Genomic DNA, 144,179 nt, shown 5'->3' with positions numbered 1-144,179 from the left:
AGAGATGGAAAATGATGGTGCAGGAGAGAAGCGAATATTGTCATAAAGGAAGCCATTAAATGGTCCTTAAATATGGCATCCAATAAGTGGAGTGGTTGAACTTAGATCAGAATACATCCAGTGCACTCATTGTTTTAGTGAAAAAATAGGTATTAGGACTTCTCTTTATAAACACCAAAGGAAAGCGTAGGGTCAGGGCAAAAATTAGAACTTGGGTCCTCTCTGAGAGTGTGTAAATTTTGGCTATTTCTCTCATTTTCTTGTTGTTGAGGACTTCACACTAGATTCAGACAGTATCTTAGTGCAGTTGGTAGGGAGCCCTTATGAATAAACTGCAACTTTTCTAATAATTGATGGTGACTTTTCAGACTTTGGGATAACTATTCTACAGTCTACAGTAGATCATGTATCCCCTCCAAACAATTGTACCTTCAGTGGCCAAATGACTGTCTCTGTTAGAATAGTGACTAAGATGATGGTTATTGTCCTTCAAGTCCTAGTCAGTCCAGATTCAGGCATGCTTGTGTCCGTGTGCCCTTCTGCCATTGTCACTGTACCAGTCATGCAGTGACTTGGGCTCCTTCTGCCATCATAAAGCAAATGAAAGATTTGATAATTACCTGCTGTAGACAGACAGTACAGATCTTCAGGACTAACACTGAATTGATCTGTGATATAAGCTCAGATAGAATTTTAATTAAAGAATATAAGCTACAAAAATGGATTAAACCCAGACTTTTTGGCAGCTGTCAGCAACATTGAGTAGTACTGGAATTATTTTCCCTTCACTTGGTCAATGTTTCACCATTTTATTTCACCTTCTTGTCCTACTCTATTTAAATAGAATGTTGAAAGTCAAAGTTGAATGCTGAATGTTGGCAAATTGTACAATTTTCAGGTAATGTTTAAATGGCATTATTTTCACTTTGAGAATCTTGGCTTCAAGGAAGTCTTCCTTCTCCCTTTCAGTGTTTTCTCAGTTCTTCCTTAGAAAAATATATTTTATTTCTGCCCTTTTGTATTTGAAAGAAATGAATCCATGATTCCGTCCTGAAAAAAGTCATATGGTGACATTCTAAAAACATTGAGAAATGAAGTCCTGGCTTCAGAGTCCTGGGCTTCAGGGAGGAAGAGCAAAAAGAGAAAGGGAGAGTGGTGGGTGGCTAGTTCTGTCAGTTGAATGTCCAATTATTGATTTCAACTCAGGTCATGATCCCAGGGTCATGGGGTCAAAGCCCCACATGGGCCTCCATGCTGAGCTTGGGACTTGCTTAAGATTCTCTCTCCCTTTGCCCCTCTCTGATTCTCACTCTGTCTCTGTCTCTCAAATTAAAAAAAAAAAAAAAATTAAGACAAAGGGAGAAAAGGAGATTATCTCTCTTATTAACACTATTAATGAATTTAGGGAAAAATACTACAGAACAACTGAGTGTTACAATTGTCACTTCTCTACCGCAGTATTATCGTATCGTGCTTGGCTTTGTAGTTGAGTTCCTGTGTTTCTGTCTCCATTATAAACAACAAGAAAAGGATCTCTTTGATGATGAGAGCTGACACTTATTTTGTGATTCTCCATATCATATATCTGAAGTACTTTGTATGTGTTATCTTATGTCTTATACATCTTTGCCTTCCCTAATGTGTAGCATAATGTCTGGCATATACTAAGAATCCAATGAATATTTTTCTGGTTACCTGTAAACAAGGAATTATATATGCCAACAGTGCAGAGCTTTCACATGACAAAAAGGTTGCTAGCTGGTATTATGATATAAAAAGCTCTGATCAACCCCTGCTATAGAATCCTGTCTTCATGGTGCAAATGCTAACAAAATTAGTGTTGTTACCTAACTTTTTAAAGATACTTTATTACATTATGTTTAAGCAGTTATTTCTTGATAAACTTAATATACTAGCTGGTAAATACCTAATCTCTTATTGACTTATTTGATCAATCTTAGGCTTTATAGTATAGTGGTTGAAAGCATGGACTCTGGAGCCACTGTAACTGACACTTATTAGCTGTGTGGCCTTAGGTTAGTCATTTAACCCCTCTGGACCTTCATCACCCTGTCTGTAAAATGGGAATATAAACCTACCATTGGATGATTTTATGCATACAAATGCTTACAATATGCCTGACATAACTATGAGGTGTGTAAGTGTTAGTTAACAAAGTAACATGACCTGTAGTAGTAGTTCTCTGACTACAAACACCAGAATCATCTAGGATTTTAACCCCCAGATTGCTGAGTTTCTGATTCAGTAATCTAGGGTATGGTCAGAAAATTTGCATTTCAAATAACTTCCAAAGGTATACAGGAGCTACTGAGCCAATGTCATTGAACCACACTCTGAAAACCCTTGGCCTAGAGCAATGCATTTCAAACCATCTATAGCAAAGGAGTAAATGTTTTCAACTTATTTGTTCAGTTTGTATTGTGTCAATCTGTCACAGACAAAGTCTTTGGTAAAATACAGTAAATATTAATTACCAGGAAAGTGTAATGAATAGTTATTCTTGGAGTTTTTCAGTTGATTTTGTTACCAGATAAATGGGAATTTTGTGTTGACACCCTCAAAAAGAGAAAGGATTCATACAGCAAATAAAGTGAATGTGTGCATTTATTTTTCATCTTAGGCACTTAGTCCCTTCTGGTATTTTAGCAATCCTTTCTTTTACCCTCTTTAAAAATTTTTTTCTATTTGCTATTTTAGAGAGGAGAGAGAGACAGAGAGAGAGAGAGAGAGGGCATGAGTGGAGGAGAGGTGCAGAGGGAGAGAGAGAGAGTCTTAAGCAGGCTCCACGCTCGGCATGGAGCCCAGCATGGGTTGAGATCAAGACCATAACTGAAGTCAGGAGTTGGACAGATGCTCAACTGACTGAGTCAACCAGGGGCCCCTATGCTCTTTTAAAGAGAGACCAAAATATAGCCTATTCTTAGGATCCTGGGATTAAGATATGGATATCTTCAGATGCTACTATTCTGCCTACCACACGAAGTCATCAAAAATTCTCATTCACCACACCAATCAGGCAACTGCAAGCCAGCTATAGCTGCTAAATATCCTTGAGACACTCTAATATCCAAAGCTGGACCTTAGATATAGTCAGCCTACACGATCAGCCTAATTTTTCTGTAATTACTTACCAACATTAAAAAAGTTTACGTTAAAAGGCCATGTTCTTTCTTGATTATAAATGTGGGTCTGTCATTTCCTCAAATGCCAGCCCTTTGCTGGACTTGCACAGTAGCTACCCCAGTTAAGGATGTGCCCTGTGTACCCTCGCTGTTCACAGTCCCACCTGACGGGCTTTATTCATCCAGAGTCAGTTACTGCCTGGCTTTCAGTATAGTATTTGATTGCTGCCCCTAAAATTGAAAATTCTGACAAAAGGAAAAGCATCCTTGTTTTGACACCTACTTAAAACTCCAATTCAAAAAAAATAGCACTGTATTTAAATTAAGGAAGTCTCCCATATGCTCCATGAGTTCCCATGTAAATAAACAAGTAAATTAACTGATTTAACTAAAAATAAAAATTAAAAGAGGTAGTGGCTCTACCTGCCTACCATAATTGTGGCTATTTAAAAACTCAGAAGGTAGGTAACAGTATGGTGGTATTAGGATCAGTTACAAGTGTCAGGGTCAGGATTAGCTGAAGGTACCAAGGAACATAAGAACAGAAGCTGTAAAATGCTAAACTCCCTTTCTCCCCTAAAAAGAAGCATGGACATGAATAGTCCAAAGCTAACTATATTTCACAATTATGGGGATCCTGGGTGACCCACTCCCTCTTTCTATCCCTTCTAACCATTTCATCTTCAACTAAGGAAACAGGCAGGCAGAAAGTGTGCAGGGGAAGGGGATACCATACTTCTCTTCCACTCAGCCTCATTTGTCAGAATTTCATTATGTGATCACCCTTTGCTTCAAAAGAAATTGTTTTTTTTTTTTTTTTTTTAACCTAGGGGGCCATGTGCTTAACTGAAAAAGCTGGGAGAAGGGAATTCTCTGTATTATGAGATCTCATCTCTGCCGTGCATATGATTTTTATTTTCTTCCAGTTGCTGGTTTGCATGTTCTGTATTTCTTCAATGCATATATATTATCTTTATAAAAGAAGAAAAAAAAGAAATCCTGTCTCTGACTCGAGCCATGACTTTTGAGGAGAGAACTAAGGTTACTGAGGTACTGATTATGCAACTCACAATGCAGACTTCATTTAGTGGAAAACTGCCTATCATTATTAATTGTAAGCTTTATATAGCTCTTCTTGTTTCTTTCACTTGCTTGGGGAAAAGAGTAATTATGTAACAGATGTGATTCAGGCAGGAAAGCGAGTCCGCATTTAATATATAGGGCTATTAGATAACTACTAAGGAGGGATTCACCTAAGATGGATTTTCCCATATGGGGTTTTCTGGTGACAGCCCAACTCCTTTTAGGGTGCACTCATTTCAATGGCTTAAAGACCTTTGGAAGTTATTTTAAACTATAGTGTAGGGGCGCTTGGGTGGCTCAGTCAGTTAAGTGTCCAACTTCAGCTCAGGTCATGATCTCACTGTTCATGGGTTCGAGCCCCATGGGGCTCTGTGCTGACAGCTCAGAGCCTGGAGCCTGTTTTGGATTCAGTGTCTCCCTCTCTCTCTCTAACCCTCCCCTGCTCATGCTGTCTCCCTCTCTCTCTCTCACAAATAAATAAAACTATAGTGTAGGCATACTAAGTTTAGTGTCATAAAACTGGGTGGGGTAGCTATGGTTTTTATTCTAAGCGTTATTCCCTTTGCTATGAGATTTTTTTAAGAGAGATGATATTGCTACAAATTGATAATTTTGACGTTTAACAAAATGCCCCATATTTCTTTAAAGTCAGAGATATGTCAAATGGGAATAGTAGCTAAAGAAGTTTGTTTAAGGAAGCTTCACATTTAAAAGGCTGGAAATACTATCTGGACGAGGGCTAGGACCAATTTTGCACAACTATCAGTTGTCATCATATATATTTAGCCTTTGCCTCTATTTCTGTTTATATTCTGTACTTCTAAATTTTCCTCAATCACTAAGCAGATGGCCATGATAAGTTTCATACTGTTTGCAGTGATGATAGGTTTTAAGCATTAGGAAGACATATTCTGAGAAGCCAATTTTAAATTGAATTCCCAGATATTATAGGACACTGAATAAGGTACAAAGTCTTTTTATGATCTTTTTTCTTTTTATTGAAGTATAATTAACATACAATGCTATATTAGTTTCATATGTACAAAATATTGATTCAAGAATTCTATACATTACTTGGTGCTCATCATAAGTGTCGTATCATTAGTCAGCCTATAATGTTATCACAATATTATTGACTATATTCCTTACTCTGTATTTTTCATCTCCTTACAAAGAAGTTTGTACATCTTAATAATAACCTTTATCTGTTTTACCCATCCCCCAGTCCACCTTTCCTCTGGCAGCCACCAGTTTGTCCTCTATATTTGAGTCTGTTCTTTTGTTTGTTTCTTTGTTGATTTGATTTTTAGATTCTGCATGTTAGTATAATCATAAGATATTTATCTTTCTCTGTCTGACTTATTTCACCTACTGTAATGCCTTCTAGGTCTATCCCTGTTGTCTCAACTGACAAGATTTCATTCTTTTTTATAGCTCAGTAATATTACATTGTATTTATATACAACATCTTTATCCATTCATCCATCCATGGACACAAAGATTGTTTCCATGTCTTGGCTACTGTAAATAATGTTGCAATAAACATGGGGAGGTGCCTGTATCTTTTTGAATTAATGCTTTCATTGTTTTTGATAAATACTCAGAAGTGCAATAGTTAAATCTTTTGGTAATTCTATTTTTAATTTTTTGAGGAACCTCAATACTATTTTTCATAGTGGTTGCACCAATTTTACATTTCCATTTCCACTAATAGTGATGCTCCCTTATTTCCACAACCTCTCCAATTAATGTTATTTCTTGTCTTTTTTATAATAGCCTTTTGGATAGATGTGATTTGATATCTCATTGTGGTTTTGACTTGCCTTTATCTGATGGTTGGTGATGTTGAGCATCTTTTCATGTGCCTATTGCCCATCTTCATTGGGAAAATATTCAGATCCTCTTCCCATTTTTAATCAAATTGTTTAATTTTTTGTTATTGAGTTTTATGTGTTCTTTATATATCTTGATAATTAGCCCCTTCTTAGATACATGATAAGCAAATATCTTTTCCCATTCAGAAGATTGCCTTTTTATTTATTGTTAATGGTTTCACTGTGAAAAAGCATTTTAGTTTGCTGTATTTTTAGTATAATGTAAATGTAGTGCAAAAAAAACCCCACCTTTATTATTATAATGTAAGTCATCCAGTCATTTAGTTTTAGTTTTGTTGCAATTGCCTTTGGAGTCATAGCCAAAAATAATATAGCCAACAGTAATGTCAAGGAGGTTACTACATATGTTTACTTCTAGGAGTTTTATAGTTTCTGGTCTTATATTAAACCTTTTATCCATTTTGAGTTAATTTTTGTATATGGTGTAAGACAGAGGTTCAAGTTTCACTATTTTGCATGTAGCTGTCCAGTTTTCCCCGCACCATTTATTAAAGAAACTATTCTTTCGCTAATGTATATTCTTGCCTCCTTTGTGATAATTCATTGACCATATATGTATTGATTTACTTCTGGGCTCTCTATGTTCTTCCATTGATCTGTGTGTCTGTTTTTATTCCAATATCATACTGTTTTGATTACCATAGCCTTGGAGGATAGTTTGAAAACAGGGAGCCTGGTACCTCTACCTTTGTTCTTCTTTCTCAAGGTTGCTTTGGCTATTCAGGGTCTTTTGTGATTCTAACAAATTTTAGAATTATTTGCTATAGGTGTATGAAAAATGCCACTGGAACTTTGATAGAGATTGCACTGAATCTGTAGATTGCTTTGGGTAGTATGGACATTTTAACAGTTATAAACTTTTGGTCTGTGAGCACAGAATTTATTTGTGTCTTCAGTTTATTTCATAAGTGTCATAGTTTTCAATGTACAAGTCTTTCACCTCCTTGTTTAAATTTATTTTTAGGTATTCTTTTTGATGCCACTGTAAATGGTATTGTTTTCTTAATTTATCTTTATGAGGGTTTATTAGTGTAATGTAAATCATGTCATTTGCAAATCATGGCAGTTTTACATTGTCCTTTCCCATTTGGATGACTTTCGTTTCTTTTTATTGCCGAATTGCTCTGACTAGGATTTCCAATATTGTGTTGAATAAAAGTTGTAGGAGTGAGCTTCCTTATCTTGTTCCTAATCTTAGAGAAAAACTTTTCAGTTTTTCACAATTGAGTATATTAGCTATCAGTTTTATCATGACTGGATGGCAAATTTTGTCAGATACTTTTTATGCATTTAAGATCTTATGATCTTTATTCTTCATTTTCTTAATGTAGTGCATCATATTGATTGAAATGCTGATGTTGAACCATACTTGCATCTGATGAATAAATCCCACTTGATCATGGTGTGTGATGCTTTTAATGTACTTGAATTCCATTTGCTGATATTTTTGAGGATTTTTGTATCTATGTTCATCAAGGATATTGGCTTGTAATTTTCTTTTCTTTCCTTTTCTTTCTTGCTTGCTTTCTTTCTTTCTCTCTCTCTCTCTCTCTCTCTCTCTCTCTCTTTCTCTCTTCCTCTCTCTCTCTTTGTCCTTGTCTGGGTTTGGTATCAGGGTAATGCTGACCTCATAAAATGAGTTTAAGAGCACTACTTCCTCTTCAATTTTTTTTCTGGAAGATTTGAGATTAGCTATTAATCTTTCAATGTTTCATAGAGTTTGCCAGTGATGCCATCTGGGCCTGAACTTTTGTTTGCTGAAAGGCTTTTGATTACTGATTCAGTCTCCTTACTACTAATCAGTCAATTCAGATTTTTAATTTCTTCATGATTCAGTCTTAGAAAGATGTGTTTTTCTAGGAATTTATTTATTTATTGCAGATTTTTCAGTTTTGGGGTATACAGTTGTTCATAATAGTCATTATGATCTTTTGATTTTTGTGTTATCAGTTATAATTTCTCCTTCATTACTGATTTTATTTATTTGAATTTTCTCTCTTTTTGCTTGGTAAAGTCTAGCTAAACATTTGTCAATTTTGTTTATTCTTTCAAAGAACTAGCTCTTAGTTTCATTGATCTTTTATTTTTATTTTTGTTTTAGCTTCTAGTTCATTTATTTCCATTTTGATCTTTATTATGTCCTTCCTTCTACACACTTTGTTGTGTTTGTTCTTGTTTCTCTAGTTCCTTTAGGTGTAAAGTTAAATCATTTATTTGAGACTTTTTTGTTTCTTTTTAAAAATTTTTTTAATGTTTTATTTCTTTTTGAGAGAGAGAGAGAGAGAGACAGCGTGAGCAGGGGAGGGTCAGAGAGAGAGGGAGACTTAGAATCCGAAGACAGGCTCCAGGCTCTGAGCTGTCAGCACAGAGCCCGATGTGGGGCTCGAACCCATGAATCGCGAGATCATGACCTGAGCCGAAGTCAGACGCTTAATGGACTGAGCCACCCAGGTGCCCCTTTTTTGTGTTTCTTGATGTAGACCTGTTGCTATGTACATTCCTTTTAAAACTGCTTTTGCATAGATTTTGGGATTTGTATCTCCATTTTTATTTGTCTCAATATATTTTTATTTGCCCTTTGATCTCTTCATTGACCTATTGGTTACTCAATAACGTGTTATTTAATCTTGTGATTCCGGTTGTCTTCTTGTAATTAATTTTGAGTTTGATACCATGTGGTCAGAAAAGATGCTTCATATGCTTTCAATCTTATTAAATTTATTGAAACTTGTTTTGTGGCTTAACTTGTGATCTGTCTTGGAGTACGTTTCATGTGCACTTGAGAAGAATGTCTTTTCTGCTTCTTTGTGGGTGGAATGTCTTATATATGAAGTCCACCTGGTCTAACATGTCATTTAAGGCTAATGTGTCCTTATTGATTTTTTTCTCTGCATGATCTATCTACCAATGTGAGTGGGATATTAAAATCCCTTACTACTATTGTATTACTGTCATTTTCTCCCTTTGGGTTTGTTAATATTTGCTTTATATATTTAGGTGTCTCTCTGTTGGGTGCACATATACAGACAAATGTTATGTCCTTTTGTTGCATTGATCCCCCTTTATCATCATATAATGCTCTTCTTTGTCTTTTATTACAGCATTTTTGTTTTAAAGTCTATTTTGTCTGATATAAATATAGGTACATCAGCTTTCTTTTCATTTTCGCTTGTTTAGAAAATCTTTTCCCACACTCTATTTTCGTCTATATGTGTCCTTACATTTGAAGTGAGTCTCTTCTAGGCAACGTATAAAGGAGCCTTGTTTTTTTCATCCATTCACTCATTCTATGTTTTTTGATTGAATTTAGTCCATTTAAAGTAATCATTGATGCATATGTACTTACTGCCATCCTGTTATTTTTTTGGCTGTCTTTGTAGTTACTCTTTGTTCCTTTCTTCTTCTCTTGCTCTCTTGTGGTTTGGTGAATTTCTTTAGTATTATGTTTAGATTCCTTTCTTATTATCTTTTGTGTGTCTACTGTAGGCGTTTGCTTTGTGCTTACCATGATGTTTACATATAACATAGCAGTCTATTTTAAGTTAATAGCACCTTAAATTTAAACACATTCTAAAATATCTATATTTTTACCCATCCACATATTTATGTTTTTGATGTCATATTTTACATTTTAACATTTTGTGTATCCCTTAACTAATTATTGCATTATTCATTTTACTACTTTTGTCATTTAACCTTCACACTAGCTTTAAAAGTGGTTAATTCACTACCCATATATACATATATTCTGCTTTACCAGTGGGATTTTTACTTTCATATGTTTCCTTGTTATTAGTGCCTTTTCAGCTTAAAGAAGACCCTTTAACATTTCTTATAATGCTGTTATAGTGGTGATTAACCTCTTTATCTTTTGCTTGCCTAGAAAACTTTCTATCTCTCCTCATTTCTGATCATAGCCTTGCCATGTAGAGTATTCTTCTTGGCAGGTCTTTCCTTTCAGCACCTTGAATCTATCATGCCACTCCCTTCTGACCTACAGAATTCCTGACAAGAATTCTGCTGATAGTATCATGGGGGTTCCCTTTATGTAACATGTTCTTTTTCTCTTGCTACTTTTTTATTCTCTCTTTAACTTTTGACATTTTAATTATGGTGTGCCTTGGTGTGGATCTCTTTGGGTTCATCTTATTTGGAAATCTCTGCTTCCTGGAACTGCATGTCTGTTTTCTTTCCAGGTTAGGGAAGTTTTCAACCATTCAAGTAAGTTTTCCATCCCTTTTTCTCTCTTTTCTCATTTTGGAACTCCTATAATGCAAATCTTACTGTGGTTATTGTTGTACATTAGATCTCTTAAACTATCTTTACATTTTTTTCATTCTTGTTTCTTCTTGTTGCTTTCTCTGGGTGAGTTCTATTGTCCTATCTTATAAGCTGCTGACTTGTTCTTCCACTTCAACCAGTTTGCTGTTGAACCCTTTTAGTGTATTTTTTGGTGCAGGAATTGCATTCTTCAGCTCTATGACTTCTCTTTGTTATCTCCATCCCTTGTTGAAGTTTTTACTGTGTTTGTCCTGAGTTTGGTGAGCATCTATAGGACCATTACTTTGAACTCTTTATCAGGCAGATTATTTATTGCCATTTCATTAAATCTTTTTTTGAGATTTTTGCCTCATTCTTTCATTTGGAACATATTCCTCTCTCATTTTGCTTGACTCTCTGTGCTTGTTTCTATGTATAAGGTCAAATAGCTACCTTTCCCATTCTTGAAGGTGTATTTTTGTGTAGAAGGTAAGCCTCATCATTCCAACCTGCCCTAGCTCTCACTTGTCTCTTAAATCTTTTAGATTATCCAAGTAGCCTGATTTATTCTTAATAGGTCCCAGTTGTTGAGGGTATGCCAGGACCTGTTAGTTTTCCAAAGGGAGTGATCTCAGTCAGCAACTAGATTCAGACTGAGTGGAGGCCAGAACTTCGGGCAACAGCTACTTTTAAAAAGTATACAAACATATGTGTGTATATATATATATATGGCCCAATTGGACTGCAATTATAGACTCTGTTGACCTTCAGACCAAGAGATCTGAAGGTATCCCCTGGGCAACAGTTCCAAGAATTGGGGCTTCGGGCAAACGAATAAACTCCTTTCTGGGAGGTAACAGCAGGCTGTGGCGAGGCCAAGGGCGGGTGCACGCATGATGTCCCCCGCCTGTGTTCCCTGTAGGCACCTCTGTAGCCTTTAGAAATTTACTAAACCTGAAGCTCCACGGCAATTAATTGGACCTCTTTTGTACGCAGACTAGGGTGTGTTTTGGTCTCTCTGTGCTGCATTCTGGGTATGGCACCCTGCCCAGAATTGTCCTTCTGAATGTTAAACTCCTGTGGGGCCCAAGAGTGTAAGCCCCTACGGTCACCAGAGCCAGGCAGTCAAGATACATCTCCCGTGTGGATTGTGCTTGCCCACCAGCAAAGCTGTGGGAGAGTGTTGGGAGCAGGACACACTTGCAGCCTTAGTAAGTCCTGAGATGAGCTCTGGGGCAGGGCATGCCCTAGCAAGGTTGTGTCTGGTCATGCCCATGAGAGTCAGCAAAGTGGAGATAGAGTGCAAAAAAATGCTACTTTCAAATGCCTCTGTCCTTGAGGAAAATTTCTGTTAATCCCTGCCCCTCCAGCAGATGCTGTAAGATTAGCGACTGAATCATTTTTACATAATCTAATCATCTCTCAACCTGCCGCCTTTGCACTTGTTCTTGAGAGGAGTGAGTCTGCATGTGAGTCCCTTAAAAGTAATATCTCAGATCCTCAAAAATCCCTGGATACCTGGAGGGAAGCCTCATTGGTTTCTAAAACCAGACATTTGGGGAGCCTCATCACTCTGGTGCAGGGCCCCAGAGTGGGGCACAAACTCCTTGCTCCTCAGGGAGAGGCTGTGACCCATGAGATCCCTCCCTACGGTGTGGTGCCCTGTAACTGGTAAAGTTTTTGGTAAGACCTTTTCTCTGCCTCTCCGCCCATCCCTCTTCTCCCTTGTGGAGACTGCTGTTCAGCTAGTTTTCAGTTCTTTTTCATCAAGATTTATACCATATGTCATTGTAGTTCTGGTGTGCCAATGGGAGGAGGTGGGCTCAGGGTCTTCCTGTGCCACCATCTTGGACCTCTCCCTTCCTGGGGCATTTTGGAGGACATGTTTCTACATGGGGTAGCTGCACGACAGAGGAAGACTGCCTAAGACATGTTGTATTTTGTAAGAGTGAGATGCAGCCTTGGTTTAAGTCACTGGGATTTCGAGTTGATTTGTTCCTGCAGCTTAGCCTTATTCAACGTTGACTAATAACTAACTCAAAAAAAATGTACATTTCTCAAAATTGTTGAGATCAATTATCATTTATGGATCACTGTAGCACATGTAGTTTCTTCCTGTGTCCCTAAAAGAACTCAAATTTATTCTCAAAATTTTAAATGTAATTTTAATGTTTTTATTATAAAAATGGTTATTTTGAGAAAAGTTAGGAATTGAAGTATAAGGATAATAAAAATTACCCATAATTCTACTACAAAGATAACTTGTTGACACCCTCAGTTGTTGGACATTTATGTGGTCAATGTGGTTTCCTATATTTGTCCTTATAATTAGTGCTATGAAGAACATTCTTGAATCAAAAACACTATTCCCACAGAAAAGAAGATGATGAATTCTCTCTATAAAACACTACCCCTTGCTTACCGATTTTCCTCCACCATCTCTTGCTTATTCAGTAACATTATTCCTTTTTAAATTTTGTCACATGCTGTTTAGGAGATATAAACTATTAGAATTCACTACTTATTGTCTACTATGAGTGTGTTGTGATGAAAGAGTTAATCTTCCTGGTCTTCTTTTCATCCTTTAGCTTTAGATAAAATACTACCTTTACAAGAAAAAAAATTTTTTATCTGGACTCTAAGCTCTTTTCTCATGCTCTAATCCAAAACTTTACAGACTTTTGCACCAGGCTTTATCTATCTATGGCCAAGTCTCTTCGAACATGCAGTGGGAGGGCTGTTCACACAGAGGAAGATACTAGAGCAAAAGCTAAGACATTTCACATGAAAGGGTGAAAATTAAAATATTCATCCTAATGAGCTTATTTTACTGGTCTTGTAACAAACAATAGGCAACCCACTTATCCAGTAAATTAAAAATGAACTTCTCCTACTTTGGTGCTAATGGTATTTACTATCCAATATAGTAAATTTGTGTTTGAAAGACTTGTTTTCTTAAATCGCCTTTCTGTTTTATGTTTTTAATATTTGTAAATCATTTACTGAATCTGAGTAAAAATTGGCACTTACAAAGAGTGAAATCACAACGCCTACAAAAATCTCTAGGTACAGAATTGCAACTTAAAAGAACACCACATTTCCTAGTTGATTTGAAAATTTTTATTGACATGTAGCCCTTTCACAAAAAGAGAAGTTTAGGATGTGTTTATTGTTGAATCACAGATGCCTTTGTTCAAGGCGCACTGAAGAGCGGACTTTGAGAGACGCCTAGTGTGGGGCCAACTTCAACACAATCATGGTGAAAGCCCTGTGCTCTGCTTTTGTCTTCCCCGGTCTGACTTCAGCATTACTCACTCAATTCCTCTCCCTTTTATATAACCCAGCCCCATTCTATTCCAGCCAAGTTTATCTCTGCACCACTCAGATAAGCCCCATGCTGCTCTTTGTAAATGTCACTCTTAGAAGAGGATAGTCTTAGGGTATTTTCTGAAAGAATTATTTTTTAAAGGGTCCGCTGACTGAATTCACTGAAGGATAGTTTGGGTCAGAGGCTTTTTTTTTTTTTTTTTTTTTTTTTTACCTTTCAATTTTTTTTTTTTAGGGTATTTTCTGAAAGAATTATTTTTTAAAGGGTCCGCTGACTGAATTCACTGAAGGATAGTTTGGGTCAGAGGTTTTTTTTTTTTTTTTTTTTTTTTTTAACCTTTCAGGAGAGCATCTGGAACACAGAGCAGGTAGCTCATTATTGACTCAGGAAACTCCCTGGACTTGTTAGGTGGATAAACACAGAGTGAAAGGATGTGTCTGAGTTAGCTGTTCCTGCAGTGACTGACACAAGCAGCCAGGTGTCTTAGTGACCTCATCTATCACAGATTTTAGTGTCTCTATTGGAAAAGTATTCAGTGTTACCCATTTAGACTGGTGAGGTAAACATCTGTGATATAACTTACAATTGGAACACCAAAGCTGTGAAGATGTATATTTTGTGGCAGTTTGGTCAGGTTTAGACTGCTTAGTCAGAGTTGATAATATAGAGGATCTTTGAGGGCTTCCTTATTTACAAAAAAGTATATAAGGTGATTTTGTAGTTATGTGTGTATTGTGCTTTCCTTTGAAGTTCATAAATGGGTGCCTATTATAGTCTAAACCATTCTAAATGACTGCCTTTAAGATTTAAATCACTTTTGGGGTGCCTGGATAGCTCAGTTAGTTGAGTGTCTGACACTTGATTTCAGCTCTGATCATGATTCCATGGTTGTGAGATCAAGCCCTGTGTCGGGCTCTGCACTGAGCATGAAGCCTGCTTAAGATTCTCTCTCTCTCTTCCTCTGCCCCTCTCCCTGGCTTGCTCTCTCTCTCTCTCTCCCTAAAATAAAAAAAAAATTAAAGATTTAAATTATTTTTAAAATGTCACATAATAGCAAATGTCATTTAATATCTGGAATGTTTTAAGGTTAAAACAAACTTATCTATAATAAAGTCACAAATTTTGCACACTAGAGAGGAAGGTTAACTCCTGCATTTCGGGCCCTTAATTGCCTGGATACTAATTTGTAGGAAAGAGGAGGGAGAGAGAAGCCAAAACTAAAATCCACCAGATATTCTAGGGTAGGGAGAAGAATCTTTCGTATGTGTGGAGATATTACTAAATAATATTTGTTTTGTATAGTATAGATCAATATACAGATAAAACTCACTGATCTCTATTATGAATTAATTTCAATTCAAATCCTTGTTCACTAATATCTCAATAGATTTTAACTTTTTATATTTTTTCTAATCATAAATTATGATGCTTCGTTTGGAAATTTATTAAATGGAGGGGCACCCAGGTGGCTCAGTCTGTTAAGCGTCCAACTTTGGCTCAAGTCATGATCTTGCAGTTCCTGGCTCTGAGTCCCACATCAGGCTCTGTGCTGACAGCTCAGAGCCTGGAGCCTGCTTTGGATTCTGTGTCTCCCTCTCTCTCTGCCTCTCCCCCACTATACACTCTCTCTCTCTCAAAAATAAACAAACATTAAAAAAACTTTTTAAAGAAAATATTAATGGAAAGCTATATGAAAAAAAGTAGAGATCACCTGTATCCCATACTAAGAGATAACTTTTATAGTATAATCATGCATTTTGGTTGGTACTACTTATATCTAAGTGGAAAAATTGGAATCCTACTTTAGATACTGTTTTTATCTTTTTTCAATTTCATTTACATATATCATTAGGTATTTACCAGCGTTATCATTTATAACAGTTGCATAGAAATTTACTGCATGGATGTACTATATTATCAAATTTATTTAGTTCTTCCTGAACCTTTAGTTTCTCTTTCTTTTTTTCTTTTCTTTTTTCCCTAATGCTTTAGGCTATTTTATTTATTTATTTTTTCTTTCTTTTTTTTTTTTTACAAATAGTTTATTGTCAAATTAGTTTCCACATAACACTCAGTGCTCATCCCCACAAGTGTCCTCCTCCATGTGCTTTAGGCTATTTTAAACCACTCCACAGGGACTACTTATATAAATCTCTAATTGTTTTTGTAAAGTGCATCATTCTGAGTGGATTAAAGAATACGAACTCATTTATGTTTAAAAATGTGAATAAAAATGTGAATACTTCAGGGGCTCCTGGGTGGCTCAGTTGATTAAGCATCCAACTTCGGCCTACATCAGGCTCTGTGTGGACAGCTCAGAGCCTGGAGCCTGCTTCAGATCTCTGTCTCCCTCTCTGCCTCTCCCCACTCACACTCTGTCTCTCTCTCAAAAAGTAAGTAAACATTAAAAATGTTTTTAATGTGAATATTTTAAACTAATGTACCATTCTTAGCTAAATTTTATTTATTTATTTTAATAGGTTTTCTTTCTCTCTTTCTTCCTTTTTACATGTTTTATTTATTTTTTAGAGAGAGACAGAGAGTGGGCAGGGCAGGGTCAGAGAGAGAAGGAGACACAGAATCTGAAGCAGGCTCCAGGCTCTGAGCTGGCAGCACAGGGCCCGATGCGGGGCTCGAACTCAAAAACTGTGAGATCATGACCTGAGCTGAAGTTGGACCCTTAACCAACTGAGCCACCCAGGCGCCCCAAGTTTTACTTATTTTTTATTTATCCTAAGAACCAAACACTGGAAACAACCAAAACGTTCATCAACAAGAGCATATTGCCGTTCACAAAAGTATATACTGTATGATTTCATTTCTATGAAACCACAGGAAAGACAGTTCTCATGAACAGTAATGGAAAGCACTGGTTGCCTGGAGCTGGAGGTGAATGGTGGGAGTGGATTCACTGTAGGAAATTATAAAGTACAGATAAGCAAAGAGAAGAAGATTATCTCACCATTTAGAGATTTCTATAGCACTTTTTTTTTTTTAGATATATAGGTACATGAAGAACAAATTCAGCGTAAAGAGATTTATTTATTGAGTTAGTAGGCAGTATTTCATGAGTCGCTCTGCCACTTCTGCTATTCTGGAGATTATTTTAAGACGTCATTCTTTTCATTTTAATGTTTATAAAATGATTGTGTACCGGTAGGTCACCCCACGTGATGATGAGTTGTATACTAAGTAAGTCTATTTCCTTTGAAATGTTTCTGCAGCTTTGATCTCCATTTATTATAGGAAACAGTGGAGATTCCTAAAATTGTTATTATTTTCCCTGAAATTAGCCTACATTATAAACTTAGCAGTATACATTTAAATTAAACAATAACCTCTTTTCTTCTCTCCCTCCCCTGAGGAATTTTCCATGCTTCATTCCATTCCATTACTTACCTTTTAGCAGGGCTTCTCAATCTCCACACCACAGACATGTTGCTGGGAGGGCTCTCCTTTGCATTGTGGGATGATGGGTGGCATCCTGGCCTCAACCTACTAGGTGCCAGTAACATCCCTGCTGGAGCTGTAACAAACAAAAATGTCTCCGGATGTTGCCAAAAGCCCTTTGAGAGGCAAATTCGCTCTCAGTTGAGAGTCCCGACTTAAAGATAATGTAGCACTTTATTCTTAATATTCCTTAATTACACATATCTCCCTCTCAATCACTTAATATTCTGATAATCAGGCTCTGGTATTTCTGTTCTGCTGTGACTGCAGATTAATGAGGTAAAACTTTGAGAGGTCTTGGCTGTATATGTCCACATATACTCCAATTACTTCTGAACGTCAACTAAATAAAGGCACCCTTTGGAATGTCACTGTCTGGGACCATGAGAAATGGAGAGACACTTGAGAGATATGACCACAGTTCTTACCACTTTGCAGCAGGTGTTTAACTATACTTGACTGTCTGCTAGATTTTATTCAAAACAAATTAAGCAGACTTAATGTTACCTCTGCATATCAGCAGGTGTTTAACAAGGTTAAAAGTAAAGTACTCTAGGGAATTTTCAAGTTAGTGGAAATCATTGGTGCTTTTCCAATTAGCCAGGAAAGAATGCTTGGAAAAATTAGAGACATTTGAGAGAAAGGAAAGAATTTTAACAGCTGAAATAGTTATCCTCATTGTCATTTTGGGCTAGATAAAGATTATCTCCCAACCTCAGAATAGTTATTAACCCATGTTCAACAGTTACTGTCCTAAGGAAACAATCTGGGGGAGAAGCAGTAAGAGAACAGAATTGTCTTCATGAAGCTCAGAGTATTGGGGGAAATTGTACATAAACATTTCTACAGTCGGGTAGCTTCACCATCAGTGAGAAACAATTATTTCATCGATTGGCAGTATTTCATCAGTTGCCAAATGAGTCGTGCAGACAGTAACAGCAGGAGTTTATAAGACAGAATTCTGCAGACTGGAGAGGTCAGAAATGTGAGATCAGAAAAGTTAGTATCTAAGCTTGGAAAGGAGATAGAGGAGGCAAAGAGGAGAGTCTCAGTGAAGAAGGGTGGCTTATGTTAAGATGCTCCTATAACAAAGCTCAAGGCATATTTGGTGTGTAGAATTGGAATAAAAAGGTGGGGGGAGCCAGAAGGAAAGGCTAAAGCCAGATCCTTGAAGTCCTTGAATATTAGGCTAAGGAATTTTTATTAAATAATGGAAGATAATGTTTCCCACACTGGTTCTGTTTAACAATAATCCCGCACATGCCTTCTGAATAACGCGTTCTGTGGGTAAATAAACTTGGAACGTGTTGCATGCTAAGTGTGTATGCCCCCCTGGGGACTTAAAATGCATATGGATATTCAAAGACTATGATTAACTTTGTTGGAGCTAGCATTTACAAATGCATTTGATCGCAAGATACATATGGGGTAGGGTTATGAGGAATAAGAACATAAAGTACCTATCAACAGCAGGAGGACTTAGAGTTTGCCGTTTGGTGATAGGGAAGCTTTAACCATGATTTTGAAACAGGAGGTGGTATCATCAAAAAGATATTCTAGTCAGTATCAGATTGTACACAGATTAGAAAAAAATATGCATAAAATATTCAAAAGATAGGACCCTTAAGGAGAAAGCTTCTCTTCCAGGTATTCATTGATTTCATTTTTCACTCTTTCATTCCTCCATCACTACTTATTCAGCAAATACTATATGTTGTGTGTTAAGCAGGGTGAATAAAACCTTCAGCAAAGGAGAAATGGTCCTTGCCATCATGGAGTTTAGAATCTAAAGGAAGGAGACATGTAGATTTAAATTTTTATAGATACTGTTTAAAAAAAAGAAAGAAAAGAAAAAAGACTACCACTCTATTTGTTTGTTGATCAATAATACTGAAAGAGACCATTTCATTTCCTCTTAAATACGGCACTAAGCCTTGTTAAAATAATATAGCCTTGCTGGCTTCAAGGTTTAGGTGTAGCTTTATTTAGTCTTGGACCAGTTTAGCATTTTGGAAATAACATTTTAAAATATCAATTTGGAGAAAAGAAAGTAAGTATAAGGAGAAAAGAGAGAGGGGGGAGTTTTTATTTGTAATTGTGGTTTCTACTTTTATTTGACGTATATGCAGAAAAGTGCACACATCATGAATAGGCAACTTGATTAATTTTCACAAGCGAAACACACCTGTGTAACCAAAACAAAACAGAATGTTATCAGCCCCATTCTCCTTCCAGCGATGACCTTCCCTGCCCATCAGAGCAACCACTACCCCTATTTCTTTCATCATAGATTGTATTTGCCTCTGCATGTGTGTTTGTGCTGTGTATGAATGCAGCCATTCATTATTTAGGGTTTTAAATGAAGACAAGAAAGCATATTTGGTTCTAAATATAGATCTTTCTGTAAATCAGTGGTTCTCAAAATTGGTCACACATCGGAAGCACCTAGGAACTTTAAAAGTTGCTCACATATAAATCCTATCCCCCAAAATACTTAATGTAGTTGGTATGAAGCAGGGCCCAAGTGATAGCATTTTAAAACCTCTCCAGATGACTCCTGTGTACACCCAAGGTTGAGACTCACTACTGCAATGTGTTGAAAGTGAATCCATAGATGTTTACATAATATTGGAGCTAGCTTTATGCCCAACTGTCTGACTAATATTTGTAAACCTGGGCTTTCTGTATCTAGATTTTAGGTTGTAATTTGGCAGAAAAAAATAGATAATTATATGTGACTAATAACCCTCCCATGATCTGTCACCTGGGCAGCAAACCATTTTTTAATTCAGTACTATGTGGGAGGTAAATACAGTTGCCTTGTTTTAGAGCAGCCTCTGCTTATAAGACTGGAATGTTATCAGGTACTGGATTGCAGAACTGTCGGATTTGTGTCAAAAGGCATTACATGCTGGGCATGGAGACTGAAGAGCAGTGAATCATGTGCTTGAGTGCTTTAAGAACCCCGTAAGCCTGCAGGGTCTGGGGATGACCCTGGGGACTGGGGATGGTTTTCTTCTCAGGGCCTTCGGGGTGATTAAGATATTTCAGACTTGGAACAATGCAGAGTGGAGTTCTCAGGAGTCTAGAAAATGCAGGGTGGAGTTCTCAGGAATCTACGCTGGAAAGCATAAAAGCATCTGAAGGCTATGAAATGATTTTCATTTTGGCTTGAAGATTGACTTAATAGCAAGCTGAGAAAAGTAGATATATTTCATTTATTTTTCATCCTTTCTCAGAAGTTGAAAGTTCTGATGTTCAGAAAAATCTTGAAAGAATTTTATTTTGCAAATGATGAACTGCAGTTTCACGAGTCTGGATGAGGTTCATTGTGAGTCAGTGAAAGGAATTTACCTGCCCTGAAATACAGTGGAACCTGCAGTTCTGTACCCAGGAATTCGAGTTCAGTTTGCAGAGTCTTCTGAAGGACGCTTGTCCCCACTGCTCAGAAGAGCAGGTGCCGTGCCACCCTGGGATGTCTTTGGACAGAGGTGATATGTTGACTCTCAGTCATTCCAGAGCCTGCGATGGTCCTTCCTGTTCTCCCAGAAGCATGTGTTTGTTCCTTGCCTTTCTGTATTTCCTGTGGTCTAAATTCATTATCTATTTGCTTTTTGAGGATATCGCAGTTAATAAAAGATAAAGACCCCTGCTCTCAGGGAGCTCCCAGTCTAGCAGAGTAGTCAGAAGATAAAAGTAGCTAATAGACAGGGAAGGATTCCAGATAATGATAAATGCTATGGAGAAAACAAAACAGAAGAGCACTCAGAGGAGGTGGCATGTGACGTGAAAGGCAAATGAAGAGAAGGAGCCATTTTCATGAGCCCTGGGCAAGAACAGCAAGGAGACAAGCCTGGGAGCAAGAATAGGCTGTGACAGTTTGAAGATCAAAAGCAAGTCCAGAGGGCCTGGAGCAGAGTTGGGCCTTACTGGTAGAAAGAGCTCAGATTTTATTTCAAATTCAGTGAAAAGCCTTGGGGTCCAACAGGTCGACTGCCTTCACTTTATTTTCTTTTAGCACACAGTTTACCAGATTGTTAAAACGCATAATGAATCCTATTTTTCTCAGGAGATTAGACATTTATGAATATTTTCTTCAGCTACATGTTAACCTCAGGAGGATTAGTACCATAATCCCAAAGGAAGATAAGAGAGAGAAGTCTGTTTCCATTCTTGCCCTTTACCCGGTTAATGATTGAGCCTGTGGTCTGTGATAATCATTAATTGAATCTGGTTTGCTGAGGGCTGCAGATTTCTTTTAAAACCCGTTATTTTATAAAATTACATTGTCTATGTACTGCAGGTAAATATGGAAGGAAGCACAAGTGTGAGACCTTCATTGGATTTTAGAGTGATATTTGCTTTTAATTTGATGGTCTACGGTCTACTTTGACTTTTTCAAAACAGCTGGGGATCACCCCATGCCTTTTGGCAGAAAAAAAGGAAGAAATGAAAGCATGGATTAGATTTCTATCACTTTTAAATCCTGAAAGAAAGTAGGACAGGACCCTTATTAAGTTACTCTAGAATGCGGCACATATGACCTTTTCACAGTGATTTATTTAAGATGATCAATCTTAACTAAATGATCAAGTTTTTATTTATTTGTTTGGAATTAAAGCATAAATGCTGGTGAATTTTCTCTGGATGTTTCCCTTGCTGACACACAGAACTGGTCAGGCTTCTTACTGAGGCAGATGCGTGCATTTAAATCTTGCAGACGTATACACAGTGTGAAGTGACTGATAAATGCACAGGGCTTACAATTGCAAAGTTATTGCACATGGCAGCTTATTGGCATATAAATTAAACTGCTGCAAGGTAGAAGAATGGAAGAAAAAATTAGGTTGCTGTGTGAGATCAAATTAATTCAGGAATCATTTGGACATTTTATGCCTCTGAAAATAGTTTGCTTGGAGGTCTCCAGCTGTGTCTGGCATCGGGCCATATTCACACTGAGGAAAAATGTGCTTTAAGACTTGCACTTATACAGCACAGCAGTGGTTTCGGTCTGTCATGCGCATAAATAGAAGGATGCTTTATGGAAATAATTCCTGGTAGGAAGTGGAAGCCAGAAAGGGCAGAGGAAAGAGTGGGACACAGACCTGCCTTGGGCAAACTGGGTGGGAGAAATTCCACAGGCTGTGGCTCAGAACCCAGATAGTCAGGGCCACTTTGGGAGAGAGAATGATTCCCCCCAGTGTAGGGATCCCTCACAGGGAAGCCCACGCTCCGTGTCCCCACCAGGGGAACACAGTGCCCTTCCTCCTCCTCATCTCCCAGATCTCACTCTAAATGTCACTTCTTCATAGGGACCTTTCTTAACCATCTTCCCAAACCCCTCCTTCTGCTATTTCCTGTCACTGAACCTAGCTGCCCCCCCTTCCTGATCATTTGAAATTATTTATTTATGTTTGTGTATTTATTGTCTCTCTCCCTTACTGAATTAGTCACAGTTTGAACTCGGGTAGCATCCTGTTTTGTCTCCAGCAGTTAATTCAACACTTAACTGTCACTGACAGGGAGGCAGGTAAGAAATATTTGTTGAAGGAAATACAGAACCAGCATGGAAACCACCTGAAAAGCGCTATGGACTGGGCTGTGGCCCCAGCACTACCGCCTTGGGAAGGCATCTGTGTTCAGGGCATGCTCAGACGGACATGAAGAGGCCGCACTTCAAATAGCCTTGAGGAGATTGGACTTGAACCTGCAAATCAGATTGGTGAGGGTGCCTGACACTACCTCATAAACACTCCTAACATCCTGTGAAAAAAGCTGGGGGAAATCACAGTTTCCACTTTAGTGTTGAAAACAGGACCAAATGTAAAAGAAGTTGCCCAACTTACATAGCTAATAAATAACAGAGCCAGGATTTGAACCTCTAACACGAGGCCCTGTGTTCCCTTCTATTTCCTCTTCTGACTGACTGCTCTCCATACGTTTGGTGCTTCCTGCAGCTGCAAACTATTGTCTCTCCCCCGAGTCCCAGGGCTTGTCCCTGAGTTCTATAAACTCCAGCCTCCAAAGCCCATCTGCTAACTCCTCCCTCCCGCTACTGCTCTTTCAGGCACCTTTTTGCCTAGGAAGATTACCAGCTCTGATTACTGTTTCTTGAAATGAAAGAGTCGAGCCCAGGGCTAGTCCCAAAGAAGGAATGCCTGAATCAAAGACTATTTTAAGCTTCCCCTAAGGCAGAGATAGGCTTATATAATCTCCGAACAGTGATGATTTTCAAAGCTAACTGCAGAGCAGATTAAAGTATTTTCCACAATAAACTACTCTCCCCAGGACCCCTGGCGGGGGAGAACATTACTGTGTACCAAGCTCCTACCATGTGTCAGGCACTTGACATAGATTATTGTATATGAGGTGAACCAAAGTTAAGTGTGGCATCTAACCAAAGCTCTGAGTGATACTGCAACTTAGAACCATGTTTATAGGATTGCCCTGGTACCAGCATGGTGACTGAAGGCCAAGGTGGAACCACTTTGCAGTCTGGTAAGTCTTCCAAATGCTGAAAATATGCTGGTTTGTTTTCCCTGCCCCTGGTGGGCAGTGATGCCCTATACAGTTGGCAGTTTTCCAGGATTGAGGAACTATTCTGTAGAAAGGGCAATGCACAGATGAAGGGGGCAAGAGAAGGTAAGTCCCAAGCACATAGGCTATGGGCAGGGCCACCTCTGTTGCCAGGGAAATGGACTGTGAGTAAATCTTCAGCAAGGAAAGGCTTTGAGTTACATTTACATCTTTTTTTTTTTAATGTTTTATTTATTTCTAGGAGAGAGAGAGAGAGACAGCATGAGCAGGGGAGGGTCAGAGAGAGAGGGAGTCACAGACTGTGAAACAGGCTCCAGGCTCTGAGCTGACTGTCAGCACAGAGCCCGACGTGGGGCTCAAACCCACGAACTGCGAGATCATGGCCTAAGCGAAAGTCGGACGCTTAACCGACTAAGCCACCCAGGCACCCCCATTTACATCTTTTTTTAGACACTTTTGCCTCCACCAGCCCTTCATATGTTAAAGGTGCTATGGCATTTATAACATTCCTTCATGTTACATTCTTCTACTTAAAACATTTCTTTCTTTAGACATTGTCTTCTATTTAAAACATTGTCTTGTCCTTAGACACTGGCATGGCAAAAATAATAAACACAGGTAGTAAGTTCACTGATACCTTTATATTATTTATTATTATATGTTTATTATATTATTATTATTTACCTAACCCATAGAATTACCCAAAGCTTCTAGAGAAAATTCCCAAGCCACCTTTCCTATTGTTTAGTTGTAGATAATGCTATCCAAAGGGCAAAACTTCTCTTCCTTGATAAAGAGTTTCAGAGATAGTAATTTTAAAATACTTTATCTGAAATCATGAGTATAACTTTATAGTTTGGAGAAAATCTAGGAATATATAGGATATCAAAATTTAAGTCAGTCCTATTTTAACACTAATAAAAAGAACCCCCAACCTTTATCGTAGATACCTAGGTATGTATGGATATCTGGTTCTTTGTCCTTATAACAGATTCTACATTATTGAGAGTGAAGAAAACTAGAATTGAGGTCAGCGCCCTATCAGTGAGCCGAGGCAAAGGGATTTAGCTCCCTTACTAAAACAGAATCTCCAATATTTCATATTAGGAGGAGACTATGTGACTATTCCCATTCCTTCTCAGTTCCTCAGAATACACCAGACTCTATACAAGTAGACATGCTATGATCTCTGCTCAAGAATTATTGTCTACTGCTTATCACATGACTGAAGACTGACTTCCTGTCATTCTTTAAATGTCACTTCTCCAGAGAGGCCTTCTGGCCTACTTTACTCGGAGAAACCTCCCTCACTGTTGTTTTCCATCGTTCCATGCTGTTTGTTTCTTCAGTAACATTTATAATAATTTATAATTAATACTGTTTTGTTTACTTATTTATGGGTCTCTCCTTCATTTGCTTTCAGCTCCATGAGTTTAGGCACTGGATTTTTTAGTACTAATATATTGCCCTTTACCTAGCACAATGCCTGTCACATAAACTCAAATATTTTTTAATAAATGAATGAATACATAAATGACAGAATAAAGAAACTAGAGTGATGGAGTGGCCAGCTGAGTACTTCTCCCTTTTTCTAGACATGTTGAGTCCCCAGCTTAACTTGTTTTGATTTTCATTAACTCCAAGAAATGTACTGCTTTAATCCTGTGGCCCAGAAATAGATGCCAGGCCCAGCCTTTAGCCTGGTTCCTTACATCCTAACCCCTGGCGAGCTTCTACATGGTTAGCATCACTGTACAGTCCATCATATGGAAAATACCTTTAAATCCTTACCACCTTCAGAGTCAAGACCAACAAAGATAGATTTCAACTCTGTGGCAGCCTAGGGCATTCCTATTCTTCCTGAGTTGGCTTTCTATGGGACAGGTCTTCTTTCCAGAATGACTGACATTATTGAGGACCTAGCTCTTTATATATCAACTCCTACATTCAGGAATGTGGCTTTTCTCTACTGATTCAACCTTTTTATCATGGCTGAATATTCTAACTTTAACTTCATATAATAATATTTTTTATCTCTTAATAGAAATTTTTATTCTGTTGCATGTTGTAATGTGCACATGCATATGTAATGTGTATTAGGAACATGAACATTAGTTCCAGATAAACCATAGCCTACATGCCTTATATGTGAGCTCCACGGTAATGCTGCCTGGAATTCAATCCCACCTCCACCAGTCTTAGTAAAATGATTTAATCTTCATATGCCTCCATTTCTTCATCTTTAAGATGTGAATAGTAATAGTACCTGCCTCATAGGGTTGTTACGAAGGTTAAATGAGATAATATATGTAAAGCTTAGGAGAGGGTCTAAAACACGAGACATTATATAAACAGTAGGTCTTATTTTGATGATGTCGATAACAACTAAAGCCTATCTGTATATTTTCTGCTCTGTTTTTCATTTTGGAGGTAAAGTTGATGTATAAGATAAGCCCTGTGGTCTTTTCCAGATCTAACCATATTCAAGAGCTCATGCACCGTTTCTAAGCACTGAAATCTAAACTGTATGATAACTCCTTAACATGAGCTGAATGAAATTTAGGATAGTTTCTTTCTGGAAAAACAAGCCATTTTTACATGTACCCCCTGCTTTAAATCAAATTCCCCTGAAGAGAGGTTCCCTACTCTCCTGCCAAGGTTCTGAGCTTCAAAGTATACTCAGTGCATTCATCTTCTGACCCTCCATATCCCTGTGCTTTCTCTTATCTCTGGAGTTTGCAACTTTTACTTCAATTCCTCACATCTTCCAAACAAATGCCAGGATGGATTTTTCAAAAACACAAATTCAACTATGTTACTCTACTGCATAAAGCTCCGGCATGGTTTCTGGTTAACCTTAGGATAAAATCTCAGTTGCTTTTGGCATAGCATACAAGACCCCCAGTGATTTGCCCTTGTCTTTATTTTTTTTTTGTTTTATTTAGTTTTGAAACAGAGAGAGACAGAGCACAAGTGGGGGAGGGGTAGAGAGAGAGGGAGACACAGAATCTGAAACAGGCTCAGGCTCTGAGCTGTCAGAACAGAACCTGATGCGGAACTCGAACCCACGAACCCCAAGCCGAAGTTGGAAGCTTACCCAACTGAGCCACCCAGACGCCCCTGCCTTTGTCTTCAGATGCCGTCTCTCTCTTACCACTACTCCACACTTCATGCGCTGCAAATAAGAGGGCTGCCTGTACTTTCCTACAATCGTATCCTATCCCACACCTTCATGCCTTTGTATGTGCCTCATGCAAAAACCTCTTTCCTCTTCCTCAACTGGATAATTCTTACTTGTTCTTTAAAACGTTTTTTCTCATCAAGGAAGTTTCTCACTGAGTTTGGCAATCTTCATGCATATCCCTCAATCAAAACACCTTTGATACATTGAAATGATTTGTGTACAGATTTATTCCTTCCTTCAGAGTCTATATTCCTTCATGGCAAATGCTAATCTTAGTTTTCCTTGTGTTCTAAACACAATGTCTAATAAATTTTAAGCAATTAATGTTAAATTGAACTATTTGTATCTCTTTGAAAACTTAACATCAGGTTCCATATGTATCACAAAATTGTGATTTGTCTTTAAATGCTGTAGTTCCACCATAGCCAGGCAGTCTACAGAGCAACGCAATCCCTATCAAAATACTGACAGCATTTTTCACAGAATTAGAAAAAATAATCCTAAAATTTGTATGGAACACAGAAGACCCCAAATAGCCATAGCAATCTTGAAAAAGAAGAACAAAACTTCAAAACCTTCTTGTGGAGGTATCACAATCCCAGATTTCAGGATACCCTACATAGCCATAGTAATCAAAACAGTATGGTATTGGCACAAAACCAGACACATAGGTCAATGGAACAGAACAGAAAACCTACAAAAAACCCACAACTGAAAAAAAGAAACCCCACAACTGTATGTTCAATTACTCTTTGACAAGGGAGTAAAAACTATGCAAATGGAAAAAATCTCTTCAACAAATGGTATTGGGAAAACTGCACAGCTACATGCAAAGGATGAAACTGAACCACTTGCTTACAACATACACAAAAATAAACTCAAAGTAAATTAAATACCTAAATGTGAGAACTGAAACCATAAAGTCCTTGAAGAGAGCATAGGCAGTAACCTCTTTGACATAGGACATAGCAACATTTTTTCTGGATATGTCTCCTGAGGGAAGGGAAAGAAAAACAAAAATAAACTATTGGGACTATATCAAAAAAAAAGCTTCTTCACAGCAAAGGAAAAAATCAACAAAACAAAAAGACAACCTACAGAATATAAGATATTTGCAAATGACATATCTAATAAAGGGCTAGTATCCAAAACTCAACACCCCAGATAACTAATATTCCAAGTAAAAATGGGCAGAAGACATAAACACGTATTTCTCCAAAGAAGGCATAGAGTTGGCCAACAGACACATGAAAAGAGGCTCAACATCACTCATCATCAGGGAAATGAAAATCAAAACCACAATGAAGTATCACCTCACACCTGTCAGAATGGCTAAAATCAAAAACACAAGAAACAAGTGTTGGCAAGAATGTGGAGAAATAGAAACACTCGTGCACAGTGGTGGTAGTGCAAACTGGTGCAGCCACTGTGGAAAAGAGTATGAAAGATCCTCAAAAAATTAAAAATAGAATTACCATATGATTCAGTAATTCTGCCACTGGGCATTTACCCAAAGAATATGAAAACACTAATTCAAAAAGATATAAACACCCCATGTTTATTGCAGCATGATTTAAAATAACCAAATTATGAAATTGACCCACGTGTCGATAGATGAATGGATAAGGAAGACATGGTGTGTGTGTGTGTGTGTGTATATATATATATATATATATAATGGAATATTATTTGGTCATAAAAAAAAGAATGAAATCTTGCCATGTGTGAAAGCATGGACGGATGTAGAGAGTATAAGGCTAAGTGAAATAAATCAGTCAGAGAAAGACAAATACCTTATGATTTCACTCATAAGTGGAATTTAAGAAACAAAGCAAACAAAGGAAACAATATTCTCAAATATAGATAACAAACTTATGGGTCCCAGTGGATAGGTGGGTTGGTGGATAGGCACAATAGGTGAGGATTAAGAGAACACTTATCATGATGAGCACTGAGTAATGTATAGAATTGCTGAATCACTGTATTGTACACCTGAAACTAATATAACACTGTATGTTAATTATACTGGAGTTAAAATAAAAATAAAACAATTTAATTTTAAAAAAGAATATGGGTAATTGAGACCCTAATGTTTATGCTATACAAAGCAGTAATTTTCATGACAAGAAACCCATGTCATGCTTTACAGATTCTACCAAAACAAACCAAGTCAAAACAAACAAACAAAAATACATCAATCTGGCTACACAATTAGCGTATGGCATTCTTGAAAGTAAGTTATACATCACAAATCAGGAAAGGACACACTCTATCAGGGAATATCTTTTAAACTCTAATGACACTGTAATAACTATCTGACATGACAATCACCACTTGAACACGTTATTTTAAAGCAAAACTACCAGAATCCTCCATTAATTTCTCCTTATGCCAAAGGAGGAAGAGGAAAATTCCAAAGCTTCTTTGACTAAGAAAAATATTCAAATATTTATACCTCCAGAAATCTGGAGTCCAATATGAATATTATTACCCAGGACAATTGATTTAAATACTCAGAAAAGAAGAACCTCAAATACTAAAGTTATATCCATAGAATGTGGCCATAATTTGTGATGTGCAAATTTTTTTAAACTAGTCTTCTTTATTACAGAAACTTTATAAGGACTTTTTTTTAAGAAAATACTATCAGAAAGGATGATTACAATTATAAATTTTTACCTGAATCCCCATATCAAAGTATAGTTGCTATTTTTGTAAACATTTTTCTCCAGCTTCTTAATGTTCAGAACTAGATACTTCAGATATAATCAATGTCCTTTGATAAGATGTCTTAGAACCTTTTTTTTCCACTGTCAAGAATTTCATTCGCAAATAGCTACTAATTGCCAAGGTCTATACAGACAAGGCTATTGACTGCTTTAGTCCAGAGATTCTCTACTTTGGCAGTATTGGCAGTTGGGGCTAGAAAACTCTTTAGGGGGTAAGAAGGAGCTGTCCTGTATCCTCAGAGGGTTAGCAGTATTTCTGGCCTCTACTCTCTGGATGCCAGAAGCACAGCTGCCTCAGTCACGACAGCCTGTAACATCTCTAGACATTTCTGAATGTCACATGGCAAATGATTACCCCTATTTGAGAACCACTTGGCTAATTGAATTAGAGCCCACCCCTGGGGGTGGATATAAAGTCAGTTTCTGCTGAATATCATGGACTTTATTGTGCAGTGTTGTTTCAGTTACCATGACTCCTAACAAATTACTTCAAAACTTCGTGGCATAAAACAACCACGTTTTATGCTCATGGAATCTGTGGGTCAAGACTTCTGACAGGGTACAGCAAGAGTGGCTTTTCTCTACAATGTCTGAAGCCCCAGCTGGAAGACTTAAAGGCTTAGGGGGAAATGCTCTGAAGGCTTCTCACTCATACATCTAACATTGATGCTCACTGTTGGCTGGAAGACTGTAGCGGCTGGAGGTGTGGCTGGAACATTTACACTCGGCCTTTCCATGTGAAAGCCTGGTTTCCTTACAAAATGGTGTCAGTATTCCTAGGACAAGCATCCCAAGAAAAAGAGAGCAGGATGTACACTGTATTACTTCTTATGACCTAACTCCAGAGTCCTATAGCATCACTTCTAGCATACTCTGTTGGACAAGGCAGTTACAAGGCTGAAGGAGGCATATAAACATCACGTTGTAAGAAGAGCATATGGGTTAGGACAGATATTAGTGGACTCATCTTTGGAAAAAACAGTATGCCACAGAGATGGATAACCCTTGATGACATCTAAGTTCTGTTAGTAAATGAGGAAGGAAATTTGGTTCGGATAGACAACAGTGTTTACTAATGTAATGTTATTTAATAAAATAACCCAAAGAAGAATAAAAAATGTATACCCCATATATATATATATAATATATATAATATATAATTAATAAATTACTTCTAAAGATGATATTATGTAGAAGCTTTACGTTTTAACTACACTAAAATAGTCACATTGAAAATCCCTCCATTGTATTTATTTTAGCATGATATATAAATGAACACGAAGGTGATAATAATATTCCTTGGTAACATGGCTTAATAAAATCTAAGTGTTTAGATGAATTTTTGAGACTCCATCAAATGGATTTAGCAAAAATTGTGGCAGTTTGCCGATGGTGTGAAAGCAATGGCAGAGAACATCACACAAATAATACACATCACACAAATGCATGTTGTCAACGTGCATTTAAGGAGTCATTGCGCCCTACATGGGCAAATAGTAACTGTGACAAGATGATAACAGACAATGAAAGTTGAAGCACCCTGGGTGAAAGCAGAGAGACCCAGAGACTAATTTGCTTGATCTTCTACTTTGACACTTAACAAATAACCCCTGGGATGCTTCTACAGAGCCCAGTTTAGTAACTAGTAATTAGTGTAAAGAGCAGTGAACTAGAAATCAGGAGACCTGAGTTAAAGTCCTGGTTTGGCTAACAGACTAACTTTTCACAAATTGGCTAATCTTTTTTGGGTCTCAGTTTCATACTTTGTAAGTTAAGACAATTGGCATAGGTGATCTCAGAAGCTCTTTTTACTTCTACAAGTCCTTGGCAGCTTTAGGGAAATGTCCAAAAATAGTCAAATAAGCAGTTTCAACTAGTTTCTATTAATTCTGTTACTTCCTAAGTAGGAGGCCATATCTTGTATATGTATAACAGATCCTCCTGTTTTTAAAGGGCTCTAGAAATCTATTTGGGTCCTGTTTTCAAGGAAATTCTGTGCGTACATTTTCATAAAAAGCAATCTTCCAACAGAGGTATAGCTTCTTTATAACTTGTAATGTCAACTTTCATCAAATTCTCCTTGGCTTTAATAATGAGATATGGGAATTGAGGGAAAATAAATGATTAGAAAAGGGGTATGGATTTAACTTTGCCTTGATGGAAATTGAATCCACTGAATATAATTCATTATAAAGGGAGACCTATGAATTGTAAAAGGCTAATCCACAATTTACTACTTATATATGAATTTTAAAGCTTACAAAATAAGGTTATACATTATTTATGAATACATATAAATGGAACAAAGGTAGAAAAGCATCTTCTGGATGCATTTATATCAAATTCATTTTAGTGTTTTTCCCTGGGGAAGGTAGGAGACAATGAGACTGTGGAAGGGAATTAGGAAGCATCTATTTGATACTGATAAAGTTTTGTTTTATTTAAAAACCCAAAGCAATTAATAACAAAACTATTCACATTTATTCATTTGTGTGGCATGCAAATGACAAGGCTATATTATTCTCAGCTTCTTTGTTTAAAAAAAAATGTTCACAAAATAAAAAGATAAAGCAGTATTGAAGAGTCCTGTCAAGAGTTGAGCTGGAGAAAGCTGAGCTGCCAGGTATCCAAAGAGCTGATTAAGGCAACAAGCCAAAATGCAAGTAACAGACAAGCCTTTCATCACTTTTGGTAATAGTATAAGGAAGAAATTAAGCAAGAGAAAGTGATGGCTTCCCCCATTGTTTCTTTTTTACACCATGGAATGGCACCAGGAAAGGGTCAGATGAATTGGCAGACGAGGGGAATCTTCTCACTGCTGAGAGAGCCCTGAGGCTGGGGGCTGGAGGAAAGGCTAAGAATGGAACAGTACTGAGTAATGAGTCAGAGTAGAGAAAAATGTCTTAAAGATCCTTCAAATTAGGAGACCTCATGGTTAGGTACCTATGCTACGAATGCATATATGAGTAGAATCTGACTGTCCAGAGGACAGAATCCCAGCCTGTACATCCCTAAAGAGACTGTAGTGCATCAAGACTATACGTGAGGTCTGGTGTGGGGATGGCAGCTTCTTCTCATGAGGCCTGTCAGGTAAAGACCTTGTTATCATCCATGATTGGCCTGAAAAATGATGTAGAAGCTTTTGACGAGGAGCTGGAGTTTTTGACTCAAGACTCAAATCTCAAAACTAATGGGTTTTCCCACTCTGAAAAAACTCATGTAGTTGAGAAATAGACTATTTAAAAACAATATTTGGAGACTTCAGTACCCTGCTTTCAATAAACAATGGCACAGCTAAGCAGAAGATCGGCAAGGAAATAATATAAACCAGCTGGATCCAGCAGACATTTATAGAATATTCCCCTAAGACAAGGAAGAAGACAGTAATGTCTACTGTTACCAGTTCTAGTAAACACTGTATAAGAGGCTTTAGCCACAGCAGTTAGGCAAGAAAATAAAATGAAAAGGCATACAGGTTAGAAAGGAAGAAGCAAAATTGTCTCTGTTTGCAGATGGCATGATCTTATATAGAGAAAACTCTAAAGAATACACAATAAGACTATTAAATTAATAAGTAAATTCAGCAGGGCTACAAGATAAAATCAACTTGACTTCCATATTTACAATGGACAATCTTAAAATGAAGTTAATAAGATAATTCTGTTTAAAATGCCATAAAAAGAATAAAATATTTGTGAATAAATTTAACAAAAAGTGCATGACTTGTACAGTGAAAACTGTAAAACATCATTTGCAGAGATTTACAAAGATCTACATACATGGAATGCAAAGATTAGAAAGCTTATTAGTATGTCAGTACTCTCCAATGACCTATAGATTCAATACAATGCCTAGAAAAACCCCAGCTATATTGTTGCTGAATTTACCAAACTGATCCTAAAATTTATATGGCAATACAAGAGGCCTAGAATATTTAAAACAATTTCAAAAAGAATGACAAAGTTGGAGGAATCATACTTTCTAGTTTCCCCCACTTACTACAAAGCTTCAGTAATCAAGAGATACCGCATAAGTTACTGGCAAAAGGATAGATCAATGGAATATAAATCAGTGGAACAAATTGAAAGTCTAAATTTAATTCCTTAGATTTAAGGCCAACTGATTTTTTATAAGGGTGTGAAGACAATTGAATGGGGATAAGAAAATCTTTTCAACAAATTATGCTGGAAGAACTAAGATATCCCCATGCAGAATAATGAAGTTGGATTCCTACCTCACACTATATACAAAAATTAACTCAAATCAAGGATGTAAATGTAATCATTAAAACAATAAAAGTCTTGGAAAGAAACACAGATATAAATCTTCATGACTCTAGGTTAGGTGGTAGGTTCTTAGATATGATACCAAAGCAATAAGATAAAATAGATAAGTTGGATTTCATCAAAATAAAAAAATTTGTGCTGCAAATGATACCATCAAGGAAGTGAAAAGAGAGGCTCCTGGATGGCTCAGTGGGTTAAGCATCTGATATCAGCTCAGGTCATGATCTCACAGTTTGTGGGTTAGTGAGTTCAAACCCTGCATCAGCCTCTGTTCTGACAGCTTAGAGCTTGGAGCTTGCTTCGGATTCTGTGGCTCCTTCTCTCTCTTTCTCTCTTTCTCTCTCTCGCTCTACCCCCCCCCCCACTTGTGTGCTCTTGCCCTCTCTCTCTCTCTCAAAAATAAACATTTAAAAAAATTAAAAGAAAGTGAAATGAAAAAAATAGAATGGGAGAAAATATTTGCAAATCATACATCTAGTAAGGGACTCGTATTCAGAATATGTGATGAACTCCTATAACTCAATAATAAAAAGACAGAAAACCCAATTTAAAAATGAGGAAAGCATCTGAATTGACTTTTTCCAGAGAGTATATACAAATGGCCAATAAGAACATGCAAAGATGCTTGGCATCTTTAATCTTTAGGGAAATGCAAATCAAAAATTGTAGGCTACCACCGCATACCCACAAGGATAGCTGTAACGGGCAATAACAAGTGTTGGCAAGGATGTGGAGGAATTGGAAACCTCGCATATTGCTGGTGGGAATCTAAAACAATGCAAGTCATGTTCTAAAAACAGATTGGAATTTCCTCAAAATGTTAAACACAGAGTTACCATATGACAACAATTCTACTCCTATGCATATAACCAAGAGAAATGAAAACATGCTCTTACTAAAACTTGTTTCTAAACATTCACAACATTTTTCACAATAGCCAACAAGTAGGAACAATCCAAATGTTTATCATCTGATGAATGGATTAACATAGTACATTCATACAATGGAATATTATTCTTCAATAAACAGGGGCGAAGTGCTGATATATGCTACAGCGTGGATCAACCTTGAAAACATTACACCAAGTCAGAGAAGACAGTTTAGGAAGACCACCTATTGCATGATTCCATTATAGGAATTTTTCAGAACAGGCAAATTTATAGAGACCGAAAGTAGATTGCCCAAAACAGAGGACAAATGGAGAGTAACTGCTACTTGGTATAGGCTTTCTTTTTGGGGTGGTGAAAATGACCAATAAATGATCATGATAATGGTTGTACACCTCTGTGAACAAAGTGAAAAACGTTAAATTGGATGGTTATTTAAATGAATGTATGTTATGATATGTGAATTATATTGCACTAAAGTTGTTTACAAAATTCACAGCAACTCTTATTTGAATAATAACAGTGTGGTTTATGTTGAACTAACATTACCACACATAATAATTAGAAACTCTGGACAATATATAACAACCTTACTATTTGAAGGTATTGGAAAACTACCCAAAGCAGGCAGAAACTGGAAGGAATTTAACCCTTGGAAAACAGAACTGCACTGGATGGGGTCCATATCATTTGACTTTCCCTGAGGACACACCCCAGCTGATGCAGTAGATCTGGGCTAGAATTCAAGCAAACACCTGAAATCTAGTTGTCATGAAGTGTTAAAGTATAGATTTCAGTTCTGCTAGAGAAGTTCAAAATTGAAGGGATACATTGTCACAATGAGAAAGCCATAGGAGGGGGATGTGTCAATCTGAGTCCAAAATGGAGCGAAACTATAAATGAATTTAACAGTGGAAATTTAATATGGTTATTAAACTATGACAGGGAGGTTAAGTATACAGATATAAAGAGAACTCTAAATGGCATCCTGGGGCTGAGGGGAAGTGCCCAAGAAAAGACAAACTTGGAAAAGAGTTCCATCCCCAAGGCAAGAGCTTTGTATTTGTTTGTTGGTTTTTAAGTTTATTTATTTATTTTTGCAAGGGGTGGTGGGGAGGAATCCCAAGTAGGCTCTCCATTGTCAGCACAGAGCCTGACTTGTAGCTCAAACTCACAAACTGTGAGATCATGACCTGAGTCAAAAGCAAGAGTTGGATGCTTAATCAAATAAGCCACTGAGGGCTCTCTCCACAGCCTCCCCTCCACCCTCTGCAAGAGAGGAGTTTAGACCTTGTTGTAGAAGGTATGGCTGCAGCCTACCAGATGAGAGAAAAATGTACTGGGTTCCCCAGGAAGTGCTGGTCCACAGTGGCCAGGAAAACAAGGAAGTACCTTCTGGGAGCCAGGAAAACCAAGGCTAAAAGGCAAGTGTGCAGAAAATAAAGGCTTTTGGAGCCCACTCACAGATTGGGCAGCACTTGGGCACAGACTGCCAGACACAGGAAAGCAAGGCCCAACTATATGCTGTTTACAAAAGATGCACATTAGACAGGATGAAAAGTAAAATGATTGAAAAAGATATACTAAGCATAAGAAAATTGGAGTGGCTCTGTTAATGACAGACAAAATAGATTTCAAATAAAGGGATATTAACAGAGATAAAAAGGTACATTTCATCATAATAATAAAATTGTCAGTTCATCAGGAAGACATGACAATCCTAAACAGGAATTCAATAAATAACAGAACTTTTAAGATACATAAAGTGAAAAAAAAGAAAAACTTAAAAAATGACTAAGTGAATTCACAATCGAGTCATATACTTTTATATTCCTGTCTTGACGACAAATAATATAACTACACATATACACATAAAAATCGGTTAAGATTATAAAAGACATAAAAACACTTGGCATAATTGCTATTTATAGAACACTACACTCAACAATGGGAGAATACAAATTCTTTTAAAGTACATGTGAAATATTCATCAAGATAGTCAAGTGCTATGCCAAACAGTAAATCTCAATACATTTTTTAAAATGGATATCATAGGGGTGACTGAGTGACTCAGCCAATTGAGCATTCAAATCTTCATTCTGGCTCAGGTCATGATCACAGAGTCCTATGACCAAGCCCCTTATTGAGCTCCATGTTGAGTGTGGAGCCTGCTTAAGGTTCTCTCTCTCTCCATCCATGTCTCTCTCCCCCTTCTCCTCTCCCCTGCTTATGTGCTCTCTCTCTCTCTCTAAAATAAAATATAAAATAAAATAAAATAAAATTTAATTAATTAATTAAGTGGAGATCATATGATATACATTCTATGAGTTCAGTTGAGTGAAATAAGTAATCAATAATATAGTGACTTAGAAAGCCTCAAATAATTGAAAAGTAAACAATGCCTAAAAATCCAGTTTGTAAAATAAGAAAATCACAATGGAAATGAGAAAATATTTCAAACTGAATGATAAGGAAAATACAAGATATCAAAATTACTTAGATGCAGTCAAAGACATGCTTATAGGGACATAGGATTATATGTTAATGTAGAAACACTATGTAGAAACAAAATATGATTCATGCTTTCACTTTACAAATCTAGAGAAAGAACAAAGTCAACATACGTGGAAGAAAGGGAATAATAAAGATAAGAAGCTATTAAATAGAAAACAACAATTAAGAAAACTAACAAAACCAAGAGCTATTATTTTATTCTGAAAATAAAGTTGACAGGGGCACTTATGTGGCTGAGTTGACTGAGCGTCCAACTTCAGTTCAGGTCATGATCTCACAGTTCAGAGTTTGAGCCCTGTGTTGGGCTCTGCTGACAGCTCAGAGCTTGGAGCCTGCTTGGAATTCTGTGTCTCCCTGTCGCTTGGCCCCTCCCCTGTTTGCAGTCTGTCTCTGTCTCTCAAAAATAAATAAACATAAAAATAATTTTTAAAAAAATAATAATAAAGTTGACAAATCCCTAGCAAGATTGATCAAGAAAGTAAAGAATGCACTAGTTACCAATATTAGAAATTAAAAAGAAAAGATCACTGAAGATTCTAAAGACATGAAAATGGTAACATGACAATATTACAGTAAAACTGTATGCCAATAAATTTCAAATCTTAAATGAGGGGCGGCTGGGTGGCTCAGCCAGTTAAGCGTCCAACTTCGGCTCAGGTCATGATCTTACAGTTTGTGGGTTCGAGCCCCACCTCAGGCTCTGTGCTGACAGCTAGCTCAGAGCCTGGAGCCTGTCTTCAGATTCTGTGTCTTCCTCTCTCTCTGACCCTCCCCTGCTCATGCTGTCTCTATCTCTCAAAACTAAATAAAACATTAAAAAAAACTTAGATGAAATGGATAAATTCTTTGAAAAATACAATTTACCAAAGTTGACAAAAGATGAAATCGAAAATATGAATAGGCATGTTCATATTAAATAAATTAAATTTGTAACAAAAAAACTTCTCACAAAGAAAACTATGGGCCAAGTTGTCCTTATTAGGCATTTCTGTCATGCGTTTTAGAAAGAAAGATTGTCACTCTTACACAACTCTTTCAGAAAATAGAGGAGAGAATACTTCCCAATTCATATTATGAGGCTGTCATACCCTGATACTAAAACCTGACCAAGATATTACAAGAAAAACAAATAAAGAATAACCCTTATAAATGTAGATCCAAAATTCCTTAACAAAATATTAGCTAACTGGATCTGGAAATAGATAAAATGATAATATCTCATGGCCAAGTGGTGTTTAGCTCAGCAATTCAAGGTTAGATTTTTAAAAATCAAATATTATAATTCACCCTATTAATAGGATAAAGGAAAAAACTTATGTCTTATAGTTCACCTATAAAAGGTGAACTTCTAGTTCACCTAAATTGATGCAGAACATTTGAAAAACTTCAACACCCGTGTATAATAAAAACCCTAAGAAAATGAAATACAACAGCTCTTCCTCAGTTATGATAAAGGTCATCTATCTAAAAACTGTACTTAATAGTGAAATATACATTTTTTCCTTAAGATCAGGAACTAGGCATGGATATTTGTTCAAACTAACAGCATTCAACATCATACTGGAGGTACTGGGTAGTTGAAACAAGGCAAGGAAAATAAATAAAAGGCTACAAATTGGAAAGGAAGTAGTAATACGGTTTTTATTCATGAACAACATACTTATTTGCATAAAAAATCTAAAGACATCTACAACACTAGAACTAGTGAACTAAATTCCCGAAGTGTATCTGGCAATGCTGTTGGATACAAAGTTAATATACAAAAATCAATTGTTTCTATACATAGAAGCAAACAATATAGAAAATGAAGAATTTTAAATTACATTTACCATAACATCTCAAAGCGCTGAGAACGTACAAATAAATGTATCAAAAATGTGCAAGACATCTACACTGGAAACTAAAAAATATTAACAAAAGAAAATAACACCTAATAAGTGGAAGAATGTATGAAGTTCATACATTAAATAGTGAGTGTTTTCTTCCAGTTGCTTTGTAGAACCATTGCGCTTGTAATCAAAACTCCAGTAAGCTTTTCTTGTAGCAATTGGCAAGTTGATCCTAAAATTTATATAGAAAAGCAAAGGGTCTAGACTAGTCACATCAACATGTCGAAAGAACAAAGCTTCTACTATCCGATTTCAAGAGTTGCTCTAAAGCTACAGGACTCAAGACAGTTTTAATTGGACTCAGGGTAGATAAATAGATCTATCAGACAAAATGAAGTAGCCAGAAATAGATCCATATGTATAAGGTCATTGGATTTCCTTCTTTTTTTAAATTTTTATTTATTTTTGACAGAGAAGAGCATGAGAGGGGGAAGGACAAAGAGAGAGAGGGAGACAGAATTCAAAGTAGGCTCCAGTGTCTGAGCTGTCAGCACAGAGCCTGACATGGGGGCTCAAACTCATGAACAGTGAGACCGTGACCTGAGCCAAAGTCAGATGCTTAACTGACTGAGCCACCCAAGTGCTCCTTAGGCCGTTGGATTTCTTTACAAAGGACTCAAGGCAATTCAACGTGGAAAGAAAAGTCTTTTCAACAAATGTCTCTGAAATAACTGGATAAATATATGGAGGGAAATGATGACAATCTTGGGGTAGTTAACAGTTTCTTTAGGAGAACACACAAATCACCAAACCTAAAAAGAAAAGATAATTTGGAACTTATGAGAGTTTAAAACTTCTGGTCCTCAGAAGGTGTCTTTAGTAGGCCTTCCGTTGCTGGAAGGGAAATAGGCCTTCCATTGCATGGCCTTGGAGGTTGCCATGGCTACTCAGGCATTGCCTTCACTTGTAATTTGTTATTTTACTGGCTCACACAAGTAGAAAGTAAAAGCGTCATGGAAGGATACCTGATACCAAAAAAAATGCCACAACGTGGTGAAACACATAAACACCATGGATGCTGTGTTGTGGAGGTTGGGATAGAGTTACAGAACACAGGAAGCTCCTTACCATCCTTGGCCTAGTGACTGCTCTGATGGCGAAGAGCCATCCTTCAATCTGCCATTCCTTCAGTCCTTTATTCTTTTATCCCGTCATTCCTTCATTCCTTCAGTTGTTTATTCTGTCATTCCTTCATTCCTGGCCCATGGAAGCTGGGCCTGATCTTTACTTTCATTGGTCCCCTCTCTGTTTTGTGTCCTCCCTCCCAGATCTGCGCTGTTCTCCCCATGTGTGTGTGTGTGTTTGTTTTCCTTGATCCTCTCTTTCTAATAATTGGCAAGTGACCAAAAGTAGTTTTCATACACTTTTGTCTTCCTTTCCCATCAGTTTGAGTTAAGCCAAATAAACAAAATCAAATAAGCAAAAAACAACAAAAGAAACCCTGCTGGCCCTTCTTACCGGGCGGTGTTAGGATGACACCACAAAGAGTCTTGTGTGATCCCACTCACCCGTGCTCAGTGCCTCTTGTCCCTCCAACCTAGTCCTTTTCGGTTGTAGCTGGAGAGTCAGGAGATTAGGGGCCAACCGGGATCTGTGGACACGGTCTCTCCTTGGACCTCTGTGATGAGCTGGAGTGGAACTGTAGCTGTGTAGCTTCTAAAATGAGATAAGACCTATGAAAACGTTTCTTAAGATTCTGAAGCCTTTGCCAGTCTACGGAAGCATTGTCATGCCAGCGGGAAGCCACTTACTGCACCAAAAATATGATAGTCATTCGGTCTCAAAAAATACATGCTTAATGATTCCATTTCTGTAAAGTTCAAGAACAGCCCAAACTGACCTCTAGTCATGAAATGTTATTACATATGCAGAATCCACAGAACTTAGCAACTGACTAGACACTGGAGAGGTAGGAGGCCCATCCAAGAGCCCTTTGAAGCTTTTGTGGCTAAGTTTCCTCCCCCCTCTGAGACCTTCACTCCCTCACCCTCCCCATCCCCACAGACAGCATGTTGCAAGAGCACTTTATTGCTATTGAGTCAGCAGCAAGCAGGAAAGGTTAAAAATACATAAACAGTGCTCCTCAGCTATCCAGATAAATCAGCACATATGCAGAGAAAAATATGCGTACTAAAATTCGGTTTAAGGTCATGCTTAAATTCAGCAATTTGGATGTGACAATACCCCTGGAGAGATAAGACGTCTTCACATGAAGCAGTCAGAAGCAGACCCAGGATCTGCTTCTCTCCTCAGTCTCTCTCTGCCTCTCCTTTCAGTACCTCCTCCTGCATCAGTGCCAAACTCTTCTCCATGCCGGCTCGCTCTGGCATCCTAGCCTGCCTCACTGGGCTCTTCCCATCCAAGCAGTAGACTATGTCCTGATAGTTTCTTCCCTTCTACTTTCCATCCAAACTTCCCCATCCTGTGCCTGGGTGTCTCAATAACTAAAGAGTCCAACTTCAAGTCAGGTCATGGTCTCATGGTTCTTGAGATCGGGCCCTGTGTCGGACTCTGGGTTGACAGCACAGAGTCTGCTTGGGATTCTCTCTCTCCTCTCTCTCTCTTCCCCTCCACAGCTCGTGTGTGCTCTCTTTCTCTCTCTCTCAAAACAAATAAACTTTTTTAAAACAGGAAAAGAAAAAAGAATTGTTCTCTCTGAAGTGGCTTTCAGTTACTAGTCATCACTCTATCCTAAGTTTTGATCGGGATCTTTTGAAGATATAGAAAATGATTCTAATGGTAGGTATCTTGAGCATTGTGACCACTTACAAGAAAAATATTTTTTTTTAATATTTTTATTTATTTCTAGGAGAGAGACAGAGACAGCATGAGCAGGGGACGGTCAGAGAGAGAGGGAGATATAGACTCTGAAATAGGCTCCAGGCTCTGAGCTGGCAGTCAGCACAGAGCCCGATGCGGGGCTTGAACCCATGAACCGGGAGATCATGACCTAAGCTAAAGTCGGAAGCTTAACCGACTAAGCCACCCAGGTGCCCCAAGAAAAATATTTTTAAATAATTTATCTTTTTGCTGAAAACTTTAAAATCAGGTGATTTTTCACACATCCTTATGAGAGCACAGTCGCAAATCTAGCAAAGGTGATTCCCAGAGCTTCTCCTCCCTCTTTGTGACTTGAACATATTCTCAGGCCTCCAAATCTATCTTAGTGCATTTAGTTTGTTAAACCTAAAAAGACAGCTGAATTTAGAGCTGTTGATTCCTAAATGAAATCCATCTCATTCAGTCAGTTAGTAAGCAAAAATGAACATACTTCCCAGTGGAAAGAGACATAAAAATGGTATTTTTATGCAATGTAATATGTTCCATAATATATACATATGAGCACAGAGAAAGAGGCTACTACCTATGAAATATAAGAAAGACTATAAAAAGAAGTAAATATTTGTTCTCTGGAATAAAGAGTAGGGAAGTAGCTGGGCGAAAAAGGGGAAATCAATGTTCTAGAATTGATGGCACAAATATAGACAAAGAAAGTATCTGTGCTCACTTGGGTCTGCAAAATGGCATGTGGCTAGCACATGTATATGTTGTTAGATGGTATTGACAGAGAAGACTAATAAAGAATTGTGGAGAGGGGCATCTGGGTAGCTCAGTCATTTAAGCATTTAACTTCAGCTCAGGTCATGATCTCATGGTTTGTGAGTTTGAGCTGCACATTGGGCTCTGTGCTGACAGCTCGGAGCCAGGAGCCTGCTTCAGATTTTGTGTCTCTCTCTCTTTCTGCCCTTCCCCTGCTTGTACTCTGTCTCCGTCTCTCTCAAAAATAAAATAAACGTTAAAAAAATCAAAAGAGAAAAGAACTGTGGAGACAAATAAGTAAGAGAATTTGTATACCACAAGCAGGTACACTTTAATAAAAAAGCAGGAAGCCAAAAGTGGTTTCTAAGCAGGGGTGAGATATTATCAGATTGGGATTTTGGATAGAAAACTTCTAACAAAATTTGGAGTATAACTTCCATTCACTGAGGTAGAGATGTTCTCAACATAGCAAGCAAGTAGTATTCTTAGGAACATCTTTATTTCCATGGCCTGGAGCCTGTAGCATATGGTTCAAAAGATAACTTTTCCAGGTGAGACCATCTTCCAGATGATCCAGGACATAGTCATGTATACATCCTCCAGTCTGAGAAAGACTAGAGGTGAAAGACAATGAAGTAGAGGAACTTCACAGTGAAGTTTGGGTGTGTGGAAGTGCAGAGGGTAAGGTGGAAGTTGTGGAAGAAAGTTCTGTGTGTGTGAAACAACTTGGGGTTCAGTTCTTGTGGAGCCAAGGGTGGAGGAGGGGAGTTATTGCAAGAATTGCAAAGAGAGAAAATCTATGTGTAAATGTAGAACATTTGTCTGAAGAACACTGACTCTGAAATACTTAGGTTGTGGGGCAACTAGTCACTTGATTTTTACCAATAAGAAAGTGCAGGTTTTGGAGACCAAATGACTTTTCTTTTCTCTCTCCATTAGTTAAAAAGGAGAGAAAACTGGGATGCCTGGCTGTCTCAGTTGATTAAGCATCCAACTCTTGATTTCAGCTTAGGTCATGATCTCATGGTTCATGAGATGAAGACCCGCATCAGGCTCTGTGCTGATGGTGTGGACCCTGCTTGTCATTCTCTCTCTCTTTGCCCATGTGCTCATTCTCTCTCTCTCTTCATCTCCCTCTCTCTCTCTCAAAATAAATAAATAAACTTTAAAAAAAGGAGGGGGAACATTCTTTGTAAATGTTAACAATTTAGAGTAATTCCACCTTTGACATGTTTAAATTACTGTCATCGTGGGCAGGTCACTTAACCTCCTAAGAATTTCAGCTCAGGAAAGAAATAACCAGCTATGTAATAAACAGTAAAAACCCCATGTACAGATTTATTTTTATTATTGGTAATGACTGTGTTAAACAGAGTACTCCAGGACAGGAAAGTGAATAGAAGGAGGATTGAAAATATACAGAGAAAACCCATTTGTTATTGCTCACTGACAAATTCTGAAGAGGCTTTATGGCATCCTACAGTTAAATTTAGATTTTTATTTTCAGCTCCTTTATTTGGAGCTGAGTTATAAGAATGTGTCCTCTCCAAGAGGGGTGAGGCAATGAATGACTCAGACTGAATCAGGCTGGCTAAGCAGTTCCCTCACCATAGGGATCTGAGACTTTTTTATGACTCTTTGCCATTGAGAGAGAATTCATAAGGATCAGGTAGAATCACCCAGTGCTCACTTTAAAGAGAAATAAAGAGTCTGGCGTCAGTCTTTATGGAATAAAAAAAAAAAAAAAAAAAAGGAGAAACAATTACACTACTCTAGTTGACATAGTGCTTTCACATACATTTTTCCCATCCTGTGGGGGTGGGAGAAAAGGAATTACTAACTCAACTTTCTAGGTGAGAGAGGAGATGGTCAGAATGATGTGCTGAAGGCCATGCAGTTGGTAAGTATCAGAGCAGTCCCTTGGGTTTTCAAATACTATAATCTTTCCAGTATATGCCTCTGCTTCTCAAGAAACATATTCTCATTTCTGCCCCGGGCTTTGAGATTTGGCAATGGGTTTTTTGCCCCGGGCTTTTTATGCATGTGAATTCTTTTGCACCTTGTAACTGTATTGAGGTGTGTGGGGGGGTTTAAGATCTTCCCATTTCTCTTCAGTCATTTTTCTATATCTTTCCATCTCCATTTAATGGCATAGATATTACATATGGCACCTTCTCCACTTCGCTCTTTCATCCTGATACTTAGAAACAGCCTCCCACACCCCAGAAGCAAGACTCACCTGCATCCTCTCCCCCAGCCTGTTTCAAGTAAGGCATCCTTGTAGAAGGCAAACTCAGGGTTCAACTGCAGGGAGAGTCACTTTGCACTGACTCCAGCAGTGAAAAAGCTGTGCAGTGTGCCATGTCCTTCCAAGAACCTGTGTGTGTGTGTGTGTGTGTGTGTGTGTGTGTGAGATGAACTGGGTGGTAAAACCTGATAAAGCTGTCAGGACAAACATGAGATTCATTGCTTTAAATGTTAAAATAAAGATTTAAAGTGATTATAGTAAATGTCAGAAATCCTTTCATGCATTTTTTCATTCCTGTATTATAAAAGTAATATATCTTCATTGGAAAAAAACAAAAAAATCAACTAGTACCAAAGCATGTAAGTTAAATAGTAAAAATCCCTCTCTCCCTGCCTCTTCCAATCCACCCAACCCAGAGGTAGTCATAATTGTGTGCCACCAGACATTCCTTTTTACATGTATACAAACAGAAGCATATTTTCATTATTATTCTGCAACTTTCTTTTAAGCAGTTTCTCTTAAGGATTTTTTTGCAGCAACAGAGTCAGATTCACTTAGTTATTTTAATTTCTTTGTTTTCCATTTTGTATGGATGTAACATGAATTATAAATTTAAGCCATCCCCTCTGGGTAGACAATATTTTCAATGCTTTTGCTGTTGCAAATAATGCTTTAGCGAATATTGGACATAAATATTTGCATATTTTGTATACATGTATATGTAAGACTTTTTTTAGAAATAAAATTCTTACTGTATTTTAATAGTTTTTGAAATCTTTCTTCACCCCTCCCTAGTCTTGTTCTGAACTGTGGCTACACCAGCTTCATGTTGCCTTGCTTCTGGGCTATGAACTATCAGCAGCTCTTAACCCTTGTTAAGTTAAAACTACCTAAGACCATTTTTTTTTAAAGGCAAATTATTCAGACTGTGCCCTGGCACTCCTGACTCAAAGTTTTCAAAGGGAGCCCTGGGTTTTCACATGTTTTTACACCATAGGTGATTCTACTGTTGAGTCAGAGTTGAAGACCATTGAATTGGTTCCTGGCTTCTATATTTTCCCATGATTATGTCCATCTCTTTTCTCTGACTCAGTAGTTCAGTGTCTGTGATGTTGCTCTTTTCTTTCACAATTGTCTTACTGAATCATTCTGGTTTTGCTTTTTAGCATTCATTTTCCCATTTGTTATTTTGTTTGCTTGTTTGCTTTTTGTTTTTTTTTTTAAATGTTCATTTTTTAAGAGAGAGAGAGAGAGCAAGGCAAGGGGAGAGAGAAAGGGAGACACAGAATCCAAAGCAGGCTCCAGGCTCTGAGCTGTCAGCACAGAGCCTGATGGGGGGCTTGAACCCACAAACCATGACATCATAACCTGAGCTGAAGTCAGATGCTTAACCAACTGAGCCACTCAGGTGCCCATTTTCCCATTTGTCAATTGCATTCTGATCTTTAGTTATAGTTTTCATTTCTTTTTACTTGAAAATTATTTTTACCCTGTAAACATTATTCAGTTTAACCCCTCCGTGTTTGCTACACTAAATAAGCTGATCGAAGTTCTAGGTGACCAGGCATTCTACAATATCCAGCCTCTATCAAAGAACCCTATTTTTACCCTATTACTCTTTCCTGCGTAACGGCAGGCAGTGAGACATCATGATAATGAGCTTGTGCTGTAGACTCAGGTGAGGTTTAAACCCCAGCTCTGCCACTTACTAGCTGTGTGACCTTGGCCAAAGTCCTCAACTTTTCTGTCCATCAGTTTCCCCATATGTAAAGTGGGAATATTAATAATGCCTATTGTAAAGGATTTGTATAAGGAACAAGTAAGTTCATGTAGAGCACCTTGAAAGTAATTGGAAAATAGAAAGCATTCATTCGATGTTATTATTGTTATTATCCATCTCCCTCCGAAAAGATTATTAGACAGACCTCTAAGAGGCTTCTCTCTTTTTAGATGCAGGTTTCTGCTTTCTTTGATTTCTTCATCTGGTTATATGTTGCCATCTGCTTTCCATCTTGCAGAATTTTGTTGATATCTGTCATCTGTTGGCATTTCTACTCATACTCTCTTTGGTCTTGAGTGTTGTACCATCATCAGCTAGAGTTTCCAGAAGTAGCAGAAATACACATGTTCAATCTGCCAGGTTTAACTTGAAGTTTGCATTCTTTCTTAGTCACAACTTAAACATAGACATAAATACTTGAAACGATTCAAATATTTCTCCCAAACCACCCTGACCATATCATAGTTTTCTCATCATCCAAACAAAACAGTTGCTTCTCAGCAGCTTCTAGTCATGAGCTATGTGCAACAATCCCAGAATTATGAACTTAACGATGAATTGGACTCCATGGAGAGGCAGCCTTGGTAGATTCCTTCTCATCTTTTAAAGAGTTCTCCTTTAAAATTATTTTTCATAGAATTATTTCTCTAAATGCATGCTCTAGTTATGTAATGGCTTTTTATTCTATACTCTTTTTACATCATTCACTTTGAATATAATAGCATTTCTGATGACTGAAAATAGGGTTGCCTTTTGTGGTAGATGGCTTCTAAGATGGCCTCAATGATTCTTGCTTCCTGGTATTGACAGCCTGTGCATTTCCCTCTGTTTGACTAACCTGTGTTTAATCAATATTAAACATATCAATGTGAAACAAAGAATGTCACTTCCATGATGAGGCTACAAACGATTATGACTTCTATCTTGCAAACAGACTCTTTCTTGCTGGCTTCAGTGAAGCAAGTTACTATGTTGGAGAGGTCCACATGCAAAGGAACTGGGAGTGGCCTCTCACCAACAGCCAGCTCAGGGCCCCACTTTCTTCAGCTCACAAGGAACCACATTTTGTTAACAACCACATGAGCTTTCCCAGCTGAGCTGTCAGATGAGATCCCAGCCCTGATTAATACTTTAATTGTATTCTTATGAGAGACCCTAAAACCAGCAGTGTTTAGATTGCTAACCCACAGAATATGAGATAGTAGTTATGTGTTGTTTTAAGGTGCTGAGTTTATAGAATGTGTTATGTCAACAGGTAACAAGTTCACCTGGCTTGCCTTGCCTTTACCAATCATGCTAATAGCTCTGCTACTGCTTTAAGGACATAGTTTGCTTTATCTGTTTCTTTACTGTTCTGCATATACTGCATTCTCAGCTCCACAGTATTCAGAAGCTTCTTTTCTGTTAACATTTGAAGATATATGTACAAGAAAACTAAACACACTTTTTATTGAAATTTGGCAAATATCAAAGCTAATTCTTCCATTAATAATAAAACTGGCATTTGCCTTTTATCTGTGGTTTATATAAGTGATTTTACATTATCTTTATTAAACTGTTGAGGAAACTGAATTCCACAGAACTTAAGGGATTTGTTCCAGGTTATATGTCTGATTAGTGGGAGAGCCCAGACTGGCATTTATGGCAGCTGACTCCAAATTCCTTCTTTTTGTCCACTGCACTAGGCTGCAGAACCCCCTCCACCTGACTGCTTGGCAACTCATATATTTACACTATTTAACAAATAAAATTTTCATGTTTAAATGTTTTTGTCTTATTAGATCTAATCTCTTGCCTCATATATATTTTCCTTAAGCTAATTAACCCTTCTCATGTGTGTGTGTGTGTGTATGTGTCCATTTTTATTTAGCTCTAAATGAAGTATATTATTCTTCCAGCAATCACAGTAAAATTTCTAAGATACATGTTACATATATTTTATATTCTGAATTAAGTAGAGTCCCCCAGTGTCCAGTGATCTCTTGTTACCATTCTGTTTACCAACTCTTATACTGTTCTTTGTCCATTATTTTTAAAAAAAACTGAATCCAAAAATCATTGATCATATTTAGAGCTCATTTGTTCCTGAAACTTTTCAATCTCAGGAGATATATTTTTACCTCTCTGCCATTTTATTAGCTCACAGATAAACGATACCTTTCTTATTTTTAAATTTTAAGAGAGAATCCAGAAGGCTTAACTTTATGCTCCCATTATCTTCATGGATTCAGCTATCTCATGTTATATATTCACTTATAAAAATAAATATTAAGTAAAATCAGTATCATACTTATACTCTCTCTGTATTTTATGTGCTGCTTGTTTTTTTGCTTAACATAAATCCCAAGAACTTTATTGTATTCATTAATATTTTTGAGAACATGCTTATTAAGGATAGTATAATCCTCTATCATAAGTCATGCACCTTAATTTATTTTTGCCCTGAAAAGTATTTCTTTTGAACACATAAACTGAGGTTGTAAAAGTGTAAGATGAAGACAGTCATCCGTTTCTGTGTTTATTGTGTTTGTTGGGATGGGGTATTTCCACAAAGTGCCTTTTCTTGTGGAGAGAGAGGAGCACAGACTAGGGAGGCTCTCTGTTCCCTCTCGCAGCACCCTCAACCTCTCTCAGCACTCTCCCCTCCACCTCGCTGTGCTTCCCCTTAGGCAGGTAAGCATCACATTTCTGAACACCACATCCTGGCAGTTCTAGTCCATGAATGGATGGAGAAGAGGGGAGCCGATGGGGGACAAGTGGTCATGGACTAGAAAGCTCCAAGACTGGCTGAGGTAGAAATAGTCCCTGCACAGTGAGGACACAACCAAGAATTTCTCAATTTGTCTGTTTCATTTAGTAAAAGCCTCTGAGGTCTCAGAATTAGACTCTGAAATGGAGTAGGGATGAAAATCTTCCCCTGTTATTTTTGGGCTTTCAGATCTCGAGGATGAAGCATGTGATGTTTTATTTAAAAGGTGTGCTTGTTAATTCCATACCATCTACCAGGCAGTGAGTAGAATCACCAGTGAGACTTTGGGATCTTGTCATCTTTGCCTTTAGTTTTTAGAGCTGTGACCCTTCTAATTTCTTTTTATATTTTCAAGGGCATCATAGTGGAGATTTTAGAGGGACTGTGTCAGGTGTATCTCATATGCGATCACAATAACCCCAAATGTTACTTCTCTACATTTTAAATGTTTAAAAATTATGTATATATTTTATGTTTTAGCCTATTAATTTATACTTCTTTTGTGCTTTGGAGGCATAGCAGCCAAGTGCAAAGTAGTAAGTTCTAGACCATGGTTGTGTAAAGTCATAATCACAGTCATAATCCCTTTCATTTGTGTGGTAATTGCATAAGTGTAAAGTTGTATTAAGTATTTTTTTGTCATTTGGAGCGAACTATAGATAATTACACATGTATAAGACATATATTTTCATCCTAAATATTTCCTGTGTGTGGAATCATATCTCTTGCCAAATATAGAAGAAATAATTTTAGACCACACTCAAGGAACTTTGCATTTACTTATTTTATAAAACAAATTCTGTATAAAAGTACTTTAATATATGTCATCCACCTACATGATTCATTCCCAGCCTCCTACTTTAGAAGACAGCAAATCCAGTTGGATTAAGTACTAGGATTTAATATTAGATATTTCCAAGCATTACCTTGTGGACTGTCCTCCATCACGATACTACCTTTATTCTTTACTTGTTTGGCAAGGAGGGTTGGGAGACAATAACATGGAAAAGGTTGAGTGGCCCTGGGAAATATTTGACTAGTGAAACTTTTCCTTGTACAAAGCAGAAGAAAATTGTGGAAGTGGCAGAGTCCTTAAGACTTTAGAAGTCCTTCACATCCTCATCAACGGACAACTTCATCTACAAAACTCTTGCAACTGGCATCTGTCACTGTGCTCCCATTACTCATTCATCTTTTTTTTTCTTCTGTAAATAAAACGGTTTACAGACACCAAAGCACATTGCACCTCGTTCACCTATATGACTAGTTTCATTCACAACCAATTTCACTGAACTGAAGCAAGTAACATTGGATGAGTCGATTAAGAAAGTAGAACTGCTGTGCTCCATGCTATTAGGAAGCTGTGGCCCAGATCCTTAAAATATCAGGCCTAAAGCCAGAACTTCACACATTTTACTCTCAGAGCTCTGGGAAGGGCCCTGGGTTGTGTGAGCTTCTGACCATTGTACCTTCTCAGCAGCCCTCTTCTGAAAGCACTGGGCCTCCCTCCTACTGAGCTGACATAGCAGAGGTTAATTTTCTGTCTCTGGTGTTGTGTCTATATTTGCAAAAGAAAGTTATTCTATTTAAAAATGTTCTTCTATTTTGTGCCTATTTGGAAAGCCTGGTATTTCTTTTCTCTTGTGGTTCTCTTTTTCTCCCCCATTAGCTGTGTTCAGTATCCAAAGAGTATAGGCAATCAAGCTGACTTCAAAACTAGCTAAAAAAAATTCATATTTGATGAAATGGGTGAATAATCTGTATAGATTTGTTTGTAATGAGGGGAAGGCTCGGAAGGCCATTTCCAAAACAGCAGTGCTTTTTTTTTTTTAAGTTTATTTGTTTATTTTGAGAGAGAGAGCTGGGGGGAAGGGCAGGGAATGAGGGAAAGAGAGAATCCCAAGCAGGTTCCACACTGTCGGCACAGAGCCCTATGCAGAGTTCGAGCTCACAAACCATGAGATCATGACCTGAGACAAAACCAAGAGTTGGACACTTAACCAACAGAGCCACCAAGGGGCCCCAACAGTAGTGCTTTTTAAAAATACAAAGCATAGAGTATCGCATTGCTAAGACTGGCTGATCGAATTTTCTAAGCATCTGAAAAAAACTTCCAATATAGAAGAACCAAGTCCTTAAAATATACAGAGTCTCTTTTTCTCTCACTCTACCCTTCTAAACCTACTTCAGATTTGTACCCTGTGCTCATTCATCCAGCAATTATGCATGGTCTTCAGTCCTTAGGTTTCTCAGTGACCGAAGTGGCACACTTATGTCCTGCTTCTCATATGCTAAACATCTTTATATCTTCCATTAGCTTCTAGTACTGGAAAGAGAATGGGGGAAGTTTTCTCTTGAAATATGTACTTTGAAAATACCCCTTGGGCATTCTTCTGGTAGAGGAACTTTTTATGGCTTCTGGTTTGAAAACATGCTATTTTGATACCCATGGGAAAGTTAGTTAACCCCATCAAAGTTCAGTCTCTTTATCTTTAAAATGGGAATAATAAAGCATATCTGGGAAGGAAGATGTCTGTCATACTGAGCAGAGTGTGGGAGGCATGGGGCACTATTATTATTGCTACATGAAATGGCAGCTATTTGTATTATCGTCATCATTCATAAAGTCTTTAGCTCAGTGGCTTAGATTCTCTCCATTTCTTCTCTTCCGAAGGTTTTTATGAAATGTGTCATTAACTTGGAATTTGGGAAGGGGTACTTATAATAATTTTTAAATCTATACATTTATATACATTGTATTTAACAAGAAAAGGTGAAATACTGGGATTTGAAAGACATTGAAACTTCCTAGTCTTTTCTTTCTTTTTCTTTCTTCCTCCCTCCCTCTCTCTCTTTCTCTCCCTCTCTTTCTTTCTTTCTTTCTTTCTTTCTTTCTTTCTTTCTTTCTTTCTTTCTTTCTTTCCTTCCTTCCTTCCTTCCTTCCTTCCTTCCTTCCTTCCTTCCTTCTCATTACAGAGTATATTAACTACTAAAAAGCCAGTTCTGGGAGTGGGTGGGGGGAAGTGGTGGATGTTGTATAAATAACTTACACTCAGTGCATCAAAAAATAAATGTATTATCTTTTCTCTTTCCCTACTTCCCCTCTCCTTCCCTCCCTTCCTTTCTTAAACCTCATTCCTTCCACAGACATTTACTACTCACATACTGTCGCCAGATAGGATACCAGGGAATGAGTATGCAGTCATGAGTAAGATAGTTACAATCCCTGCCCTCATGCAACTTACAAACTAGCTAGTAGACTCATTTAACAAATGAATTACAGAAACAATTATATCAAAGTAGAGTTGGTAAGTACTATGAAGAAAAGCTCAAAATTCAGTACAAGTAAATAATATGTAAAGAAGATGAAAATCCAACTCAGTCAGGGGATCACCAATCCAGGAAAGCTGAAGTGGGGATGGTGAGGTTTCTAAGCAGAGTTAACATAGTTTTACCCAGACTGATGCATCTTCTTTGTCATCTCTTTCCTTTCAAACACAATCATCTTCCCAGTCACCCAGGCTTAAAGTCTTCACATTATTTTTGATACTTTATTCTCTTTTGCCTCAACAAATAATCAGCTGCCCAATTTTCTTGATCCAGCATGTTCTTTCCTCTATTCTCATGAATGCCTGAATTCCCATCCTCATGACAGTAGTTATATCCTTCTTTACCATTTTCCTACAGCTGTATTTTTTCTTTCATTCGACACATATTTATGAGCACTTTTTGTGTGCCAGGACTGCTAGCAACGGTATTACAGAATTGAACATGATAAACATGATTGTCACAGAGCCTACAAATCTAATACAGCGCTGTGGATCTGGTGCTATAATCAAGTAGGGGCAGTGTGCTGAGCCCACAGGGAAGGTTTCCTCTTTCCAGAAGAAGAGAGATTTAGTCTGAAGCCTACAGGGTGAATAGCAATAAGCCACGTGCAGGTGAGGCAGTTGGATTATATAAGGAGCATCCGGTCAGAAGGGACAGCATGTACAAGAATTGGAGGGTTGGCATAGGTGAAAGTAATGAAGTTAAATAGTGGTAAGCTGGTGTCTATCATCCTAAGTAATTTAAACTTTTTTATAAGAGCCCTGGGAGCCACTGAAATGTTCTTGCAGGAGAGTTAAGGTAGCAGAAGCATTTGGGGACTGGACTAAAGGGGGGTGCTGAAATAAGATATAAGAACAGGAAAAAGTTTGGTGAGGGAGATGACAAATGCATTTTGTTTTGTTTTGTTTTTCTCCCAACTGGCCTTCTCACGTTCAGTATCTTCCCCTTCCATAGCATCCAATCCTCACGCATGCTGCTCCCTGGAACACACTTCTGATCTCAATTGAAAGAAGTTTAATGACATGTCTGCCCAGAGAATAAAATCTGAATTCCTCATTCTTCTATTCAAAGCTGGTCCCATCTCTGTTTGAAAGCTTGATTTTTAGTGTTGTCCTTTATGTCTTCCTGGCTGTAACTATATACTCTACACTCTTGAAGCTCTCCCACAACCATGACTGTCTTGGACTCCCTCCCTCTTTCCTGTTCGATTACATACTTAAACCATCTCCTCCTCGGGTTGTTACTCAGGATAACTTTACTTGTTTCCACTGAGAGTCATTTCCCTTTTCTCTGAATCCTCTATATGATTCAATTCACAGTATAATAGCATTTGTCACCTCCCCCGTTCGGTAGAACTATCTAGAGAGGCAAGAGATGAACTCTGGAACTCAACTGCCTGGATTCAGATCCCAGCTCTGACATTTCCTGGCTGGGTGACACTGAGCACATCTCTTACATTGTATATGTGTCATTCCTCCTCTGTAAAATAATGTTCCTACAGTATAAGGTGTTGTGGGGATGAAATAAGTAGATACTGTAAAAATGCTTAATTTCATGTCTAGCAATAGTGCTGTATAAACTTTGGTATGACCATGCCATTGTTCCATTGCTTTTATCATTTACATGTAGCATCCACTCTTCTAAACTATAACCTGATGACCTAATGCACATCGGATTTATTCTTATGACTTCTAAATCACTTACTGCCTCAAACAGAGTAAATAATTATGTGAATTAGAATCACAGTGGATAGTGAATTGTAATTGAACTTTTCAAATAGTTTATTTTGAATATAACATTTTCTTTGTTAAATTGGCTAAAATAATCATTGATCAAATATTTAATATATGTAAATTTTCTGTGTGTGAAGCACACAGAATATTTGGAAAAACATGCCTTTGATTTTACATCGATTCAGGGAGACACCCCCCATACAGTTAACTACAGTATAAGATAAAGTAAAAAAAAGTATACAGTCAAAATGTGATTATAGGAATTCAGAGAGAGTGGGTGGAACAATCAGGAAAGAATTCACTGAGATAAGATGTAATTATACTGTAGTGAGAATGGTAACTTTTAAAACAAAGCATGCATAAATCAACTCTCCTAATGGTATTAGCCAAAATGTATTGAATGCTCAATGTACCAAGCACTATGTTTATCACATTCAAACTTCAAAACAGTACCACCTGGAAATATTAGTGTTGTGTTTATTGTAAAGATGGGAAACCAAGACATAGCAAGGCAGTGTTAAGTAATTTGTCGAAGACACAACTAGTAAGGAATAGAGCCAGGACTGGAACCCAGGGAGACTGGATTCGGAGCCTGTGTTTCTCTACTACAAAATCAGGAGTTCTACTTCTACTATTGCCAACCATTTCTAATGATATATTTTATTAAGTTCAACAAAATTTCACTTTCTGTGATTTTTAAGCTTATACCTCATCTATGGATATTGAAAAAATTGACTATTATTCTTTCATGGATTTCTGACCAGCTCAATCTTTCATTTACAGTAACAAATCCGCAAATTCTTCATCTGTGAAATAAAAGTCTGAAGCTATAACAGTAGTCCCTAAACAATTCAAGAGCAATTTTTTCTTTCAAAGTAAAAAAATACGCAGACTTTTATATTACATTGTTCACCCTTTGCTTCTTCATTCCCTTATTCATGTTCAGTGTGCAATGGAAAACTTTGCAATAAGTCACAGGATTTTACAGCTTCCAAGAATCCACTGGGCTAGAATAATCTTTAGAGGCATTTCTAGTGGAAACATTTGAGATTTTGTATGTTCTAGACTTTAGGTCTCTCTCTTTCTAATTTCCACTCTGTCATTTCTCTCTGCCATGAATACCATGTGATCCCGTAATCCCTGAATCTTCTATCAGGTTTTCTCTATTTGTTTTTTTCCTCCTAAATTTTCCCTTCTTCCTTTAGCTCAGATTCCTTATTAAACAATACAGCCTCTTTTGCAGAACTTTTAATTACTATCAGACCCCATGTAAAGGAACTATTTCTAAATATGTGAGCTAAAACTTAGAATATGCATTTGCAGAATTTTAACTTGTTTTGTGAAAATAGTCCATACAAGAACTGTTTTTTATATCAATTTTTGGACGACTCCAAACACTTTCCTGGTATATTGAATTTTGAAATCAAATCTTTATCTCTGTCTTCAGCATAGACCTAGTAAATTAGAATATTAAGGGCAAATACCACATATACACAAAGCAACATTATCTCAAGGCCACACCTATTTTCACCTTCCTTTGATTTCTGCATACTGCCAGCCTTTTTTCCACACCTTGAGAATTTAATTCTAATGGTATTAGAAGTACTTAGTTTAATAACTTCATACGGTAGAACTACTTGAGAAATACCAGCAGAGAGTTATAGGTAATGTCATTTTTGGCCCTGCTGGAGCGAGAAGATATCAACACCCACCCCATGTCCCCCAGCCATGCTTTATGTTTCCCAATATTTACATCTTTGGAATAAAAAGCCTAAAATAATGCTCAAAGTTTTAGGAGTGAGTATATTTTTCTGCTATGATGACCTTGTTTTCAGCAAAATCAGTTCAGGCCATCTGCTCCAACATAAAAGTCTACATTTTTCTCAACAGCATTTATTATTTAGATTGCTTAAACAGGGCCTATTCCTATTCTATGAGGGCTTGTTGAAAACCACCAGTAGCATATGAAAGGTAGCACATACAGTGTCTTGCACATGCCTTTTGACCACCCCCTGGAAGTGGCCACGTGTTCTCTGTATCCCACTGAACTTGCACAGCTGTTTATACACCACCTGTGCTACATTAATACAACTCCTCACCTCCACGTCTCTCTTTTTTTATTAGCCTTTGGATCTACAGCTTCTAGGATACTATCTGGCTTATGGTAAATCTTCATTAATATTTGCTCAGTGAAAACTCTGGAGTGAGAAGAGAGGAATTAGTGAAACAATTGAGCCGAGTATTAAGTGAAGGAATTGGTACGGAGTGGTAGATTGATTGGGGAGTACAGTACAGGCTAGTCCTCACAGGGCTAGTTCAGACAGGACAAAGGTACTGCCAGAGTGTGGAGATGGGAATCAGCAAGTCTTCAGTGGAGTATGAAAATAGAGGCCAGCCTGGCTGGCCCAGCTGGAGAAATAAAGAGAGTTAAGTTTGAATGCACCAAAGGCTTAGAGACGATTGATAGAAACTCCTGAAAGTTAGAAGTTAAGGAACTTATATTTGGTTGGAAAGCAATAGGGAGACTCTACTGTCCTTTGATTTGGACAATGAAAGATCAAAACAGTATTTTATAAAGTTTTATGCAAAAAGATGTGTGCTTATGTCAAAATTCATATGTGTTCAACATCAGATTATGAAATACTGATTTTAGTCTATGGGTCATCAGTTGATCCTGAAGGTCTTTTTTCTTTCTCTTCTCATCCCACAGGTTGTTATTTTGTACTTTGAGCCAAGCACATTTCGCTGTATTCTCCTAAGATGGGTCCGTCTTCTCGGTTTTGCTACTGTTTATGGAACTGTCACTCTCAAGCTTCACAGGTATATTTCCCGAGTTTTCATTCCCAGGGGAGGATCAAAGTGGCTTAGCATGTCATTGCAAGCTGGGTCAGCCACATACATGATTTAATTTCAAGAATTTAGATAGCAATACGATATATATTTTTCATTTTCAGGGCAATATCATTAAGATTCTCTAAGGAAATCCTTAACACAACTGAATTTGAACAAGAAGCTTTAATAAAATATGCCATTGGGTATGAAAGTTTTAATTCTGAATAAAAAATAGAGTGAAGGCAAGACAGTATTTACCAGCTAAGAACAGGAAAGAAGATAAAGACAGTACAGCTGAAATAATAGTCCAGGTTCAGAGCTACCAAAGAATCCTTACATAGTAGAACTAAGCAACTGGACAGAAACTACTGTTCTCTTCATTCATAAATCACATGCCCCAAGGTGATCTGCTGATTCTATGGCTGAATTTCAAAATAAATAAATAAATAAAAGTGTTCTTGACTTATCTCCTTAACCAGTGTGCTCTACTGATTATCAACCTTGTAAATTAGATAATAGTATAAATTATTTTATACTTAGTTTCAAAACCACCCACTTTTGTTAATGTATATGATAAATATGAAGAAGGAAGAGGCAATATATATCATTACCTCTGCACAAAAGGGTATCCCTTGCCTCCTCTTTCCAAGCTCTCTCAATGCAGTGCACCAAAGACCATCAGAGAGAGAACATAATTTCTCCTGCACAATATATCTGCAGCTCTGTAGAGTAAAACCTTTACGCTGATTAGCTTTAAAGCTGTTTTTATAACCATAGTAAGCCATTCATATTTCCATGCTAATTTGATCGTTAAGTGTTTCTCAATAAAAGTATTTTAATATGGCTCAGAAAACAGTTTATCTTAGAGCCATAATATGTGTATATTTTTCTTTAAATGTTCCCCTTTCAGTCTTTCTTAAAATGTGGTCATTATGCTGTCTATTGCACAAGAAGCTCCATTTCTTTTCCTGGTTGTTGTTTTTTTGTTCTGTTTTGTTTTGCTTGTCTTGTTTCATTGGTACTTACTTACTGGGAATGCTCCAGACTATCTTTTTGTAATAAATGTAAATATCGTTAACTCTCAAGATTCCTTTCTTTTATATATGTACACAGAACATTGGACTTGGCTTTAGGAAATCCAGCTTAAATCTCAGTTCAGCTTCTAACTCTAGGAAAGCACAGCCTTCTATTTCTTGTAAATGGAAAGGCTTGGACCAATCTCTAATGTTCTTTCTGACAATTCATTGTATTCTTTCCGCATCACTGCACACTTTGCTATTATGTTCTTGTAGTCTTCAAGTGTCTTCCAGTTTCCATTCCTTATATGATAGCTATTTTTCAGCTAGTGTTCACCAAAGGAAATGAGTAATCATTGTTATTGCCTGTAACAGACAATAAGCCTTCTAGAAATCCTGAGAGGAAAGGATGACCTCTTGAGATTTAAAAATTATCTTTCTCCCTATGAGTCTAACACTTAGCATCTCTTGGGTCCTTTATTATATAATACAGTTTGTTTAATTATCTTCTTCATTTTTACCTAATTTACGTTCTCTTTGAAGTGGAAGTCTTACCATTGAATTAGCACAATGACTGATACACTGGAGATGTTTAATATACATTAGTCGATGATTGAATGAATAAAAATGTCAGATGCAATCTTGGAAGCTGCTCCTAACAAATCTCTTCACACATAACACGTTCATAGGCCCCTGACTCACTGTATGTCCCCAAGTGTCTAGAACATATGACTCTGTGGTCCGTAAGACGCTGTTTGGTGGGATGCAAACATAGTATTAAATAGCACTGAATCATGTAATGAGAAGATTACTTCCATTTAGATTGTCTCTCCATCCTTCTGATTATATCCAAGAGAAAAATTAGTATGGAACGAGTAGGCCTCAAACACCTGCCAAACAGTTTCTAATCCTCCTTTGCAACAAAGAACAGATCAAGCTTTAGGCTCAGAGCTGTGCACTACAGTGTTATCTAGATATAACTATCAGCTCTCTCATTGTATTTCTATACCTACTTTCTATTTCTGGGTTATCAGTTCTTCATTGAAAATAACAATATAAAGTTTCCTTTAAAATATTTTAAAGCAATAAATAGAAATTGATCTAAAGAATTTATAGCTAGTACACAGACCGAGGCAGAAATCTTGAGTGTGGTCTGCAAATGATTAGAATTTGAGGAACTAGATTAGTTCATCATTCTGTTTATTTTAAAGACTGGAATTAAAGGCTCTCTTGGACTATGTATCTCTGGAAGTCATAGTGGTGATGAGTTACCCCCATCAAAGGCTTAAATTGAATACAAACTGTTTCTAACTTAATGAGCTGAATTATTCTTATCCTGTCTGAAACATATGGCTTTATATTATACTGTTTTTTTCCATATTCAAATGTAACTGAGTCCTATATTGTTTAAGTCTATAAAACTGAACAGTTAGTATCCCAGAGGAATGTGAGCAACCCACTGAAAGTGATGGCTGAATCAGCTTTGTATTCTCCATCCTTAGTTGTGCATCTTGCCCATATTCATATATTTAGATATTTCTTAAGTGAATGGATGGGTGCATGATTATAGTGAATGGAGCTGCTAGGGGTGTCTTTGGTTGGTGTCTTTTACATTGAAGCAACATGTGGCCCTGAAGAAAGGACTTCTAAGATTTTGTAGTAACATGATAAATAGGAAAGACATAAATCCTAACAAACCCAAATTTGATTTTCACTTCTTCCATTAACTATTTATACAACCAGGAGTAAATTATTTTAATATCTGAAAATCGTTTTTCTCACCTCACTTGTAAAGTTGTTGTAAAGATTAAACATGATTGGAATATATGTAAATATATGAAGGGGAGGGATTACTATGGCTAAATGAAGAAAAAAGGAAACTCATTGGAAGGATATGGAGAGTCACAGAAGTAGGCTTTAGAGAACCTTTAGATTGAGGGATTAAGACAGCATAGCAAACGCCACATATCATTTTCACAGAAACTTCATTTTTCACTTCCAGACTTTTTAAAGGTAAATCCTACCTCTATAGGCAGAAAATTCTAACGAAATTTTCAGTACAGACATGTAAAATGACTGTTATAGTCACTTGAGAACAGGACAGGCAAAAAAAAGACCTGAATTTTTGTTTTATTTCAGTCACTTCCCTCAAGGCTTAGTAAAACTATAGAATATTTCTTTCCCCATCTCCTGGTTTCTCTCTGATTGACTGCAGTGTTTACAGAATTCCAGTAGCTCAGAAAACTTGAAGTAAATGTGAAAAAGGACAGGATCTCACTCTGTCACAGAAATGATACTATTAGCCTGCGATGGGGACTTAAAGATTCCATGCACTTTTACTAAATCTTCTACTTTTTAATTTAGTGGTGTCTCCTTATATATGAGAGTCATACAGTCAAAGACTACAATGCCAAACAAAGGCAAACTCCAAGAGTCTTTTGTTCACTAACAGTGTGATATAGGGTGTAACAAATTGGGGGCAGCCAGGTGAAAGTGGTTTGCCCCTTCGCAGAGGCAAACATTTATAAATGACACGTAGGATCACTATCACATGATAGAGATAAAAAACAGACCAACCTTTTTAGTTGTCTTTATTATTGCCTTAAATTCTCTATAGGCAAATGAGTCCCTTTGTTACCTACACCCTAGGGCCGACCAGTGCTACTGCCCCACCTCATTCAGGCAATTTGAACCTGAAACTGTTTGTTCCTCTTTGGAGAAAGAAAGAAGGACAAATGATGCAGTTTTAGCTTGCTTAATATGGATCAAAAGGGAAAATAGACCCCAAGTAGGGAAAACTGAAGGAGGTTCATTGATACAAAGGAGTTTCCTTCAGAAACCATACAGATGTTTGACTTGGGACATGGATGATATAGGACAGATCTGAAAGAACATCTAGCACCCCTATGGATGTAATGTGTTCACAGATTACTTGCTAAGTTAAGTTGATTTGTTTTAAGAAAATTGGGAAGGCAATATCTCTAGGTTCAGAAAGGCCAAGTGTAATTTCAGGAGGCAAAATGAGGAAATGTTTTAAAGGAAAGGAGGTAGAAAGATTAAGAAACAGTACTACAGGAACATTTTTCTATTCCTTGTAATACGGTTTCTGGAGGCAAATTGCCATTTTCCTTTTTTCCAAGGCTAATCAAGGAAAAAACAAAAGACTTTGTTGTACTATATTTAAAATGAATATTTAAGCAAGCTGTGAGAAAGACTTCTTGTGGGTCTGGACTAGGGATTTTCACTTCATACATTATTCAGTATTCCTTGCTCTAGCTACAATACAATACATAGCCGTTTTCTCTACTGCGCTCATTAGCACCAAATATTTACACTTTGTGGGAAGGGTTTTATTTTATTTTAAGTAAATTTTGAAAAGTGATTGGAAGATATTTATATTTATTTATCTTTTGTATTCTTTAGAAGGATACATAAAATATAGTAAGCTATCTTAAATTTTTGAAAGAACAAAAGAAAGAGAAGCAAGTGTGGGACTATATAAAGAAGCAAAGAGCTTGTAATGAGATGAAGGTTGCCTTCTTTAGCTTAAGTTATGATAACCACTGGCTGGCAGGAATTTGAGATAGGAACTTAGGCAAATTAGACTGTCTATTAGCTGCAGAACCATCTGCCTTAACAGACCACTGAGTAAGGTGTTGGTTAGCTCTCATTTATGAAAGCCAAAAGAATAACAACTTTTGTTCTTTGGTGGTTGAACAATTGCCTCTGGACATACACAAGTTTTTTCTAAAAATCTTGCAGTTACTCCATCACACAAATAAATGATATTTAAGGTCCCAAATCATGACCCACAGGAGTTTGAATATGAAATGGTTTCAAAATGGATTTAGCCGGTTGCCCACCTCAACCAAAATAATGTATTAATTAAACATCCTCTGAACATGTTAACCATGGCCATTACATTTTGACTAGGAAATGGGAAGAGTTTGCCATATGGATCATGGTAATGATGGTGACTACAGGTCCTCCTTTCTGCTGAGTTCTGCTGTGTTTTATCATCTGTTCTGGCTGCTGACTCTGGATGTAGATAACCTTCACATGGAGAGTTACTCATAGTAACATTTCTTAAGGACCATATTGTTTCAGAGAAAAAGGCTCATAAACTTCTGAGGAAGGTCTCTTTCCCGTCAGAGTGGTATTTGGACATTGTTAAAGGAAAAAAAAAAAACCTCATTCTGACACTCATTAAGAATGGTAAAACAGACTTCATTCAGGGGTCAACAACATTGGAGTTTATAGCAGAGGAGAGACACTGGGCTCAAATCTGAAGACAACAAGAAAGAGTGGCGGTTTATAGTTAAGGAGCAGTGGATGGGAAACTACTAAGAGAAAATATCAGAGGCAAAGAAGAATTTCTTGCTAAACCATTTTGATAGGAGTCTTGCCAAGGTGGTCTCAGATACCAAGGGTGGGAGATTCTTACAAAACTGACTTAATAAGAATCTTGCTACAGTGGGACAGTGTAAAGATAAGGGAAGTCCAAAGATTGGGTCCCAGTCAAGGAGATGATTCAGAAGAGCCTGGCTAAAGTTTGATTACGGAGAGAATCTTTGTCAATAGAAAACTAAGTAAGTTCCAACTTCAAAGAAAGTTACATAGCTTCAGAGGCAAACTGCAAAATACTGAGCCTTTACCTCATATACCCACACATTGTGCTTACTAGAAAATAACTAGGTGTCCTATAAAAAAATGACATGCTTAGGATGAAAATTTAGAAAATAAAAGTTTCAAATTCATGTTTCAGTACTATGTCTAATACTGGCATTTTAAGAGCTTTGGAAAGAAAATTAGGTTTGTAAATAAGTTGACTTTTTCTTTACCTGTTTCTCAGTTCATTGAGTGCCAACTGAAGCTTTGGGAGATTAAGATTGAAACAGTTTCCCTAGAGATAGTTTTACCATTTTAAATGATTTGCAGTGAAACAGGAAATATCAAAAGATGTTTGGCTCTTAACAATATAGATTTACCTCATAATTTCATTAATTTAAGAAGCAGTGGCATGGAATGCACCGTGTAGACTCATGCTAATGCACTGAACTATTTGTGTGCCATCCTAATTCTAATTAACTTTCAGAAAGTGTGTAGTTACATACCTTAGCTTTGCAGGCCCTGCATTTCTGTCATTCTGATCACTCATATGCTTGGAAGGACCTAGAAAAAGTGAGGCCTTGAAAACCTGAGAAATAAACATATTATGCCATCTCCCTGGTCCTTCCTATACTCATCTGCCCTTTCTTGGCATACGTGTGATCCGTCCAGAGCGGTCTGAGACTGAGTCCTGTGGACTTTGCACACAGCTAGTCCTTATGAATGATTCTGCAGAAGCCCTGAAAATAGAGTCCCCTAAGCTCCAAGGAGTTACTCTTTCAGTATAAAATCTCTAACTGAAGGATAAGACAATTCCCTCTGCACATTCCTTTCCATCCAGTCCCTTCTAATGACCACACTGCCCTGTCTAGCTTCCTGTAGGACCCAAAAGTTTGGCCCAGCTGAATGGTGCTAAATATTGTTAATTATGTTGGTATATTCTGGTCACTTTCAGAAGCTAATTAAGGCTTGCGGGCCTGAATAGTTTCATTTATGAATTAATATGCTCAATTTAATCTATTTATAGGATGTAAAAGATTTGGAATATATAAGCATATTCATAAAAGATGTCTTTTATTAACTAGAGGTCTATATTCATACAGAACCTTTAACATCAATGAGTGACTTTTCAGTATAATGAGAAATAAAAACAAAGTTCATTTTTTAATTTTTCTATTTTTCAGAATGTGTTAAATATTAGACATAAATAAAATGGGGACATGTCTCAGAAAACTAAAGAGATTTTCAGTGTTACTTACTTTGTCTGACTTCAGATGTCCTACTTGATTTTTTGTGATGCGCAATTTTTAAATCCCCTTTATTTTATAACATCTACATTCAAAGCTTTTCAATATTAAACTTCTCTTCTTGTTTTTGAGATTATATATATATGTGTGTGCTCTAATTCTAATCACAGCATTAGCATTTTATGTCAAGATTTCTGGAAATTGGTTTGAATTAGAATATATAGTTTTGAGGCTATGTGCCACATTGGAAACATGGGTTTTTTTTTTTTTCTGTTTTTTTGTGTTTTTTTTACTTCTTGGATTGTATGGTTTCACCTTGTTTATGTGTGTGTGCAATTCTCTGTGTGTGTTAATTAACATTAAAATTACAAATGAAAACCCATCTGGTAATTCCGAATTAGTACTTCTTGGACTATAGTCGATAAATACTTCATCTTAATGTTCTTTGTTAGAGACTGTATGCCCTCAAGTGGAAATATTGCCTTTCCTCATGTGAAGTAGATGTAAAAGAATAAGTGAGAAATGAGATTAACTCATTCATGTAGCAAAAAGAAGGACAGCCAAGCTTTAAAGGCCACAGTGAGTGCTCACAGCAATAGGATATATACTAAAATTGGAAGGATGCAGAGATTAGCATGGCCCCCGAGCAAGGATGACATGCAAATTCGTGAAGCGCTCCATTTTTGACTAACGGTGTGCTGTAAGAAATATTAACTAAACATTAAAAAATTTTAGAATTTCTTAAAAATATAAATAAGCAATAAAGGCTTATTTTGTTTGCTGCCATCTGCCTGCTGTTGTCTGGGCCCAGAGGCAGGGGCTCGGCTGCCCTTATTACGTGGACACACCCATGTCCTTCCTGACGCATCATCTGCTCACCTGGCCTCTGGTTACCCTGCAGCCCCTCACCCAGCATTTACATGTGTCCGGTCCCAAATACCTGAGTCGTGTTTACATTTTCCTTCAGTTCAAAATCATTTCTAGTTTGAATTATTCTTTAACCCACAGGTTATGGGTTATTTAGTTTGCAAATATTTGAGAGATTTTCCATAAATCTTTTTTTTTTATTTCTAATTTGATTCTGTTCTGGTTACCACACATACCTTGTAAGACTTGAATCCTCTTAAATTTATTGAGACTCATTTTATGGCCCAGAATATAATCTATCTTGGTGAATGTTCCATGGGCACTTGGAAGAATGTGTCTTCTGTGGTTTTGTGGTTTAATAATTTTGTTCATCTTTTATATCCTGATTAATTTTCTCTCTACTTGTTCTATTGAGAGAATAGTTGGAAATTTCATATTTGCCTGTTTCTCCTCACAGTTCTTTCAGATATTTTGAAGTTCTGTTCTTAAATGTATAAACACGTAGAGTTGTTAGGTCCTATTCATAGGACATGAATTCATGTCCTAATCATAATGATAAAAGATTGACTTCATTATGAAATGACCTTCATTGTCCCCAATAACATTCTTTGCTCTAAAATTTGCTTTGTCTGATATTAATATAACCACCCCTTATTTATTTTGATCAGTATTAGCATGTTATATCTTTTCCCCCCATTATTTTAACTTTAAACCTTTTGTTTTATATGTAGTGTGTATTTCTTGTAGAAAGCTTATAGTTGGGCCTTGCCTCTTTAAGTCTAATCTGACAACCTCTGTCTTTTAATTTGTATTTAGACTACTTTTCTTTAAACATGACTAATGTTAAGCTTGTGATTTTAGATAGTATTGCCTGTGTAATACCTTCTAACATGTCATTGCCTTGCTTGGCCTCTGGTTACCCTAATATCCATCACACAGAATTCACATGTGTCCAGCCCAAAAGACTGGATTTGAACTAACAAGGAATTTAAAACTAGAAGCGCAGCTATTCTAGAAATTCCTGGACGATGCAAAGTACCAAAACTGACTCAAGGAGAAATAGAAAATCTAAAAAGATCTGAAACAAGTAAAGACATTCAATTAGTAATCACACCACCACCCACCTGCCCCCCCCCCCCAACACACAACCCAGTACTGGAAGACTTCACTGATGAATTATATCAATGATTTAAAGAAGAATTAACACTAATTCTTTGCAAACCATTCTGAAAAATAGATAAGGCAACACTTCCTATTCATTATAAGAGGCCAGTGTTACCTTGATGCCAAAAATAGATGAATACATCACAAGAAAACAAAACTACAGACCAATATCTCTTATGCATAGAGACATAAACATCTCAACCCAGACAGAATCCAGTAACCTCCAAAAAGAATCATACATCACAACCAGGTGGGATTTAGACCATGAATACAAAAATCAATCAATGTAATTTGTATAATAGAGTATATTAACATAATAAAGGACAAAACCACATGATCATCCCAACAAATTCAGAAAAAGCATTTGACAAAAATCCAACACACTCTCATGATAAAACACTCAGCATACTTGGAATGGAAGGGAACTTCCTTATCCTGATAAAAGTTATCTATGAAAAACCCACAGCTGACGTCATGCTTAATGATGAAGGACTGAAGCCTTTACCCCTAAGATTAAGACCAAGACAAGAATGTTTGCTCTTGCTACTTCTATTCAACATTGTCCTAGAAGTTCTCACCTGAGCAGCTAAGCTCCAAAAAGAAATAAAAGATATCCAGATCAAAGAAAGAAGTAAAACTATTTGCAGGTGACATGATCTTCTGTAGAGAAAATCCTAAGGAATTCACCGAAAACTATTAGAACTAATAAACAGGTTTAGCAGTGTTGCAGTGTACAAGATTGAAATGCAAAATCAGTTGTATTTTACACCCTAGCAACAAGCAAAAACTGAAATTAGGAGGAAATTTTCATTTACAATAGCATAAAAATAAAATATGTAGGAATGAGTTTAACAACAGAACTGCTAGAAAGGTACCCTGAAGAATACAAAACACTGTGGAATTAAATTAAAGGAGACCTAGATTAATGGAAAGACCTCCCTTATCCCTTGTTCATGGTTTGGAAACCTTAGTATTTCAGATTGCTATCTTTCCTAAATTGAATCAGCCTAATTCCTATTAAAATCCCAGCTAACTTTTTTTGTAGAAATTGACAAGCTGGTTCTAAAATTTGTATGGAAATGCAAGGGGACTAGAATAGCCAAAACAATCTTAAAAAAGAAGAAAGTTGGAAGACTCATACTTCCTGATTTTAAAACTTACTTCAAAAGCTACAGCAAGAGGAAGAGGCACCCAGATTAATGCCAGGTTTCTCCAGGCCAAAGAACGAGGTCAGACCTCTACTCTACACCATTTACAAAAATGAATTCCAAATGGATCAAGGACCTAAATGTAAGAGCTAAAGTTAAGAGGTCTATAGACCTCTTAGAAGGAAACATAAATATTCATAGTCTTGGAGAGAAACCTAAAGTACAAGCAAAACAAGAAAAAAAGTAGATAAATTGGACTTTACCAAAATGAAAAAGATTGTACATCAAAGGATATGATCAAGAAAGAAAATAACATGGGTGCAAGGATAGGCAAAATGGGTGAAGGTAATGGGAGATACAGGCTTCCAGTTATGCAAAGAATAAGTCACAGGAATAAAAGGTACAGCACAGGGAATATATCAATGATATTATAATAGCATAATATGGTGACAGATGTTAGCTACACTTGCAGGGATTAGAGCATAATCATGAACTTGTCAAATTACTATACTGTACACCTGAAACTAATGTAACATTGTATATCAACTATACTTCAATAAAAAAGTGAAGAATGAAGGTAAAAATCATATAATCTCAATAGGTGCAGAAATAGCATTGACAAATTCAATATCTATTTATGATAAATGCTCTCAACAAAGCAAGTATAGAGGGAATGTACCTAAACATACTAAAGGCCATATATGATCACAAGACCACAGCTAACATCGTACTCAGTTGTGAAAAGCTAGAAGCATTTTCTCTAAGATCAGAAACAAGACAGGATGCCCACTTTTCCCACTTTTATTCAACATAGTATTGGAAGGCCTAGCCAGAACAATTAGGCAAGGAAAAGAAATAAAAGGCATCAAAATTAGAAAGGAAGAAGTAAAGTTGTCACAACTTGCAGTTGACATGATCTATACAGAAAATCCTGAAGACACCACCAAAAATTTAATAGAACTAATAAATGAATTCAGTAAAGTTGCAGGATCTAAAATCAATATTCACAAATTTGTTGTGTTCCTCTACATGAATAACAAACTATCATAAAGAGAAATTTAAAAAACAATTCCATTTAAAATTGCACCAAAAAAAGTAAAATACTAGGGATAAATACAAGAGACCTGTACACTGAAAACTATGACACATTGATGAAAGAAACTGAAGACATTGGAAAGAACGAAGCTGGAGGCACCATGCTCCCTAACTTCAAAAGATATCACAAAGTTATGGCAACCAGACAGTATGGCATTAGGGATGGAACAGAACACCATTCATTAATAAACCCATTCATATATGGTGAATTAAATTACAACAAAGGAAGCAAGAAAGGGGAAAGAATAGTCTCTTCAGTAAATGGTGCAGGGACAACTGGACAGCCACATGCATAAGATTGAAACTGAACCATTATCTTACACTATTCACAAAAATTAACTCAAAGTGGATTAAAGACCTGAAACCATGAAACTCTAGAAGAAAACATAGGGAGTAAACTCCTTGATATCAGTCTTTGCAATGATTTTGAATTTGATTTCAAATGCAACAGCTTTTATAAAGCAAAAATAAACAAGTGGGACTACATCAAAATAAAAAGCTTCTGCTCAGCAAAGAAAACCATCAACAAAATGAAAAGGCCACCTACTGAATGGGAGAAAATATTTGCAATTCATTTACCTGATAAAGGGTTAATAATCCAAAATATATAAAGAACTCATAAAACTCAATAATGGGGGTATCTAAGTGTCTCAGTCAGTTGAGCATCTGATTCTTGGTTTTGGCTTAGGTCATGATCTCACAGTTCATGGTTTTGAGCCCCCTATGGGGACTCTGTACTGCCTGCTTGAGATTTTATTTTATAGTAGCCCCAAACTTGAACCAACCCACGTCCAGCAACAGAAAAATGTATAAGCACGTTGTTCCTGACGTGATGGAAGTGTGGGTTATATAAGATGTTGCACTCATCAAAAGTCATTGTTTTGTGCACTGATTTGTGTGTTTTGTTCTGTGTAAATAAATTTAACTTTAATAAAAGAACTGGAGGTTCAGTTGGTTGAGCATCCAACTCTTGATTTCAGCTCATGTTCTGATCCCAAGGTCATGGGATCAAGCCCTGTGTCCAGCTCTGTGTTGAACATGGACTCTGCTTAAGATTCTCTTTCTCTCTCTTCCCCTCTTCCTACCTTTCATGTGCTTGCTCTCTCTCTTGCTCTCTCGCTCGCTCTCTCAAATTAAAAAAAAATCTATATACTAAAAAAAGTGAAAAGAAAACCGACAGAATAGGAGAAAATATTTGCAAATCTGATAAGAGTCTGATATCCAGTACATGTAAAAAAGTAATACAACTTAACAACTAAAGGACAAAGAGTCCAACATTAAACATGGGAATTGAATTGAATAGAATAGATAATTTTCCAAAGATATACAAATGGCCTGTATATACATGAAAAGATGCTTAACTTTTCATTAGTCATTAGAGAAATGGCTATCAAACCACAGTGAGATAGCACTTCCAATCCACAAAGATGGCTATAGTCAAAAAGTCTTTTTTATTTTAATCGTCAAAAAGTCTTAAAATAAGTGTTGGTGAGGATGAGGAGAAGTTTAAAATCTCATATATGCTGGTGGGATTGTAAAATGGTACGGCCATTTTCTGAAACAATTTTGTTCCTATAAATATTAAACATAAAGTTACCATATCACCCAACAGTTCCATTCCTAGGTGTGTATCCATGAGAATTGAAAATATATGTCCAAACAAAAAAATGTTCACAAATTTTTACAATAGTATTATTCATAAAAGTCAAAGAATAGAAAGAACCCAAATGTTTATCAAATGATGAATGGGTAAGCAATCTATGGTTTATCTGTACAATGGAATATCATTCAGTGGACAAACTAATGAAGTATATTGATTCATTCTACATACTTGATGATTTCATTTACATGAAATATTCATAATAGACAAATTTATAGAGACATAAAGTAGATTAGTGGTTACCAGGGTCTAGGGGAAAAATAAGAATGACGAGTTGATTGGCACTTAGGTTCTGTCCATGTTTTGGCTATTGTTGAGAGTGCTGCTATGAACTTTGGGTTACATGTGCCCCTATGCATCAGCACTCCTGTATCCCTTGGGCAAATTCCTAGCAGTGCTACTGCTGGGTCTTAGGGAAGTTCTATTGTTAATTTTTTTGAGGAACTTCCATACTGTTTTCCATAGCAGCACTCTCAAAAGTAGTCAAAACATGGAAAAAACCTAAGTGTCCATCAACAGATGAATGGATCAAGAATATGTGGTATATTTATATAATGAAATACTACATGGCAATGAGAAAATAAAATCTGGCCATTTGTAGCAACATCGCTGGAACTGGAGGGTGTTATGCTGAGCGAAATAAGTCAGGCAGAGGACAGATACCGTATGTTTGCACGTATAGGTGGACTAGGAGGAAGCTAATGGAGGACCTAGAGGGGGGAAAATAGTTGGGGAAAGGGAGGGAGGCAAACTATGAGAGACTCTTGAATGCTGAGAATAAGCTGAGGGCTGACAGAGGTGGGGGGAGAGGGGAATGGGGGTGATGGGCATGAGGGACGGCACTTGTTGGGATGAGCACAAGGTGTTATATGGAAACCAACTTGACAATAAACTATTTAAGATAAATAAATTAAATAAATAAATAAATAAAATTTCAAAAAATAAATAAAATAATGAAATTTTAAAGTGAAAAAAAAAGAATGAGAAGTAACAGTTGGGTATAAGGTTTCTTTTGGGGGTGATGAAATTGTTCTGAAACTATATAAGGGTTATGATGCACATTTTATGAATACACTGAAACAACTGAATTTTATAAATTTACCATAAGATGAAGAATTTTATGGTATGTGAATTATGTCTCTGAAAAGGAATTATTCATATAATCATGAAAGATCAATCAAGAAAATGTAAACAAGGTGTATAGGCTTGTACAAGAAACTATAGCTTTCTATTTATCTTTAAATTGGAGAAGATAATGATAGGAATGTCCTGCTCCCAATCTTAAATGTAAACCTAAAATACCTAGGAACGATCTTAAGGGTTGCTACGTTTTACTGAGATGAAAGTACTACAAAACTTTTAGAGAAAGCTTTCCAAAACCATAGAATGAGAATGGCCAATTCAACAAATAAGAATTTGAAAATTAGCTCTTTGTCTAGAAAAAATTACTTCACAGTTTCATCTCAATTTATAAGAACGGCAACAAATTATAAAACTGAATGCAAAAAAAATGAATAAAACAATGAGAAATTATGGATCAGTATTTCATTTGTTTCAGGAGAAAGGGTTATTTTTATTATAATTGTTCATAATATTAAGTATCCAAGGGGTAGGATACCCTCATACTCTGCAGGAGAGAGTATAAATGGTACAATCCACTGAAAATATTTGCTAACATGTATCAAGAGCTTTTTAAAAAGTGAGTTGTTTTTTTGAATCTAAAGATAAAATTAAGGTGTACACAAAAATTGATCTGCAAAAATATTCATAAATCTTAATTGGTGGATAGGTAGAACAGACACATGCATAAATATAGATTATATTCTTGGTGCCAGCAGGAAAATATAATATCCAGTCAGGCAGCCTTAGGAAGACCTGAAAGAGAAAGGTTTGCCAGCAGTTGGGGAGGTAGAACATGGCAGAGAGAAAAACACAAGAATACAGCAGGTCTTAGTGTATCAGCAGAGAATGTTATGAAGGGCACTTAAAAAAAAATAGGTCAAGCTCATGTAAAAGCGGGCTTTGAAGGCTATAATCACAAATACTTCTTAACTTGCTAAGAGTAGTACATCTGCTCAGGGTGCTGGGTGGCTCAATCAGTTAAGCATCTGACTTCGGCTCAGGTCAAGATCTCATGGTTTGCGAGTTTGAGGCCCTTGTCAGGCTCCATGCTGACAGGTCAGAGCCTGGAGCCTGCTTCAAGGTTCTGTGTCTCCTTCTCTCTCTGCCCCTCCTCTTCTTGTGCTCTGTCTCTCTCTCTCTCTCTCAAAAATAGATAAACATTAAAAATATTTTTTAAAAAGAATATGCAGAATTTAAATATGAATTTTTTCATATTATAGCCAGGTTTTACATAGATAAAATTTTCCCTATGTCACTAGAAAATTTTTCCTTAATTGGCATCTATTCCAGTATAAAAATATGAAACTTTAAATCTTTAAAAATCTGCTTGACCTTGTATACCACCTTTCTTCTAAGTTACTTTTTCAGTTAGTTTTCAATCCATTCTAAACCTGATAAAAGAGATGAAACAATGTTTCCCAATATATAGTAAGAGCTGATATGTATGGAAGTTAATGCAATAGATTTCTATTTTCCATTCTTAGACTTTTAGGGGCTTTGAAGGAGTGAGAAAAAAATGTTCATTGGAGTGTAGTTTAGAATAAAAAAATAATGATGTGTTTTTTAGAATAAAAAAAAATTATGTGCCATCATATATCATGCTATTTATAAATAAAGAATGTTGTATGACATAAAAATGCTCAGTCCATATAAATTATATATTATAATCCTAATATAAAAAGCATGTACATATAGAAAAAATACTAGAGAATAAAATTCATCAAAATGCTAAGTGTTTATGTACAGCTAGTGCTACTTTGGGTATTCATTCTTCTCTTTTTTATTTGTTTATAGTTTTCTATTTTTTACCTTGGCCATATATTATAGTTTTAATGGAGGAATCAATTTGCATGTAACAATAGATAAGTCTATCATATTGTATAACACTTATGATCTGTAATAGGTGAGGCAATGTAAGTAGGAACTTCGGGGCCTGCAAGGAAGTTTAATCAGAGTTCTAAATCTAATGGTAAAACAAAGTGTAAATAGCTAGATAGTACGAGAACCAAAGAGCAATCACAGTAATAGTTATAATTAATTTCCAAACGTTTCATTGACAATAACTGAAAGTTCTTCTACTTTAAGGATAAGTAATACCATCTAAAAAGTTAAAAATAGTTAGGTCAGACAAACTGAAGAGTTGTTACATACTCACATAGCAAATCTGAATTTCCTCTGTAGTTGTACCTTCTACTGACTAGCTAATATGTTTTGTGTATTTTACTGTGGGTTAAGGTGAAGGTGAATGCAATGGTAATTTTTGAGTTTTACATATTTAATTTTTCATATTTATATTGTTTAGCATTTCTTTTATATGAGAAACCTAAAATAGGTCAAATATATTAATGTGCAACTATCCACTTAGAATTTTGTTTTCTTGTTTTTATAATCACACATACAAAAGAGTAATTTTATATTGCCAAAGAATTTTGTCATCTTTTTTGTGGTCCCCTATGGCCTGATACTATTTTTTAACTATAACTATATGGTAAAAAGACTGAAAGACTAAGAGTGCCTGGTTGGCTTAGTCATGTAAGCTTCGGCCTCTTGATTTCGGCTCAGGCAGTTTGTGATGTGTTGGTAATATGTAGTATGTGATAAGTTGTAATATGTATCAGTACTTCATGCCTTCTTATTAACAAGTAATGTTCCATTGTATGTATATACGACACTTGGTTTATTCACTCATTTGTTTCCACTCTTGACTATTATGAATGTTACTGAACACTTACATACAGGTTTTTTGTGTGAATCTATGTTTCAATTCTCATAGGTATATAAGAACTAGTGGAATTGTTGGGTCACATAATAAATAATAAATCTATGTTTAGGATTTTGAGGAACCACCAAATTGTTCTCCTCGAGAGCTGTATCATTTTCTCTTTCAACCAGCAATGTATAAGGTTTCCAGCCTCTCCACATCTTCAACAGTTATTTTCCAATTAGTTTTATTATAACTGTCCTACTCTGTGTGAAGTGTTATTTCACTGCATTGTTGATATACATTTCTTCAGTGATTAATGATGCTGAGATGTTCACGTGTTTACTGGTCGCTTAAATTTCTTTAGAAAGTATCTATTCAAGTCCTTTGCCTATTTTTTAATTAGGTTGTTTGCCTTTTTGTTGTTGCATTTTAGGAGTTCTTTATATATTCTGGATATGGACCTTTATTAGATACATTGTTTGAAATTTTTTTTTTTCAACTCTGGGGGTTTTCTTTTTCACTTTCTTGATAGTGTGCCTTAATAGATTTTTTTTATTTTTATGAAGTTCAGTTTATTTTTTCTTTTGTTACATGTGCTTTTGGTATCATATTTAAGAAAGCATTACCTAATCCCAGATCAAAAATTTTACCTCTGTTTTCTTCTAAGCATTTCGTGGTGTTAGCTCTCATATTTGGGTCTTTGATATCTTGGAATTAATTTGTGTATATTACATAAGGTAGAGGTCCAAATGTATTCTTTTGCATGTGGATAACCACTTGTCCCAGCACCATTTGTTTAAAAAAAAAACTATTTTTATTGAATGCTCTTGACACCATTGTCAAAAACAGTTGAACATCAATGTAAAGGTTTATTTATGGATGATCAGTTTTATTCTGTTGATCTATATATCTATCGTATACTAATGCCATACGGGTTTGCTTGCTGTGGCTCTGTAGCGACATTTGAAATCAGAAAGTATGAGTCTTCCAAGACCACTTTGTTTTTTCCTAGATTGTTTGGCTATTTGAAGTGCTTTGCAATTTTATATGAATTTTAGTATCAGTTTGTCCATTTTTGAAGATAAGTCAGTTGAAATTTTAGTAGGGAATGCATTACAATCTCTAGATTGACTTGAATCTATAGATCAGTTTAGGAAATATTGCCGTCTTAGCATTATTGAGTCTTCTGATCCGTGAACACAGATTGCCTCTCCATTTCTTTAGGTCTTCTTTAATTTCTTTTGGTGGTGTTGTGGGTTTTTTTTTTATTTTTTTAATGTTTTATTTATTTCTGATAGAGAGAGAGAGAGACAGCATGAGCAGGGAGGGTCAGAGAAAGAGGGAGACACAGAATCTGAAACAGGCTCCAGGCTCTGGCAGTCAGCACAGAGCCCGAAGCAGGGCTCGAACCCACAAACCGTGAGATCATGACCCGAGCCGAAGCTGAACACTTAACCGACTGAGCCACCTAGGCGTCCCATAGCTTTCATCTTTTACCTCCTTGGTTAAATTTACCCCTAAGTATTTTACTCATTTCGATGCTATAGTAAATGGAATTTTTTCTCAGTTTCACTTTTGGATTGCTAGTATACAGAAATAAAACTCATTTTTTTGTATGTTAAACTTGTATTTTACAACTTAGTAAATTGGGTTTTTAGCTCAAATTATGTGTATGTGTTTGTGTATGTAAGTGTGTGTGTGTGTGTGTGTGTGTGTGTGTGTATGTGTGTGTGTATTCTTTAGGGTTTTTTATATATAAGATCATGTCATCTACTTATAGAGATAGCTCTACTTCTGTTCCAATATGAATGCCTGTTATTTTTTTTTTCCTTAACTAATTTCCATGGCTACAAATTTTGGTGCAGTGATGTGTAGAAGTGGTGAAAACAACTTTTTTTTTTGCCTTGTTTGTGATATTAGGAAATATACATCTTTCACCATGGAATATATTAGCTGGGAGTTTTTCATAGAGGCCAAATATGGATCAAATTGAAGAATTTATCCTTATAGCTAGTTATTGGTGTTCATATCATGAAGGAGTTTTAGATTTTTGTCAAATGCTTTTCCTTGCATAAATTAAGATGATCATGTGGGATTATTTTCATTCTATTAATACAGTGTATTATATTGATTGATTTTTGTGTGTTAAACCACCTTGTGTACCCAGGATAAATCCTACTTGGTCATGGTATATAATCATTTTAATATGCTTTTGAATTTGGTTTGCTAGTATTCTGCTTAGGAATTTTACATGTATATTCATAAGGGATATTGGTCTGTAATTGTCTTTTTGTATTATCTTTATCTGGCTTTGGGATCAAAGTAATGCTAGCCTATAAAACAATACAGAATGTGTTTTTCCCTCTTTTAGAAGAGTTTGAAAATAATGTGTGTAAGTCTTTAAATGTTTGGTAGAATTCACTGGTAAAGCCATCTGATCCTGATTTTGGGGGGTGGGGGGGCAGTTTTTAATAACTGATTCAATCTCTTTGCTTATTATGGGTCTTTTGAGATATTCTACTTCTTTTTGAGTCACTTTAGGTAATTTGTGTGTTTCTAGTAATTAGTCCATTTCACTTAGGTCACCTAGTTTTTTTGGTATACACTTGGTCTTTGTATTCTCCTTAGTCCTTTTTATTCTGTGAAGTTGCTAGTAATGCCTCCTTGCATTCCTGATTCTAGTAATATAAGTTTTCTGTTTTCCTTCTCAGAATAACTAAAAGTTTGTCAATTTTGTTTATCTCTTCAGAGAACTAGCTGTGGTTTTTTGGTTGTCTCTATTATTTTTCAGTTATTCATTTCATCTTATTTCATTCAAATATTTATTATTTCCTTCCTTCAGCTTACTTTCGATTTAGTTTGCTCTTTGTCTTCTAGTTTCTTAAGGTGGAAAGTTTGATTTGATATATTTCTTCTCTTTTGAATAGAGGCATTAGCAGTTATAAATTTCCCTCTAAACACTAAATTTTTCAACACTCATAAGCTTTGAAATGTTCTGTTTTCAGAACATTTTAATGTTTAATTAAATTAAAAAGCCTGTTTATGTCAGACTATTTTCTCATGTCTTCTGTGATTTCTTCTTTAACTCATTGGTTGTTTAAGAGTGTGCCATTTATTTTCCACATATTTGTGAGTTTTTTAGAGTTCCTTCTGTTGTTAATTTCTCATGTCAACCCATGTGGCCAGAGAAAATACTTTGTAAGATTTTAATCTTTTGCAGCATATTATGACTTATTTTATGGCCTAATTTGTGTCTATCCTCGAGAATGTTCTCTCTGCACTTGAGAAGAATGTTTAATCTGCTATTGTTGGTGGAGTTTTATATATATGTCTGTTAGAACTAGGTGATTCCCAATGTTGTTGAAGCCCTTGACTTCCTTATTGTCTGTCAATACAGTTTATCCATTATTAAAATCAGGATATTGAAGTCTTCAACTATTAATGTAGAACTCTCTGTTTCTCTCTTTAATTCTGTAAGAATTTGCTTCATATGTTTTGAGGCTTTGATATTTGGTGCATATGTATTTATAATTATTACTATTTTGATAGATTGATGCTTTTATAATTTATAGTGTTTTTGTCTCTTTTAACAAACTTGGTCTTAAAGTATTTTTTATCTCATGTTAATGTAGCCATCCCAGCTCTCTTTTGGTCACTATTAACGTGGGCTATCTTTTTCCACTGTTTAAGTTTCAACCCATTTTTCTCTTTGGATCCAAAGTGAACTCTTGTAGACAACATACAGTTGAATCATTTAAAAAAATCTATTCTGCCATCTCTGACTTATAGTTGGAGAATTTAATCAATTTACTTTAAATGCAATTACTCATAAGGAATGACATACTTCTATCATTTTGGTATTTATTTTTATGTATATTTTTTTATTCCTCAGTTCCTCCATTGCTATCTGCTCTTATGGTAAAAGCACTTCTACATTTTTATTCACTTTTCATTTTTTACTATATGTGGTTGTTTTGTTCATGGTTGCCCTGAGGATTACAATTCACATTCCACAATTAATATTCTAAAGTTTTTTTTTTTAATGTTTGTTTTTGAGAGAGAGAGAGACAGAGAGTGAGTAGGGAAGGAGCAGAGAGAGAGAGAGAGAGACAGCATCTGAAGCAGGCTCCAGGCTCTGAGCTGTCAGCACAGAACCCAATATGGGCTCGAACTCACAAACCGTGACATCATGACCTGACCTGAAGTTGGACGCTTAACCAACTGTGCCACCCAGGCACCCCTACAATTAATATTCTAAATACATAGGAGCACCTGAGTGGTTCAGTCAGTTAAACATTCCACTTGGGCTCAGGTCATGATCTCGTGGTTTGTGGGTTTGAGCCCTGCATCAGGCTCTGTGCTGATAGCTCAGAGCCTGGAGCCTGCTTCAGATTCTGTGTCTCCCTCTCCCTCTGCTCCTCCCTGATTCATACTCTGTCTTAAAAGAAATGTTTTTTTAAAAATTAATATTTTAAATATATAAAAACGTAGTTTCAATTTATACCAGTTTAGTTTCAATAGTATACAAAAATTTTGCCATATATCACTCTGCTTCCCTTAACAACGTATGACATTATGGGGCGCCTGGGTGGCTTAGTCGGTTAAGCGTCCGACTTTCGCTTAAGTCATGATCTCGCAGTAGTGGGTTCGAGCCCCGCGTCGGGCTCTGTGCTGACTGCCAGCTCAGAGCCTGGAGCCTGTTTCAGAGTCTGTGATTCCCTCTCTCTCTGACCCTCCCCTGCTCACGCTGTCTCTCTCTCTCTCTCCTAGAAATAAATAAAAACATTAAAAAAAGAAAAACAATGTGTGACATTGTTAAGTGTCACAAATTATAATCTTTCAACATTGTGTGACCATCAACATAGACTTATACTTATAACTCTATACAGTTGCATTTTAAATTATATAAGAAAAAAAGAATAGTTTTAAACCAAAAATACATTAATACTTACTTTTAGATTTATTTCTATAGTTACCTTTACCAATATTCTTCATTATTTCTTGTGCATTTTAGTCACTGTCTAGTGCCTTTCATTTTAGCCTAAAGGCCTTACTTTATTACTTCCTTTTTTTAATGTTTATCTATTTATTGAGAGAGAGAGAGCATGCACAAGTGGGAGAAGGGCAGAGAGAGAAGGGGAGGGAGAGAATCCTGAGCAGGCTCCTCTCTGTCTGCACAGAGCCAATGCAGAGCTGGAACTCATGAACCATGAGGTCATGACCTGAGCCAAAATCAAGAGTCAGATGCTTAACTCAGATGCATGACTGAGTCATGCAGGTGCCCCTTCCTTTAGTATTTCTTATAGAGCAGATCTACTAATGATGAACTCTTTCCATTTTATTTATCTGGGAATATCTTAATTTTTCCTTCGTTTTTGAAAGACAGTTTTGCCCAATAATAGAATTCTTTGTTGACAGGTTTGTTTTTTTCTTTTAGGATTTTTAATATGTTATCCCACTGCCCTGTGGCCTCCATAGTTTCTAATAAGAGATTAGATCTAAATCTTGCTAAGAATCCCTGATATCTAATGGGTAACTTTTCTTGGGCTACTTTTAAGATTTTTCTCTTCATCTTAGCTTTCAAAAGTTTGATTATAATGTGACTTAATGTGAGTCTCTTTGAATTTATCCTACTTTGATTACTTGAGCTTCTTGAATATGTAGATTTAAGTCTGTTGTCAAATTTGAGAAGTTTCAGTCATTATTTCTTCAAATGTTCTTTCTGGCTTTTTCCTCTCCTCTCTTTTGGGAACTCCCATTATGCAAATCCTAGTATTCTTAATAGTGTACCACAGGTCTCTTAGGCTCTGTTCATTATTCTTCATTTTATTTTCATTTCTGCTCCTCATACTGTATAATCTCAATTGACCTATATTCAGAATTACTGATTCTTTCTTCTACATGGTCAAATCTGTAGTTAAATCCTTTTAGCAAATTTTTCATCTAAGTTATTGTACTTTTCAATTTCTTCTTTGTTCCTTTTTATAATTTCTATTTATTGATATTCTCTACTTGGTGAAACATCATTCTTTCTTTACTTTCGTTCTTTGTGCAGGGTTTCTTTGGCTTTTGACCGTATTTAATACAGTTAACATCTTTGTCTGATAAATACAATGCCTGAGCTTCCTCAGAGGCAGTTTCTATTAATTTCTTTTTTTTTTTTTTCATATGGGCCATAAACTCTGGTTTCTTTGCATGTCTCATTTTTTTTGAAAACCGGACATTTTGAATATTATAATGCAGTAAATCTGGAATCATATTCTTCATCTTCCCCAACATTTATTGTTGTTTCTTATTGTAGTTGCTTTTCTTTGTTTGTTTACTGGTTTTTCTGAGCTAACTCTGTAATATCTGTATCCTTTGTTATGTATAGCCACTGAAGTCTCGGTTCTGTTGACTTCCTGATGAGCTAGTGGTTTAACAGAGATTTCCTTAAAGCCTGGAATAAATAAAAACTTTTTAAAATTTCTTATTTTTTGCACATGGACTGTGTGTGTATGTGCATATTGGAACATGTCTCAAGCACTTTACCACTTTGCCTTAACCACTTTATCACTCTGCTTTATCACTCATATCCTCAGGTCAACAGGATATGAGAGCGTAGGGCTTCTTAGATCTTTTCTGAGCATTTTTCAGCTTTCTAGATGCCTGGAAATACATGGGAGCTTCCAAAGCCCTTTTTGCCTAGCAGATCTCTTTCCCCAGCCTTTATTCCTTTTTGTTTAGTCTATCGTCTGTCCTAACCATTATTTCTTGCCCCAAGTGACATCAGCCAATCTGTCTGCCTTTAAACGTTTTAGTGAAATGACCCTCAGGTAGCTACGTCAGCCTTGGGAGGATTCCCAGTTGGGTGAAATGAAGCATACTCTTTGAAATGCAAGTCAAAACTACAGTGCGATATATCACCTTACACCTGTCAGAATAGCTAAAAATAAAAACATAAGAAGCAACAAATGTTGGGGAGGCTGTGGAGAAAAAGTAACCCTCTTCACTGTTGATCGGACTACAAACTGGTGGCAGCCACTGTGGAAAATAGTATGGCAGTTCCTCAAAAACTTAAAAGTAGAGCTGCCCTGCAGTCTAGTAACCACACTACTGGATATTTACCCAAAAAAAGGAAAAATAAAAATTGAAAGGATATATATATATCCTATTTTTATCACAACATTATTTACAAAGGGAAATTATGGAAGCAGTTATCAGTTCACTGATAGATGAATGGAAATAGAAGATGTGGTACATATATACAATGGAATATTATTCAGCATTAAAGAGAATAAAATCTTGCCAATTATAATGACATGGATAGAACTAAAGATTATAGTGCTAAACAAAATAAGTCAGTTACAGACAACTACCATATGATTTCACGTATATGTGGAATTTAAGAAACAAAATAAATGAGCAAAGAAATTAAGAGAGAGGGAGAGATAAACCAAGAAACAGACTCTTCACTATAGAGAAAAAAACTGATGGTTACCAGAGGGATGTGGGTGGGAGGATGGGTGAAATAGTAATGGGGGTTAAGGAGTGCACTTGTCATGTTGAGTACTGAGTAATGTATGGACTTGTTGAAGCACTATATTGCACACTTGAAACTAATATAACACTGTATGTTAACTATACTGGAATTAAAAAAAAAAATAAAGGCAGGCCTTTTGAACTAGTCCTCCAGATAGCCACCAGAAAGGTCAAAATGAACAACCACAATTTTTTAACAATAAGGTGTATTGTGTTTGCTGAGCACTAGTTACCTATAATGAGAATTTCAGATGTGTCTTCAAGTCCACTACTGATCTGGTGAGTGGGAGGTAGGACACTGGGTAGAACAGTATGTTAAAATGTCACAAAACTCTTTTACTCAGATTCAGCTGTTTTTCTTTTGGTTAGACATCCCCGTGGTTGCTATAAGCTTTTGATTGTTTTCAAGGGTTCCAAAAAAGTTGATGCTAATAGTTTTTGCCACTTTATTCATTGCTTTTATGGGTGGATGGACTAGTGGGGTTCTTTATTCCACCATTTTTGCTAATACTATTCCCCTAAACCATCATATATTCATTGCCTATTGATTTATGTTTACTAAATTTTAATGAGCCTGGAAGCAGGTAGATAACAGCATTTGCATTTTTAGCAAGTTTCCAGATGATGTTGATGATACTTGTTTGGGAACCACTGGCCTAGAGCAAGCAACATCAAAACTGAACCTTGAAAGAATAGGTAGAAATTAGCTAAATTAGGTGTTGGTATTGGGGGGGGAGGGGCAGTAAGGAAAGCTGAGGGCAAAGGTTCAGACAGAGGACACCTGCATACAGTCCACAGGAATGTGCAGATCTTTAGGAAAGGGAGAGTGGTGAGAGATAAGCATGCTGACGCAAGGGGCAACCAATATTTAAAAGCATTTGAAGGCCTTTTACCATACTAAGGAGCTAGGATTTTGATGGGGAGCCACTGGAGCACTATAAACAGGGAGTGACATGATCAGAAGTGACCATTGTGGCTTCAGAGTGGAGTCTGGATTGAAGGTAGGCAAGACCAGTAAGTAGACTATTTAGGAAACTACTATAGGTTGATGACCAGGAGCTAGCATAGCAGTGAAGATGGAGAAAAAGAGAAGGATTTGAAAGATATTTAAGAGGTAGAAATTAAATTCTTGATCATTCATTTCATGTTTGAAATGTAAGTGAGAAAGAAAAATTAAAGTTTATTCCTAGGTTTCTGCTTTGATCAAATAAGTGATGCTAGTCATTGAGAAAGGTAACACAGGAGAAAAGTAGGCTACAGGAGGAAGGAGTAGAGAGAGCGATGACTATTTTAGGACTCGTTGATGTCTAGTAGGTCGCTGAGTAGAAAGATCTTGAGTTCAGAGAGATCTAAATAGAAGATACAGATTTGGGTCTCACCAGCATGCAGATAACTGAAACAGGGGTGTCTATGGCATTCCCTGGGTACAGTATTTAAATAAAAAAAATAGATCTAAATGGCTACATTTAGGAGGTCCTTGGGAAATACTACCACTTAAAACACTGGGGAAGCAGAATCTGCATCAGAGGCTAACAAGATGCTAACAGAGGAATAAGAAGAAAATCAAGAGGATGTGACATAATGGAAGCCAAGTGCTTTAGCTGTGCTGAGAGCTGGAGAGAGAGCAAATAAAAGAAGACTACCAATATCAGTTAGATATTGCAGGAGTATAAGTCCTAAGTTTTATGAGCTCAAACCAGAAATGTGTGGGAAGTGAAAAAGTAGAGGCAGATACTCCAGTGACAGCCAGTTCCTGGGTTGCCCTTTTCTTTTCATTGTTGCAACATCATTTCCATGAATTTATCTACTAGTAATAATGGGAACTGAATATATTCTTTAAATATGCCTTTTTAAATTCTGTCAATATCTTGCCATCTTCCTGTATATGTTACCGCTTTCCTTCAGAAATAGTGAAATCTTCTGAACAGATGGTAGCCTAAAACTTTATCTATGAAAAAAATAGTAGAGAAAGTAATCTAAGAAATTTGATTATTGTATTTTTTCCTACAGCAGTATTTCATATAAATACATATCTAAGGCTTTCATTTTTAGAAGTTGGTATCTAGGGAATGCACCCATATAAACTAACAAGAGTTTGTTTTTTAAAGATATGGCACAATTTTCTCATTTTATTTGAAGGCAATGCTAGAAAAATTCATCTTCTTCCATTTTACAAAACCCAATATCCTGAAAGGCTCAGACTGAAGTGCAGAGTTGTGTTAGTGTGTTTCCTAGTATTCAAAAGCCATTAAAACTAATAACTAACAGGAGACTCATGAAGTCTTTGGCTTTGGTTTTTCCTCTCTGGAAATGAGACTATGGGATCTATGACAATCTTGAATTCTCAGACTATACAATAAATACCCAAGAGGTCACCTGGAAAACATAAAAATGTCTTATAATATAGAATTCAGATTTATTGATTAAAGGATTACCAAACTGGGTTACGTCCTCTGCAAAATGCAACTTACATTTCCTGCTTTGTACTTTGTTATGTTATGTTATTCTCCACCTAGAATATCTCCTTATATCTTCTCCACTTTCCTCCATTTCTATTGGTATCCATCGAAGTCCAGATCAAGTATGACCTATTCTCTTAGGGTATTAGACTTATTAGCTACATAGAATGTAGATTATATGCTATTTTATATGGTAGTTATTTGTACACTTATTTCTAGTTAGATTGTAAGCTTCTATAACTATATCTTATTCTTCCCAGGTTGCCTAGCATGATACCCAGTATATGATTGCCACTTTATAAATATTTGTTCATTATAATTCTATTTCAATTTAAATTATGTCTAGAATTAGAACAATTATCTTTTTTCTTCCTGCCAGCCAAAATATAAAAGACCATAAAAATGGACCAGATTTCCTCTTTTGAGTTCCTAGTCATTCAAAATGTAGAATTCATCCATGTATGACCAGAAACAATTATGTGTACCTAGTGGCTACAAGTTTCTCCTACAGAAAATAAGATTGGCATGGCAAAAACATTAATTTAAAAAAAATTCTCTTATTTCTAAGAGTTCTCTGAATATTTTGATCTACTAAGTACAGGAAAAGGCTTTCTTTATGGGATTAGTCACTGGTCAATAAACTAATAAACTTGATAAGCAGAAAGGCATTAAAGTAAAATGTATAAGAGAATATAATTTAAAACACACAAATAATCATTTACAAATATGTTTTAAATAAGGCCCCTTGTTTGACTATGGGTCTAATGTTTGGAGTGGATTCTTCTCTTTCTAACATAAAATATTGTAGTGCATTATCTACTGTTCACACTGTTGGTTCTTTAAATAAGACCACAAATCTAAAGACTTTTTAAAGCATTCTGAGTATAGACTCTTTCTAGTTTAAGTTTGTTTACTATCCCAGTGTATTACAGTTTCCTCACTTTCCCCTAAGTTAACAGCTTATATAATGATTCACCCACATGGAGTCTTTCCAAAGCTTTCAAGATAGATTTTATACAAATAGGTCTCCTTTTGGTTCACAATCATGTGTAATTATTTTATTTATAATCTAGTTAAATTATATAAGATGATAACAATGGGCATGATTTGGGGGTCACATACAACCGATTCTTAACAAGGAGCAATCCAAGTAGTTAGAGTAGAGGTGTTTGAGGCATACCAGACAGAGGTAGCAAGCTAACTGCTTCTGCTAGCATTTAGCATGCATGCATAGTACTCAGTGTGTTTTACATAGAGAATGGAGAATAACCAGTAATATGATAAACTAGTTAAGTGGAGAATGGTTAAAGAGATCTTCTGCTATACTCTTTTTTTATACATATTTTTCTGACATTGTTCCACAGCAAAGTTGAGGGTATTTTATTCAATATTAAATAACTTCATCCTACGTGTTAGCTGAAGGACAATGGAGTTAAAGATATAGGGGAAAGAAGGATAAATAAAAATATGCTAAAAAATAACTTTCTTTACTGGGTGTATTGTGTTTATTCTGGAAGAGCTACCGAAGGTCTATAGAGAGAGAAAAAATAGTATAATACATCTAGGCTATTTTAAGTGTGTATGTTTCATTTCTGGACTTAAAATTATTTTTGTGAAGAATTCATAGGAATACTTCATAAAACTTTTTGGAAAGAATGAGATGAAGAAGGGAATAGTTGAAGGAGGAGAAAAGTTGAAGAAACAGCTGAAGGAATGAAGGAGAAAAGTTGGGAAAATAAATTTATTTTGGCCTTTTGGAAATTGATTCCATAGTATCATAAACCACTCATGGCAATTTATTTCAAGTCACAATTTTGTGACATAAAATATCAGAATGAGAGTGGGGAGTTAAAATTAGCTAAGAATATTCTGGAGATAAAATTAAAGAAATGGGTAAGCAGAAGGACCTCTACAGTAAGTTTGGATTTTGTCTTCACACAATAACTAGAGATGGAATAGTTCATTCTTAGATATAACTTAACCCAGTAGTTCTCAACTCTGGCTATTCATTTGAATTACATACACAGAAAAAAGATTTTTCTTTAATCACTACATTTCTTATAGGTCATCCTAATCCTCTTCTTTAAGATGGTGATCTTAATTCAGTTACCCTGTTTAAATATCTCTTTCATTGTTTTCATATATATTTCATTGTTGTCTTTGGTAATGTGATGAAATAATTACAGAGAGAGGTCATTTAGAATAATTTTCAGAAAATAGCTTTTATAACCTTCTACTGTAAAAAAGAACTGGCTTGAGGAAATTGTTCACTTAGCATAATATTGTAAAACCCAACTACTCACTTTCAGGACTATTTTTGATCCCTCAGAAACCCTATCTGAGCAATGCTTCCCTATGGATCTTTTTTTTTTTTTTTTTTTTTTAGATCTTGATTATTTTCCTTGAAATATTAAGACATAGTGAAAAGAATTCCATCCTTTGCAAATCTTTTGACTCACTGGCATCTAATGTAGGATATCTGTTTTGCTATTGGAAGATAAAAACTAGAGTGAAATGAAGTGAAAATACAAGCAATATTTGTTTGTATACAAACAATACAAACCAATACTGTTTCTGGATTTTTTTCATGTTAAACTCTGCATAAGTAGAGTTTTGGTGGGTTTAAATTTCACCTAGAAAAAGAAAATATTGTGGAGTTTTACTTTCTGAGTATTAAGCTTGCCTTCATATTTTGATGTTTGCTTTTCCAGGGTTTTGAAAGTGTTTCTTTCACGAACAGCCCAACGGATTCCATATATGACTGGTGGACGGGTCATGAGGATGCTCGCAGTAATGCTCCTGGTAGTATTTTGGTTTCTTGTTGGCTGGACTTCGTCTGTTTGCCAGAATTTGGAGAGGCAGATTTCACTTATTGGCCAAGGGCAAACATCTGATCACCTCATCTTCAATATGTGCCTCATTGAGCGCTGGGATTACATGACAGCAGTTGGTATGTGGTCACTTGTTTTGTGCACTTGCCTTGTCCTTTTCCCAGTGGCATTAAAATAGACTTCTGTAGAAGCCTTACCACGCCCCTTTATAAAACTGAAAGGAATTTCACCTGATATGGTTTTGGTAAAACAATATTATGAAAAGACAATAATGACATGTGGAATGCAAACTTTTTTCTGAGTTTTCATTCTTTTTTTCAAGGTATGTAGCTTCGTAGCTTTGTTGAGAAAATGTGATCAAGGAAATTAGGAAGGAGAAATGCAACAAATGCAACTTCTTTGCACAAAGAGACTTTCTGCTTTCCATCTTCTCAATGTATTTGCATGTGATTAACAAGTAGCTATTCTCTTGATTTATTTCTTTAGTTGGAAGAAAAAAGGAAACATGCTGGAACTTTTTATATGGGCTTGGTCCTGGGGATCAAACTTAGGATCTGGAGCACTCCCTGTGTAGAGATTTTGCTTGCAAAATGTTTAATCTATCTTTCTTCTGAAGATCATTTATTAGGAATTCTCTGGAGGTCCAGTATGACACAAAAATGAAGCCATGCTCTTTGGGAGTTAGTGAGAGTTTGATGACTTAGAAACTAGAGAACTTGGGAGAAATGAGGAAGAGAAATCAATAGGAATTTTTCCTATTGTTAACATTAGGCTATTTTAAGCTAGGCCTCTAAAGATACAAAAAAATAATGAAAACCAATTTTTATTACTTTGTTGTCATTCCCCTCAGTAAACCACAGGACAAATCTTAATTTTATTTGGCAGATGTCAAAAATAAACACATGAGTTTAATTACTATTTTCTATCTCCCCCATACTTGGCAATTGTTGGTTGAATATTCACATTTAATATTTTGCCAGAAGTTAATAAAATGTGTATTTAGTTTATAATTTAAATGTAATAATATTTTTCTGAGCAAGACATTCAGAAATTTTATGGGCCTGATATCTATAAGGATAAAGTAATGTGGGTATATAAAAGGAATGGTTATATTGTTAATATGTAAAGCCAATCATCATTATTTTGATTAATATCAAAGAAGATATCTGAAATTATCATTAGATCCATATCAGTAGATATCAATATCAGAAGATGAAGCATAGAACTAATATGATTCTGACCCTCAAGTGGATATGAAAATTAAACAAATTATATAGATATAAGGTTTCCACTCAATATAAATCTCTAACATTACTTTACATTGTTCAATCCAAGTTAGCCAAAATAGGAAAAATCATTTCCCCGTATTACTGTCAAGAAAAGCCCACTATATTTCTTTTCTGTTTTATAATACTCAAAATACATCATTGGATATGGAATAAACAAGCAGAAAGCATGGCCTATTTACCTAGCCTTTTTTTGTATTTTGTACACCTTGGTTTTGAGATATATTCAAGGCCTTTTAAAAATTTCTTTCATACTCTAAGAAAATAAGAAAATCATATTTATGATCTCTGATGTCTATGTAGAATGAATAAGAATATATAGCTGACAGTAATCTGTAATTTATTTTATATAAACCTTGTTTATATATAAGGAAAACTTTCATACAATAAACAAAACCCACTGGGTATCTATAATTTCTCTAATACTGTGTTGAACACTTTGCAGGAGATACAAAATGTATAAAATCTGTATTTGCTAACCAAATAGCTTACTACTAGTTTATATAAATAAATGGAAATTGTTAAAAATTATTAAAAACAAAATTATGTGGTAACGACTCTTGTTACAATAGCAGTTCAATAAAGGAAGATAACAGTCTGGCCCAGAACCCAGGAATCTTTATAAAAGAGAAATTCTTTGAGCCATGGGTAACATTTAGGGTATTGTAAAGTGGTGCAGAGAACATTCCCTTTCATAGGAATAGTGGTGAAGGTGGATGGAAATTGTATGAAACGTGAAGGAAATGCCCAACTAGAAAAGAAGGTTATATTGGAATACATTGTGAATAATGCTAGATAGGTAAGTTGATTGTGAGTCTTGAAAACCTGTTATAGGAATTTGGAGAACCAGGAATGTGATGTGATGATGAATCCGTAAGGTCAATCTAGATTGCCTTTAGGAGAGAGATATGCTTAACTCTCTCCTAAAGGCATATATAGATATATATATATAGATTAGATATAGATATATCTCCTAAAGGTACATATAGATATAGATATACAGATATATAGATGTACCAAATTCAGGGGTTTTGATTCTACCTAACCATTAGAATGGAGAAAGAGCAGTGGCTCTCAGAAGTGTGGTCTCAGAACCAGTGGCAGCAACAGTGCCTGAGAACCTGTTAGACAAGCACATTCTTGGGCCCATCTAGAGACTTCCTTGGTCAGACCCTGGAATAGTGGGGCCCAGCAGTCTGTGTTTCACAAGCCCTCTAGGTAATTTGGATGCTATTCTAAAGTGTAGAACTACTGACTCGAAGGAAGTAATCAGATGAACTTACTAAAACATATATCATTTCTCCAGCTGTGCTCTGTATATAATCCTGTTTCCCTGAGCAATCACTAGAATGTTATTCACAATGATTATTTCAAGTCTTGTATTGTACTCCCTCTTCATACCTTCAAACTTCCCATAATCCTCTTTTCTCTTAGATACCTCCTCCTTGAAAAAGTAAGTTGGAGCAGTTAAACATCAATTGTCTTCCAAATCTTGTCTACATATATAGGTCTTCCTATATTTCTATCCATTATTTCTTCTCCTTCCTATTACCTAAATTAACCCCTCATCCAACATTAACCCCCTTATCTCCAGTGACCTCTCTCACTTCATATGACTTTCCTGTCTTCTGAAATCATTCATTGAAGGATTCCATTCTGGGGTGTCTGGGTGGATCAGTCGGTTAAGCATCCAACTCTTGATTTCAGCTCAGGTCATGAGCTAATAGCTCGGCATCAGGCTCCGTGCTGAGCATGAACCCTGCTTGGTGTTCTCTCTCCATCTCTCTCTGCCCCTCCCTCACTCATGTACACACATACTCTCTCTTTCTCAAAATAAATAAACTTAAAAAAAAAAAAAAGAATTCTATTCTGACCACAACATTCTCTCAGATTATTTAACTACTCCCTCTGTGATAGCTCTTTAGATTCATGGGCTATTTTTATTGTACTTTACTGCCACTAGACTCTGCTTCTCTCCAGAGAGACAACTTACCTGGTAGCAAATTTTTCCACTAGCAAGGATGAATCTATGAAAAAAGTAGACATTTTTTTTAATACAGTAATTCTGGATAATACCAGAGAAGGGATACACAGAGAACAAGGAGGACCCAATGCTGACTTTCCTGATGACTGTGGGGGTAGAAGGTACAAGAGAGAATAAAGACCCACTGCTTGAGAGGGCTACAAGTAATACTTTTTCTTGGACAGTAAGCAGGTCTTAGTTAAGGTGAGAAGAGAAGCTAAGATGAGAAATTATGATGGGAAGATCTAGAGCATGGCTTTAGGAGTGAGACAAAAGTAGTGAGACTTGAGAAGCAAACATTAAACTAACACTCCCATGGATGTTAAAATGATAGCATTAGGGTCTCAGAAAATAAAATACTAGTGATAGGCGCAGAGACCAGGAGAGGAGACGAAGTCAAATGGTGGTGGTGGCATTTTGTTATCTCCGGGCATTGGTTTGGTCCTACGAACTACTGGAACACCTTAGTTTCAATAACACCCTTTTCCTCCAGCGACACGTTTCTCTAAAGGAAGTCAAGACACATGGTTTAGCAACAGGAACAAATATTTGAAATTAGGACTGTCTTAAATAATCAGAGACATGTGGTTGCTGTGATTTTTTTTTTCACACGATCTATAGCAGTTCCATTTATTTATCTTTCACGCATCTTTCATTTTTCTTTCTAGTGCACGTAGCACCAGATATTCTGTATTTAACTTCCTTTAATTTAGTTTTTTCTAATGTGCAGCAGATGCTTCTTTGCAGTTCTCTCTATATATTTCTGTAAGTAGCATGTTTGCCCTTAGATTTTTTTTTGGTACTCAGACTGTTATTCAGGAGTAAATTCTTATATCTTCAGTCAGCCAAAGAGGAAACCTCAACTAAAAGCTGAATCATTCCATTTCCCAAATGGAAATGTTTCTATATAGGGACAGGCTATATATGGAGAAACAGTAGATAGGTTTTACCTGGAGGTTGTGGAAAATCTTTGTCAAGAAGCTCTGTACGCTTACATCAGTGTTAGGAGTCAATTTAGAAAAAAAAAGAGAAAGGAACAGTTAATATGTTTATAAACATGCATTCTGGACTTTCCCTGTCAAAAAGGATTTAGTTTTTAAAAATACAAAATAAGGAACCATTTGAAAGAGTGCAGTGCTAGTCTTCCCACTGAAGTAGAGCTCTAGGTAGAAATGTGGGTCGTTAAGTTTAAAGAATTTGCTCACTACACAGGGCATCTCCAGTACTGTTCAGACACGTGATTTCCCTGCCACAGGTGTTTCAGAAGAAACAAGTATAGAAACTGCTTGGGAATGGGGCGCCTGGGTGGCTTAGTCGGTTAAGCGTCCGACTTTCGCTTAGGTCATGATCTCACGTTCGTGGGTTCGAGCCCCGCGTCGGGCTCTGTGCTGACTGCCAGCTCAGAGCCTGGAGCCTGTTTCAGTCTGTGACTCCCTCTCTCTCTGACCCTCCCCTGCTCACGCTGCCTCTCTCTTTCTCTCTCTCCTAGAAATAATAAATTTAAAAAAAAAAAAATTAAAAAAAAAAAAAAAAAAGAAACTGCTTGGGAAAATCTCCAAACCTCTATGAGACTCAGTTTCTTCTTTGAGTTTCTTGTTTGAAAACACAGAAAGGGGAAAACTATGATTTTCAGAATCCCATCCTTATTTATATATATTTATAGTTCTTTTTTAATTTTTTTAATGTTTATTTATTTTTGAGAGAGAGAGAGAGACAGCACACAAGCAGGGGAGGGGCAGAGAGAGGGAGACATAGAATCTGAAGCAGGCTCCAAGCTCTGAGCTGTCAGCACAGAGCCTGACGCGGGGCTCGAACCCATGAACCATGAGATCGTGACCTGAGCTGAAGTCGACGCTCAACCGACTGAGCCACCCAGGTGCTCCTTTATAATCCTTAATAATCATGTTTGCCCTATATAAAAAAATTGTAAGGTCAGTTTTCATGAAGAACAAATAAAGTGTGGGGCACCTGGCTGGCTCAGTAGGTAAAGCATGTGACTCTTGATTTCAGAGTAAGGAATTCGAGTCCCACCTTGGGTGAAGAGATTACTGAAGATAAATTAATTTAAAAAAACAAACAAACAGAAGTGTAAACACTGCAACTATAAAAGACAGATGAACCATGGGGCAACGTGAGGGTGTTTTCCAGGCCCAGTAGTCTGGGAGTTTTTTAACAATTTTTTTTTTAATCTGGTGGAAAATGAATTTCAAAATGTGAATGTTCCAGAATACTTCTGGATCAGACTAGAATTCCTATAAAGACTTAAGCCTCCATATTTCTTTGGAGATCATCTATAACTGTAATAAAAATAATACCATAAAACTTATACTATTCATCATCCTGTGACTCACCACTTTGAATTTTCTGAGTATGTTTAAATACATTATCTACAGCTCATATTCTTACATCTGCCTCTCCCTCCTTTCTCTCCCAGCCTGGTAGCTATAATATTCCCCAACACCGTCAACTAGATTGTTCTCACTATATCCCTGACACCTAACAAAGTATCTGTCAGCTCTTGATAAATATTTGCCGAAAGAATAAAGAATGAGCTCAGCTCCCTTTATCTGGTAATATTTTCTATAGTAAGGATTAGACCAGTGTGAGGAAACATGATAAAGCTAAAAATCCAGAAGTTACATGATTGCCCCCACATTCATTTAATAGTAAGGTGTGTGTTCAAATTTGGGGAGGTATTTTTGAACAAGTTATACAAATTAAATTGCCAGCCCTGAGCCCTTTTATAAAATTCTACCTGTGACTTGTCCAACAGTCAAAATAAGAAATTTGTACAAATTTGGCATGGCAAATCAAAATTTTAATTTTTTAAAATATCACATAATTCCCTTACAAATACTGAAGTAGAATAAGACTGATATGCTATTGATAAAAATTTTTATTACTTCACTATCTTTCAGAGCTATGTAAAGGATAAGGGAGTTGGGACTGAGCTACATTCTTCTAAATTAATGGAGAAACCAAATAAACATCCTAAAAATGTTGATAGTAGGAGTCTCAGATTTTTTTCTAAATCTACTTGCCCTATTTAATAAGTTGTTAATCAGTTGTGCCTCTTCAGGCTTTTGCACAATAGCAACAAAATTTTTCATGGCTAAAAAGTTAAAACTCTTTACCCCAGGTGTTTCCTGATTTGTTGGTACACACTAACACATGAGTAGAATTAATGTCTCATGTCTGAATTACCTTCAGAAGGTCATCCCTAGAGTAAGGAAGACCATTGCTTTCCACCTGGATTTGTGCCGTCAGGCTAAGTCCTCCAACACGAGGCTTCCACGCTTGGAATACATATATTTTAATTTTTTTTATTTTTAATTTTTTTAATGTTTATTTATTTTTGAGAGAGAGAGAGAGTACAAGCAGGGAAGCAGCAGAAAGAGAGGGAGACACAGAATCTGAAGCAGCTCCAGGCTCTGAGCTGTCAGCACAGAACCTGACTCAGGTCTTGAACTCACGAGCCTTGAGATCATGACCTGAGCTGAAGTTGGACACCCACCTGACTAGCCACCCAGGCGCTGCATGGACTACATAAACTTAATAGAGGTGGTGACACAGTTAAGTTCATTCTTTCATTGGTTAGCAGTCAGTACCTGACTACACATTCAAAACATAGACTGAAGATAAACAGTACCAATGACCAGGACGAATGAGAATAGGTGAGCAGATGTTTACGTTACCTATAAGAAACAAGGCTGCAAAGTGTGACTGATAGATGGAAATGACAAGGACTTGCAGAACTTCTATTCCATGGCTAAATCTCAGCATCAAACTTTAGTTCAGATCTAGCCAAGCAATGAAATGTTTCCTTGGTTTCTTCTAGAAGTTAGGTGATGATAATCTAATGTGATTTAAAAGAGAATGTCATTGCGAATAAAGCTATTTTGCTGCCTTCCTTAATCAAGCACAAGAATATATATAAAAAATTCTACCCGGGTTTTTGTTTACTTTCTGTTATTCTCTATATCTTTCTATATCACTGTTGTGGCCTAACTCTTCTCAGCCACATTTATATGATTTAATAACTATTCCCTGATAAGGATTCTTTTATAAATTAAGATCTTTGTCCATGTCTTCATAGTTGTGAGAAGTCCACCAGTACATGAGGTATCTTGTGGCTTTGGAAACCTCTTAGAGCTTGACACCGCTTGCTATATCTTTTATTCACCAAGTTTGAAAGAAAGACATAGAAAACAAATCTAAACAATAATCAGACAGGTATGTTAAGCTTGGGTTCCTGTTTCATTTGGGAATTTTTAAATATTTCGTTGTTCTAAAGTAATCCCCATATTGAATACTCCACTGTTCTAAAGTTCTAATTCATTCCATGAATTTCACGTGGAATGTTTTCACTACAGAAAACATAATCTTTATCTCCTCTTCTTCACTGACATGCTTTTCCTCTTTGTTCTCTTACTTCCTAGTATGATATTTTAAACACACAAAACAGTGTGTTCAGTAATTTAGTTAGTCATATGCCAATGTTTAGAAGGAACCAAGAATAAGAAGTAACTCTTTTACTGAGGTATATAGGGAAACTCTAAAATAGCAATTGTTTCTAAGGGTGTAAACACTTAATTACCGTAGAAGGGTAGTCTGTCTTATGACAGGTGAAATGTGATATAAACACCCTTTAATAAGTGTGGGAGAAAATAGATTAGACTTCCTCTTCATCTGACTTAGATCAATGTGATGTAGTTCATTTACATACATACATCTTCTTTTAGTCCAATGTACCATATGTCTTCATCCACATTGCCTCACTTGCTACCACTTTAAAAATATATTTTTAATTTTCAATCAAAGGATAAAAGCGTGACCACATAGACCATTCATTTGCCTTGGCTTGGGCTTGAAGCTCACGCATGTTTCTGGAAGGTCTTCCTTGCCTGTTTTTAGAAAGAGTGAGTGGGAGGGGCATTTTCTTGTTTATCTATATGCCACCTCTTCTGAAAAGTATGTTACGTCTTTGAGGGGTATTTATTTATATGATGCTATGGGACTAACAGGACAAATTATTTTGTATCCTAATTTTATCCTTGCAGGCAGTGCTACTTTTCTTTTTGGAAATTAAAGAGTTTTGGGATTAAGAGCTGGGGATTATTTTGGGATAGCTCCTAAAGGACAGAGAGCAAGAGTAAGAACTAAGATATCCATGGCGGTCACAATTTCTTCTAAGGAGTTTCAGCTCCCAGGGGATTCTGGAACTTTCAAGGGAGGAGCAACATTAAGAAGGAAAAAAAAAGCTGTTTTCACTTGCTTGAACAGAAATATCCTATAGATTAAACTCAGTTGTCATTAAACTCAGTTGTCAAGAAGATTTTTGGCAGATCTTTTCCTTGTATTGAAAGGACTATCACAGTTTCAATAACAAGCTGTTAATACTTATGGACTGCAAGCTTCCCGGTTCCGCCCATCCTGATCTCCGCAGTAATCACTAAGAGCCTGGCGCCGCCGCCACCTTTTCCTCTAAGATTAGAATCTGTAGGAGTAGAAAGGTTTGTTGGTTTTTCAGTTTCAACTCACTGAGACCCATTCCCCAAAGTAGTGGAAACTCTGGGATAAATAAAATAAGAAAGAGACTTTTAGGCCAAGAAAAAGACAGATTTGTAACGACCACGTGAATCCCCCACTCAGTGGTCAAGCACTGTCCTGAGCCAAGCCTTACACAGACAAAATTGTCTCAAAAGATTTTATAAGCTAGAAATTGAACAAGGAACTTAATTTTTTTAACTTCCAAAAGAGAAAATGGCACTGTAAGTATAAAATTAAGGTATGAAATAAATTGTTTTATGCCAGTTGAGCCCTAGAACACTGGAACTTGAGTTACTCTCAAGCATTATCGAAGCTGTTTGATTTCATACTTCAAGATAACTTCTGTGCTGCCTACCATGCTGTTGACATAAGAACAGAAAACTTTGAAATTGAAGGACTTAGATAAAAATAGAGGAAGCCATTAAAAGAAATACTTAGTGGGGCACCTGGGTGGCTCAGTCAATTCAGCATCTGCTCTCGATTTCGGCTCAGGTCATGATCTCACGATGCATGAGACTGATTCCCGCATCAGGCTCTGCGCTGACAGCGGAAAGCCTGCTTGGGACTCTGTCTCTCCATCTCTCTCTGCCCCTCCCCTGTTTGTTCTCTATCTCACTCTCTCACAAAAATAAATAAACCTCTAAAAAACTCTTTTAAAAAAAGAAATGTTTGGAAAACTCAACCTAAATGTGTCATTTATATATTTGTTTGTGCCACATAAAAATAATTTTAAAGGGACCAAGAAGCATCAATTGTTACTAAGAACTAAGACAAAAAATGCCTTTGCAGGGTGGCAAAGCATGGTGCCACAGCTTGAGAGACATTTGTACGCTGAAGTTGTTTTTCTCTCAGCCCCCGTGGGTGTTCTGAGATCCCAGAGCCCAGACAGCTTCAGTGTCAAAGAACCGATACTAATTCTCATTTCGTTTCGTGACCCAGCCCTTCAGAAAGGTAACTTGAAATCACTTTCTTTATGGTATATCAACTTTTAAAAGGCTATGGTAGTTAACTTTCAAACTATTATCCCTTACAGATTTAAGGTAAAAGACCTCAGCTTTCTGAAAGCCCTATTTGGATCTTTAAATATAATCACAATTCCCTCCTTAACTGTGCTCAGGCCTCCCGTCAAAATCATTTAACAGCAGAAATTATTTTCTAAAGCCGAAGCACAACACATATTTCAACGCCCACGTAATAACACTGCAAAATTTGGTAACATCTGCATATTTTCTTTCCTAATTGCAGTGTTAGTTTGAAGTTAATTATATGAAACTGATTTTTTTTCCCAAGCACAACTTTTATAGATCACATTTAGTTTAATTGGTACTTTGAATAATAAATTGTTTTTCAGCCAGAGCATATTGTTTGATATTGCTAATGAAATGATTTTAATGTTAAGTTTAGCTATTAGGAGGAATCTTATTTTATCTCTTATTTTTAAATGTAATTCTACATTGTAACACCCTAATTAACCTGTTTTCCTTTTCCTTTTTTTAATCCTCAGGATAACATTATGTAAAAAACACCGCAATAGTGGCAAGAGATAGTGTTTTCAGAAGGAGATAGTTTCCACTACACAGGAATCCTTCAATTCCCACGTATTTTTGTGCTGGTGTTGTTTAATAATATTTCTGCACTCACTATTCCTAAGTGCCAAGTGCATTATCATACATGTGATGGACCATCAGTAAACAGCAGTTACCATTATTAATAATAATGCCAATATGACCTTTACACATCTGTAATCCCTTCAGTGTTAGATGGTAACAGGAAGTCTACATCTCTAATAAGGTGCAACTGATATCATTTATATTCTTTCAGTTCAGCAAATATTTATTGAATCTTATCTATGTATGCTCTGTACTATTGCTGTCTATGCAGGCAAAGGCAGAAAAAATAATTGAAAGCTTCGATTCCTTGTTGAATCATTATATTGCACACTGGAAACTTATGTAACACTGAATGTTAATTATACTTGAATTTAAAAAGTAAGTAAATAAATAAGACTTGCTTCTTGCCCTGAAGGTCATAACTAGTGGGGGCTAAAGAAGAGAGTGATTAACATGACTCCACAAGTAATTTTCTCTCAATTATATGTTGTGTGGCATTATTCTCTGCCTTGTGCAATATCAATAGTTAAAACCCGTAAGAGATTAGAAGAAGGAAAGTTCGGTGCAACGTAGAATCAATTCAGGTGGCCTTGTGATGGAGGTGGGACCTGAATTAGACATTGAAATTGGACATTGGATAAGACTGAGAAATGTGGGTGAGAAGAAATTCTTGGGGTGAGCAATAGCATGAACAAAGACTCAGAAGCAAGAAGGATCTTTGATGTGTTCAGAGGACAATGAGTCATGTGACCCGCTCAGAGTTCATGTGAGGGAGAATTGGAAGGTCATGTTGGATGTAAAACATGAAGTCATGGGGGGGCTAGTCAGGACCAAATATTTGTAAAATAATTGTAAGCCACTGGAGATTTCTGAATGAAGATGCATGCAGTACCTCACAAAAGCCTGACCTGAGGAGTTAACAATAGGTAAGTCAGGGACTGAGAAATATACAAGCACAAAAGAATACGGCCAAGCAAAGTGGGCAGTGAACATGAAGCCTGGGTGGCAGGAAAGGCTTACAAGTGAGGACATGTCTGCACAGGCATGAATCCCTTATAGTCTTCCTTTTGGGGCAAGAATTATTTCCAGAGTTCTAAGTGGGTATGAGTGAATCTTATAACGGAAATGTAAATCAACTAACCCAAGTGGAGTGCCAGGGCCTTGGACAAATCCTGATGTGATCAAAGTGGAGTTTCAGAAAATGAAGAATGAATGAACACAGGATGAAGCCATGTGTAGATGGGGCAGTTGAAAAATAATTGTAACAAATAAGGAGCAATATGATAGGCACTTAAAGGGCAGTCATTGTGGGCACTGAGAGGGATGGTACCTATGAAAAACAACTCAAAGTACCAAAGAAAGGCAGCTGAGATTTCAAACCTGGGTAAAGAGGCAATAGCAGTACCATGAACAGAAATACAAGTTAAGGGGTGACTAGGTGACTCAGTCAGTTAAGTGTCTGTGTCTTGATTATAGCTCAGGTCATAATCTCACAGTTTGTGAGATCACGCCCTACATCAGGCTCTGCAATGACCATGTGGAGCCTGCTTGGGATTCTCTCTCTCCCTTTCTCTCCCTTCCCAACCTGCACTCTCTCTTTCTCTCTCTCTCAAAATAAATAAATAAATAAATAAAAGATATACAAGAGTTAGGAAGGAAAGTTCTACATGAAGACCTCAGCATTTCTTGATTTGCTTTTCCCGATTCAGTAGAACTCGGCTGGAAAGAACATTTATAGCATATGGCCAGTGGCCAACATACTGAATAATTGGGACTGAATAAATCTCATGGAGATCTTGGAGTGTGCCTTACTTTTTATTTGGCTTCTAACCACAGCAGGGTTTTAGAGCAGCTCTTGACAGTTGTGTTTATTTAAGGGATTTTCAATAATTAGGGCACTACCTATTGTTTAAATACTGACAGAAATAGGCTGAAAAGTTGGCAGGTAAAACACCTTTAGCATATGGGAATGGAAATCAGTGTCTCAGTAGATAAGTAAGTAGGTTACCTCCAGGTAAAGCACTTGATGAAATGTTTTCTCCAACTTAGAGCTGTCTTCTTTCCTCTTATTAATTAGATATTATCTTCTTTAGATACTATCTTCCAATGAGGTCATGTCACTAAGACAGATAAAATGGATGGTAGCAATTATTGGTCAAAAAGAGTTAAAATAGTGATGTTCAGTTTGGCAAAAAAAAAAAAAAAAAGTCAAATGAGATGTTTAACAATAAGATCCATTTAATGTCTGTTTTTATGTATTCCTTTGTTTATCCAATATCTACTATGTCAGTAACTCTGTTAAGTGCTTTATATCCATTATTTGATTTCATTAGCAAATAATCTCATGAAATATATACTTTTTATTATTCTCATTTTCCAAATAAGAAAACTGTGGCCAGAGAGGTTAAGTAGCCTCAGATTATGCAAAGTTTATTAGAGATAGAGCCAGACTTTCCAGTCAGGTCTAACATGATTCTGAAGCCGTTATCCTTAACTGCTTTACTATGCTTGTCTCTTCTGGCTTGAGCCCACAGCAAGGTGATTGTGAATTTTACAAAGCCTTCAGCACTCCACCCACAAAAGATAGGATTTCTGTCATGTGTGAAGAAATAATGGTTCATTTATAAAATATGCCACTGAATGTTTATCAACCTATTTTCTCACATTTCTAGCAATGGATATTTTTATGTTGTTGAATCAGATTCAATGCAATAAGACCTTACATTTCTAGAAGCTGCAGATGAACACAATACAAGCCTTTGTTGCCTGATGACTTCATTATGACCCAGATGCTCCATGAATATCTTAAACTCAAGTTGGGGATGTGGAAAATTATTTTAGTTGTTTCAGGAAAAAGCCAGGCATTAGCAAAAGAAAAACCCAAGACACCAAGCACCGTTTTTAAAAAAGCAAGAAATCAAAAACCAAAGAATACCTTTGAAAAATCTACACACTGAGTAAAATCTTAAATATATATCATATGTATTCATATGTGAATGACATTTTGTATGTGTTTACTTCTGGCTAAACCTATGTTTCTGTAATAGACACAAAATGCATGCTAAAGAACTTAAATTTTACTTTATTCACCTATAAAACTAATGAAAAATTGTTTTTTTCTTTGTTGTTGTTCTTCTCACAGCTGAATTTTTATTCCTCTTGTGGGGTGTTTATCTCTGCTATGCAGTGCGGACAGTGCCATCAGCATTTCATGAGCCACGCTATATGGCTGTCGCAGTTCACAATGAGCTCATTATCTCTGCTATATTCCATACAATTAGGCAAGTGCTCTGTAGAGCTAGCAAATAACTGTTTTATTTCTCTGATGTGTTGCGGTTTAATTTAAATAGCAAAATTGGGTAAAATGAATCATGGAAAGATTGAAGAAAGTTAAAGTTTGTAAGCTGAGTAATTTCTTTGTCACAGAAATGGCAAATGAATGTAGTTTTGTTTTCTTTTTTAACGAGTTCCTTCTGATGTTTTGTTATTACCTTTATCTTTATTTATTTTGAAGTTTAATTACACGGTACTATTGTATTCTATTAAACCACTTAAGGGAATGTCATTGAATATTGTTATGATATGTAATACTTTTTGTTCTAAAGATATCAAGCTACACATGCACACATTATAAAGTTGATATAGATAAATTATCTATCATAGATCATATTTAATACACAGGATTACACTTTTAAAATCAATATTCAGATAGACAACTTATGTGTATTTATTTTGCTGAATTCAAAACTAAAACACCATTCCAACCCAAGGACTGGATTTTTGTGTGCAATGGGGTTTTGTCATTATCACATTGACCTACAGTGACCTTCTGTTGTATGCATGGATGGCCTGGACCTCCATTTTTTGATATCCCAGGTATTTCTGTACTCGGTGATTACAGAGGAAGAAGAAAGGAGCTAATGATAAGTGAACAAAATGAAAAATGTGTGGCTTATCTTCTGAGATTTTATGCCTATCTGAAATGAAATGAAAACCTCAGTGAGACCAAAAAAAGAAATCCTATAATTTCAAAAGTAACAAAAAGATGTCATTCACTTGCTCGACCTATATTAAAAGTTAGGACATACTTAAGAATGTAATGAGAAATTTTAAATAGTCAGCCGTTTCCCTCAATAGAAAAACATTAATAATAGTGGGAGTCAGAGTGGGAAGGTGTGGATCTATAGAAGTTTTGGAAGATATTTATCATTTCTCACTTTAGTCGGTAATTACAAAATTATATCTTGCACTTCTAGGAATAGATGAGGCCAGAGAACAGTTGAGCTTTAGACACACCTACACTTTATATCTTTTAAGTAACAAAGGGGATATTTATGATTTGATAACCCCAGAAACTTCACCAAAGGGCTAGGAATCCAGGGAATTTGCCTCTTTGCTTAGTCTTGACTCCTCTCAAGAGAGAGAGAAAAGAGAAAGCAAGGAGAAGAGGAAGGAAAGATGAGATGCAAACTATGATATTATAAATGGGCACAAAGAATGCTCTCTCAATTCTGTTTAGACTAGAGTGGGGGAAGCTTTGCGCAGTGGCACTATCGTAGCCAATGAGGTTTATCCGAGGCGCGATTATTGCTAATAGACTAGAGTGGGAAGAGGTGAGACGGGGTGTCCTCGGTGCACTGTGTAGTGAGCATGAGAGAGGATTCTGTGATGGGCAGAGCCCCAGAGCCTTCATATTTCTCCCAAACCATCTCCCAAGGAAAGTTGCGTTTTTGTTTTTTGTGTCCAGAATATCAAACACATATGTTTCAAGTTATAACAAACCTGGTTCTCTAGAACCATTTATAAGTTAAATGTTATATTAACGAACCAATTACAGAGTTCTAAGCACACCAGGAGGCTTATTGCAGATGAGTTTAAATGTCTTCTGTTGTCAGAATGTGACCATGTCGTGCAAAGGGCTTCCTACTTTTGCCCTATAATCAGTTGCTGTGTTTCTTAGAACCAAATTGCCCAAGAAATTAAATCTGTTCAAAGCAGTTGCCTAAATTGATTCTTATCCTTTTCTACTTGAAGATTTATTCTTTTCAGTTTTCATTGTTAAATGTTTTTTCAATGGATTTTTTTTCAATGGATTTTAAACTCTCAACTGGTCCAAGTCCTTTCAGATGTAGGCCAGGTAAGGTATTTAAAAAAAAAATCTTAAGGCATTAGGTGGTTACTATAAATAAATCATAAAATGATAAAAAATAAATTCCCTAATCCAACTACCCAAAGGTGATAAGCACTGTTAACATATTAGAGTATCACTTTCAGAGGTTTTTATGTGTTTATTTATGAGACATGGCATTCGAAAGCTCTCTTTTTGGAATGTCACAGCACAAAGTAACACATGACAAGTCCTGCTGTCAGGAAACCAAGTTAACTTTGCTTAACCAGCACTTTCCAAATCATCCATCATGGTATCCCCCCAGCCCTCAATTGATGTCTGTGAACAGCAGCCACTTTTCAGAAAATTCAGTTTTAATACTGGGCCGAAGTGAAGAAACGCGTGGTAAATATTCATTGAGAATAGTTTTCTTGGGTGCCTGGCCAGCTCAGTTGGGAAGCATGCGACTCTTGATCTTAGGGCTCATGAGTTCAAGCCCCACACTGGGCATTGAGCTTACTTTAAAAACAATTAGCTTTCTCATATGTTTGCACGTATAGGAGGATTAGGAGGAACTTGACGGAGGAACAAGGGGGAGAAGAAGGGTGGAAATGGTGGGGGAAAGGGAGAGAGGCAAACCATGAGAGACTCTTGAATGCTGACAAAAACTGAGGACTGATGGATGTGGGGGGGATGGGGGAATGGGCATGGAGGAGGACACTTGTGGGGATGAGCACCGAGTGTTATGTGGAAACTAATTTGACAATAAACTATTTGTAAAAAAAATAATAATAAAAATAAAAACAATTAGCTTTCTTACTTTGCTTAGGTCTTTCCTATAGAGTCCTCTGCAACTCCTCAGCCTAGCCAGATGAACCATGTAAATGATGAGCTGGGTTCATATAGACACAAGCGCTGAATGAATTGTTCATGTTGAAGCTAATAGATTAGGTGTTAGTAGACATGCCATACTCACATCGGTTTTCTTCCAGACAACTGTGTAGTCCCCTGTGAGTTTTAAACAGGGAGGACTTCCAATGGCAGCAGAGTGACCATCCTGGATAGGCCTTGGTATTTTCTTAGGCAAGCCTAAGAACACCTGAGTGGGAAGCCCTACACCTTAAGTTCCAAATTTGACTTACCTTTCAATTAGATTGTGGCATATTGGCTTCAAAGGATCATAGTACCTATTAGCTACTCTCTCAGAAATTTAACTTGTGGTCATGAATGGCCAAGAATAGAATTATAGTTTAACACTCAATCTATAGAACACTGACTTTAGGGAGATGAGCAGGAAGTCAGTAATAGGCAGTAATAATTAAAGGAATCAAGTATATATAATTTCTTATTCACACGTGGACTGAATTCATACATGTTGATTCCAATGTTGGAAGAGTCCAAGAATAAGAAGCAATAACATAATAATTTAAATCAACTGGATTCATCTTTGTAATTTTTCAATAGAATGAAATAATATTAAATAAGGCATCCAACATCAGCAAAGGTATTCTCTACCAATAGGGCACATCTGTTCTTTCATCTTTGCTTAAAATATAAAATTATATATGCATAACTATATGCATGTATATGTACATATGTAAATATGTAAAGCTATGACTGCATATTTATATACAGATTTACTTTTATTCTCACCAAATTGCCAGATTAAACAAAAATAAACTAAAAGGATTAAGTCCAGCAGTCTCATAATGCATAAGGCATTTTGCCTAATCTGTTCTATAATCCTTCACTAATCATAAAGCAGAGCTTTGGGAAAGTGCGAGACTTTTAAAAGGTTTGCTTTTCTTCCTGACTTGAATTTTTGAATATTTCTATGCTCCTGGACTGTTAGATCTATTTTTTAGAAGTTGAAATAGTCTTTTAAAGCAAACTCAATCTCTAGAATGACTGCAAAACCCAATTTCTCTTAAGATCATTCTAGTCAGAACTGCAACCTAACAACACCCCAGTATTTAAAAGCTGATTAATTTAGGGGCAGTTGATGTTCGTATATAGTACTTCAAAGTACTTTTTGGAAGACTCGGCATTTTAATTTAAAATATATGTAAACAGGGGCGCCTGGGTGGCTTAGTCGGTTAAGTGTCCGACTTTTGCTTAGGTCATGATCTCGTGGTTCGTGGGTTCGAGCCCCGTGTCGGGCTCTGTGCTGACTGCCAGCTCAGAGCCTGGAGTCTGTTTCAGTCTGTGACTCCCTCTCTCTCTGACCCTCCCCTGCTCATGCTGCCTCTCTCTCTCTCTCTCTCTCTCTCCTAGAAATAAATAAAACATTAAAAAAAAAAATTTAAAATATATGTAAACATAATTCCTTCCAGATACTGTCAGGCTAATTTAAAGTTCACTCGTGTTGGCATTTGAGATAGGCATTCCCAGTGGGTGAGCACGCTTGTGGACCTCAGATCCATCTCCTTTGAAATAACCGTCTGCCCCAGTACTGGAAATGGCCCCAGCAGTTTGGGATGAGGTGATTTTCCAGGTCACATTTTATATTGCTTCTATGCCTCAGATACTGTAACTTGTTATGAGGATGATGCTCCTATTTCACTGCTTTAAAAAAAATCTCACCTGACCCTGCAGAAACTCTATCAAAAATATCTCATCCCTGAACAAAACGAATATTCATTTAGTCATATCCAAGGCAGATATCGAGCCACTTTCTCACAAAGGAATTAGAGAAGATCTTAATTCATAAAATCCTGTTTAGTTATGTCTGAACTATCACGAGCTTTCTGTACTTCCGTGCACATATTGTATGCATTATGTCTTCAAACACAGGGGAAACCATGTCTACATTTTGAACAACTCCTGAGCCTCTGTTTTAACTTGATGTTTTGGTAGGGGAGGTGGGGGTGAGAAGACAGAGGGGACAGGAGAGAGGTAAAAATGAGGAAGAAATCCACTTGATGGAAATTTTATGTATAAATAACACTAATTTCCTTAGTAAATTTGTTGTGAATATGGCATAATGCAGATATAAAATTAGTTTCTTTTTCTAGATTCATATGTTTTATGATTATATCATAAGCATTGTCTTAAGATACTAGCTTTTCAAGTTTGATGATGTATATCACTGAATCAACATGCTGATCGTCTAATTCCAAATGCACTAAAGTCTCATATTTAGCTTCTCATGGATGAACAGTGGATGGGCAAAGCTTAAAAGAATATAACTGCAAAATGACCTTAATAAAAGCAACACCTGGTTTCTGCAAAAGAAAGAGTCCTTCAAACATGAGTTTTAAACCTGTTGATTTATGAAAATATTCCAGGAATTACCAGCGTAGATATCGGTATGAATTTTTCCTCCACAAGTTTCTGGCAGGGCTTTCGTAGAACACAGCTTAAATTACCCAGCAAGATGGGATTTTAAATATTGCATTTGAAATTAGTGCAAACAGTTTGATACTTCACATTAACTAAAATTTTTATTTTAAAAGAGGCGTTTTACAAATCATTAGTATATTCACTTTATCCATTACATTGCTCATCATTTAAGCCTTTGAGGTCATTCACAAAGATGGATAATTACCTACTCTTTTTATTTTCTTAATTTTTTTCTTGATTAATGTTTTCAAATAGAGAGACTTAGAATCAAGAGTTATTTGGTTGTGTCTCATAGTCCAAATTTGCCCAAAGTCACCAGTTTGTAAGCCCATTTTTCTTTTGAGTTCATATGTGTTAGTTGCTTTTCTTTTAAGACAATTTACATACAAAACAATAAATCTGGGAAAGGATTAGCACACTATATATCTACATGCTGTCTTTCTTACCAATAATTTAAAATAATAAATAATAAAGAGGTCATATCTTATGCATTCAGTTGCAGTTACTTCAAGCCTTATTCTTTTGTGATGACAATGTATGCCATAGGCACAGGAATGCAACTTTTTTCATGCTTGCTTGCTTTTTTAAAAATACACTAAGGAAAAAAGTTTCCAAGTATCCTAGCACTTTAGAGACCTTGTTAGATTCCTAACTTGGTGACTTCTCATTTCAGATTCGTTCTTGCCTCAAGACTTCAGTCTGATTGGATGCTAATGCTGTATTTTGCACATACTCATTTGACTGTGACAGTCACCATTGGGTTGCTTCTGATTCCAAAGGTATTCCTTTAACATTACTTTCCTCTTGCAAGACAATTATTTTTTAAAAAGCATGGAGTTGCTCCTCCTTTACAAAATATCTGCCATATAGGCAAAGGGAGGTATGGACATTTGCTTGCCACCCTAAACTAACTGTAAAGCTCCCTCCTCCGGGGACTAGATGTCTCTTTTCTTTTGGAATTTATTAAACATCCTATATAATTTTTAAATGCTTCAATTTATACAAAACCCATCATCTGGTTCAGTTCTTTTTTCAAATATTTTGATATGCAGCTCTCTTTTAATTACGGGCTCAAGGTGGCTTTTGACTGTAGCTATAACATCAAAGTCATTTTTAAAAAGAATTAACCTATCCTAAGAGTCCTCTTGTTTGGCTTCCTATTTAGGAAGCATTGTGTAGCAAAACATTCAGAAAATTTTTATGTTAATAGAAATAAATAATTATATTGTGTGTAGAAGAATTCTGCTTAATAATGACGGGCTGACAGATTTGTCTAGACAGCACACTGAAGTGGGGGGAGATGGACCAGCACTCACAATGCAAGGATTATGAGTATGTGCTCCACCCACACTAGCCATACAGTATGATGTTAACCAAGACTCTTCATCTCTCTGAGTTTCAGTTTCCTCATCTAGGACATGATAGCAGTAAAGCTGCTTTCAAGAGAATAATATGATCTGAGAGTGTGGGGGAATAACATAAAAGTTAGAGCATTATTATTATTTTCCTCTTTTGCCCATGGGAAAACAAAATATTAGAACACTGTATATCTGTATTAGTGGCACACAAAATATTATTAGCACGGCTGAGACAGGAATTGTGATTTCTTGTCATTTGCTCCAGGCTTTACCTCCTCTCACAATTAACCAAAACACTGAAATTCAGCCGGACTGAAAGGCCAAAGAAATGTAAACAGAACCAAATGCCTACTTTCTTCCCTACTTGAATTATACCAGACAGCCACAATTTCCGTAGGCTAGTCTCTTACTGCAGTTTATCTTATCCATTTTCATACTTTCCATTATATGATTACATTTTTATTAGATGGATATACTGTATACTCAGGCTATTTATTCACATGTTTATACATAATGTGTACATGAATGTTCCTAGCAGCACTATTCATAAGAGCTAAAATGTGGAAACAATGCACGTGTCCATCAACTGATAAACGTATACACAAAATGTGGTATATCCATACAATGGAACACTGTTCAACAACAAGAAGGAAAAAAGCACTGATACGTGCTACAACTTGCACAGGCCTTGAAAACATTATGCCAAGTGCAAAGATGCTGGACACAAAAGGCTACATATTGCCTGATTCCATTTCTATGAAATGTCCTGGACAGGCAAACTCTAGGGAGACAGAAAGTAGGTTGGTGGTTGCCACTGGGTGGGGATGAGGGGATATGGAAGTGACTGCCTTATGGCTTCAAGATTCTTTTGGAGATGAGAATATTCTGGAATTCGATAGTGGTTACGGTTGCACAGCCCTGTGAATACACAAAAAAACATTGAATTGTACAATTTAAAATTGAGAATTTCATAGTATATGAATTATATATCAACTTCAGATAACTATAAAAAATCATTGAGGGGCTTTGCTAAACAGTGGTCTATATACTGGAATAAGAGTAATGAACAGATAAAATATGTGCTCTCATGGTATTTATGTTCTGGGTAAGGGAGAAGCAGACAAGAGAAATAAGATAAATATTTAAAATACTATTTTAGATAGATATAAGGAAAAATAATAAAGTAGAAAATGGACAATATCTGACCAACAACTGTTTCTTAAACTCATGATCATCTCTAAGACTTATATAAATAACCTCTGGGTGGTTTACTAGTAGCATGTGAGATTTGGGAGGGCAGGGACTGTGTTTTATTCATCTTTATGGCCTTAAGTTCCTGACACATGTGGGAATCACAAACACGAGTAGAAGAGTGAAGGCAAGATTTACCCAATTCTGTGGTTTCTCAACCAGTCCCCATTACAAAACCTTCACAGTCCCTTAAGTAGAGAATTGCCATTTCACATTAGTTATCCTATATTGATGTTCGCCTGCCCACCTAAATATTTTAACAGATACTGACTTTGAAATTGCTCTGTATCATCAAAGGGTGATCTGTTAATTTTTTAAAGGAATATTTGAGCTGATGACAAACTGGGAGAAGAGAACCCATTTCCCTAAGCCTTTCTCTCAATTTTCACCGAATAGTCACTTCGTTTATATATTGTGTGAAGTGGCTGGATTGTTTTGAGTCTCCCTGCTTTCCATCATTTACCTGATTCATTCTTCATGTCTCCATTTGAAAAAGAATAGAGCTAGCAAGAGTACATGAAACTGAAAAATATCCACGTGAAAATAATAAAAGTACCTCAGAATGTTCAATGAAGGAGAAACTTGAGAATAATGAGCATGAGAAAGAGTTCTGTAAGTTCGGTGACTCTCTGAATTTTAAAGTTAGATTTCATCATCACTTTAAACTTAGATATCATCACTTTAGGCTGAGAGGGCACTGTGCTCCAGAGGGATTCCATGATTTGTTTAAGATCTCACTGTCAACACAGTTGAGGTTGGAATTCAAATCTCTTGTCCCCTGAGTCTTGAAAGCAACTGTTTTGAAGCTATGTGGAGTATTCTGAAAGTCGCTGTCTGTGATCAGAGCCCCGTGTGCCCTTAGAGGAAATATAGCCTCCCTTATACGAAGCAAAATGACAAACACAAGGTAGACCCCACTGCCCCCAAAATATTTCCATCCAACTGCCAATGAGTCTAAATTGATACTCTTGAAAAACACTAGTTTAGGTTTTTCTACCCATTTTCATTTTCAAAATGCAAATATAATGGAAGAGGAGTAGTGTAAGTGAACACTGGGAGCCTGGAGAAAAGACAAGGATGAAAATAGAAGCTGGAGAAGGAATCACTTATCAGTATTGCCTAAGAGCTTTAGGGTGTAACTTGAAAAGCAAAACACAAATATAGCAGCAGATCTTTTATGAAGAGTTCTAAGCTGAAGAAATGATATGAATGTTAGAACCTTCAGAAAATTATTATGCTCTGCCTCCCAGCGGGCTAATGTCTACAACTCATATTGAGTATCTATTGCAGTTTTCACATTCAAGCAATAACCCACGAGATGACATTGCTACAGAAGCATATGAAGATGAGCTAGATATGGGCCGGTCTGGATCCTACCTGAACAGCAGTATCAATTCAGCATGGAGCGAGCACAGCTTAGACCCAGAAGACATTCGGGTAATGCCAGTATTTCGTCTCTTATTTCAGATCAACCCCATTTATACAGGCAAACACATGTGAGCTGATGTATATGTATACTCATCTGTGTGCATGTATGCATCAGAGAGAAAAAGATAAGGGAAATATGTGTTTGTGTCAGAACCAAAGACTCCAAATGCAGAGTTGACCCATTCATAAAACATGTATCATAGTAGAAATTATATAGGCCAATCTTGATAGTCTCAGGTGACTTATTAGCAGCCATAATGATGAACTGGTTATACAGCTTCCCTAATACAGTTTATGACATTTTGCTGATAGAAAGGTAGGATAATCTGTGAGCAGAGATAATGGATTACTGAGGATAATCTGTGACAATATGTCAGCATTTGGAGTAAGAAGATGCTTTTAGTAACTGATGGTCTGTTGTCCCCTAAACCTGATCCACCATTACGGGTAATTTTATCAATGGCTACATGGTGCTTCCAGTATTGTTTAGGGGTATGTTTTGTCGGTAGAAAATGCACTGTGTCTTTATTACGGTCCCAGTTGAATCTGGCACATACAACTCGTAAGTCCAAAGGGCTTGCTCCGTGAAATGAAGGTAGCATGCATGTGTCCTCTTAAAGTCCAAACTCTATGTGAAACAGAACACAAATTAATAAACGTCAAATCACATTTAGCAATTTTATCTGGCCAAACCACTGACTTCCACATCTCTGTGAATTTACTTTTGTTCTGGCAGGATGAGCTGAAGAAACTCTATGCCCAGTTGGAAATATATAAACGGAAGAAGATGATTACAAATAACCCCCACCTCCAGAAAAAACGGTGCTCCAAGAAGGGCTTGGGCCGTTCGATCATGAGGCGTATCACCGAGATCCCAGAGACGGTCAGCAGGCAGTGCTCCAAAGAGGACAAGGAAGTCACAGACCATGGCACAGCCAAAAGCACTGCCCAGGTCAGGAAGAACCCACAAGAGTCTTCAGGTAACACTGGGAAGCCCAAGGAAGAATCCCTGAAAAACCGAGTCTTCTCACTGAAGAAGTCCCACAGCACTTATGATCACGTGAGGGAGCACACGGAAGAGTCCAACAGCTTACCAGGGGAAAGCCAAGAAGAGGAGGCTACAGAGCATTCCACACTGGAGTCTCTGTCAAGTAAAAAAATAACACAAAAACTGAAAGAAAACAGTGAGGCTGAGTCCACAGAGTCGGTGCCTTTGGTGTGTAAGTCAGCAAGCGCTCACAATCTCAGCTCAGAGAAGAAGCAGGGACACCCACGAACATCCATGTTGCAAAAGTCTCTCAGTGTCATAGCAAGTGCCAAGGAGAAGACTCTTGGATTAGCTGGAAAATCCCAAACAGCAGGCATGGAAGAACGTGCTAAATCCCAGAAACCTCTGCCAAAAGATAAAGAAACAAACAGAAAATACTCCAATTCAGATAATGCAGAGACTAAAGAGTCTGCCCCCCAAAACTCCAATCATTTGGAGGAGCCAAGAAAACCTCCGAAATCTGGGATTATGAAGCAACAAAGGATTAATCCGGCCACTGCCAATTCTGAGATGAGCCCAGGCACCACCCAGATGAAGAACAACTTTGACATAGGGGAAGTGTGCCCTTGGGAGATTTACGACCTGGCCCCTGGTCCCGTGCCTTCAGAATCAAAAGTTCAGAAACACGTATCTATTGCAGCTTCTGAAATGGAGAAGAACCCAACTTTCTCCTTAAAGGAGAAATCTCATCAGAAGCCTAAGGCAGCTGAACTATGTCAGCAAACCAATCAGAAGAGCATAGACAAGGCTGAGGTATGCCCTTGGGAGAGCCAAGGTCAGCCTGTTTTGGAAGATGAGAAGCATTTTATTTCCAAGACTCAGGGTCCCCCAGGGAGAGCTAAAGATGAGAACGGCGGTCAGTGTCACGCGACAAATGTGTGTGCTGGGCAATACGAAGAACTGCTCCCCAAAGCCGTAGCATCAAAAGTAGAGAATGAAAATCTCAATCAAATGGGAAACCAGGAACAAAAGACATCTTCCCCTGAAGAATATGTGCCTGGCTTCTATAACTCAAGTAATAACTTTCAGCAACCCTTAACATCGCGAGCTGAGGTGTGTCCTTGGGAGTTTGAGACCCCAGATGGACCAAATGCTGAAAGAAGTGCTTTACCTGCTGCCTCTTCCACTTTAAGTGCAAATAAGATAGCAGGGCCTCGGAAATAAGAGGTCTGGGATTTTTAGGGTGTAGCATCCCCGGAAAGAAAAGGAAAAAGAAGAAACCCTGAATTCCACAGAAGATAGAAATTCCCAAAGAATATTTGTCAGTCCAGGGAAATGGGAAAGACAAGGGCGGAAGAAGAGCTGGAGGGCAGAGCAGCATCACAAGGGAGGAATTAGACTGGCCGATAGAAGTCTTTCCCCTGAGGACATGAGAGAATCCTTACATTTCAGCAAGCAGGGGGAGTGGCCCTCACTGTCTGCCCCTGATCAGTATTTACCCATGGCTCTTTGAAGATCCTAAACAAGGCAAGCCAGAAGACACAGAAGAAGCATGAGATTGTGCAAAGAAGAAGAAGGTATAGACGTATATGACCGAAATTCTAAGTAGCTAACTGAACTCACTTTACGTATTTAACCTTGATAGCACTGCTAACTTAATGCATCCCCCAAAATACCTTTTATATTAATGATTGCTCTCATTTTCTTATAAATGTATGTTTCAGTACATTGTTGTGTCTCATATTCAAGCATTCCAAATTGTATAACTTTTGCAAATAACTTTGATATTGTGTGACACAACACATTTATGCAATCTGCAGCTACTCAGTTGTTCTCGCAAGTTACAGAATACCTGCTATCTATCAACTTTAGTTGATTCTTGAAGTACAGTGAGCTTTCTCTGGCTTGGGAAGCCGTAACTGTTATGATAAACCCTTTTCGTTCTGGCTGTGGTTTATATATATTGTGAATTTGGATTTGACTCTATTGTTTCACCTCATGGTTTGTTATACTGTCTTAATCAGGGTTTTTTATACAAGTTGAGTTACTTGTTTTGCACTTCTCGTTAGGACTCCGAGATCCAGAGGTCCTACTTTAGTCATATGTCTCAATAAAGGACAACTTACCTATTGTTTGTTCAGAGTCAGAGACAGGTAACGCCTTCATTCCAATCTATCGTCCCTTTTAACTCTTTTCAGTATTTCATACTTAGCAGCATTTCGTAAGGAAGAAGCTAAGAGTGAGAAACATATACTGCGCATTAGTATCACCACCGAAAGGGAAGACTCTAGGAATGACATGGGAATTACAACAGTAATTCTCTTCCCTGCAGAGCCAGGGAATTTGCCTTTCAAAACACAGACAGAAAGGGAGCTACTGATAGCACTTTCAAGGGAATATTTTTTTAAAGAGAAAAATTATGATAGCATCAAGATCATTGTAGGGATATATTTTTATTATGCATACTGAATATATATTTTAAATTACCTCCAACTACTTATTCTCATAAACTCTTACTCATTGCTTCAGCTAGAGTTAGCACTTGCTGGGCCTAAATCCCAAAGAGGTTTATAACCTGATTTATTCAAAGCCTGTAAGGTGGTTACAGGCTCTTCATTCTCCCGAGCACTGGAAAACTTACAAGTCCTGCAAATTGCCCTTGTGAGCCACCTCGCTCAAAATTTAAAATGCCAGGTTTATATGCAGAGCAAAACAGCTCCCAGAGCAAAATTTGAAAAACTTACTGCCTTCCACGCTGACCACTTGACATGGAAATCCTAAGCTGCTGACTTAGCCCTACTGACGTGATCATGAGAAGAGATTCCGATCTGAAGCTCAGTCTCCTCATAGATAAAGATGAATTACTTAGAAATAGAATGCAGACTTCCCTTTCTCTCTATGCTAAACGCTGGAGTATCTACGGCTTATTTGGCCAGGACATTTCCAGCCTAAGTAACTTTTCATATCATGAACAGTAAGGAGAACATGCTAGGAGGATGAAAGATGAGAAAAGAGAATCAGAAGGGAGATACGGGGCTCTTCAGAGAGAATATCATTCTCAGTGGAAGGTAGAAACTAGGACTTTTCCTTATTCATCACCAAAATTTTTTCAACGATTTTTATTCAGGAGTCAATGAGCACATCACCATTTTGCAAAGCTGTGCATAAATCCTCCTCACCCATTTACTCACTTCGTGCATTACTCAGGTTGGTGGGGTAGGTTTGAAGAGATATAGAGATTCTATTTTTCTGCATTTCCTTCATTTTTTCCTTCTTTTCTTCCTTTTCAGTCAAGGCCTATGTATTCGGTAACCTTGGAATACAACTTTAAAGTATATTTGTGAACTTGGATAGGAATTCCCAGGTCCACCTGCTTGTTTCGTTTATGTTCAAGGTCTGTGAGCACTTTATTCACATTTTGAGACATAAGCAGTCAAGCATCAGTGACTTTTTATTGCACTTCAGGATGATCCTGCTAGAGATGTGGCTTAAAGAAGACTTGCCAAATTATACCTTAGTGACAGTCTACAGTCCATAGATTTTTCTCCACCAGCATAAATCAGTGAGAGTGCCTAGGGTCTTTCCTAGAGTTTCATTGCCATTGCTTATCACCAAGAGAAGTTTAAATCTATAATTCCTGAGGTTATTTTCCTAAATCGATAACAGTAAGAAAGTGAATAAACACTGTTAAGGTCACAAACATTTGCTAGGTTGTCCTTCTCAATGCATGTGCAGGCTGCATCCTGTCCTTGTTTTTAAGCCAGGGTTTATAAATAAGTAGATTTATACCAATCTTAATAGAACTGTATATTTTATGCAAGAATTAAATGCTTTACGACATGAATTATATAACTCAGCCCATTGTAAACTTTGGTGGCAACTTGGATTTGAAACTCGACAGTTCTCTTGTATTTGCTTCCTAGGTTTCTGCATGCAAGTGGTGACAGGTAGGACTGGAAAACACTGCCTTTTGATGTCTAGCATTTAGCAACCGAGAGTCGTAGAGTCAATAAAGCTGTAAGTCTCTTCACTTAATCTGTGGTTCTTCTGAAACTATTATCTGAAACCTACAGCATCCCACCATGAAATATTTGGTAAATTTATGTCGTGATGTGTTACAGCATGTAAATAATTATAACTTCTCTGCAATAAAACATATTTATATGAAAGTGATTCATGGTGATTTATGTGTTTGTCTATCAAAAAAATCAAATTTATTTCACCTAGCCAACTTGAGAAGGAATCCCATGTATCTTTGGCTTTGGTGCACTTATGCACATACACCCTCATACGCTTATCTACAGAAATATGTGATCAGCCAGATGTGGCCTCAAACAGTAGACAGTAAAACCTGTTAGGACTAGTGCTTTTGATTTAAGAAAGCTCTGCCTAAATGGGAAGTAATTCAGTTACTTTTTTTAATTATCTGAACACACACAGGCAACTTGCTAAGCAATGATGATGATCTATAGATGAACAAGAGTTCCAATATCCTGTATCCAGTATCTAGTCACTGCTGTAGTAATACAGAGGACAGCCTGACTAAGTCATGGAGTCAGGGGAGGCTTAATTATACAAGCTCATAAGGCTGAAATTCTGCAAAGGCATCAGGTATAAACAGGAGAAGGCATAAGCCTGGAAAGGTCATTGTGCCCAGCCTTGCATGCCATGCTTCGGATAAACTACAGCCTTACCCTATAGTACTAGGATCTATCAAAAGCATTAAACTGGGTCCTAATCATGTCATGTAGAAGGATCATTTGGGGAGCAGCCCAGGAATGGACTGAAGTGGGAAGAGACAGCAGGCAACTACATTAATTAGAAGAGTCAAAGGAAGGGAAGGGGAGGGCCTAAAGAGGAGAGGAAAAGATTTTATTGGGTTATTTTCTCAAACTAGCATCTTCAAATGGGTTTGGTGTTATGTTACATGAGGTCAGAAAATCAGAGTAATAGATAACTATATCAAGTATAAGTGTTCCTTCTAAGTTTATTGACATTTTGGATCATTTTCAAAAATTTTAAAAGCCCTCTCTGAAAATCTATAGACCTCCTATCACCTGCCCATGAGAAAAGCTGTGGAAAAGAATACCACATTCTTGCTATGGGGAAACCTTGATATTAAAGCAGGCTGGGAAAGGAGCTGTAGAATAGACTTAATTTCCCACGTGGGAGTGGCAGCTCTCTGAAGCAGAGAAGCACATGAGATAAGAGGGCAGAAGAGGGAGTGGGGTGTGCCTTTCCAGTAACCCAGTCATCACAAAGATTCTTCCCCATCTCTTATACCATGTGTGTCCTGTATTCTACATACTCTTGGTACTTAGACATAGAATCAGTGGTTTCAGCTCTTTGACCTCAAAGGGCTAAGACAAAAGCAGTTGGCAATTAACAAGTCAGGAAAGTCAAGTCTACTGTTCCCTCTCATATGATAAGGAAGGTAGAGTCTTATCTGTGTTGGAATTGCTTAGTTGATGGCTATATTGCTTAGTTGATGTTTCCATATATATACATAGGGCTAGTAATCATTTTTTTGTTCTAAATTCAGGACTTTCTGCTAAAAAAATACCTAAGGGAAATATTTCCCTGGGAAATGGCCTTTATCACACAACAAGTAATAATGTAAATCTGTTCTAAAACATTACAAGTTGTTTAAGATTTGCTTTATTATTTCAGCATATTCCATCCTTTTTGCCCTGAATAGTTATAAAAACAGAAATAATATCTAAGTTTGGTTGTTTTCTCTTTAAACATGTGCTTCTTGGGACGCCTGGGTGGCTTAGTCGGTTAAGTGTCCGACTTTCACTTAGGTCATGGTCTCGCGGTTCGTGGGTTCGAGCCCCGCGTCGGGCTCTGTGCTGACTGCCAGCTCAGAGCCTGGAGCCTGTTTCAGTCTGTGACTCCCTCTCTCTCTGACCCTCCCCTGCTCATGCTGTCTCTCTCTGTCCTAGAAATAAATAAAACATTAAAAAAAAAAATTTAACATGTGCTTCTTGGAAAGTACACAAAGTTCAAGCACAATTGTATGTTCTAATTCAATATCAACTGGTTAGAAGGCAGATGATGAAATATATGAACTGGTTTTTTACTTCTCTCTCTTTCTCTGTGATGTGAACATAGTACTTTGTCAGAAATAACACTGATCAAATGAAAATGGAAAATGAGGGATAAATGTAGAAAGGGGTCTGTGTTGCATAATAGTAACATTCCTGGAAAGAAACAGACGTCAAATATGCAAATAGAAAAGTTCAGGACACACTCTTCTAGAAAGTACTCCCATTTCAGTTTAAACAGTAATAGGAAAGGGGAAAGATGCCCTCTTTTGACTACATAAAACAAAGATGCATAGTTTTTCCCCAAACATACCATGCAGTTTTATTCCTCAAGGACTTCCAACTTGCTTCTTTGGTCCATCTGAAGTTTTTTCCCCTTTTTTCCCCTGTCAACATGTTATGTATGCATCAATACTACTGCGATTATATAATGTATTGTCCAAAGAAAACCTTTGAGTGTGAAAGTGCAGTATTATAATTGTGACTGGATGACAACATAAATCAGGACTGACCCAGAAAACCCAAGATATTCCATCATTTACCTATTTAAGGAGCAGCACCCAATGCCCCACTCCGTCTGTGGGGAGACTCTCTTAATGCCCCAAATAAGAATGAATTCCTCCCTCCTCCATGCTTACCTTAGGGATTTGCTTAAGATGTGATTGCATTGACTCACAATTTATTTACATACTTCTCTGAATAATCTGATAAATTAAAGGCTCCTTCAGGGCAAGGAATATTTTTATTCATTTGTGTATCCCCAATTTCTAGCAGTGTGCCTTTCTCAGAGTTCAATAAATATTTGCCCAATTCAAATTTTGATTACTAATCATTGTCTAAAATACACTTGGAGAGAAAGAAAAATTCAGGAGTTGGATGGCAACTTGCTGCAAAAATTCTCAAATTTTGAATACTAATTGCTCTTCCATCTATATCCTGGTGGTTCCTGGGAAAGTCACAGATTATGACTGAACCACAGTAACTCTACTCTCCAGTGTTATAAGGTAAGTATTGATTTGTCATCATAAAGAGGGAGAGACTTAAGGCTTTGGGACATGGCCCAGTTTGTTAGAGCTATAAAAGGTATCTCCATATTTCATAAAAAGTAAATATTGGCTGTACTTGCTACTCTTTCTGAAGACTTTCTGAAAAATAAAGCATGTCAGGATCTATACAAGACATCCGCATAAAAATAGATCCTGATGTTAAACTTTCAGATGTTTCTGAGAAATGAGATAGTGTGAACAAACTATTTGGATATTTGACTGACTTTAAGATTTTTTTTAATGTTTATTTATTTTTGAGAGTGAGAGAGCACGTGAGCAGAGGAGGAGCAGAAAGAAAGGGGGACAGAGGATCTGAAGCACACTCTGTGCAGACAGCAGAAAGCCTGATGCAGGGCTTGAACCGTGAGATCAGAACCTGACCTGAAGTCAGACGGTTAACTGACTGAGCCACCCACGGCCCCATGACTGTAGGATTTCATATCCATATATTTCATGTTATATAGAAGTAGTCATTATACACGTATAATAACCATAAAGGTGCTCTATGTGAAAGAAATGTGTGCACACATACAACTTTTTTTGTAACTTGGAATATTGTAAAAGTTACCTAAATTTGCCAAATAGTGAACATGTTAAAGATTATGAAATATTTCTCCCTCTCTTATATCTTAAGGACAAGTAACTGTGAACACAAATGGTGACTAATGTGGCTTGGGAATTTTTCCCTCCACTTCTTACAATACTCTGTACATACAGTAAATGAGAAACTTGGATTTATTAGTGTAGTTCTTGGGCCATGCAAATAAATCAGTATTAAACCAGAATAAAAGGGTGCCTTGTACAGGAATTACTTTCTGGTGCATAAGAAAACCGTAAGAAGGCTTGTTTAAGAATACTCAAGCACAGGGGCGCCTGGGTGGCTTAGTCGGTTAAGCGTCCGACTTTCGCTTAGGTCATGATCTCGCGGTTCGTGGGTTCGAGCCCCGCGTCGGGCTCTGTGCTGACTGCCTGCTCAGAGCCTGGAGCCTGTTTCAGTCTGTGACTCCCTCTCTCTCTGACCCTCCCCTGCTCACGCTGTCTCTCTCTCTCTCTCTCTCTCCTAGAAATAAAATTTAAAAAAAAGAATTAAAAAAAAAAAGAATACTCAAGCACAAAATTGATTTCATAACCACTTGATAAAAAAGTCAGCAGATTGACTCTGCTGGAACCACTTGCTGGAAAGCTGGAAAGGCTGTTATTCAAGTACACATAGGCACTGTCCCTTTATACGTCTTCCAGCAAAGATGTAGAAGAATCATCTATTTGTTCAATTCTGACAGTATCTGACCTGCCCAGAGGGAGGCACCACACATTTTTATAAGGCTCTGTACCTCTTAATCCCATTCACCTATTTTCAGAGAGAGGCACCACACAGAGCCCTGTACCCTCCTCAGTGGTTAGGGACCCAGAGGCCATAAAAGCAAAGCACACCTCTCCTTGTGCTCTGTGGACCTTCTCGCTTTAATTATATTTCTATGTCTTTAAAAACATTTTCCAAATTAAATTTAAAAACATATAAAAACATTTTCTAGAGACCCATTAAGAACATGTGTAAGTGGGAGATATTTATTATTTACTTATTTATATTTTAATAAAATTTATTGTCAAGTTTCTGTTTGAAACTATTTTTATTTTATTTATTTGTTTTATTATTTATTCTTTACATATTTATTTATTTTAATATAATTTATTGTCAGCAGTTTCCGTTTGAAACTATTTATCTCCCTTCCTTTCCCCCATGGTCTTCTGTTAAGTTTCTCAAGTTCCACATATGATATCTGTCCTTCTCTGATTTATTTCACTTACCCACCAGTTCCATCCACATTGTTGCGAACGGCAGGATTTCATTCTTTCTCATTGCCATGTAGTATTCCATTGTATAGATAACCCACATCTTCTTGATCCATTCATCAGTTGATGGACATTTGGGCTCTTTACATAATTTGGCCACTGTTGAAAGCACTGCTATAAATTGAGGTACATGTACCCTTATGAACAACACTCCTATATCCTTTGGATAAATTCCTAGTAGTCCAATTGCTGGGTCATAGGGTAATGTTATTTTTAATTTTTTAAGGAGCACACTGTTTTTCAGAGAGGCTGCACCAGTTTGCATTCCCACCAACAGTTAAGAGGGTTCCTGTTTCTACACATCCTTGCCAACATCTGTTGTTTCCTAAGTTGTTAATCTTAGCCACTCTGACTGATGTGAGGTGGTATCTCAATGTGGTTTTGATTTGTATTTCCCTGAGGATGAGTGATGCTGAGCATCATTTCATGTGTCTGTTGGCCATCTGGATGTCCTCTTTGGAAAAGTGTCTGTTCATGTCTTCTGCCCATTTCTTCACTGGATTGCTTTTCAGGTGTTGAATTTGGTAAGTTCTTTATACATTTTAGATATTAACCCTTTATCTGATATGTCATTTGCAAATATCTTCTGGTTGGGAGTTATTTTACAGATATTTTATAACATGTACAAATAGTGGTAAATATTGCTGAAATGTAAATGAATGAAGAAAAAAACTGGGAGCTCAAGACTGTTTCTGAAACCTGGTTCTGCCACAGGTATGTTTAGTTTGGGAAAGTCTCTTCAACTTTCTGTGTTTACATTTCTTAACCTAAACAATGATAGGTTTTAGGGGAGATGGTATTGCAGGACCCCCAGTTCTATGACTAAGGTGTGTGTGTGTGTGTGTGTAAAATTTCACTTTGGATTTGAATGTGCTAAGTTGTTTTGCTAGAATGTATATAATTAAACAAACTTCTTAACATCTAGTCAAACATTTGACAAATTTAAAATTATCTAGAAAAAGAAGACACACAAATGAAAGGGAACAGTAGTGTGACTAATTCCCATCCCCTTGATTTTCAATATATTTTGTACTAATATAAAATTATAGAGTTCTCAAGTTCTGGAGGGGGGAGGCCTGCTTCAGATTCTGTGTCTCTCTCTTCTCTCTGCCCTTCCCCTGCTTGTTCTCTCTCTCTAATAAATAAAAACATTTAAAAAATGTTTTTTAAAGCAAAATGAAGCTACGGTTATGTCCTGAATGAGAAGCTGGAAAGCAGTTTGCTTTCTGAATCATGGGGCTGGCTCAGTTTCTCACTATTAGTCCTTGCTGGGAATGAGTAGCTCTGATTCTTTAAGAGAGGGAGAGAGGCAAACTACGAGAGACTCTTGAATACTGAGAACAAACGGAGGGCTGATAAGGGGGGAAGGGGAAAATGGGGGTGATGGGCATGGAGGAGGGCACTTCTTGGGATGAGCACTGGGTGTTATATGGAAACCAACTTGACAATAAACTGAAAGGAAAACAAAAGAAGTAGCTATTAATGACCATGTATCATTGTAATCCTGGTCAAAATATTTTTGGGGGATGAAGTTTTAAATAAATTTTATAATCCTAAAGACTAATGGAATCAAACATAATAAGTACAAAACTCAACTATGTAGTAAGATTTGTGCACAATTAATCCAGAGAGAGTCAATTTTGTATGACAAATGCCTCCCCTTCCACAATGACCCCCAGAGTACAACACGCCATATTCTTCCTTGATGCTCAACTCAATGTCAGTTTGGAGAGTAGACAATTACTGCTAGTCAGAGAAGAAATAACATGAGTAACACAAATTATGTACTATACCTTTCTCCACATTAATGTTTACAACTTTCTCCCTTTATATAAAATAAAAAGCATAACATCAGTTTAAAATTGATTCAGTTTTCCTGAAATTTGACTCATTATATATATGTGTATATATATATATATATATATATATATATATATATATGCATTACATCCCATTACTTCTCTATACATTGAGACAGCAAATCTCCCAAGTCCAAATATTGCACAAATGCATCACGGGCACTTTACATCTTATTTCTCTGGTAATTATTCCCTGTTGTTTCATAAAGCTGTGTTTAACTTAAGAAATTCTTATTATCTTTGATCCCAAGGGGTAGGTGAAATACTGGGAATGCCTGTATTGTGTAAGCAAGGAGTTTGTGTCTCTATAAAGGACAAGAAAATATTAGTAGCAGGCAACTGATATGAGAAAGTTAAATTTAGAATAAAAGTTTTACTTTTTTCTTGAAATCCCTTCCTAGTTTCCAGCAACTCAAGCTTCTGGACCATTTGGCCTGGGCCCAGAACACACAAAACAACAGCCATAGCATCATTACAAATGTTACAGAGATTCTGAGGTATCTGAGGTTGGTCCTGATGAAGCCTTCCAGGGTGTAATTTGAAGGGGCAGGATTTCTGTCCAGGTGGCTTGCCATTTTTTAAAAAGATGAACAGACAGTAAAAGTATACCTAATAGCAAGAATAAAGGAAGGGCAGGGCTAACAGTAATCAAACATAGATGCTGATAAAAATATGAATGGACCCAGCTTAAACCTCTGTGCTACGGTCCAGGAAGCCAGTATTTAGTTTATCTCAGACAGTGGCTTGAATGTTAGCATAGATAATGTAAGCCTTGTTGGCTCTCAATGCCTTCTATATGACTGAAGAGGATTTCTGCCTTAATTTCAATAGTGCACATAAAAGTCATAGGTTTCTGCACTATTTTCTTCATAAATCAATAGGAAACTATTGTTTCTTGTTGTATACGAGATGGGAGGGGCAGTAACTTATCTTTTTAGTCCACAGAACTCTAGATCAAGGACAGCTTTATCTGACAAAATAGAAATTGTGTTTTCCTTGGAAAAGGGGTGAATGAGTATATTGCTTCATGAAGGAAGAGAACAAGAATATGGACTATTTTAAAATGTGAGATTGTTCCCACTTATATACAGCTTTCCCTGTGAGACTATTATATATACATCCTTACCCACAGGCACATGACTGACTTGCAGGGCCTTCCTGGGGAGGAGGGGACTCCCTTCCCCCACTGACTTCAGGCTTAGACACATTCAAGCAGAGGTTTAAGAATGTTCATGTGGTTCTGGGTTGTTTTCTCTCTATTTCAAGAACAGCATGTCCCACATTGGCACTTCTCCTCTGGCCTAGATTTCAGAATAAAAGAGACATGTGGAGCAGAGCCACACAGAACTCTGCAAAATCATAACAGTTCCACAGCCAGCACATAATATGAGCAAAATATGAAACCTTGTTATTTGAGCTGCTGAGAATTTAGGGTTGTTTGTTACCACAGCTTTACCCAGTGAAAGCTGACTGATATTGAAAGTCTGTTCAATTGACTGACCAAACTCTAGCCTAAATTGTAGCCATCATTATAGCCCATACTTTGGACCTGTCAACCATGGAGGTATGTGAGGAGGAGGCAATGCCACAAATAGAGTAATTATTAAGGAGATAAATGGTCTTTGATAGAATAGGAAGCCTTACTGTTGATGAGGAATCCATTCTTTGAAGGATCTATACAATAATTCATTCCACCTGCTATGTGAGGTGACAAATGAGTGAAAGTTCCATTTTCTATATGTTTTATCCCAAGATGGTCACTGCATTTTTTAGGCTTTCCTATTATATAAAATTAATATAATTTACCTGTTTGATGTTCACAATATACACTTGACCCTGGGCAGCTAGAGAGAGATGATAAAGCAACATTTCTGCTGCCTCGTGGTAGCTGGTGGGTCTAAGTGGTAGTCTAAGTTTTAACAGAGCAATTTGTGAACACTGAGAGAGTTTCTCAAGAATATTCCTTTTATAAGGTTTACAATCAAGACTCTAAAATAAAATCCAAAGGAAACTGAGCATAAGATCATCATGAGGATATAATGCTCCTCTTTCATAGAAATTATCATTTAAAAATGATATTTGAATTAGGCAACTCCAGACTGTTTGAGAGAGATTCCTTCTAATATTAATTTCAAGAAAGAAGGTAGTGAAATGACAATCTACTTCTCTGGTTGTTGGTTTGGCCCACTTCTCCACAATGGGCTGACATTCCTTCCAACTGAATCAAATCAATGAGTTTTTATTGAACACCTTATACGAACTGAGAACTGAACTTTGAAGAATATGTTCCCTATCTTTAAGATATTCGATATTCTTTCTGAATCTTTTCAATCCCCCAGGTCTACCAAATGAACAGAAAGTTGTTTATGAATTAGGATTCAAATCCTTTTGAGAACAATTTATAAGGATTAAAACCTAGTTAAGATATTAGTATTTCGAAAAATCTGTAGCCTTGTTTTTCTACCTTGTCTGTGAGACCTCTCTGGTAAACTTCTTCCAGATGAACGGATCTAGTCTATTAAAAGCTGGAAAACATGTGTGTCCTAAGATTCTGTTCTCTTTGGTGAATATTTGACCTTCCTGGAGCATCTTAAATAACAAAGATATAAAAATAACCTGGCATTTACATAGCTCTTTCCCTGACTCAAGGAGCTCATTGTTCTAGGAATTCCCACAGGTGTTTTACTCATCTGCGGGTCCTCCAAAAGGCACAGCCCATTCTATGACCCAATCATATTTATTCCCATCTTTTTAGTTTATCAAGAAAGTAATTAGATGCTTGTTTCCACCCTCATTAAATAACACAACTCTGGGGCACCTGGGTGTCTCAGTCAGCTAAGTGTCGGCTCTTGATTTCAGCTTAGGTCATGATCCCAGGGTCAATCCCATGATCCACACTGAGCATGGAGCCAGCTTGAGATTCTCTCTCTCCCTCTGCCCCTCTCCCCGGCTCCCACACATGCTCTCTCTCTCAAAAAAAAAAATAAAATTAAAAAATAAAAATAAAATAATACAATTCTAGTATTCCATTTGCTTCATTTGCATCTCAAACATAAGTTACATAGAAGTAAATTATTCAAGATCTATGTACCATTTAGCATCCATGCTCTCTTGATTTTTAAAATTCTCCTTGTCAGCTTCATCTAACAGATGTTTTGTTTCCATCATCTTGACTTTTTGTTTCTGTTTTTGTTTTATTTGAATTATAATACCTATGTTTTCCCTATGTGGGAAGTCTAACAGCCTCAGGGTTCAGGAACAGCCCCAAACTTGGATGTGAATTAGTGGTTGACCATGACTGGTAGCCAAAATAGCCAAGAAATGCTCCAAGAACAAAAACCAGAAGGTCCAGTGGGAAAGAAGAGCCCAGTGCAGATAGGTGAGGTTGTTAAAGCCTAGTGCCAGGAGAGGCGCCTGGGTGGCTTAGTCGGTTAAGCGTCCGACTTTCGCTTAGGTCATGATCTCGCGGTTCGTGGGTTCGAGCTCGCGGTTCGTGGGTTCGAGCCCCGCGTCGGGCTCTGTGCTGACTGCCAGCTCAGAGCCTGGAGCCTGTTTGTCTTTGACTCCCTCTCTCTCTGACCCTCCCCTGCTCACGCTGTCTCTCTCTCTCTCTCTCCTAGAAAGAAATAAAAATATTAAAAAAAAAAAAAAAAAAAAAGCCTAGTGCCAGGAGCATCAAACTGAGAGGTATCAGAAAAGGAGGGGGAAAGGGAGAAATAAGAGGCAGCAAGGAAGAAATAAAAACAATAGGGCAAGATGAAACCGTGGATGGCACAAATAATAACAGAGATGAATAGTAATGGAGTCAGCAAAGTGCAAACAGAAGGGCTGTAGCACAAGCACCCTCAATAAAAAGGGGAGTGTGGGATCCTGAAATGTAGAGACAAAACAAATAAACAAAACAGAAATTTGAACAAACTGAAAATCACAATGCTACTGCACACATGTATATAACCAAGTACTCAACATAATTGCTTTGCTTTGCTTTATACTTTTCTATAAAACATATACATGTTGTATCCCCAGTGAAGAAAAGGGGCCTCCAATCACCACATTTACACTGTGACCACTGTAAAATGTGTCATGCTCACTGGAAGGAAACTTAGTCCCCTCCCTTCAAAAATTCACAAGCCAGGAAATATGAGAGAAACCTAACAGATATATCGTTCGTAAAGCAATGTGTTTTAAATGTTTTAATTTTTGTGAATCAAACCCATAAGAAGTCATTGTGAAGAACTAATTAAAGCAGTTTTCTAGAAAATAACCTTTTTTAGATGAAAAATCCAGTTATTACCCTTAATATCAATTTAAATTTTTATAATTTTCATTTAGAATGTTTGGTTTGCTTCAGGGGCTTTCAGACTGCCATATAATCAAGAAGGAACTACTGTACAAACTGGAGCAGAATTAGCCTATACTTAGATACATAAAGAAAATGCAATTCCCAGGGCTCCTGGGTGGCTTAGTCGGTTAAGCGTCCGACTTTCGCTTAGGTCATGATCTTGCGGTTCGTGGGTTCGAGCCCCGCATCGGGCTCTGTGCTGCCTGCCAGCTCAGAGCCTGGAGCCTGTTTCAGTCTGTGACTCCCTCTCTCTCTGACCCTCCCCTGCTCACGCTGTCTCTCTCTCTCGCTCTCCTAGAAATTAAAAAAAAGAAGAAAGAAAGAAAGAAAGAGAAAGAAAGAAAGAAAGAAAGAAAGAAAGAAAGAAAGAAAGAAAGAAAGAAAGAGAAAGAAAGAAAGAAAATGCAATTCCCCTTCCCCAGCAATGCTCTGCTCTTCTTCCCAGCCTCCACCAGTTGGTCTTGGAAACAGGGACAACTGTGATTTGCAAATGATAAGTATTTCAGTTCCTTCTAATCTCAGTACTTTCCTTTTGGTTTGTAAGCATTTTTTCTTTTTTTTATTGTTGTGGTAAGGACATTTAACATGAGATCTACCCTCTTAACAGATTTTTAAGTGTGTATAACACAGTATCGTTATCTGTGGGCACTATGTCGTACAGCAGATCTCTAGTATTTATTCATCTTGCATGACTGACTGATCTTTTATACCCATTGATTAGCAACTCCTCATCTCCCTCTCCCCCAGCCCGTGGCAACCACCATTTTATTCTTTGTATCTGTGAGTTTTACTGTTTTAGATACCTCATAGAAGTGAAATCATGCAGGATTTGTCCTTCTGAGACTGGCTTATTTCACTTAGCATAATGTCCATCTTTGCTATGATGAACTTCTGTGTAAACATTGTCATACTCTGTCCCTCCCCTTCTTCTCTCCAGTGCATCTGGGTATGAGAAGCATCTCTCTAGGTTCTCATGGTGAGAGGGAGATATGGTGCTTGGTTCTGATTGGTTTGTTCACTGAGCAGGTGATGGGGGAGCCACTTCTGTCCAGTCTTTTGCAATCTTTACCGCTGCCATCCTGGAGCCTGCACACCCAGAGACTTGGCCCAGGTTTAGAAATCCCTGTCTCTTCAGCCATTGGAAAATTTTTTTTTTACCCCAGGACACTGCAGTCCACTGGTAGGTATTAGCACCTCCACATCTCATCCCTGGGGCACACAGTCATCCAACTTCCTTGCACACCAAGTATGGGCCAGGAGGCTCAGAATAGCCTCTGTACTCAACCTTCTGTAATCTGCCTTCATTCCATCACCTACCATGTGCCAGAACCACCCATATAGAGTTTCTTTTGAGGGTTTTCAACCTCCCCTTGGCCCCTGGGACAAGTATGCCATGAACTTGGACTGTCCCATGCCTCTCCATGTTTCATGAAGCCACTCCTCCACCCCAGATACTTGAATCAGAAGTTGCATTTGGTGGAGGGATGACAACTTGGTATCTATCCTTTTTGCTCTCCCTCTCTCTCCTTTCTCTGTCCCACAATCCCACCATACCAGAAGGGGTAGGGTTCTAGTTTTCCCTCCATCATATTTTTTCCCATTCCCTTGTTAGTGAAAGGGTATCTTCTCTACCTTCAAGGAGTAACTCTATGATCCAAGTCATCCAGGCCTAGAGTAGTTTAGAAAATCCTCTTTTCCTACATCAAACCAGGCATGCAAGCCTATTGTTTTGTTGCAAAATCCTATTTAAAATAGCAGAAGTTTAATATTAACTATTTCTTTTTAGATTCCTGTGAGTAATCCTCATGCAGATCCCCATTTTAGGCAGATCACTCTACCAGACTTGTAAGGGAGATGCTAATTTTCAGAGAAATACAGAAGAGAAAAATACATTCATTTGGGGGGGAAAGTTACCTAAATATTAAATATGGTAGTACTATACTACAGAAACGAAAGTTAAACATAACTAAAGAAGTTTTGAGTTCTGTTTCAGAGCGAGGAATTAGCAATAGTGTTTGGGTAGTACCAAAGTGGAAAGGCTTCCTGAGTGGGAGAGCTTGAAAACATTCTGGAGGATCAATCCACTGCACTTAATTACAGGCTCCTCCCATGTCATGTTCTCTGGGTCCTCTAGCCTCCTCTTGTCCCCCTAACACAGAATCCCTGGACTATTTCTTTGGTGGGATGATGCTTGCTTTCTGACGCATTCAAGACTATACTATTTTTTCCATAAAATATGTGTAAAATCTCACCCCTGGACATTCCTAATCAAATACTTACGAAAGGAAGTTTCTGGATGGCCATATGTTTGATATGTTGCCAAATTGACAAGTGTAATAAGATTGGCTATGTGTTCCTAAATGCTCTGGACAGCATGGAGAAAGAAAAAGATGAGTTTAGGGATTCAGATTCCCACCTCTGGCACCACATAATGACCTGAAAGTTTCTACATCTGCCCTGAAAGAAATCTTAACTTCTTGTAGCCATAGAATTTAAATTTATGAAAACCTAACCCAGAATCTCATGTAGTGAGTAAGTAGTTGAACTACAATCCAAATTGAATTCCCAACTTTACAAGGTATTGGAGTAAGGGCATTGATTAGGAAGCAATGGGGTCGGGGCGCCTGGGTGGCTTAGTCGGTTAAGCGTCCGACTTTCGCTTAGGTCATGATCTCGCGGTTCGTGGGTTCAGGCCCCGCGTCGGGCTCTGTGCTGACTGCCAGCTCAGAGCCTGGAGCCTGTTTCAGTCTGTGACTCCCTCTCTCTCTGACCTTCCCCTTCTCACACTGTCTCTCTCTCTCTCTCTCCTAGAAATTAAAAAAAAAAAAAAAAAAAAAAAAAGGAAGGAATGGGGTCTTGGAAATTGAAATGGGGCATGTGAGTAGATCCTGATAAAGTTGGGGACAGTGAGTCTTCTTGACTTCTAGAAACAGCCCTTCCACCCTCACCTCAGGATATTAATCCAGCTTTGCCTGATGAAATTGTAATGGCCTCCTCTGAAAGAATTGCCTCAAAAGACATAACTGGTTCACCTCAAAACATGCCGGTACCATTCCTCTTTGCTTCTAGACCCATACTTAGACTCAAGTTCCAGCAGCTCCCCAAAAGGGGTGACTTATGAAATGTGTTACATTCCAAAAGATGACACAATTTTTCTAATTTATACAGATAAGAATATGGGGAATATGTGTGGTAATTAATATTAAAGTGTGAGATAATGGTGAAAGAAATATAAAGTTGGATCAGGGTGAATTTATTAGGCCTTCTAAACAATGATTCTGGATTCACTATTGTAACTTGAGGACTCTGTCTTTTTGATTGGCTGAAACGTGGACCGAAGGTGGCCTACACTAAATGAAGTTGAAATGCTGGAACTTCCTTGATATACTAGAGAAAAATATATCTAAAGACTTAGGGAGATTGGAATGTTGAAGTTGATTGATCAGCTCAACCCCGCTGGCCAAAGGTTCAGAGGACATAACTTTCACTATGACTATGAAAAATCCATTTGTGAGGAGAGCCTCAGCATCGTAGAACTCTGTGTTCACTTTTTTCTATAGGGCAAAACTATAAGGTGAACTGCTGTCACTGATCTAGGATCCTTAAATGTCAGGGGGATCATTGGATTCCAGGTGGCAAGAGGCACTGCTGGCACTTAATCACCAAAACAACTTGGCAGTGGTTATGACATTGAACATCAGAGATGAAGCAGCAATCAGAACAGCCTGACTCACAGGCTACTTGATCATAGTTTCCCTAAGAGAGAAATAGGTGGGCAGTCTACTAAATTCTTCCTTGATTTGCATATGTGGGGAAGTTTTAGGTCAAGTAATAGAAGTCATGAATCATCAAAATAGAGTCATGGCCCCTGAGTCAGTTCCCAGACTTGAGCCAGCTCACATACCCAGAAGCCCTAGAATGAAGAGAAGACCAGGTCCTTGGAGAAGGGCCCCCCTGTATGGCCAAAAATTGTTACTATTAATCTTTCTCCCAGCCTTCTGCAAAGAGATCTATAGCCTTTCACAAGGGTGACTATGCGATGGGGGAAAGGAAATAATCAGACTTTCAAGGATGACTGGATACTAGACACAAATTCCAGGAAATACAAAATGTTGTTGCAGTCTAAAAGAGTAGAGGCCTATGGAAGTTAAGTGATCAATGGAGTTTTAGCTCAGGTCTATCTCAGGGTGCGTCTCTAAGTTTAACCTATAGATATCTCTGCTATTCCAAAATGCATTATTAGGATATAAGTATTCAGTAACAGGTGGAATCTCTGTATTGTTTCTATGACCTAGGACATGGTACCAAAGGCCAAGGCTGAGTGGAAGCCACTAGAATTGTGTCTACATTGGAATATAGTAACCCAAAATCAATACTGCATTTCTGGAAGCATTGCAGGGATTCACAGCAGCATCAAAGACTTGAAGAATGCAGAATCAATGATTTCTGCCACATCCCCAGTCAACTCACTTATTTAGTCTGTGAAGAAAACAGAGAGTTCTTAGAGAATATCAACGGATTATCATAAACTTTACCAGGTGGCAATTTCAACTGCAGCTGCTATTCCAAATGTGGTTTACTCATTTGGAGCAAATTAACACATCCCCTGGTACCTGGTGTGTAGCCATTGATCTGGAAAAAGCTTTTCTCCCTACCTATTAGTAAAGACCACTGGAAGCAGTTTGCTTCTTGCTGGCAAAACCAGAAACACACCTTCACTGTCTTACTTCAAGGGGTTATCAATTCTCCAGCGATGTGTCATCATTTACTCTGCAAGGACCTTGATTGCCTCTTTTTTCTACAAAATCTCACAATGGTCCATTACAGTGATGATATTATGCTGATTGGAACTACTGAGCAAGAATTCTAAGACTTATCTGTAAGACATTTGCGTGTCACAAAGTCAGAGATAAATCTGACAAAACTTCAGAGGCCTTCCACCTCAGTGACATTTCTGGGGGTCCAGGGATGAGAGACATTTCGAGACACCACTTTTAAGGATAAATTGTTACATCTAATCCCTGCTATAACCAGAAGCACAATGCCTAGTGGGACTCTGGAATTTCGAGGCAACATGTTCCTCATTTGGGTGTGCTACTTTTGTCCATTCACTGAATAACTAGAAAAGCTGCTAGCTTTGAGCAGAGCCCAGAAGAAGAGAAGATTCTGTGACAAGTCTACACTCTTTGAAAGCTGCTCTGCCACTTGAGGGAATGGGTCCAGTAGACCCACTGATGCTTGAGTTGTCCGTGGCAGATAAAGATACTGTTCAGAGCCTTTGGCAGGCTCTATAGGCCAATCATAGTTCAGACTCTCAGGATCTTAGAGCAACCATCCTCCACAGATAATTACTTTCCATTTGAAAATCAGCTTTTGGCTTGTTGTTGGGTCTTAGCAGGGACTGAATACTTAACCATGAGCCATCAAGTTGCCACAGGACCTGAGCGGCTCATCATGAACTGAGTGTTATCTGACCTGCCAAGCCAGAGCGAGTGTGATTAGCAGACTCCATTATCAACAGAAGTGGTTTATGTGAGATCAGGCTCAAGCAGGCCCTGAAGGCATAAGGAAGTTACATAAGGGACTAGCCCAGATGCCCGTGGTTCCCACTTCTGCTACATGATCTTCATGATGAGTTTTCTGTGTCAGTCCCAAGGAGCCAAGTCCATACCAACCCATAACCAGCGCCACAATGGAGGAGAGAATTAACAGTTGAATCCAGATGGATCAGAGACTGAAGATGATCTGTTCTTGAAAAGGTTCTATATCTGTCAGGGTCCAGTCAAAAAACAGAAACCACACTAGTAATTTTAACTGGGAAAAGTATCAACTAGTAACAAGAGATCAAGTTCTAAGAAGGGCAAAAAACTATTAATAATACAGAAATAACAGGCACAGAGCATGGCCACTACCTCTAGGGCTGAGAGAAGTGCCCAAGTGGTAACAAACTTGGAAAAGTCTTCACTCCACAGCTGAGACTCACCTCTTCGGACAGGATGTTTCTGCGCATGTGTACCCACCGCATGGTGAAGTTTGTTGAGATGCCACAGGCTACGACCGGTGGGGGTGAGCAGCCCATAGAGTGGAGGCTGTGCTCGTGGAATGTCCTGCTGGGTGGTGATGGAAATCACTGGAAGGTGTGCACCCCTGGGTCTCCCATACCTCCTTGGCGAGAGTACCATTGTCATGCTCTAAAAGCAAGAGGAAAAAAAAAAAACAGCACCATAAATATAAAGAAAAGTGCCTTCCTCTTGCAATGTCTCTCCCATGTTCTCTAATGTCAAGTCCTAACACCACACCTGCTGATGAAGGAGAAATGTTCTAGGGTCTGTCTCCTGTAGCACAAAGCAGAGCAAAAAAGAGTGGTTGGGAACTGAAACATTAATAACTGGCATAGCTTCAAAGTAGCAAAATGGAAGTATAGGTTTAGAGAATGTCCTCAGCCTACCAACGTGATTTCCAATGTCATGTTCTTGATCCCCAACAGGAAGACACCGGGACTAATTAATGGACATTATGGCTTTTGCAATTAATCTGCTCCTAACTGTGTAATTGCAGGCTCTCTAAGTCTGCCCTCCCTAACCCAGTTCTTGAAAGAGATGTAATAGGCTGGTTCCCCTTTTCTCTCAGCAGGTTGGTCGAAGACCTAATGAGATGGATGTCTGCAGCAAGCTCTGTGTTAGGGCTTCGTGCCCATTACTACTTCCCACAGCATCAGCTGGAACTGAACAAAGGGAGATTTGGAATAAGCTTTTGCTACAGAAGCATATAAACCCGATTTGAATATCTTAAAATTTAATTGTTACTATGAATTATAGTAACCAGAGTCAAACTGGTTGCTACGGCAGGTCAGGTAATTTCCTAACCATGGAATCATGTACTAGATTCACTGAGAGACACCAGAAAGTCTTTTCCAGGGAAATTTTTAAGAACAGGATTTTATCAACCAGGGTCTCAGAGGACTTAATTTTGTTAGGTTTAATCTCTCTATTTTCTCTTTCTTCTGCTGAAATGTGGCGAGTCTATGACTAATTGGGTTGCACACAGCAATCCTGCCATATGACCAGAACAAGACTTGAAGTAGGCTCAGTGCTTGAGAGCTCCAATTTGTTACCTCCAGGGCTGACACAATTTTCTTTTCTGGCCTATAAGCTCGTTTTTCCGAAACTGAACTAGTAGTCAACCTACAGCGGACTCAGCTTGGCGCTCAGTGTTGTGGGAGGTTTCTACAGAAGAAATAGGCAGTCTAGCCAGGACATAAACCTATGAGAAGGCTACAAAGAACTAAGAAGGGGCCTCAGCTGTGTGGCACAAACATTAACTCCAAGAGGTACCCAGAGACGGAGACGATCTGTGTGTGTGTGAATGCCCCTGGGCAGGGCTCGTGAAGATCGCACTGGCTTTAGCTGACACTTTGTTGTGGCAGAGTGGCACTTGTGGGGAGGCTAAGAGTGGACAGATTGAAGTGGCTAATGATATAAATCCTAGGTCCCACTTGTAGCTCATCTACTCACTAGATCTGTGACTTGAGGCAAAGTACTCAACCTCGTTCTGCCTATTCCTGAAGGGCTAACAGATGAGTTGCCCACCCACAATGGGACTATGTAAACAGTGAAATTCCACCGGCATTTATTATTCTTGAGAAGGCACACTTAACAGGGCTCTGTGATTAATCAGAATATCTCTTTTCCTGGCCATACCTGCTTATAATCACCTTTGGGGAAAAAATTACATTTAAATAAATTTGAAAAGAAAATTGTCTTCAGCTGCATAATTCACTGAGAATAAAGACAATAAGAAATAAAACAACATCCCAGAGTCACACACTTATATTTGTTTGTTCTCTATTTTAACCTAACAAATGCAGTGATTTTTTTTTTAAAGCTTCAAGAAACCATGCCAAGTGTCCAGGTTCTACGGCATATGACAGCTGAGAGTCCAGGATGGGTTGAAGGCTCTATTTTTAGTTTTTAGTCAAAGGATAAAAATCAGACCTTCCTGTGGGAATCATCTACACTGAGTCATGCAACACCATCAGGCCAGAATAAAATAGTTCTATAACCCAAAGCATTCATCACCTATGAGAGAAGAAACCAGAAGCAGCTTTAGAGATGCCTCTCCCCCTTACCTTTGAGCTTCTTTAACAGTCTCTGAGATAAAAATGTTGCCTTCAGTCAGTGCAAACAGACTAAGCAGCAGAATTTCATGTTCAATGGGAAAAAGGAAAATTAAATTAGAAATTCAGTATGAATTAGAAATTCAAGATTATTTCCATCTAAGGCAAGGAAGAAAGCAACTGGTCACTCTAAATATTATTCAATAAATTGTTTGATAATGTTTACACTGGCTGCCCAACCTGCAAGTCTGTTTCTCTTTTCCAGGGTCAAACACACAATACTTGGTTACTTCAAAAATATGCTGGGTATGGGGCGCCTGGGTGGCTCAGTCAGTTAAGCGTCTGACTTCAGGGCGGAACATGATCACATGGTTGGTGGGCTTCAGCCCCACTTCAGGCTTTGTGAGAACAGCACAGAACCTGGAGCCTGCTTCAGATTTTGTATCTCCCTCTCTCTCTGCCCTCCCTGGCTTGCACTGTTTCTCAAAAATAAATAAACATTAAAAAAAAAAAGAATGTGCAGGATGTGAGCACAAAAAAATAATATTCAATATTGTCTAGGCATTATGGCCTCACACTCTGAAATTTAGATATCATTTTTTTTAGGTTTATTTATTTTTGAGAGGGGAGAGGGGCAGAGAGAGAGAGGATGACAGAGGATCGGAAGCAGGTTCTGTGCTGACAGCAGTGAACCCAATGTGGGGCTCAAATTCACGAACCATAAGATTATGACCTGAGCCAAAGTCGGATGCTCAGCTGACTGAGCTACTGAAGTGCTCTGTTTTACACACCTTCATTTTTTTAAAATACCTGACACCTATAGAATTTTAACAGCTTTCCTGGTCTATTAGAGTTAGTGAAAGAGTAGAATCTAGAACCCACAGAGCAGAAATGCTCAATGACTCTAAATGCTTAAAGTACTGGTTTGCAACAGAGGAAAGAGCAGATTCCAAGAACTATAGACTAATGCAGCAGGGAAATCATAGTTTCATAGCCGGAAGGAACCATAGAAATCATTTACTCTGTCCTACTCATTTTAGAGATGAAATGGGTAAGACAAAGTAATGGGCTAGCAACATTCAACTAATTAGTGACAGAGCCTGGCCCTAGAACGTGGGTCTCTTGATCTTTGCCTGGGGAATCTTTCCAGCTCACTAGCATTGAGATTCTTCTCAGACAAAATTCTAGAATTGATTATTAAACAGATGGCTTGGGAGCATTTAAAAAAGAAAGCAATCATTAGCAGCCAGCATGGGTTCAGTTAGAACAAGTTAAGTCATGCCAGCCTAACCTCGTTTCTTTATTGATGCAGTTGCAAACAAATGTATACATTATCATAGTAAGCTAAATGGGGCAGGGCTGAGGGGGGTGTACTCTAGCAGAAGTAAGATGAGCTCTATTTACCCAGCTTCGGGCTATCGCCAACCTAGCTTGGTCTATATTCTTCCTTTCCTATTTTCCTGGCCTATGCTTTTTTCTGAACTCAGTAATCTTCCATTTCCCCTCACTGGCACCAACCAGCAAAAATCTACATTCCTTCTTTTATAACCAGTATACACTTGGGATCCTTTACCTCTTCCACCTTGGAAATCCAGGATTCATATATACTTGTAGAACTTGGGTTCTCGTGAATGCTAAATATCGTGGGGAAGACAAATAACCATAATACCTTTAGTGCAGGAAGACATGGGGAGCTTTAGATTCAGCTGGTAACTTTTCTAGTGTGGTTGGGCATGTTCTATGCATCCCCAAATGTCAAGAGCCCCAGGAAGGGAGGAAGATACCATTACCAGGAGACACATACAGAGATGAGCATCTCTCAGTTTGTGATGAAATCAAATTATCAGGCTCACCTACGGATCATCATAGCATGTGTTGTTATGGAGGCAAAGAGGTGAGGAACTTTGAGGGGGTTTTGGAAAATCTGCAATGAGAGAAGAGGTGTTAATCTGTATAAATCTTTGTCAAATCCCTACCTTGGGCTTAGCTTACTCAATAACATTGCGGACTACCAGGATGTCAGAGGGCAACATGAGGTCACCAAAGTTTCCCAGACTAGGGAGGTTCACCCAGGAATGTTAATAGGATGGGATATACAGTGTACCTTAATTGCCAAAGACTTCCAGGGTCTCCACATCAAACGTTGCAACCAGTTTATAGGATACAGCCCATGTTGATTGATGGCTCTAGAGTTCTCTACAAGTCATCCACTATCCTCTGTTCTTGGTTCTTTAGTGTTTACTCAAGGACCTGTATGAAACCATATGTTACTTGTTGACCAAGGTAATAGCCAAAAATTGAGGCTTACCTTAACTTTCTAACAATTCTGTGCAAAGATGTTGCCCACCACCCCCACCCCAGGAGAGAGTAAGCTCCCACTATTGGTGTGGTAGAGTAGAGCTGCAAGAAGCATGGTGGCAATACAGGCAACATGTAATGCATCTGTGAGGCTAGGGGCCTAAATATCTTTAAGAACTCTTTCCATTCTGTGATTCAGGTATTCTAAAATGAAGGTCCATGAAAACACCTGAGATGCAAATGCTTGCCACTTATTAGCAGTTAGGGAAAGTCGTGTTTGCTTTTTTTTTTTTTTTTTTATCACCCTTTAGATTTTGTCCAAGGTGACACATGCCATATGTACACAGTCTGCTCTAGACCTGGATGAATAGCTCAGAGGAGACCAGCCTAGGTTAAGAGAGTGAGAATGAGTCACAAATGGATGTAAAAATTATATTTGCAACACAGTGTTTGGATGAAAAAATATATATCCCAGGGGAAAAATGATCTGTTTACTCTGTAATACCCTAATGCAGAGGAAATTTTACTTAAGGGGAGAAACTGGACCTAAAATATGTTTCCATTTTAAATCAAAGAACTCATGATGAGTCATTTTATGATCATTTTTAAATACAAAAACAGGCAAATACATAGCAAGGGGAGCCCCCACCCTTAAAAGGGACCTCTCCCCAAAGAACCCAATGGTGCATGGTTCCCGAAGGCTGATAAGTATGCATCTTTGTCAGTTCTCAAGTCGTCAAATCCCATCCCACCAGAATCAGTCTCAACCAGTAGGAAATTACTCGACATCAGCAGCATCCTCCCTCTTTTCCTAAACATTGTAGCTAAAATAATGCAAGGAAACAAAAATAGAAGAAAGGTCCTTATAATTTAGGATCTCCTTAGTTAGTGACAGAGAACTGTAAATAAATCACAGGTTGGCTTAAATTATGGCAGGAGCAGTGGACAAAGTGGTGAAAGCTAGGTTCATTCTGGGTTCCATGCTTCCAGAGCTATGGAACCTGATCTGGGTTTCACATTCTCCATAAATCCTCATTTTTAGGGGGCAGGATTCTTGGAGATAAACTGCTCTAGCTATATCCCAAAGGATAAGAATTCAGCCACAGGAAGAGGTTTTCAAGAAGGTGCATCAGGTGCAAGGGAAAGGCAGCTTGGGGTTGTGCTTGAGAACTTACAAAGCTGGTGTGGCTATGAGACAGACAGGAGGGAGAGGTATGGGTTGGAAGTGTTGGGAGAGGCCAGATCACGTAGGACCTTTGTGCTGTTAGGGTTTTTATAAGCACTGTGGAAAACAATAAAAGATGTTAAGGAGGGCAGAGACATATCATGAGTGATGGTGTTGAAAGCTTACTCAAGCTCTTCTATGGAGATTGGTCACAACAGCACCAAAAGTGTAATAAGTAGGAAGACCAGTTTGGTGGCAACTATAGTTGCGTATGCAAGAATTATAAAAGTTTCAAACAGAAGTGTAGTGGAAAGAAGTGGAAATTCAGAGATCGTTAAGAGGTAGCAGCTAATGACTGAGATGTTATTGTATGGGTAATCCAAAAGTAGGTTTTCAAAAATCTGAATGAACAAATGCAAAGCATTACTATTAATATGACAACACAGACCAAAATGTGTGGTTCAGGCTATAAAAGGCTACTCTTGGTAAACATCGTTGCTAAATTCATTCCTGAGCATAAAGAAGAAAGTATTGCATATATACATTTACCCCCCAGGCAACTGAAGAATTCCAAAGGGTACTTTCAGCAGAAAGGGCAAAAAATTATCAATGGTAATTACTACTCCAATTATTTCCCTCTATAATTCCCCCACTATGGACAAGTTAGAGCTGCTCCTTCTGAGATAGGTCCGTCCTTGCATACTTGGGCACTGTCTTAAAGTCACCAGTTCTGTGCAGATCTCATGACTGTTTCCATGATTGTTTTCCAAGAAGGGCATTCCCAGCCCCTACCCATAGATTCATCTGGGACATCCTTGACAGCCTACTACTTTTACAGGACACTGGGACTTGCAGAAGATGCATCCACAAAGGCAAAAATAGCCATGCAATTGTGGAAGCCCCAAATAAAACCATTTACATGATGTCATTTAGAAAAATGATGTAGTTGATCATCTGAACTTTTTATCTTTGACTACAAGGATGAGCCAAATTTAGACATAGCCCAAATGACTGCTCCATAAAGAGCTTAGGGCTACCCTGATTCTGGAAGATGCTATATAAAAAACTCAGTTCTATTTCCAAGGCTGCTATAGAACAAAAATAAATCATAAGCAGTCTGTACATTCATTTATACATACATACTGTACCTTCTCTAACTGAAAATATTCACACAACAGATTGAATTCAATATGCTTTCCCTGAAGATGTTATTCTGAAAAACAGAAGTGCCATTACCTAAAATAAAAAAAAAAAAGATAAGAACATTAATTGCACAGTGTTTCCATTGCCTCCACACTATCTCCACTGATGATTCTCTTAACCTCTCCAAACACAAGATGATCCAAATGAGGATCTGAGTTTAATTAGAAAGTATATGGTCGAATCCCAATATTTAGAGCAGCTTGCATTCACAAGTCAGAAATTAACAACTGTGGTCTCGGGAATGTGTCTTTAGGAAATGTTTCTAGTCCACTGGAGATTAGTACTGGTTTTCTAGATATTGCAAAGCAGAAAATAGATAGCAGTATACAGTGGGCAGTGTGGGCTTCTTTTGAAATTGCACAGGTACAATTTTTTTTCTGTTAATAAACAAAGGCTATTTTAAATGATCTCACTCATAGGAAGGATATTTTCAAGTGTAGCACTAGTAATTGTTCTAGTCCTTTTTGAAAGAAATTAGGCAATATGAATAAAAAACAATAAAAAAATTTTATATAATAAAAACCTTTTATATAGGTTTATCCTCAACCTATGAAATTGTAGCCTAATAAAACATTGCAAAATATGGGAAAAAATCATATGCACAAAATATTTCAGATTATCTACCAATAGAGAAATGATTAATTCAATTAATCAATCCACTTAATCCACTTAATCTAATATAAAACCTTTTCAAAATTAGGGTTATAAAGGCTACATATGAATAGTGCTTCTAATATTAAGTAATGAGTTAAGCTCTAGAATTATTTGACTTCAGTAATATAAGAAGGAAATGCCCATATTGGGAAGGCCAGCTATCTAAAACTGGATTAGGGTTTTGCTTGGGAATCATCTGAATCGAGTCGTTAAAAGATAAACTGAGTCACATTAAAATATTTAAGAGTTTATGTGAGCATTTATGAATCTGAAGCCAGCAAGCCAAACAGGAAGTGGTTAGAGGCACTCCCCCCACCCAGAACCAAGAGCCAGACTTCAAGGTGCAGGGGCCAAGAAAGGAAATGATTGTATTGGCTACGGCTGAATCTAGCTGGTTGTCGTGATTGGTTGTCCTTAGTGTTTTCATTTTGTCACCCTGAGACATTTGCAGGCTTAGACATGGGTTTTCCCTACGTTGATCACCATGGCATTGGAGCCACATCCACCTAATGGCGTCCTTGTTCCGCATAACAGAGTAGATGCTCCAATCCTCATCTTCTGTGCATTCTGCGTGGGTTATAAAGTAGCACGGAAGGTTGGCCCTAGCGGAAAGGCTGCTCTGTGTGTTTCTCCAGACTCCCTCTGAACTGTGAGCCCTCCAAGAAGGAGTAGTACTGGATGGAGTGACTTGTCGTGAAGACAACCAAGGCTACATGCTATAGGGCTGACACCTGCTATAATGTCCATGCCTCTACTCTATGAAAATCCCCAGAAATAGAAAACCAACAACAACAACAAAAACCCACTAAGACTGTGTGTCAAGAATGCATTCATATCCAGCTGGGAAATGTCAATAATCAGTCCTTTGTGGTTATAATACATGATCCCTTATGACTGATTTTTTTCTCTAGGTTCATCAGTTAATAGTAATGACCTATTACTATACTTTGAGTGTGATGTTGCAATGATTTCTCTCTGACATACACTTCCTTCCATGCCACTACCCTCCCCAGTGTATCCTTGTTTGGTGGCAAATATGCCATTGTTAGACAGAGAAAAGCGTTGGCCTCAGAGCTCTCTGTCTCTGAATCCTTGGCTTATGTCTGTCCAACCCTCTGAGAAGTGTGATTTGTAAGTAAAAGCCACCCTGGGTCTCACATAGATTCACAATTTATCTCTACAGTTTCCATGTTATCTTGTTATCCTGGTGTTGCCTTGAGGCTCTTGAAAATAACACTTGAAAAGATTCACATTTCTCACATCTAAAGGACATTTGTGATTCCTATTTTACACCCCACCTTGTTTGAAAAAAGAGTGGTGGAAGCTTGGAATAATACAACAGATTTTTAAAAAGACATGAAGATAAAGATAAAACAATGGTAGAAAAATAAGTTGCTGCCAGGGTAAGGGTAGCACTCAGGATACATTTTTAACATCCTAAAAACCCGAGTTTTACATTTGATTCATAGCTCCCCAGTTTCCACGGCAAGCATGGAGAAATAATGATTATCATTAACATGCATTCTTTATGGTTACTCTGGGGAAGGTTTTCAAAAGTGTCCATCAGTGGATGAATAGATAAAGAAAACAAGGTGTATATATATACACATAATAAAATATTACTCAGTCTTAAAAAGAAAGGAAATTCTGCCATTTGCAACAACATGGATAAATCTGGACGACGTTCTGCCGAGTGAAATGAGCCAGTCACAGAAGGACAAATACTGCATGATTCATTTTATATGAGCTATCTAAAATGGTCAAATTCATAGAAGCAAAAAAGACAATAGCGCTTGCCAGGGAGGCAGTAGGAAACACACAGTGTTGTTTAAGGAGGATAAGGTTTCAGTTACACGAGGTAAATAAGTTCTAGAGAGCTGCTGTACAACATAGTACCTACAGTTAACAATAGAGTATTGTGCGCTTCGAGATTTCTTAAGACAGTAGGTCTCAGATTATATTCTTATCACCAAATAGGAGAGACCCAGGAAACTTTGGGAGATGTTGGATCTGTTATCTTGGTTGTGGTGAAGGAATCATGGGCATCTGCATATGTCCGAACTCATCAAATTGTATCTATTAGATACATGCAGTTCTTTGTATACAGGTTATACCTCAATAAAGCTGTTGAAAGCAAATACACATTTAGCCGTCTTTTCCAATATTATCAAACAATGGGTTTGCTGCACAGAAATCCACAATCAGAACAAAACATAACCATGGACTGTTAACAGGGTAAATGAGTCTAACACATGCAATATAGATGACTCACAAAATCTATGTTCATTTCTGTCCAAAGGTTCTACTTTTAAGCAAAATACATTGATAAAAGAAAAAATAAATAAAGGGACTTTGAGGAATAAGGTTATCTTTCCATCATTCATGTTTGATTGCTCATAGCCTTTTCTATTTGAAAGTGGGTAAAGGAAAAAGTTCCTTGCAAAACAATGTGGTCAATAGCATCGATCAGTTGCAAGAAGGCCTCCTTAGGTGACCTCAGGACATTAGCGCCTATAATATGTATGACAATGTTGGACAAGAAATAAAGTTACTGGGATTCAGGGTGGATAACATCTCTGCTTCGTATATTTTCATAGCACCCTTCAAAATATGGGGACAGTGAGTTAAAACAATCTTCTTTCTGGAAATGGGCATGATCAGGAGGCATTATGCAGCTTTTATGCTGATTCATCAGCTGGCAATGAGACAAGCTTGCCTGGGAGCACCCAAGAGCCAGTCAACATTCATTAGAAATATCTTCACACTATAAATTTTTAAGGTAAAATGAGACTTTCATATAATAAGATTGCAACTGGTAAATAACACGCCGAAGTTCCATGTACACTTGTCTGCAAAGTCCATGTAATGATGGCCTGGCTGGTTATTTTTAAGTCATAGATGCTTTTTGACTGGTTGCTTGCTCTACAACTTTGCTGTGGTGTGATTGATATAAACAAACTATGTTGAAATTGTACTATCTGATGAGTTTGGACATAATAAACTCCCATAAAACTATAACTACAGTCAAGTTAATGAACCTGTCAATCACCCTTAAAAGTTTTCCTCATGTCTTTCACACTCTTTTAGTATAATTGTTGTGTATCTGCCTGTTTCCACTATATGGCAAAGAATTTACTTTTTAGAAGATCAATTCCATTGTGCTGTGATGGGTATATTTATCATCAGCTCTTTTACATACAATTGGTGATTGTCACTTTTTATAGGTATCATGGAAAAAATTTCCTCTTATGCAGAAAACTTAGGCTCTGCAAATGAATCAGCCTCTATGTATTTAAGTAGAGTAAGACACCAGGAAGAATGGGCCAGTCACTTTCTCTGGACAGGAATAGAATACCCAACATGAAGAGGTGTTGGGGATGGGCATCGCTTCAGGTGTGAGGAAATGGCATAAGGCACAAACACCTCAATCTGATAGGCTGTGGTTGGTCCAGGCCACCATCATTCCAGAAAGGGGGCATATAGTTTAAAATATGCCAGGAACCGGGCACCTGGGTGGCTCAGTCAGATGAACAACCAACTTCAGCTCAGGTCATGATCTCTTGGTCCGTGAGTTCAAGCCCTGCATTGGGCTCTGTGTTGCCAGCTCGGAGCCTGAAGCCTACTTCCGATTCTCTCTCTCTCTCTCTCTCTCTCTCTCTGTCCCTCCCTTCTCTCTCTCTCTCTCTCTCTCTCATAAAAATAAAGATTTAAAACAAATATGCTAGGGACCGGTGAAGGAAGAACAGGGGATAGAAAGAAAGAGAATTGAAGGGAAGGAGAGCAATATTAAGAGTGAGAGAAAAAAGACCCCCAGTCCACACTGCAGTGGGGCCTTTCGCTAACAACCATACGTTGAGTGACTTTGGTGGTAAAGAAACAAGAAAGTCTTGAAATGGGTACCCTTGAACGATGGCAGCGTGTGAGGCCATGGCCTGGTAAAGAGCATGAGGTGGAGAAATGGCTGAGCTGGAATAGGATCCCTCTACCACCCCTGCCCCAAACCAGGGCTGGAGGCAGAGCAGAACTCCCTACTCAGGAAAACGGAGCTATTTTTGTCAAGTTAAATGAGCCTGAACCTACAGGGCTGAATTGGCCGATGAATATTGTTCATTGGTGCCACTTCTTCAGTGCAGGAAAGACTTTCCAATCAGATTGGCAATTCCTCTACCACACAAACAACAATGTATTAATGACCATGAAGTTTCAGAATCCTTGTCAATGATGAGCTCATAATCCTGTGTCCTCTCCCTTCCTTGGAAGAGGCAACCTTATCTTCACGTTGCCACCATGACATCCAGGCCATTCCTTACACATGACAATAATTCAGACGGTGATTTTCTTTTTTTTCCTGTAGGAATTTCCACATTCAGATGTCAAATCAAGCAGTTCTAACGGCCTAATTGTGATTCTCCCTTCATCAACAGACTTTTCAAGGAGTTTGATTGAAAGTAACCAGGCAACTCCACTTGGTGCTTCTTATTCTGAAAAGCAAAGGGGAAGAGTAAGCCAAAGAAACATTCCCCCTTTTAAGAAATGTCGCTTTTATTTATCTTACAGTTTAAGGAACTTGAGGAATGTATATTCCCACATAACCACAACCACAGTAAGATATGGAACACCTATATCATTATAAAAACTCCTTGTTTCCTTTGCAGTGACCCCTCTCCCAAATCCTGGTCTCAGACAACCACTGACTTGTCTTCTATCACTGTAGATTAGTGTTGCCTTTTCTAGAATTTCATACAAATGAAGTAACACCATGACTTTTTTTTAAAACTCAGATGAATGTTTTTGAAATTCAGTCCATATCTCATGG

General features: G+C 37.3%; 1 protein-coding gene and 2 non-coding genes across 3 annotated transcripts; all 3 read left to right on the top strand.

The window, feature by feature from the left end:
- Window positions 1-32,669: 32,669 nt before the first annotated feature.
- On the top strand, window positions 32,670-114,951 carry LOC120223571 (probable G-protein coupled receptor 158). Its single transcript, XM_039221775.1, has 7 exons — window positions 32,670-32,828; window positions 57,276-57,385; window positions 86,720-86,958; window positions 100,451-100,589; window positions 106,431-106,536; window positions 109,657-109,803; window positions 110,531-114,951. Exons 1-7 carry the CDS (start codon window positions 32,670-32,672, stop codon window positions 112,004-112,006), a joined length of 2,376 nt encoding a protein of 791 aa, XP_039077706.1. The 3' UTR covers window positions 112,007-114,951.
- Window positions 64,852-64,955, top strand: LOC120223574. Its single transcript, XR_005526333.1, has one exon. It is a non-coding gene; the product is annotated as a U6 spliceosomal RNA (small nuclear RNA).
- Window positions 101,842-101,989, top strand: LOC120223573. Its single transcript, XR_005526332.1, has one exon. It is a non-coding gene; the product is annotated as a U4 spliceosomal RNA (small nuclear RNA).
- Window positions 114,952-144,179: the final 29,228 nt, after the last annotated feature.

This window comes from Hyaena hyaena, unplaced genomic scaffold, assembly GCF_003009895.1.
Source record: "Hyaena hyaena isolate Hyena2069 unplaced genomic scaffold, ASM300989v1 scaffold_1011, whole genome shotgun sequence".
Classification (NCBI taxonomy): domain Eukaryota; kingdom Metazoa; phylum Chordata; class Mammalia; order Carnivora; family Hyaenidae; genus Hyaena; species Hyaena hyaena.
This window is presented reverse-complemented; position numbering and strand designations above follow the sequence as displayed.

Bases quoted from the DNA above. Each gene is read 5' to 3' on its own strand.
- LOC120223571 (XM_039221775.1), top strand. From the start codon at position 32,670: ATGGCAGCTTCTTCTCATGAGGCCTGTCAGGTAAAGACCTTGTTATCA. The intron at 100,590-106,430 runs GCAAGTGCTCTG...TTCTCATTTCAG, and splicing joins GCTATATTCCATACAATTAG to ATTCGTTCTTGCCTCAAGAC. The intron at 109,804-110,530 runs GTAATGCCAGTA...TTGTTCTGGCAG, and splicing joins TAGACCCAGAAGACATTCGG to GATGAGCTGAAGAAACTCTA.